At 38.1% G+C, this 142,705-nt stretch overlaps 2 protein-coding genes across 3 annotated transcripts; one reads left to right on the forward strand and one right to left on the reverse strand.

Moving 5' to 3' along the window:
* Positions 1-15,118: 15,118 nt before the first annotated feature.
* Positions 15,119-22,395, reverse strand: Fgf20 (fibroblast growth factor 20). The gene is made up of 3 exons (XM_075984537.1): positions 22,107-22,395; positions 16,879-16,982; positions 15,119-15,808 (listed from the first exon to the last, which is right to left on the reverse strand). Exons 1-3 carry the CDS (start codon positions 22,393-22,395, stop codon positions 15,563-15,565), a joined length of 639 nt encoding a protein of 212 aa, XP_075840652.1. The 3' UTR covers positions 15,119-15,562.
* Positions 22,396-44,836: 22,441 nt separating this feature from the next.
* Micu3 (mitochondrial calcium uptake family member 3) lies at positions 44,837-121,121 on the forward strand. Of its 2 annotated transcripts, XM_075986555.1 has the most exons (15): positions 44,837-45,243; positions 76,057-76,210; positions 79,923-79,954; positions 87,307-87,385; positions 90,594-90,641; positions 93,217-93,299; positions 95,361-95,432; positions 97,891-97,929; positions 107,078-107,173; positions 110,589-110,689; positions 111,185-111,356; positions 113,943-114,051; positions 116,004-116,161; positions 117,601-117,669; positions 119,841-121,121. In XM_075986555.1, the coding sequence occupies exons 1-14, from the start codon at positions 44,881-44,883 to the stop codon at positions 117,667-117,669; spliced, it is 1,575 nt and encodes a 524-aa protein (XP_075842670.1). In that variant the 5' UTR covers positions 44,837-44,880; the 3' UTR covers positions 119,841-121,121. The 2 variants fall into 2 exon arrangements, with proteins under 2 accessions (XP_075842670.1, XP_075842671.1); XM_075986556.1 differs by lacking the exon at positions 97,891-97,929.
* The last annotated feature ends 21,584 nt before the right edge of the window (positions 121,122-142,705 follow it).

The following is a 142,705-nucleotide window of genomic DNA, read 5'->3' on the forward strand; positions in this document are numbered from 1 at the left end:
GGTTAACTCTGATATTAGTTTTTAGCATTTTCATAGCTTAGCAAATCGCATGTCAAAATGAATGAAAGTACGATGATTCATTTAGACAACATCAATTCAACTCCCAAATTCTAAGTGCCTCCCTAAGGGTCCTGAGCACTCGGACATCATTGAAAGAACAGGGGTTTGGTAACATTGAGAAAAGCGCCAGTGTCCATTATAATTGTCCCTATTTCTTCCCTCCACTAGGCCATCTCGTTTTCATTGTTCAACCTGCTCTAATCTGATCTAATCCCCTTGCTCTTGAAGTCACCATAATTGCTAAACTGCCAATTTTAATCAACATGTTTAGTTCTCATGTGACACACAACACGGTTGATGGCTTATTCCTTCTATAAATGTATCTTTTTTAGATCATGTGATGTGGTACTTTGGTTTTTTTTTCTTCCCTCTCTTTAAATGACTTTTCCTCTTCTATTTGGTCTACTAGATCTCAGTACTTTTGTTATTTTTCTGACTGCCATCTACATGCTAATAACTGAAAATTTACACCTTCAGCCAACATTTACAGGCCTAAGTGTCCACTTCCTTGCTTGGCCTTCAGTTGTTTACCTACATGGCATAATAAAATTAGCATTTCGAGAGCTTCACTTTTCACCTGGCATGGTTGTAATGCCTTTAAACCCAGCACTCTGGAGGTAGGTGCAGGTCTCTGAGTTTGAGGCCAGCCTGGTCTTCAGTGTGAGTCCCAGGACAACCAGGACCAGAGAAATCCCATCTTAAAAAAAAGAAAGAAACTGAACTTTTCTTTTATTTTCTCTAATACAATCTTGAATTATCCCTACAAATAATACTATTAGACACCTCCACCATATATACATATATTTACTGAAACCAGACACCTGAGTACATCTTTATACGTCTTCTTATTCCCATTTTTAATATTCTTCATTTCCCCAATTTTTATCTTCAAAATACTCAGTATCAATTCACTATTCTTCATTTTCACTGCCAATATTCCCATCTAAGCTACCCCAATTCTTTCTAGACTAAGGCATTGATGAAATATTGTCATTCTCTTTAACCTTCCATCCAGTGCTTTAATACACACACACACATTCAAATGACCTGGTATGGCTGTAGGAGCCTGTATGATGTGCCATTTGTCTCGATCTCATCCTAGGCTTTTTTTGTCTTTATTAACTACTCTAGATGCCCTGACCTCCTTACTTATTTCTTGGACCTATCACACCCTTTTATAAGCATGAAGCTTTTTTCGTTCTGACCTCTGGCTTACTATTTGCCGACATTCTGCCTTCCACTCACAGGTTCATTTTTATATACGAGAAAAACCCATTCTGGTTGTCTTTGTTGGAAGAACTCCCTCTTATAGGATTTCTTAAGTCACATTATTTTCCTTTACAGTATGTATCACAATCTCTAATTATAAAGTTTATTTTAATCCCCAAAATATACCTGGCCTAAGGATACAGGCTTATGATCACAGATCCTCATATTGTTGGTATATGGTTAACACTAACTAAAATTTAGAGTCCTTGTTAACTTAATTACCTATGTGTACATATTCTTAAAACCCACCTCACTTCAGAGCAACTATCCATGATCTTTTAAAATCTCCACACCAAACTTCATTATATTAACTGTCATCTTAATCTAACTACATGAAGTCCTTGATAAAAGTTATTTCACTCTTACAAGAAAATGGATCTCAGAAAAAGAAGCATAAATTCAGCTTCATTCAGATTCAAATTTCACTGTCAATAATGAATGAACAAAAATTCTCTAATCCACCTAAATCTACTGTATTTCAACAAACTACCTGTTTGTCTTCATGTACCTCTGTCCTGTCCTTAATTAATTTATTAAAGTTATGTCAACTTCCTTGTACCAATTATTTTAAGGGAAATGACGCTAGCAACATTTAGTCTTTAACATCTCGAATAGGAAATCCCCATTAGTATGATAAATAATGTATTTGGCAGGGAATTGGCAAGCCATCTTAATCAGAAAACTTTCTGGCTGACAATCACAGAAAATTGAAACCACAAAGCATATCTTAAATGTTTCAGCACTTGGATTTTCCTAAATACTTCTTTTAAGTTCTTTCTGAACAACTTGCACAAAGATCAAAACATGCTAATTTCACCATTGCTAGCCAGCATCATAAAAGAGAATTTTAAAAGCAAGCGGATAAATTTACTAACTTGGAAACAACAAAAAAAATGTTTCATGGCTTCATTGAAAAGAATCAATGAGATAAAAGATTTTTCTTGTTTGCAAAATGAAGTGATTGAACTAAGTGATAGTGAAGATGTATCTGAAGACTAAAAATTCTGATTTTTCCTTTAGAATAAATAGTGCATATTTTTTCTTCTAGAAAGTAATGTCACATATTTTGTCATATCAATATTTTAGTTTATATTTATCAATATATTGTTTATAAAAATTGCTTGTAGTAGATGTCAGCTCATTTTTGCTTGAGTAGAAATACAAAAAACAAAAAAATTCCTCTTTGTTCCTTCTAAGCAAAATCAGGCAACCAAAGTGGACATTCTGCCAGCCTTACTATTCTCTCCTCTGTTTCCTGCTCCACTCCAAGCTTATTCAAAACATACACATTCTGGCCAGGGAACCAAGGAGACTAAACCCAGATCTTCACGTCTCCCTCTTCTCCAAATGCAACCTCTCAACCTCACCTCCAATTCTGTATCCAACCACCTGCTAAGGCTGTCCCTCCCTCCTAACCCACATCTCCAAAGGCTCACCCAGATCTTTTCTTCCAACCTTTTGTGCCACCGCTCATTACATTACCACAGACCCCAACATCAGTACACATTCCCTGAAAACGTATAGACTACTCCAGCCAGAAGAAAGTAAACTAACTACAGATATTCACCTCCCTCTCGTCTCCAAATCCAATCCCTCAGTAGCAAACCTGACTTTGTAGCAAGCCACCCACTGTGGCCTCCTCCTCTCTGCTCCCACCTCCAGTGAATCACACAGTTCTCCTCCAACCTTCTCCAGACTTATCCTCTCACCCCAGCTGCCATCCACAGGGGACTAAGCAGATTCTGAACACCCTGCCTGGGAACTCCCTCAGTACCCAATTCCTAGCCCATCCCCATTTTTAAGTGTCAGCTCCCAATATCTACCAACACCTTTTACCTGGAACCCTCAGTGGCCACACCTAGCAGGATTCCACATCTGATTTGACTTAAGGCCCACTTGGAACTCTCAGTCCCAAATGAGATGCCTCTGTCAAATTCCTCTCCTCAGAACACAGGGAAGCCTGTAGAAGAGGGGAATATATAAAGAGAGCAGAGGAGTTGGAGAGTACCAAGGAAATAAGACCATCTAAGTCAACAGGATTGGTGTTCATATGAACTCAAGGAGACCAAGGCAATATCCACAGGGCCTGCATGGGTCTGTTTCAGATGGTGTCCTAGAGCTAAAAGGAGAAGTGGACACGGGTTCCCATCCCTGACCCAGAAGCTATCTGTAATTGATAACCAATTGCAAATGAAAATTTACTTTTTTCCGAGGGAGTTTCACTGGTGAAAGAAACTAATCTTAAGAGTAGACAGCATGTCTAGCAGGAGATGGCCAAGAGAAAATGAACTCAACAGTATCTCTGGAGATCTCTTATCTCATAGCGTTGTATCAGGGCTTTCAAAAATAAAATTTATTGGCTTTTAATTTTGTTTTATTTACATATTTTGCTAGTCTCTTTCTACCCTACGTATCTTTTGTGTATATATTATGGCTTCCAACTTAATGTTTTTATGGGATTCCTGAGTATATAAATGAGTGAGTTTTTGATTCTTGTGACTCTTTTAGGGCTCCTTTCCTTCTTTTCATTTACCTTGTCTTATTCTGATGTATTTTGTAGCTGTTGTTTGATTTTATTTTAATAATTTCCCTTAAAAGCCTGTTTGTTTTCTACTGAGAGACAGAAACAGGGTAAATTCAGATGGGAGGGCAGATGGAGAGGAACTGGAAAAAGATTTGTAGCTGTTGTTTTATTTTATTTTAATAATATCCCTAAAAAGCCTGATTGTTTTCTACTGAGAGACAGAAACAGGGTAAATTCAGATGGGAGGGCAGGTGGAGAGGAACTGGGAGAAGTAGAGAGAAGAGAACTGTAATCAGGATATATTATATGAAAAAATTATTTTCAATCAAATGAAAAATATACATATCACACACATAGTCATATTAACTGTGGACATAACTTTCCAGGTCTGTTGAGAGTAATAGCCAATATCTTCAGTGAACAATGAAGTAAAAATAACTCTCTCAAATTAATTTTGAGAAGTTTCTCAGATAGTTTAGCTACAGCTTAGGCCTTATGAAGTCACTTTTCTCATATGCATATTTACACTTGTTAGAAACTACGATAAAAAATAGCTATTAAAATAAAACAAAGGAGCTAGGGATATCATCCAATGATGGAATACTGAGCTAATATGTGTGAAACCACAGAAATGATCCCATGCACTTAAAAGTATCAAACACACTGTACTTCTGTGAAAGTAAGAGATTCTGAGATTACAGTTGGGTTCAAGTTGCACCCTACCACTTTTTTGGGCCATCAGATCCTCACATATTATGGATCGACCTCTGAGCTGGCAAAAGGTGTAATTTAAGGTTTATGGGAAGTCCCTGTGTGTAAATCATACCATAAAACCCATTATAATGGAACAAGTTCACAAAATTTGCAATAAAAGCATATGTCTTTCAAATATGACGAATTTTATCATATTACCCAGCTGTGGTATAATTTAATACCCAAACTATGGGACACGTATGACCGTAAAGTGACAATTTCCCATCTGAGTTGATATCAGCTTGAGTTGAGATCCTTCATATCAACAAGTACAGAAAGCTGGGCCTTCGTGTCACTACCTAATGACTCAAAAAGACATCGCAAAGGACCAGTTTATGGAAGGCACAGATGTCCCACCCTGGTTTACACACAGACTCTATCTCATTATATGAATGAAAGCAACTGTAGGCTAATTGGGGAAAGAGCTCAAAATTTCAAATTTTTACCGATGTATCTGGCTTACCATTTTATACAATAAAATCTGGTTAGAGATTAGAAGACATAAGGATTTAAAGGTACTGGAAAGTTATTTCTCTTGTTGATCAAACTATAAAACAAACATGTGATTAGAAAAATCAGAAATAGTTGACAGAAAAAGAATGTCTATAGATAAACGGCAGTGGTTATAAGTATGAAAATCTTCCTATTAGAAGGAAGCACTAGACTGGGAGTGTACTCAGTGGTAGAAGTACTTGCCCAGTGTGTGTGAATCTCTGAAGAAAATCGAAAATCTGAGACCTCCCCAGAAGCTCTCATCATAGAGCAGGCATTAATCAAGTACACAAAGTGCCTCATAAGGATGATATCAACCAGCCCATGGCTTTGGCCACTCTCATGCTTGAGTAATTGTCACATGAAGATGTGGTTGTGGTAACAGAAATAGAGGTTAGCTACCAGGCCAGCATCATGAACTTCTATTTTTCAAGATATACCAGTGTCTCTGACCATTCACGGCTACATAACAACTTCCAATCTAGCATGGGCTACTGGGTGAGACCCTGATTCAAAAATGCAAACAAAATCAGCAACAAAAAGGAAAACATCAAAAAGTAGTGGAATAATACTGGTCAGAAAACTGATAATCAAAGATTCAGGGAGGTTAACAAGGAGGAATTTTAAATAGCTATTGTTCAGAGTAAAGAAGACAGATGAACACAAGACCCAAAGGATTATCTTTAGAAACTGATCTTTTTAAAAGTAATTAGCAAATTATATTTAATATTCTGTTCTTTATGTTGACATTCAGAAAATATTTTCTAGGGCTATAATTAATATTAATCATCTTTTTATTCTGTGTTGGGAAGTTCCAGATAGTAGATTATAAAGTCAAAAAAAGCTTACTCCTTCTAAATTATTTTTTATTTTTACATTTTATTTCTGTTTTCATTAAAATGTTCATTTAAAATGTAATTATGTCACTTCCACTTCCTTGTTTTCCCTCCATTCCCTCCCATGTCCCCTTCCCAGATCCTTAATCACTCCCTCTCAAACTGATTTATTATTCATATATATATGAATAATGGTTCTGTGTAGATGGTTTCAATCCTGACCACTTTATATTGGATAACCAATTACGAGGCTTGTCCATGGTAGAGACTAATTCTCCCTCTCTCAGCAGTCATTCCTTGATGGTAGTTCTTGACTTGTTATTGGGACCCTGTGATATGTCAATTGATATTATCATCATTCAGGTTCTATTTAGGCAACCATATTGTTGAGGTATTGTGGGTATAAATTCCCTATCATGTTTAGAAGACACACTCTCCCAGCAGACTTGCTGATCCTCTAGATCTTACAACCTTTCCATCCCCTCTTCCATGGTGTTCCCTGAGCCTTGGGTAGAGGAGTTACATTGTAGATATATCTGTTGAGGCTGGGCTCCACATGTTCTCTTTATTATGCCCAGCTGCAATTTTCTTTAATGGTCTTCATGTGCTGTGAAGAGACTCTTCTAGGATGGTAGGTGATAGTTACACTTATCTGTGGGCACAGGATAAGTTTTAGAGTGCAGTTAGGAATTGTGCTGATCTAATAGTGGTAGTAGGATCTCACTAAAGATCTATGACTTCACTAACCCTTGCTAGTTGGCTAAGTTTCTAGTACCAGTCATGATACCTCTTCTACCGAGTGAGGCTTGAGTCCAATTAAAGAGATGTTGATTACTGCCAAGACATGAGTGTCACTATTGTGCCTTTAGAGGTTCCTTGCCATGGTGGTCTTTGTTATAGCTCATTGATATCACAGCTGCATAGGACTACTGATTTCTGCCCACCCTTGACAGTTTACATAGTTCTTTCTAGTACTTTGAAAGCTAGAACGCAGGAAGAAGACGTTTAGGTTAGATCCTGCTTGAACTTTTGGAGTCCTGTATCTGAAGTTTGTGGTATCTTCAACAACAGAGACTTCTGAGAAGCTACAAGGGCAGCAACAATAGCCTATATTACTCTAGAATCACTTAGAGTACCCTGAACAACTCAAACAGAGAGGCTTCTTATGCTTGGTACTGGAGTTTTGTTAAATACTCCATGACTCTTATGGGAAACATTGTAAGCCTAAGTGTTATAACTTCATAGGTATAGATGTGTAGATATATAGAAATTGTGTATAATTTGGGATAAATATAAGATAGTATAATTTCTTGTGGCTTTAATAAATATCCTTATTGTTATTTGTTCCTCCTCCCTCCTTGTCCTTCTGTATTGCCCTCCCTCTGTGCTCCGAAATTTAAGTCTGCATTCAAAGGATTGGGTTTCTAGCCCCTGAAAAGCTTTCAATGAGAGCATGAATTTCATGGAAAACTGTGGTAAAGCTGGCTAATGAAACTTTTGGAATTATGTAATATTTCCATAATAATTTTCTTGTGACTCAAACAAAAGCGTTTTGGATTTGGGCTAATACGACCTCAAATTTATAAGAAGACTGCTGGTGAACTGATAAGATTTAGAGATCAATAGGACACAAGAATCATCTAAATTTGCAGGCACTGCAGCCATGGCAACAACCTTGGAAAAATCTCCACACAGACAGTAACAAGCCACTTTAAAATGACTGGGAACTGAGCCAAAAGAAGGAACTTAGAAACAAGGACTCCGTAAATCTTAAGGATAGACGTCTCCTTGTGCATGAAAAACAAAGGACAACTTCTAAAGCATTTTCTTTGATTTATTTTCTGATCTCTTTAAATTTAAGAAACCTACAGTCTGGGGATCCGACCCAATCTTTCAAAGAAAAGGACAAAACAGTTCCATGGTTCTTAGCATGCAGGCCCACTGAATATCAGACCCACCTGGGTAGACTCTAAATGATATGACCTGTTTAGAACAAAAGATAATATTCAAGACTCTCAAGAGCAATTAGACAGGAGCTAAAGAGCAACGATTCTGGGGAATCTGAATATAAAAGGAAAATCCATCGGGCAGTTGAAGGATCTGGAGAGAAGCTGCTGAAGTTGCTAAGATGTGATAATTTGATAGATGCAGGAATCCCAAGAAGGTTTTCTGGAGTGGCATCTCTTTTTCATGAGTGGGTAATTGCGAGACAGTCATTGCAATTCTATGAGGTAGGAGCAGGAGCAAAGCAATCGCTGTGCTGAAAGAGGACCTCTGGAATAATTCAACGTCGGCACGACTGCAAGTACGAAATGATGCCAAGCTGCCATAGAAGTACACCAAATTACATAATAGGGGTGTTGGAGAAACTGAGAATAACCCCAAACACCATTTATTCTTCTATCGAACTGGTTTGGCAAGTCTAAAATAGAGAAGGACATTACATCAGCCTTTTACTAATCCATGGTCACTGAAATAGCAAATGCGGATCTCTTGATTTTGATCACCAGTATATTTTGCCTTCATTTAGACAGAATTCGATCTTTATTGTGTTACTCTGGGAACAAATTCTCAAGCACCATGGTATAATCTAGGTACATGGAATTTAGACAGAAATCCTGGACCTAATGCAGGTGGGCACAGTTTTCATTTCAAAGAAACCATATTGATTAGTAGTTAGAAAAAGTTGTATCCAAGGAACTGTCTTACCTCATTAATTTTATGAGTACCAACAACACAACAATTTAGCAGAAAAAAATACCCACTGGCCATTAGGACAGGATAGTGGTGATGGAGCATGCCTTTAATCCTAGCACTTAGAAAGCAGAAACAGCAGATCTCTCTGCATTTGAGGACTAAGGTCCTCAGAGCAAGGAGTTCCAGGACAGCTAACACTGCATAGGACAGCTAGCAACCATGTCTTGGGGAAGAAAACAAAAGTCTTCTAGGAATAGTGTTATGGGAAGCAAATAAACTATGGACCCAAAAAGAAAAAGAATTTGTTGTTGAAGGTCACATGACTAAACAGGAAGCAAAGAAATTGCTACATATAAGGATCACCACCTTTGTATCTCGTAGCAAGTTCAACATTAGATAGTAAAACATGATAAATATGATGTCTTACAGGTTATACAGCCCACAGAACCAAAGCATGACTCCTTAGTGTTTCGCCATGATAGAGATCTATTATCATGTGCCTACACAAATAACAAGACTCAAATCTGCAAGTCAAGTCTCCAGCTACTCATTTTGCTGCAGCTAAAATAACAACTCATAGAGTGACCTTCGAATCCTATTACTCCCCACGTGAATCTGTTTGTGATAACTGGTCACTTTCAGGAAAGAATAGGTAAATAAGATCTCTGCCATTAAATATGTATATTATAATCATTAGAGCAGAATTCTCATCTCCAAAGAAATAATAAGCCTTCATGGAATGGTGGTGGAGTCCTAAAGCCAGCCCTAGAAACAAGTGCTTTCATTAATGCTAAAAACACATTGCTGCTTCTGAGAAACACTGTAGTTGACTCCTACCCTTAGGGACTAATATCTCTAGGACCACGACTTACAAATGATGCAATGTGTGATGGCCACCAAAATTCCAATTTCAGAGCCACAAGTGGTTGGCGGTACAGTTGTATTATTCATTAGCTTCAAAGTAATTTCTCCCTTTACAGTGCTACTGCCCTTAACTCATGACTTCAGAAAAATGGTTGAAAGTAACAGTTTAGTCAATAGACATGGGAAAACTTCAAGAATACTTTGTGATATTCATCATAAAGGAGCTACCTGAGGCAACAGAGTGTATGTCCTGACACTGTGTTAAAGCACCAGAGAGAAAGCAATTGAGCAGAGTGGTTCACTAAATTTAGAATAACACGGTTTTTTGATAAAATGATTTTGGTTGGTTGTTAAACATATCGTTACAAACGTAGACATTCTTATGAATCTGATGGGCATGAGTTCTGGGAGCATGTACAGAAAGGGAATCAAAAAGGACCAGGAAGCCAGGCGGTGGTGGCGCACAACTTTAATCCCAGCACTTAGGAGGCAGAGGAGAGTGGATCTCTGTGAGTTCAAGGCCAGCCTGGTCTAAAACAGCAAGTTCCAGGATAGGTTCCAAAGCTCCAGAGAAACCCTGTCTTGAAGAGCAAAAAAAAAAAAAAAAAGATCAGGAAATTAAAGAACATGCTTAGACCTTAGCACTTGCAACATACTTTAAGTACTCAGGGATGGGGCACTCACCCTTAGTCTCAAGACAAACCAATGAAAGCATCACACAAACAGAAGGACCTCCTACACCACAGAACCTACATTAAAGTGGCATTCTGCCAAAAATAATTATATAACAGATTACATCATTGTTTACTTTTGGGTTCCCCAGGCATCTGGTATTGGCCAATTTGTGCTGACTCATACCCCTGCACCCCCACCTCCCCAAATGTCCAGCACTAGTCATTCTAGCCAGTACTGGATATCTATATCAGTGCCATGTTAGGTAAGCATGAACTGGTCCTACAGCCCTCTACTCTCTACAACAGTAACTATTGGGGAGTGATGGTTCCAGATGAAATAAATGTAGTGATCTTTGGCTACCAGAGATACACAAAATAAATACTCAAATTCTCTTTGGAAGAAAATGTGTAAACCAATCAGAAGCTGCTACTGTTTGAACTTCTCCAGGGAGACATGAACAAGTGTTTCTTCACCCCAGACAGGGCATCAACAAAAGACCAAAATCTGATTTCACTCAAGTCTAGCTTGGGGAATCAATCAGTTTATTGGGCATCTATATGAGGAGCTTTTTTCTGGAGCTTTGGTGACTCCCAAATAGCTATACCATCATAAAGGCTTGCCCTAGCATGAATGAGGGTTTCCTCCAGCAGCACAAATAGAGAGCCCTTTAAGTTAACCTGCCACACTGTATAGACTCTAGTACCTTCCAAGGTCTCTAAAACCTTAGCACACAGCTGGGAGAACAGTATAAGTGAGGGTCTAATGTGGCTTCTAGCAACTCTTCCTCTAGGAGGGTACATCAGTAAGCCTAACCATGAGGGTCAGGTGCAAGCAGTCACAGCTGCTTGCATGAAGATGTTAATGACAGTTATGCTCAGAGAACTTGCGTTCACAAGAGCCACAGACCATAAGGGATGTTTGTAGGCAGAGGAACACGATATGCTAAATATCTTAACAAAAAAAGGAGTAATGGAATTTCAGAACAAGAAAAGGACTTTGGAGTCTCTTTTTTAAGCCACACGGCCTTCTTTGGCTCTTTGGCTTCTTTGGTTTTTGTGGTCATTCTCATAGTTCCCTAGCATTTCTGTTCTGCAAATCGGTCCCTACCCAGTGAGGCTGTAGCACAAGGTTGTAGTACAACGTCAATGGACTGTGGGGGCCTGAATGTAAGGTTACTCAGTCTGGTGAGAATAGAAGCTATTTTTAGCATATGTAGGAACTTTTTTAGCAACTGTCACTGTCTGGTGTATTTCAGCCTTGCCTGTCAGAGGCTCTGGTGAAAAATAGCAATGATCTTAAAGCATCCTACATAGCATAGCCCTATAGGCAAATGGCTGTGAGTAGGGGATGCTCTCCCAGGAAAGAGATCAAGCCATGCCATTTCAGCAACTAGAAAAGCCAAATAGAGATGATTGGAACACATTCTAGGATAGTCATAAATAATCAGAGTTGTGACGTGATAAAAGAAAAACCCGGCAGGACATTTTCAGCAACACAATAACACAAATTAAATGTTTCTACTTACTACTTATAGAACACTCAATAAGGGCATTACTACAAGTATAAGGCAATGTATAAATTCCACATAATTGAAACATTACATTGTAGCCTGATGAAGCTTTGAGGTAACAGTATGAAAGAAAGAAATTAAAATGGTCCATTCTTTAGAACTGCCTGATTTGGGGGAGTCATACAAAAATAACTTGATGCTACTTGTTATTTTTAATTTTTACATTAAAAAGTTAGGTAAAAACATTAAAACTCTGTAGCATCAGAATTGTCCTTAAACTAACAGAATTGCATCAGTATTCCTGGCAGAAGTTGATTTCTTTTCATTGTAGAACCGGATGTGGCTTTGGGCTAGTTATCAGCTGGATGTACTCTTCGGCACCTAGAGGCCACCTGTGGCTTATTGCTGCTCTGACTTTCCCCACTGTGGCGCTTACCGCATCCATTCAGCAAGGAGACTCCCTACTGCTAGAAAATGTACTGCCAAAATGGATTTTTATGTGGCGTAATAGGTATAGGACCCCTCACTTTTCCATAGTCGGTTTTTAAGAAGCCGTCACATCTGCTCCACAGGGAGGGGTATTACATCAAAGCATGAGCATTGGGCAGGGATTCAGGGAAAATTAAACATAAATTTCTTCTTCTCCCAGGTGTCTCCATTGTTATCAATACTTTAGCAACATCTAAAAGCCCAAATGTTATTGTACACATCCATTATGTATGGAAGAGATTCCTAAGGTGTACATAGTTAACTCCTACAGCACAGTTGCTCTTAATCTGTGTACTAAATGAAACCAAAAAGACAGGTTTATACCCCAAACATATCCAATATCCAGTGATAGGATAGAAACAATGTAAAAGGTATCAACAGTTTGATTTAAAAAAAAAAAAAAGGAGATGGGTCAGGCATGGTGGCACCTCTCCATAGTGCAGGCAGTGAGAAGGCAAGAGCATATGCATTGCATGCATTGCACCAAGCTGGTGGAGACCAGCGTGGTCTAGGCCAGAAGACCTACATATCAAGACTCTTTCTCTCCAGAACAAAGGAGGTTCTCAAATCTTGCCAGGTAATTGTTAAGAGTTCTTGTTTGTGTTCCAAGACCCTAGACGAAGTCTCTACCACCCTTCTTTTACTTAGTTTTAGCTTCAACCTTGCTTTAGGTTTTCCTTCATGTCATCACTAAGAACCAGAAACTGGAAACTTACTTGGTTCTTAATCCTTGCCATGCCAGGAGATAACCTGCCTTACTTAGGTGTCCGAAAGACCCTTGAAAGGGCTTTATTTGACACAGTTAGTTGATCCTTACATTAGATTCTGTGACTAAGATGGTATGCATGATTAGTCAACCTTAGACAAGTAACTCGTTCAAGAATTAAGCTTGGGATCACTTTTACTGGAACTAAAGGAACTTTAAAAGCTTACCCTATCCCCACTAACATCTTTAATTGTATAATGAAGAAAATGCTGTGGCACTGTGTTGTGAAGGAGAGATTTTCATATCTAGTTTCAAGCAACCAAAATACTATGTACATGCAAATAGTATTCTAGTTTCTGCTGAATCCCCTCCATTCCAACTTCTTCATTCATAAGAATTAGTACTCTCATTCATCTCACGATCTGCAAAGCAATTCCACCAGCGTCCTTTCTGAAAGAGGAAGACAAAGCAGCTCTACACAGCATCGCTATCAGAGAAGTAGTCAATGCAGAGAAGTAATTTGACGAGAATAAACCTCCTACTCAACCAGACAGCAGCTGCCGGTATTTATGAGACCAAAGCAGGAGAGCTGCAGCATGAGGAAGACCACCACATCTCTCCTCACGACAACGTGAAATGTGGGCAGAGCCAGTAAAGGAAGGAATGCCGGCATCCCAGCCAGAGCTCACACCATTCCCTCAGACCCGCTGGTAGAGGTTCCATTCCCAACAGAAGCTCATCAGCGGCTTAGTACTCACATTTACTAATAAGATGACCTGTGAGTTCAAGGCCAGCCTAGTCTACATAGAAAATACTAGATCGGGTAGAGCTACTCTGACACTATTTCAAAAAAACCAAAGATTTAAAAAAAAAGAAAGGAAAGAAAGAAAGAAGGAAGGAAGGAAGGAAGGAAGGAAGGAAGGAAGGAAGGAAGGAAGGAAGGAAGGAAGGAAAGACAGAGAGACACACACAGAGAGAGAGAGAGAGAGAGAGAGAGAGAGAGAGAAAGAAAAGAAAAAAAAACTAGTGCTTCCCTTACAAAAATCTGTGTGAACAGGTTGGAAACCAAATGTTTACATATTTTATACAAATATGAGTATCTTTGAGGTTAAAACACTCCTGGAAAATTCTGCTTGGTAGTTGCCTGGCCATCAATATCTTTGAAGACACCAATGGGACATACAGAAGCTTAGATTTCTTGAAGGGAAAAGTATTAATTGTTTCCCTTATCTACACCTTTGGGGCTGGTAAACTCTTTCTTGTGTTTTGAGGCCACCAGAAATTTGACCTCCTTAGAGATGTTTTCTCTGGACCATCTAGTCTCTGAGTCTGTTCTCTCCTCTTTTATTTCAGTGTATGGAACTTGTTTACCTGTTGAAGTGCATTGCAGTTCACACAGGGTATTTGTTAATTTCCTTGTTTTCTAAAACTTTCTCTAACCACACATTAAGATCCCTGATGCAGGGATGACTTCCTCTTGATTGTCACATTCCTTAGTTCCCAACATAATGTCTAGTATGTAGTAACCATCAGTGAACATTGGATGTACCAATGGGAAGAACACCTAACTCAATAGTTAAGACCTTGTCATTGTTCATAGAGGTTGTTCAAGGACCAGTTCTTTCTATGATCACATGGGGTAAGAGAAGCATTTTTCCCTATATGAAACCTAGAAAACAAGTAAACATAAATTGACTATATTATTTGATAACTTCAACATTATAAGTTCAACATACTAAAGATTTTTTTCCTAAGGCACTTAAAATTTTCTCATTTTAAAATTATCTTCTATAATAAATATAACAGCCCTCACTTGAAAAACCAGTGTTACCAAAAGCATAAAATGAAAATGTTTAACTTCCTTTCAAACCTGTGCTTAATTCAACACAATCAATAAAACATTTTTCAAGGTCAAAAGGGACCCATGTTACATTTAGAAGTCAAGACATTGCATGGAAATATAACCTACATTGTACTCAATTTTAAAAACCAATGAATGCTTTATTCTGTGGTTAATGTGTTATAAAAATGAAGTCTTCTTTACATCCCAAGACCAAAGCAATGTAATGGCACAATAAAGGACATTTTGTTTTTGGTCTTGTTTGTTTTATTTTTGTATAGTCTTCATATACCAGTAAAAATAAACTCTTTAATAAATAAATATATATAATAAATATTTGTAACTTGAAAATGTATAAATAGGTCCATTCTTCTAAAAGAAATGTTCCATCTTGGTGTGGCATGTTCTGTAGCTCAAAGTCATCTAGAATTTTGATTTATTTGTTGTTGTTTTATGTATACTGTTATAACCTGAAGATTTCTACAAGGTCCTCAGAATTTATGAGGCAGTAATTATGTCATCTTAATTTACTTCTTCAACATGAAGTATCTATCCTTAAGGTCACTGTCCAAGTAAACATTATTCAGAGAGGTGAGGCATCAGCAGCATGGTTCACAGTATCCAGATTAACTGATTTCAGCTTCAATCAATTGACATGACTGGACCAAGAAGTCTGAGGAAGTACAATCCATTTATGAAGATCTCGCTTTGCTTCGAGTTAATTCCTTATTCTTGGTACTCTTCACCAATACAGTCTCTTGGTGAAAAACAGAATGCAGTCTTCTGACTATCTTCTTCAGTGTTATCGAACAGGAACTGCAACTTAAAAATAATGGCTCTAGGTTCATCAAGTGTACATCAGCAGGTCTTTGTATAATTCTGGAACTCGTTCTGGGTCCACTGGTCTTGGTAAGAAATGAGTAAATTTCTGATGTCTTTTGGACCTGGCACCATCTCTTGGAGTTCCATCTTTGTTAAGTGCTACAAAATACCGGCGGCCGGTGTCTCCATGTTTATAGATGTTGGATGAATACGTATTATACCAGTTCTCTTCAAACTGTTCCCTGAAGATGCATTCAGAAGTCAATTTCTCCTTTAAAAGAAAAAAAGAAAAAAGAAATACAGCATTTTAAAAATGCCTTCAAAATAAGTTCCCTATAAAAGTCTCATCTCTATATTATATCTTTCCTTATAACAAGATCCTTATCAAATTAAGTTATAATGTTTTATTTTGATTTTGTTCAGACATTGTGCATCATTTTTTCCTCTACATTACTTCATCCAGTAGATTAGTTCAAGGAACTTTAAATAAATATTCCAACTCTAGATTTTATTTTCAAACATGCAATAGATAACTTTTAGCTTTTCTGTGTTCTGTATTATCACTTCCTTGCCACCATCACCAAGAGGGTCTGTAGGTCATCTTGTCCCATCATGAGATATATGCCAAAGTCACAAACATGAAACCTCTGCTGTCAAGTTGAGAGAGTCAAGATCTTGCTCCAATTTAACTTCATAACTCAAGTTCCTCACTTCACATTAGATATCATCTTATTAATGTATTATTCAATAATACATTTATTATTCTCAGTATGTTACTATTAATATCAAGGAAAATGACGTAGAAGTTCAATGGTTTCTTACATTTTCAAAATATTCTCTCTCTCTTGCTCTCTCTCTCTCTCTCTCTGTATATATACAGAGAGAGAGAGAGAGAGAGAGAGCACAATTGTTTATTTATCCTAACACATACCATAAACATTGTGTGCATGTACTTTCTCAAAATTCTATTTATTGTTTTGTAATTCTATTTCCAGATCACCACACATTGCATACTTTTTGTGTTTTCCCAGAGCTGACACCCAGTTTTCTATTTCTGGTAGGAAGGATCAAAATATAGAGGAATTGGAAAGACTCAAGAAAATGGACAGGAAGACCAGGTGAGATTATGGCAATAATGGTTGAAAATTTAAAAAGTAATATTGAATGACTATACTATGACCTCAACACACTTAAAGAGTATTGATTTCTAATTTTTACATATATATGTAGAACTAAATAATTTGTCAGTCACATATAATATTGTCTATCAGACATTATGAATAGAAATTTTAATTAAAATTATTTCAAGAACTATAATAATAAATGAAAAATAATACATACTGATCCATAGAGTTCTCCTTTGTCATTCATTCCAAGGTAAAGACCGCTGTCCACACCTCTGATACTGACCAGTCCCACCGCCACACTGATGAACTCCAGGATACCTGAAGATATAAAAAAAGTAAAGATTTGGATTGATTAGTGAAATATAACTACAGGAAGGACAGTGATAAAGATCAACATTTTTAGGCATTCAACAAACAGATGGAAGGTTCTGTCATTGTGGATGAATAGGTGACAGTTATTTCTGGTCTTGCATGGCTCTTTCACTTAATTATAAACATTTTCCAGAAAATATTTTGATTTCATGTACAATAACCATACCAATCCCATATACTTAGTATGGGTATAACATCTTAAAGCTTCTAAAAGGACTTCTTCTGGGCTGGAATGATGGCTCAACAACTAAGTGCACTTGCGGCTTGTGTTGATTTTTTCCTATCAACTTGACACAAGCTAGAGTCATCTCAGAAGAGGGAACCTCAATTGAGACAATGCTAATGGACTGGCCTGTGGACAAAGCCATAGCATTTTCTTGATTGATGATTGATACTGAAAGGGCCCCAGCCCATTGTGGGCAGTACAATCCCAGGGCAGTTGGTCCTAGGTGCTGTAAGAACGCAAACTTAGAAAGCCATAAGAAGCAAGGCAGTAAGTAGCATCCCTTCCTCCAGGTTCCTGCCCTGACTTCCTTCAGTGAGATCCTGGGGATTACAAGTGAAATATACTTTTCCTTCCCCAGGTTCCTTTTGGTTCATGCTTTGTAATAGTCATGGAAAACCTAAGTAAGATATTTTATTGGCAAAGGACCCAGATTTGGTTCCCAGCACCCAGTTGGCGGAGAACAACCAGCTACAACTCTATTTCCAGAGGATCTGACCCGCTTTCCGGCTTCTATGGGCCCTGCAGTGCACATGTGGTACAAGGGCATATATGCAGAATGAACATTTTAAGATAAAGAGCTAATAATTTTGCCTCAACCTTAAAAAAATCTCTGATGATTAGGAGGGAAGATATTTTTATTCCCATGCTAAAGAGAGACTGATGTTCGGAAATATTGACTGAAATGCCTTTGTAACTGACATGGCCTTTGTAACTGATAAAGACGGTGCTTTGTGCTACATTTTCTGAGCCCTAACCTAATGGTTCTACCACACTACACATGGAAAATACAATAGTTTCTAGACTCTATAGATTACAAAATGTGCCCTATCCTCTTCTGTGACATATAAAAATAAAATGTGCTGTTCAGAGAAATAATTCAGGCTTTATAATTCATTATATATAATAGCCAAATACCAAAAGTTTAGTATATAAATAGATTTTTCTATGCATGGCTTTTGGAGATGTTTTGATGTATTAAGAGATAAACGACCTTTGGAAACCCTCAACTTAACACACTAACAAACTACTGTTTAAAAAGATGCACAGTCTCTCTATATGATGCCCTATTTTGCTGTACACACTAGCTTTTGGCCTAATGATGCCTTTTTCTGGTTCTTTGCTTAGACCACTGAACAAGGGTAACCATACACATTCTGTTTGGATATGTCTTCATCAGTGGCTTCTTGCGCTCACCCCATCCTAAGATTTACAAACAGCATAAATCCATTTCTGGATTTATTGTACAAGTTTTTCTTTGGGCATGTGATACTCCCAAAGCCAAGAGAAAGTACAGAATCTGACTGTTTTTTTGATATGGAAAGCTCTATTCTACCCAGAGATTAATTTGCTATTTGCCAAAACAAACAAACAAACAAAACATAGATTTTTAGTAAGACGGGTGAGCTCTTTCAAACTATTAGGACTTTCAAACTAGTAGAACTCTAGAGCTATCATGGATTTTAATACACTACTAAACAGCCTGTAAAAGGCTTGAAAGAGCCAGTCTCCCTAACTGAGCGGCTGGAGCAGAGAAGGGAAGGTCTAGACTCCACAGGACACAGCACAATGGCAACTGTGTACTGGGGGTACAGGAGAAAATCACACTCACTGCCAAGCTTCTCAGTGAAGGATCCATGTTAGGAACAAAAATATAAACCTGAAACATAATTGGCCTAAATACATATAAATGGAATCTCACCCAGGATATAATTATGAATGTGTAATTACTTTAAATTATGTTGAATATTCACTCAAATTAAAAAGTATGTGTTGCTGTTGTGCACACAATGTTTCTACCCCAGGACACACTCCACCTACACATTAAATCTTATCTGAAGATAATGCTGTCCAAAATATGTAATTACATAAGTAAAAATGATTACACATGCCTTTAAAATAATTATATCCAATAGTTTTAACTTTATTAAACAACATGTAAAACCTTATGCATAATCAGGCATAAATGATTTTGCAATGGCTCATGGAACTGATGGGGAAAAGATTATATGTGTTTTTGTGGCCCTCCTAAAGATTTTAGCCACACTTTAAAATTCTGATCCTTTTTCTCACCAAAGAAATAGTATACCACATAGTAATTTGTAATCGTTTGATTCTTAAATGAGATTTGACAAGTCTTTCTTATTTATAATATGAGGTGGCAACTAAGCTAATTCTTTTCCAAAGAATAGACATGAAGCACTTTCCTTAAGAGGTAATCACAGATTTTAGGTAGATTTTCTAATGCCCAGTGTCCCATAAAAAGACTTGGAGGTCCTTTGTCTTTCTGGTATCGTTTTCAAAGCCAGCCTTTTCTCAAATCATAATAAACAGGTGAGTCAACCCACAATGCAACCACATCAGACAAATCTATAGAGAATAGAGGAGAATAAAGGGAAAGGCTTTAAATGAATATGTTTGATCTCAGGCTACACTTTTCTCTAAAAGAATGATTCTATGTTTGCGTGTTAGGTAAAGTCTTCCTTCTATACCGCTGTGCAGAGAAACTCTGCAAGAGAGATTCAGGTAGCTCGGGTGGGATATTATTTTAGCCTCACTGAGAACCCTCTGTTCATCTTCAATTAATATGGCTTTAATTTTGAAGATTTGAGTTTTTATTTTTGTGTTCAAATTGTTATAAAATTATAGTAGTGCTATTTAATATTTCAAATGGCCATCCTTGAGGGTTTTTTTCAGAATTCTTATTTTCATGTCACAGAAGTGAGTTTGTTTATGTTTTTCATTTAATACTTAGTTGTTAAGGCACTAGAAATAGAGGAGGAAGAAGCACATTGTGTTGCATACATTAAAATTGACCTTGTCCCTTATCCTCTGGTAGTCAGTTGTGGTATCTAGGTCACTCCAAGCACTTTAAGGTATCATAAAGAGGCTGTTCCTTTAGGCTCAAATACTAATATGATTATTTTGTTTTTCTACATAATCTCCCACCAAAGCATGACTTAAGCCAACACAGAATCAAAGTCATACTTTCCTAAGCAATCATACAGCATATAAACTTCACAGTATACTAGCAAGAATATGCCACTCCCATTCCTAAAGGATCAGGTTTCAATACAGCTGAAGGTACCAAGTTAGCAAAGTATTCATTAATCTCTTCCAATAGAATCTGTCTTCTAAGGAGACAGAACACAGCAGGGGAAGAGGTAACACCTGCTTTACAAGCGGCTTGTGGGAAGAATTCCCTTACTCCTTTGGTATCAGGGAGGGAAGTCGGATATTGCTTACATTTATCTCCCAGTGGCTTTGCCTGAAAGAGTTGCCACATTTGGGGAGACTTTCATGTTAAGAGTGGAGTGTAGTTGTCCTCAAAGGAAGAGAACTGGGCCACCTGGTGTCAGCAGATTCTTTAGGTTCACAATGTCAGGCTTCTCAATTAAAAAAAAAACACTTTCCAAAAGTGACCTCAGGTTGGCCACTAGGTCATGACACCCTTGACTCATAGTCGGTGGGAATGGGAAGAGATCAGTGGAAGCTGCAAGCAAGTGGGTTTTTTAAAGTCAGTTTTCTAAGCCCTTAAGTGCTGCCAAATGACCACCACATGCTTATTCTCCCATCTAAGGTTACGCGCGATCCTGAAACGGAGATTTACACTTCTCCAAAGTTGTAATGAGCACTACAAGCGAAAAGAGAAGTGGGAGTGTACGAACGAGATTGGGGATGAGACAAGAAAGAACTCAGCACCCAGAGGAGATGCTCGAGAAATTCCGTAAGGAAAAGAACGGTGTTGACAAATCAATGATATCATGTATTTTTTTAAAACTATAACGACACCCTCCAGTGACATCACGGGTTAGATATGGAAAGTCCCATGAACATGTTAGCCGGTTAACTGATGAAAAGGAACAAACGTAGCCACAGGCGAGGGAAGTATCCCGGGATATTAGAATCAGAAGGTACCTTTAGCAAACCATCGGATTTAGCCTCTCTTGTGTGTTGTGCAGGCAAGAAAGCAGAACTTACACTGCGGGAGGGCGCTTGCTAGTTACCTGGCTGGCCCAGGAGTAATTAACAGTAGAAACTGTACTGATCTAATCTAGAATCGGCTTCATCCTATTAACCCCTTCTGCTCCTGGACACTGCTGTAGATAGAAACGATTCTCTGTGTTCCCAGCCATATCTTCTTTCGCTTTCCCATTTCCTCTTACCTAAGGTCAATACCAAGATCTCTGCTTTCGAGTTTCGCAATTTCTAAAGGGAATCTTGGCCAGGTGGGCATGCTCCGTCCTTCTTCCTCCTCCCTCTCTCCATCTCCTTCCACCCTCCCCCACCCGCTAGGCAAGAGCTCAGGAAGCTGCAGTCAGGCAGTCCTCTAAGCAGAACTGTGAAGATTCATATCCAGTTTAAGAACCATCCCTTCAGAGACACCGGAGGACTAGCCGCATAACAACCTGGATGCTTCCCGTAACTAATTTAGAAAAAGTGGACACAGAATTATAAGTGTGTAAGGAAGGGAAGAGAAACGCGATACAGGAACCTCTTAAAATAATAAAACTGCCTGAGAGGCAATACTGGGTGAGGGGGGGAAAGCGGTGTAAAACACGGTTCCTAGTCCAAGGCTTGGGGCCCCAGGCAGCAGAGAAAACAGAGCGACATCGTACCCCGGGGTGAGGTACCCACCCACGCTTTCTCCACCCACGCTCTGCACGAGGAGCTACGCTCCTCCAGGTCAGGGCAATTTCTCACAAGCCCAGAGCCCTGCACCTAGCACCGAATGGGTCCAGGGTCTCTGGCAACACGCAGCCCAGGCTCAGTCCGCCAGCTTGGAGTGAAGGAGGTGAGACGAGGAGGGGAGTTTGGGGGCGCAAGGACAGGCTGTTTGTACCTACCGAAGAGACTGTGATCCTGCCGGGTGCCCTGCACGCTGCCGTCGGGCAGGATCTGCAGGTGGAAGCCGGTGCGGCAGTAAAGCTGCCGCCGGCGCAGGATGCCATGCAGGTGCGCCAGCTCCACGGAACCCGGCCCGCCGCCTCGGGCGCCCCTCTCCAGCGCGCCCCGCCGCTCGCCTAGCAGAGGCGGCCGCTCCCCTGCAGGAGGCAGCAGGAAGTGTGACCCCACCTGCTGGCCCAAGCCCTCCAGGCCGCCCAAGAAAGCCCCGACTTCGGTTAAGGGAGCCATGGAGGGGCTGTACAGGAAGGCTGAAATTCCGGAAAACAAGAGAACCCCAATTAAAAAAAAAAAGTGTAGTGTGGGTGGCGAGGCTAATGCAGAAAAAAAAAATTACAGCAAAATAGGCACAAAAAGTTAAGGCTGGGTTACTTCTGTGAGGTCTCTGCAGGGACAGTGCACTGCACCGTCTTGGAAGCGATCTTCTCTCCTTGGGTAGGTGAGAGCTGGCTGCTGGCTTTGCAGAAACATCTAGAGCTGAGGTTGCTGATTTGGGGCTGGGGCTGGGGGCTGGGGCTCCAGCTCAGCAAACTGATCAGATCACAGTCCTGTGTACATACACTCCCGGTATATATGCGGGTCCTCTTGACATATGCTAATCAAGTCCTTTCATGCGCGCCTGGGAGGTTGGTTTTGTTTGAAATCTTAAACCAGCCTCCTCTCAACACGTTTTGCTCTTCGGAAGTGACTGAAGGAAGAAGCACTTGGAAAACTCATTCCTGCGCTTGGCCATAGTCAGTCAAAATCGGGGAGGCTCAGCCGACACCCCTGGTATTCTGGGTTGTCTCTGAGACAACCACGGTGTTGTCTGGCCGCTCCTGTGCCACCTTTGAAGTGAGCTCATTTGCAGAGATAGAGACCTGGGAGAAGGAGCCCAGCTTGCAGAATACAGGAGGGGGAGGGAGCACCGAAACGGAGATGGGTGGGAGGAGGAAAAAGAGAGTACAAGAGAATTGGACTCCTTGGGAGCTGCTGGGAGCCTGCAGTGGACAGGTGCAAAGAAAGGCAAGGAGGGAGAAGGGGAAAAGGCGTTACCCGCGGCTTAGGCCTGCCCAGACACACATGAAAGAAAAATCAAAGCTTTGACAGTTTAACGCACTAATTTTAAAACACTAATAAAATGTACAAGCATTACTCTTTTCTTTTATCATTTAGATGGGGGATTTTCTTTACATAATCAAGCTTAAGTTGGGAACACCCTGCCCCCCTTCTCGAGTTCTCTTTAATGTTTATCTTAACTCAGCAAATGATATAACCAGGATTGACTTATATCTATGTGGAACTCATAAATTGTGTGTGGAGGACGTGGGCTTCTCCTCAGAATAATAACATAGCGCAGTATAATTATGAATCGCGAGGCTACAAGGCCATTCAAATAGGCTGGTTCACATTCCTGTAATTTGCTGTGAATACAGATAGTGTCGTGAATGATAGAAGCCCCTGGGCCCTTACCCAGTCTGAGAGCACTTCCTTCTTCTTAGCTGTAATTTCCTAGATGCTAACCTTATATTGGTTCTTGATGAGTGTCTGAGATTTCAAAGGTGACTGGTGAAATTTAAGAGTAACTAAACATATTTACAAAAGAAAAATTGACCTGAAGGAGTTAGACATATATCTACTTAAATGTTGAGATTCTATACGTCTAGCTAGCCTTAAGAGCTAGCTAGTGAGATGTGTACGTGGCAGAAAAGCTGAGATCACTGGTCAGATTTGTTCTTTCCCTACACAGAGAGTTTACAGAATAGCTAATATTAGAATTCCAGTCTTGTTTTGTGCTCTGTTCAGCAAAAGTCTAACCTTGGGAGCTCAGATGGATTTGACTAGTTTATTTTGTTTTCTCTAAATGTTGCTTCCTTCCACTGCTTCTCTTCCTCCTCCCCTCCTCCTCCCCTCCTCCTCCCCTCTTCCTCCCTCTCCTTCAGATAATTGATTGGCAGGTGCTTTAAAGGAGGTAAAGTTACACTTTTTTGTCACCACAGGCCTAACTACTGACCCTTGTGGGACCAGGCTATAAAAGAGTCCTTAAAGCAAGTGATTTACCTTTGATAGACACAAAATAAAACAAAAGCCCAGGCTATAAACAGCAAGCAGATTAATTACTTTAGAAACATAGATTGATAAGTCTTGCTTAAAGGTTGTACCAGGTAAATGTCTTCTTATTTTACCTTTCCAATAACAGCAGCCTGTTATGTGGTGGGACCCCCAAATCCACCATAATCAAGATTTCAAAGCACATCTGTGTAAACATTATCACATCAGTGTAAAGCATCAACCAATGAGCTTTTACTTTGAACCAAATCTTTTTAATTGCAGTGTTAAATCAAAGAAAGTTAGATCAAAGTTGTGTGAATCTCCTAGCAGGATAGCTCGGGCAGCCAGAACATACATTGATCACTTTTAAAGAGGGGGTGCTTGAAGGTTTTAAACTGAGATTAAGTGCCTTTTAATGAGGTTTGTTTCAAGATCTAAGTTCTACGCAACATATAACACTGTTAATATTCCACAAGGAATATATTGTTGCCACCTGCTCCTAGAAGTATTCGCTTAGTATGTATTTCCTCACATGAACACTTTCAGTCATGGTGTGTAATTTATAGCTATTAGAATTCTTAAATCTTTTGTATTGCGCACGTGTGTGCACACACACACACACACACACTCACACACACACATCTCCTTTGTCTTTGTGTACCTTAGCATTTTTGTGTGGTTCCTATAGCACCAATAACCCAAAAAGATAAGCATAACCAGGTTATTGAGGAGGAAAGTCGTGTATTCTGTTGGGTTTTAGTTCAGAGTCTAACATCCTTTCTTTGTAGAATAAAGACAGCAGCACTCCATAGGTCACTGTACTTAGGGTTGCTATGAGACAGAAACGTGAAAATACACATTGGGAAGAGGTTTAAAACTATAAGGCTTCCTCTGTGTGTAACGGCTTGCACAACTTCAATTGTTGAGCAGGGTTTTTGGTGTTTTTACTTTATAATTCAGCAAAGACAATTTGTCTGAAAGGCAAAATAAACCTTTTAAAAAGAAAAAAAAACCCAAAGCTTTAATGTGTAAGTTTTTGAATGGTGCTTACTGCTATTTTATAAAAGACCAGAATAGAAACAAAAAGATAAGGATTTCTTTTGTTTGTTCTAGTCATGTGACAGGAAAAGATAACGTTAAAGATTTTTTTTTGCACATACTGTGATGATATCATGAAAGTTAAATAATTTTGAAGAGTGTTTTACAAGGGTACATTATTCAACGTTTAAGTATACACTGCAATCTAATCAACCTTCCCTATGCTTCCTAGAGACCCCACTTACCCTGCTGTTACTCAAATATACGGCATGAGTTCTACTTACACAAAATGTAGTTTTAGTTTTGCAGACCATCCCATCCTACACACCTTTTCAGCTAGCATAGTCTCATAAACATTTGTTTTCATAGATTCAATGACTCTATATGGACTTCACTTGAGAAAAAAATTGGCTCACTTAAAAGTCGTGATTGACACCTTAAATAAAAGAAAAATCCCTATGTGTAACATTGTCCATTTTGTATAATTATAAAAAGTTGGTAGCAACATAAATTTCTGTATATAATAAACTGATAGAATAAATTATGATAAAAATAATGAGATATTATATAGATCATTAAAAATGAGAATGCTACATAAAGAAATATCCATTATCCTTAGAATATGATATAAATTTTAAAAGATTTATATACAGAACGCTCTCTTTTCTATAAGACAGAAAGTAAAAAGGAAGTTTACACATGTATGCTTATAAAAATAAATGAATTAGAAACTAATAAAACTTGTTACGGGACAAAATAGAGAGATGGAAAGGAAGAGTGGTAACACTCCTCCGAGAACTTTTTACAGAACTTTGACTTTTTTATAAAGTAAAATAAAATAAGTAAAGATGGTTGGGGTAGAATAAAGACAGGAACAAAAGAACCTAGCCGTATAAGGTTGAAGCAGATAGAATGACAAATGCACACAAAACAGACACTGCTTCCAGAACATGAGCAGCTCTGTAAGGCAGTTCGTTGGTTATATAATCCCATTCCAAGCACCTAAATAAATAAATATCGAACAACAGTGAGAAAGATTCTTTTTCCCAGCAGTACAAGTTAGAGAATGGGAGGACTGAAAAATGGACAGATACGTCAAGGGCGGGGGAGGGGCTTACATTAGTAAGCACAGGAGACTAGAATTGATTCAGCAGTGTTGAATTACAAGTGGTTACCATTTCTCTCTCTCTGTCTCTCTGTCTCTCTCTCTCTCCCTGGCCACCACCACCCTAAAGTGTGTGTGTGTGTGTGTGTGTGTGTGTGTGTGTGTGTGTGTGTGTGTGTGTGTTCTGTGTGTTCTATCCACTATAAAGGGCCTGAATGCAAACATATGCCCAGGCAATGAACATACCTAACATCTACACTTTGGTCTTTTTAATTTATTCACATCCTGAAATGATTGGGAAGCTTAAAGAGATTATCCCTTTGGGTCTAAGACTGGGGCATTGATATAGATATGAATAATTTGCATTAGTATAGATTTTGCTTTATTGATAGATTTAAGGTCAATTTTGTTACATGTATATGTATTTCTGATCTTGATTAAGGTATTGTGATTGTGTAGTTCATTAAAAGTAATGTATAATTAAGAAATATAGGTTAATGGATAATCATCATTAATAGTCAAGCTTGTAGTCATGTTAGTTATATTTTCTAGATATATAGAGATACATTTCAGTTAGATAGACATTCTTCATATCTTTCAAAGACTGCAGAATATGGCATTTAAAATATTTTAATAACTTAGGACTTTTCATGACAATGAGACACCCTGCTCCTGGCAGCACCAGCTACTTCAAGAGGAAGATGGGCATCGAAGAGGATCCTTATGGAGTTTGATAGCCATTTGGGCAAGAAACTGCTCTTGCCTGGACTGATGCATAAACTGGAAACAGAGAACCCACAGAGAGAGGACTACTGAACTTGCCTAAAGGTGAGATGATCTTTCGGGATTCCTGATTCATGAAGGAGTCTGCAAGGCATTCTGCAGGACACAGCAGATAGTGACTGAACTGTCTTTGAAATTGCCTGCTTCATGGAAATGTCTGCTGGATACTATGGGCCTGAAGGCTGAAGATGGATGCCCCAACGGTACAGAGGAACTTTGGGTGACTGTACAGGCAGCGAGATGTCTCTGTCATTTTCTTGTTTACTTAGGTAATATTATATCCTTCTGGAGTCTTTGATGGAGTTGAAGAATGAATAGATAGTTATAGTTTTCCTTAGTTATGATAAAAGATAAAATAGATATAAATATTGTAACTGTAATTCTTGCTTGATAACTGTTTTGCTATATGTAATTTTACTATGTTAAAGTTAAAGCCTTTCTTTTTTGTTTAAACAGAAAAAGGGGAAATGATGTGGGAGTGATTTCTTATTATTAAAGAAACTGCCTAGACCCATTTGATAGGCCAACCCTTAGGTAGGCGGAGTAAACAGAACGGAATGCTGGGAGAAAGAAGCTGAGTCAGGGAGTCGCCATGGTTCTCCCATTCCAGACAGACGCAGGTTAAGATCATTCCTGGTAAGCCAGCTCATGGGCTACACAGATTAATAGAAATGGGTTAGATCAATATGTAAAAGCTAGCCAATAAGAAACTGAAACTAATGGGTCAGGCAGTGTTTAAAAGAATACAGTTTCCGTGTAATTATTTCGGGGAATAAGCTAAAGCTAGCCGTGCAGGCGGCAGGGATGCCGGGGATGCAGCCCTGCTGCCCCTATTTCAACAGGGCATCTTTTTGGTGCCAGCAAACAAGGAAAGAAAGAAAATTATAAGAATTTAAGAAAGGGATATTACGTTTAATCTATGACAATCTGAGCATCAAAATAAATGATAGAATAATATTTTTATAGGACAAAATAAGAATATTCGCAGGCAGGTGTTTAAGGAAACAGTCAATGATAAAAGGAAATTTTATAAAATAAAAGGGGAAGAATACCAACTAAAGAGCAAACAAATTATGGATTAGAGAAAGATCATTTTTATTTTGGGGATTTTGTTTTCCTTTGTTTTTTTGTTTTTTTTTTGTTGTTGTTGTTGTTGTTTTCGAGACAGGGTTTTTCTGTAGCTTTGGAGCCTATCCTGGAACTAGCTCTTTTAGACCAGGCTGGCCTCGAAATCACAGCGATCTGCCCTCATCTGCATCCCAAGTGCTGGGAATAAAGGCGTGTGCCACCAGGTGAGAAAGATCATCTTTTTAAAAATAAGAACACTGCCAGTACAGACACGATCGGTGCATAGGAAAGTTAGATAGTAAGTTTTGATTAAAACTAGCAATGACAACGACAACTGAAGAATGGGGGCGGGGGGATGAAGCATATCTATTACACAGAGAACAGTAGCTATAGTACATTAATCTAGTGATTATTGTTCTACCTGAGCAAGAAACACAGCAATGTGACCGATAAATCTCATTTTCCTCTTATGCCTGTACTGGTCAGTTACCTGAGAGAAAAGTAGAAGAGAGGAAAGTTTTCTTTGGTTCCTGGTTTCAGAGGGTTCAGTCCATAGCTGCTTGGCCTCATTTGTACAAGACAGTACACACCTGGAGTTTCATCCTTACTGGCTAGCTTCCATATTGGCAAATAATGTGCACACTGCTGGGGGGTAGAAAAGTAGTCAACAGCATCACACCGCTATGAACTCTGTGACCTATGACAACAGAACTGAGAAAATGCACTCCTCCAGCAACATTTCCCTACCTTCTACCTTCTACTACTTCCCAATAATAGTACTTCCCAATTACAGTGTCATATTCTGATCTCAGCAAGGGATCAATCCGCTGATTACATCAGAGTTGTCTGACTCAGTCCTCTCTGGAAACACTTGGTGAACACAGGGCGGTGTGTTTTACTAATCACCAGAGTTATCTCTCAGGCTTGTCAACTTGACAATGAACAGTGATATCATGAACCCTAGAAGAATACGATGCTACGTATGTATTATTCCAGTGGGAACTTCATAACCTGATTTCATCATGACGTCAAATAAACGCCAGCTGAGGGCAGTGCACGAAACAACTAGCCTGTGCTCTGTTCAAATGTCAAAGGTTTAATGTACAGGTTAAAGAAAACTAAAGAGACCTAGAAATTAAATGTGATGTATAGCTCTAGGGGTCCAACTAGAAAAATAAAGCCATACAAATTGTATTTACACAAATCATAAATTTGAATACAGGGGCTCCATTCTCCATTTCTTTAACCACAAAGAGTAACAAAGTAATAGAAACACATAATATAATTTAACCATGTATTTTCCTTTTCCCTTTGCATTTGTTATTCTTTTGTGTTTTTTTTTCTTTCCTTGTCTTGCTCAACGTAAGCAGAATAATGTCACTGGTTGTGGCAAGACCTTGGGAAAATTTTATTATCTCCACAGAACTCAGACTTTTTCTTTTCATGAAATTGGAATAGTAAAATTTCATCTCTTCAGCTTGTGTGAGCACTGTAGGAACCACTTGGATCACTGTGTGTGAAAATATAAGGAACGGTTTTTAATAACTACATTTGTTACCACTTCCCCTGATTGTTAGACCACATAACATTTCATGTTCTGACTTGGGTTCCAAGAAGGCAAAGATAGAGCATGAAGAGCGAAAAATTGTCATCCCAATGCCTTTGGCTTATTGGACTGAATCCCCACAACACGTGAAGTTATAGCATCATGAGAACTAGCAATGATATTTGGAACCCAGAAAGAAAGAAATTTTCTGCTTTCTGCTATGGAAAACTTAATCCATAGCTGTGTTTTCCTCTTCTGAGACGGGGTCTGCTACGCTGCCCAGGCTGGTAGTGAACTCTCAAGATCAAGTGATGCTCTCATTTCTGCTTTTAAAGTACTCTTTTGAGATGAGCTTGAGGGAATAGACACCGAGACCTTCATCACAGTGATGAACATGTGTCCATTCATGTCTCGTGTAACCTTTCATTATCATTTAAAAGCTAGTAAAAATTTACTGTGAAAATACATAAGACTAATTTCATGGGAGGAACAGGCCAGATCACTCCAATTGAGAGCTTCATTTGACAGTGAGTAAGGTGACTTCACTATTATTATTACCAGTACCACGAAGCTAGTGAAAAAAATACACATAATTTAAATTAATTCTAACGGTACCTCCTACTTGTCCTGAGGCAGATCAGAGAAGAAAAACCAAATGACATTGCTAATGTTAAGAACACAGACCATGCTACTATGGTTACATGAAACTGGCCACGTTTAAAAATTGTCTGGCATCCGTCCCACACTAAAGAGAAACACAGTCCTACTTAAATGAAATTTCATGCAGGAAGGGGTCTGTATCTGTTTTGTTCATTAATAGCTAATTATACAAATACCTAAGAAGGGAATAAAAGTTGATGTTTTTTAAACAATTGAATTATATGAAAAACTGGTCCAAATTGGCTTATACACATTACTTGATGGCTCCCGACTCTGCCACTGAACAGTGAACTAAGGCTACTTTTCAACCCTTTTGATTATTTCATTATGAATGTGTCCAGAGATGCAACGAAGGTGTTTGTTATTTTCCATTTCAAGTAAAGAAACTATTCTTGAAACAGTCTTTATTCTCTGGAAGAATAATACCACATGAACACTAAGAGGATGTTTTTGTTATGATGACGTTAATATTAAGTCATCTCATTCAAATAAATTAATTTTTCCAAGAGAATGAAACTGTCACTGAAATTTCATTTTAAAAGGTACTCTTTCAAACAATGAATCATTCCATAAAGCCTAGGGAATGCATTTTAATAATTAATAAATCTGCTTTCTCTTTAGAATTAGAAATAAAAGTGTCATTTCAGAGGTGGAGGTACATGGTTAATCTGTAATAACATCAATAACAAGGATGAATGGCCTTCTCTTTGAAGTTCAGAAAATGGATGAGTGACTTATTAAGCCACCTTGAGATTTTATATCGTGCAAGCAAAGTGATAAGCTGACTAAAGTCTTATAATGCACTCCTTTCCCTTAATTAGAAGTCTGAGTTAATTAGTCCAGTTTAGGAAAAACCGGAGCCTAGCCTGTGGTTACGAAGCTGCCCAGGAGTTTAGACAAACTGGAGCTGGGGGAATAGGGAAGAATCCATCCTTCTAGGAGGACAACCAAATAAGAGGAATGAAAAGAAGACTTAGAAATTTCTTAAACATGACCCAGGGGAGGAAGACACAGCAGGTTTCTACAGTGACCAATCCAGTGTGAGAAGCTGAGTGGTCCATCTGGCAGGGAAACGTGGCTCATATGAAGACAAAACCAGCCACAGTGCTGATGTTAAGAGCACAATCATGCCAGTATGGTTTTGGAGATTGTCTGATTTACAAATAGCCTGGATTAAGCTTCATTCCAACATAAATGCTGGTTCACCATTATACTCCTGCTAAAATGAAAATTATGCGAAGGCAAGAAAGGAAAATAAAGGAATAAACAAGGGAGATTAACGTGGGAGGGGATGGGAGGACAGGGTAGAGGAGAGAGTATGAGGAGGGATTCCGAACGCTAGAATCTTTACAAATACCATACGGAAACTTACTACTGTAGAAACTCCCAGAAATACAAACATATAAAAAAAAAAGTTTAAGCAGAGTTACTCTATCCAGGGGGCACGGCCCCTCCCAGAGACAATACGCCATCAAATAAAAAGTCCAGTACCAGCTATGAAATGCCTCTTTTGAATAGTTTGTTCCTGTGGTACCGTACATGCCCCCCCCCCCAAACATTGTAAGCTATCACAATTGTTCTTGGTTATCTTCCAGCACGTCCTTTCATTGAAGATACCACTCTCTAGAGTCATAGAGCATGGAGGAATCAAGATGGTACAGACCTGGAAGTGTCGTCCCTTCTGGCTTCCACATTGGCAGGTGTTATGCTCACTGCTGGGATAGAAAAGTAGTCAGCAGCATTACATCGCCACGACTCTGTGACCTACGATAACAGCAGAAATGACAAAATGCACTCACTGGTGCAATAGTGGCATCGAAGTCATAGGAGCAATCAGCTAGGTTTTAAAATCATTGGATTTAAAGCCCTCTCCACAAGACAGAACTCAAACCTAAGATCACTAACTGGAGCGGCAACCCATGACTGGCTAGGTCACAGGACCTATGGTGGAACCTAATTGTATATTCTGCAAAATGGACATAGTGATGAACTTGTGCCCCCTAGATTAATGCATCTCTCAAGCCCCTTTGGAAGTTTTTGTTTGTTTCTTGTGGTAATGGTGACTAATGCAGAGCTGCACAACCAGTGACACTACAGAGAATGAGAAGAGAATAATACACTATGGAAGACTGAACTTCAAATGGAATACGTACATACATATACATGCATCAATACATATACATACATACATATCACCTCCTGCCCTCCATGGCCCGGGGTATCATCTCAGAAAAGGTAGCAGAAAAATCATAAGAGGCAGAGCGAATAGATATCTGCAGCAAAATAGTGTTTTCCAAATATGGCAGTTCCTATATACAAATGAAGTCTCGGAAGCTGTGACTGCATGCTCATGACCTGCTCAAGATGAAGCCAGTCCAAATATCTCAATTAATGGGGGAGGGGATCATTAAATCCTGTACCTAGCGAAGGTCTTGCTGTCAGTTAACAGTTACTGGGAGAAACAGTGAGTTTTCTTAAAGGATGTGGTCTGGGGGAGGTTACCCATGTTCCAGTAGATAACCCTACACCCAGGCATGTACGGGCAGGACTAAATGGAATCCGGCTTTTAGAAAACCAGAACACATAAAGTCAAGAAAGGAATGTTGTCCGGGGAAGAGAGGGGAGGAAATGAAGAGGAAGTTTTAAGGGGGTGGATTTAAAACATTATATGCAGGCATGAAATATTCAAACAATGAAAATTAGAAAAATTTAAAAGCCCACAACAACCTTACATAGCTTAGAACTCTTTGAGTTACTGTAACAATTGGATTGGCAAATACTCTATGAACTCCGGAATATTTTACACACTTAATAAGTATCCTTTTGCTTAATTGATATGCACATTGGAACTTTTTTAGAAACCTCAAGCAGTTGCTTTAATTTCTTGAATTTACTTTACCATTACTCACAATTAATAATTATTCTAAGTTATAGAATTCAGAGATATAAAAATGTAACTTGGCTCTCAATAACCAAGTACATTTAGGGGGAAATACACTTGATCTTGAAAAATAGCTACACCTAGACATCAATCCCGCAATTCCTGTACTGAGGCAAAGTGGTTGCCGGCCTTTCCTGGGTCAGCCACTAGAGGACGGTGTGGTCACATACCAAGACCTGGACAAGGCCAAGAGGGGACCTTACAAAACTGCACTGAACGCTGCCAAGTTTCATTTCCCAGCTTCTATCCTACCCTTGGCAAATTCTGAATGTAATTCTGACTTCCAAATGTGGAGAGAAGAAAAAAATAGCAAAATTAGGAGGCGTTGGTGATTGACAAGAGGAAAAAGTCACAGAAAATTATGACATGCCAATAGTCTCGACGGGGAAGAAAACGGCAGGTCAGCAGATACTACACAGCTGTCAGGACTCTGAGAAAGTGTTGACGCTGGGAATATTTACTCGAGCTATTCCTGCGAACAAGCTATAAGGTTCTAGCTGGCAGTGAAACTTCGAAATGAGCTCAAGGACGAAAGCTAAGTCAAAGAAATGAAACGGTAAGAAATTAGCGGCTGGATTTGGAGTCCACTGTGTCAAATGCCACCATTAAAGATTTCTTTAAGAACCATAACACGCTTAAAACTGTGTTTACCAGATTCTGCAACAAAATAAGAAAATGACAGCAGCAATCCATCTTGTGGGTTTATAAAATAAGACATAAAAAATTCTGGCAGCGGCCTCTTATTGTCTTCAGCAAACTCAGACCCAGCATCATTTCCTCAAAGCTGTCGATGACAAGCTGTAAGTATTTATGAGGAACTATTACAGTTGACATTTGTTTTGCAGCTCAGTCTCATTTTTAACCGGAAGATTGTCGACATGGGTTTCTGAAGCTGGAATAATAACTGAGCCACACTCTCACTGCCCTGAAGAAAGAACTGCTATGGGTTTTCAGTAATTTATAAAAACAAACACTTTCATTCTTTTAAAAGCACATAAGGTTGCTTGTTTGCTTGTTGAGCCAGAGTCTTGCAATATAGCTCTGGCTTGCCTGGGACTTGCTGTACAAACCAGGCTGACCTCAAACCCACAATGATACCCTTGACCCCCCCTTGACTTTTAAAACTTCTTTCACTTCTCCTTTTCTTTGGGACTTCTGAGGATTGAGCCTAGGGCTTTGTAACTGACCAACTCATAAGTTCTTACTACTTAACAGACAATGGCTATCATGTAAAAAAAAAAAGGTAAAATGCAATGTAACCCTCCTGAAGCTTATAGGCTAGCTGTTGAATACAAACAAATGAAGAAGAAACCCCTTATGTATTGACAGAAGTGGCATTGGGGAGTTGTGGTGCTTCTCTGAAACTAGGCAAAGGGTGCATGAGCCATCACTGGAAAAGGAGAAGCATTGAAGTTAACACACAGGAGTCCTGAGGAGAGGGCGAGAGAAAGGAGGGGCAGCAGACAAAAGCCAAATGATGGAGTTTTTCTTGAAAAGAAGGAATCTATTCAGTTGTCTAGATTGTCTCTAGCATCATCCAACCTAATATTCTAAGACAGCCTATCCAAATTTCACAGTAGTATTTAATAGGAGAATATAGATAAGTAATTTGGCTTTACAGGCTAATTTTCACAAGTCTGTCTCTTCAAATCACTTAAATTCTCCTTCCCTTAGAGTCAGAGCTCTAAGGAAGATGGAGAAGATTCTAACTATGGGATCCAAATATTGACACTTCATCCAAACAAATCCACATATACATGTTTTATGCATACAAGAGGGTGAAGTTTCTGAGGCTCTCCTAAACATACATTATATTTCTGTAGGTCTATCTACAACCTCCCATTTGTTATTGTACGAATGCTATCTACATAACAAAATCTTTTTATTTTAATACAAACCACAAGTCTAAACTTTTAAACCTTGAGTTTTAAATAAATACTAGTTTTCAAAACTCAACTAATTATCAGGTGATTTTCCAAGCAATGCATCTAGGAATTAACCACTTAAATTTGAGTAACTACCTTTATGACCTCCATGCCAGATATAAAGCAACTAGAATCCTCACCCCTGGTTGATGAAGGTGCAAAATGGCACCACCACTTTGAGAAATGTTTTTGTTTCTTAAGTGGCTAAACACATATCTATGAAATTATTAGAAATTCTACATGCAGGCATTAATCCAAGAAAAAGAAACAGATATGTCCATACAAATAATTGTGGGAGCTAAAACTGAATATAGTACCTATGCCCATCAACAGAAGAATGGATCGCTATATCATAGTGTAGCAAGTACAATACTATTCTGTAAAAGGAATTATTGGTATAAACAAAAAGATATATAAATATATAGAACATGCTGAGTTAAAGCAGCCAGATAATCAGATTGTTTGAAAATAATAACATCAATTTATATAAAACGCCCCAAAAGGCAAATACCATAGTATGCAAAGACAATTAACTTTATGAGAGATATCAGATAGGTTCAGTGTTGACTTCTTGATAGGAAGGATAATGAATTAATTGTGAAGGGCAGAAGGAAACTTCCTGAGGTAACAAAAGGTATTATCTGTCTTGAAGTGTCTTTGCCAAAACTATTTGAACAGTACATTTGACAACCAAGCATTCCAGACTTTCAATAAAGGCCAACTGCATATCAATGACAAAATAAGGATGTATTAAACATTCTTTACAAAAGAAAAAGGCCCCTCTCTCAAAGGTATGATTCACATCTATGTCATAACCACTTCTAGTTTAATGCCATGTCAGCCAGAAAAGTCATCAGAAAAAAAAACTCAAAGAAAATTTAATTTCAATGAACAGACTTAAAATAAGACCCATTGAGCATTTGTGCACCGTTTGAGACTTATTGAGCAAGTTTCTAATTGCTTAAGACTTAAATGGATAAACTGATCTATTAAGACAATTTTCAACTCTTCATTCTTTCTTGGGTTTATTTCCAGTTTGGAAGATTACCTTAGGTTTTGGAAAATACCTTGAATTTTGTGGGTTGATTTTTAATTGTACTCTTCCACACTGACAAATCCACCATAAGCACAAGCTCTTCTGAAGCTCACCGGTGTAACATCTATCTGTATTTAGCTATGAGTGCAAAGATTAATTTTGAGTCTCACAGAGCATAAGTCTCTATGACACAGTTTTGGTCAAAGTATATACCCTGAAACAAGTACTTTATTTGTTTCATACATCAAGATTCTCATCGAATGTGCTTTCTTTATATTGCACTCAAGTAGGGGGCAGAGCAGATCTCCTTATTCTGGAATAACTTGTTAAAGGAGACCTGTACACCTGAGCAATGATTTAAGGTAGATAATCCAGCGGTTTCCTATAAGGTCTTATCACCAAGTGAAGTCATTTCCTTGATGTGGTCATTTGGGGTTTGCAGGGTCCTGAGCACAAGATTTGAGATGACCTTCAAAAATTAGAAATCATTTTTTAAGTGTATGAGTTTTGATATGCTTCAGATGCCAAAGAATTTAAGAATGCCTGCACTTTCAAACTTTGTGTTTAAATCAATCCCCAGCTTCTAGGGCATATTAATTTATTTTAGCAGAAAAATCACATTGTATTAATTATTCAAATATGACTTAATTTTATGAATGAATGCCTTCATGTGGATAATAAGCAATTTTTAAGTGGAATAAATTTAATCATTGGTTAAATACATTAAATCACTGATATATAAATTTGAAATATATTTTGATCAAATCTAAAAATTAGTGTTTACCTATACCAAGACCTGATTTCCTGGTATTATAAAATAAAAATAATTCTTTTTGCTGGATTCTTGCAGATCCAGCCATAGTAGTCTCTACCAGGTGTGAATAGTATGTTGTACCCGTGTAGTGTCTGCAGGCCTAAAGTGTTCCCAAATCCTTGAAGAAAAAAATAATAAAAATGGTAAGATGTAGGTTGACTGAAATTAATGAGCAAGTTTTTGAAAGTGAGAAGAACTGAGATCCTCCTCTTTGTTAAAGATGAATAAATTCATTTGGCCACTATGGCTAAAGAGAAATCCTCACTCCTGGCCTTTCTGGGTTAAACTAATGTCTTATGAATCCCATCTCATTCTTAGGTCAGGTGTTGAATTTTCCAAAACATTTCTAACCAGTTGTATACCATGAATGGTAACAAATGCTGAAATATATTAGGTAGGCTAAATTACAAGTTAATATAAATTACATTTACTAGCTAAATACGAATACAAAGGTACTAGGTACCCAAAACTCATCACTTGCTGTATATTTTGCTGTCACGTACTGTTGGACAGACAGTAGGAAATCTGAACAACGACACAGTGTTCTGCATTTCTTCCCAACTTTATAGTCAAGTGTATCACACCAGTAGTTTAGGATCATTATGGTAGGAATGTTGTGTGCTCTGCCCTGACCTGCAAATGCTGCAAGCTAGAGCTCCCCATCTCTTCTGTTCCCAACGGTCATTAAACTTTTACCAGCCCACTGGGCCATAGGGCCTTGGAAAGGAGGCTGCTCTCCGTTTTTTCAACAACTTCTTTGTTATATGACTCCCCAACTCTCTATCATGTTGGCTTAAGCTAACGTTTTCTGTTTATAATTGGAACTAAGATCTACAGATGTTCTGGGAAATTTCTGGGATCTTTTCACTGACTTCCACATGATTTTACCTAAGAATGTATCTTCTAATTGAGTGAGTGGGATTACGATTGTATTCCTTACACATCGATGTGTCTTAATGTGCCTCTCAGTTTCTGAAGGATTGACTGTAAGAAATTTCTAAGTGCTAGGTTTAAGGCTAGACTGGACACTGAAAAAGACATTATACAGACAAGACTTATACCCCTCCTCCTCTTAATGAGGGTTCCTTTCCAGTTATCTACTTTGTATTTCAAGTTTTCCTATGAGATTTCTGGATAATTTCCACTAAACACTCCTGGGAAAAAAAACTTATAAAAGATTTAAAAGATTGGAGTAAGCTATCCCTAAATTCTTTTCAGTATTCTCTGACTTTACGATGTGAGCACTGAAGAAATATTTAAGCATTTCTTTATCTGTCTGTCTGTTCTTGCTGTTGCGTGCATCACCTTTCTCCGGATGAGTTTCGAAGAAACCTTGGTGATCAGTCTCATTTGCATAACTCACCCTTAGATGACCCACTCATCCACTTTTTCCTCTGAATTCTGAGCTTGCCCTGAAATTCTTACTTGGTCCAAATACTAAATAAACAACACTAAGTCACAGATGTTGGCAAAAGATGAAACTGGTTTGCTAACCCACTAGTTCTCTCCAGGTACGTACAGTGAATTCTCCTTGCTGCTTTTGATTTTCTGATGGTTCCCTCTTGAAGCTGAGTTTGCCATCTGTCATGAAGGTTGGCCTTCTGTTTGGATATCTACCCTTAAAGCAATTTCCCATCTAACATACGCTAGTCTGGGGTTAGGGCCAGAGACACGGGTGTACATTAGTTGCACCAGGCCTTAAGAGCAGGTACCCACTGAGTCTGTCCATATGGAGAAGAGAACTCTATAGGCCACAGAAGGAGAAACACTGAGCATTGGCTTACAATCCTAAGTGTCTTTTGGTTTTCCTTTTAAATAAATTTAAAAATAGCTGGTGACCTTCTTTTATAGCTTCCAAGTACTGAAAAGGACAGTTTGTAAAACACTCTTTGATTAAAGCTCTTTGGTCTGTGCAAAGATCATCTAAATTCCTTCTAGTTTTTAACTCTTCAGTTAATCTAATTGCTTCAGTTCATACAAAGCTCCATATCCTCCTAAATTTATAACTTGTAACTCTTTAAGATTTTCTAGTTGATATAAATTAAAAGCATCAAGAAGAAAATGTTTTATTTAAAATAAACATTTTGTATAGTGGCATATACAAAAAGACATGCAAAATTTAAGAGTATAGCTTTATGGATATTCAGAAAGCAGACACTTGTGCCATTTCACCCAGGACATTCACAGGATTTTGGAAATCTCTTTCCTTAACTAGTTTCATCACCATCATTTATCCTGGGAACCAACTGTCCTGAGTTCTAACATTATAAATAAATGAATAGGGCTGGCTGAGAGAGCAGAGGCATTTTGGCCAAGCGTGGTAGCCTGAGTTTGATTCCCGAAGACCCATATGATGGAAGAAGAGAACCAACTCCTGCAGATTTTTCTCTCACTTCCACATGCACACAATTCACATGCACTTGTGCGCGCACACACACACACACACACACACAATAATGCACAGTAAGTCTAATTTTGAAATTTGTCTTTATGAATGTGACTGTTCTGACTACGTGTATATCTGTGCACTGAACCTGTGCCCATGGAAGCCAGAAGCAAGTGTCAGACGTCAGATCCCCTGTGACTAGCCTTACAGACAGTTGGGAGCTACCAGGTGAGTGCTGGGACTCAAGCCGGGTCCTTTGGAAGAGTTGCCAATTCTTAACCACTGAGCCATCTTTTCAGCCCCATAAATGAATTTTTGTGTTTGACTTCTTAGACTCAGTTCTATCCTTATTTACAAGATGGCAAGTATCAAAATGCTAACATATTTAGGTCAAGGAATGCAACTTTTTTGGTTTTTCAGGGCAAGACATTTGAATGTAATTGGCCACCATGAGCTCATAGGGAGTGGTACTGTTAGGAGGTGTGGTCTTGTTGGAGTGGGTGTGGCCTTGTTGGAGGAGGTGTGTCACTGTGGAGACAGGCTCTGAGGTCTATGTTCAAGCCATGCCAAGTGTGACATAGTCTCCCTCTATTGCCTTTGGATGACGATATAGAACTCTCAGCACCATTTCTGCCTATGTGCTGCCATGTCCCACCATGTTGATAATGGACTGAACCTCTGAACTGTAAGCCATGTTTTCCTTTATAAGAGTTGCCAATGCCATGGTGTCTCTTTACAGCAATAGAAACCCTAAGACAGAAGTTGGTACCAGGGACAGAGGTATTGCTGTGATAGACCATGCTATTGTTTGAAGGAATATAGACCTTGAGACTGGATTAGAGAAGCAGTTCAATGCCTTAAGTGTTGCTTAATGGGCCATACCAGTAGGAGCATGGGAGACAGTGGTGCTGAATGTGATTTGATGAACTGTGGGGGCCTCGCTCAAGAGGTTTCAGAAGAGATAAATTTTAATATGCTGTCTAGCGACTAGTCTTGTGATATTTTTCTGAAAAATGTAACTGCTTTTTGCCCTTGTCCAAAGAGTCTGCCTGAAACTAAAGTGAAGAGTTTCGGATAATTTCTGCCACCAGAGGAAATCTCAAAACAGCTTAATATAAGCTTTGTTATGTGATTACTCATGTTAACTCTAATGAAGATTTATAATGAGAAGGAGCAAAATGAGCAAGGAAGTATACAAAATGTCCAATTTGAGGAGAAAAGGAGCACCGGGAAGTGGAATGGAGTTAAGTCCTGTGTTCAAAGAGATAAACAGTTAAAGAAATAGAATAAAGAGAGTGGCAACCTCAGGGTAAGATCCCACCCAGGTAAGTTTCCACTTGGTGAAAAGGATTTAAAGAAAACCTTAGAGCCGGGCGGTGGTGGCGCACGCCTTTAATCCCAGCACTTGGGAGGCAGAGGCAGGTGGATCTCTGTGAGTTCGAGACCAGCCTGTTCTACAAGAGCTAGTTCCAGAACAGGCTCCAAACCACAGAGAAACCCTGTCTCGAAAAAGCAAAAAATAAAAAATAAAATAAAATAAATAAAAAAAGAAAACCTTAGAGCCTGGTATAGTGGTGCACACCTTTAATCTCCCAGCACTCAGAAAGCAGAGGCTGGTGGACTTCTTTGATGCCAGCCTGGTCTACAGAGTAAATTCCAAAACAACCAAGCTTAGGCAGTGAAGGAAACCACGAAAAACAGAAAACTAGTGCAGTAGCTAATTGACCAGGTGCTGGGGGGCATGTCCCAGCTGCAGTAAATAGCAGAACTTGGCACCATTGGCCACATGGATCTGGCTTTAGAGTCCAAGAGTGACTAAGGAAAGCTGCTGAGACCAGGCACGTATCAGTTTTGTCCCTGAATGGTGGCCTAGAGAGGTCATTTCATGAAGCTCTGGAGGTGAAGCCTGGATTGCCTTGGAGACCCCAAGAGGCTGGAGATGCCAAAACTGTAGGATACCTGTAGAGGAAAGCTGCTAATAGAGAGTGGAACCAGCCAAAGAGAAATAAGTGTGTTACCGTCAACAAAGCTGAAGGGAGTTGGAAATCGGAAGAGTGTTTTGACATCAGACATGGAGGTGCAAACTTTGGAGTTTTCCCAGCAGGTTTCCAACATTGTTTTTGTCCAGTATTTCCTCACTATGCTCCCTTCCCTGCATTTTAGAATGGTTATGTATAACCTGTGCAATTATATGTTGGAAGTACATGATTTGTTTTTTATTTTGATTTAATAGGGGATGACATTTAAGAGATTGCACCAATCTCAGAAGAAGAAGGCTTTGAACTTTAAAACATTATTGAGACTATGATACACTGTAGGGACATTTGAACTTGGACTAGATGTATTTTGTATATGATATTGTTACAAATTTATTGGGGCGAGGGAATGGAATGTGGTAGCTTGAATGTGATTGGCCCCTATAAGCTAATAGGTAGTGGCACTATTAGGAGGTGTGGCTTTGTTGGAGTGGGTATGGCCTTGTTGGAGGAAGTGTGCCACTGTGGAGGTGGGCTTTGAATTTTCATATATGCTCAAGCAACACCCAGAGCTTTAGTTCTGTTCCTGTTGCCTGATGATCAAGATGTATAACTCTAGGCCGGGCGATGGTGGCGCATGCCTTTAATCCCAGCACTCGGGAGGCAGAGGCAGGTGGATCTCTGTGAGTTCGAGACCAGCCTGGTCTACAGAGCTAGTTCCAGGACAGGCTCCAAAGCCACAGAGAAACCCTGTCTCGAAAAACCAAAAAAAAAAAAAAAAAAAAAGATGTGTAACTCTTAGTTCCTTCTCCAGCATCATCTCTCACTATAATGATAATGGATGGAACCTCCGAACTGTGAGCCACCCAGTTAAATGATTTCCTTTTAAAGAGTTGATGTGGACATGGGGTGTCTTGACACAACAAAATCCCTAAGACACAGGATTTCTCTGTGTAGCTCCGGTTGTCGGAGAACTCACTTTGCAGAACAGACTGGTCTTGAACTCAGAGATCCATCAGCCTCTGCTTCCTAAATGCTGAGGTTAAAGGTATATACTACCACCATCTGGCATAGAAGATGCAATTTTTAAGGTGAAAAAACAAAGCAAGTAGGGCAATTGCAGATTAGAGGAGATAACATGTAAGAGATGCTATGTTTCCTAGAACTGTGAAGAACTAAACAAACAAATGTTATAAAATGTGTATGTATATGTTTATGAAATGAAAATGATTATGTAACAGATCCATAATGTGACCCATCTATTCAGCCCCATATTTCAAAGTGTGGCCTCCAACATACTGCAGTTAGTTGCTGCTGTAGAATCAGGATGAGACTCCGGATCTCTAGCCTGTAATTTCCAGTTGTCTAAGATACACACTTTCTTCAAGAATCATTTCTGGCTTAATCCTTGCATTTTAATTTTTACTTTTGGGACATTCTTTTTTCACTTAGACCACAGTGGATGCAATTTCTTTGAAATTCTGAGTTCTAACTGTGGAGTATGGACTTTGCAGGGGTGGAGGGTAGTCATTGGTTCCCTTTAGAATTGACCCAAGAGAAGAGGGAAATCAGGCTGAATCAATATTTATCTAAACACAGTATCTGAAATTTCAAAAAGGCCCAAATTCCTAATACCATGGCTTCTTATCACTTTTACTTTGATAAATAAACTTGGGACACTATCTATAGAGATAACAATTTGGCTATTTTGCTGTGGCTATTGTTATAGAGCATATAAGAAAGCAATGAGTTTTCTTAACAGTTTGGGTTTAGAAGAAAGAGAGTGTGGGAAGTTAGATAGCTTCTGGGCACAATGACACATTTTTATCGCACACTGGAGTACTCTGTCACTCTTACAAGAGAATTTGGTGTCTCCCCCGAGAAAATGCTTGGGGAAAAAAATGACCTATAAGTTTATTAAAACTGGAGAAAATAGATAACTATGGGCATATGTCATATACATATAACGTCATCTTTGCTAACTCATTGTTTTCCTCATGTGTAGTAACAGTATATATTTCTTTCACATTTCTTTTCAAAGCTTCTTAGCTTTTAACATGCCACAAATAAAAAATCTAGTCTGTCCAAGATTTCTAATAATAGCTCATGTTGGAAAATTACAAAAATATCAGGAAATTGCATTCATCTCAAAGAAGACAAGTTTAGAATAAATTACACACACTGCTATGTGCCTCCGGGAAGTAAGTGCTTTGGGAAATCTAAAAACATCAGAATTCAGAGATGACAAAACAATTTTTGAGAAAAAAAAAATCCAGGAAAAGTAAGGAGTCTTCCTGGCAGCATTAACAGGCTTAAGTGGAAAAACAGATAATATCCTAAAATAGATATTGTCCTTATACGTCATAGACATTTTTTTCTTACCATTTTTAGTAGCTTTGAGGAAGTAAAGTTCTATGAGCTTATATGAAAGCAAAATGTATTGCAGCATATGCAATAGGTTACTTGCGGGTAAGGGGTGAGGTACAGAAGTAGAAGGATATAGGCCAGAAAACTTTATTTTGGTTGCCTCTGACAGTCCTTAGTCAGCAAGGACTATAACCAACTAATTGAAACTACTGGACTTTATTGTCTGTCCTACACCTGAAACATTTCAGGGGCTCCTAGCACCATTCTACATGAAGAGCAGAGCAAGCCTAAGCCAGCCATAAAACTGACATTGACAATGTGCACGCAAAAGTATAACGTGCAGGTAAATAAAGAGGGCAGCACATGTCAGTTACAGTTACACCAGCAGCCTCACACAACAAAGGACAAAACGGAGCCTTAAGAATTTTGAAACCCTTTGTTTCACATACTCGACAGTTTTATTGGCCTAATATCACATACACTAGTGTCCCCAAAAAAAATATTAACGCTAACTATAAATCTTTAGCCTGTCCTTGCCCACGGTTCAGAAACCATTATTCTGGAGTCGAAACACCTATTTTAAATCCAGAAATGCAGTCTTTATGACTTGAAGCAAATGTCACTTTGTTTCCTCGATGCTGTGCACGTGAAGTTACAACCACAAGTCATTCCCAGGGTGTCCGAGGACGAAGCGCGGTGAGGAGCAGGGCGCCTCTGGGAGGGGCGCCGGGTGGCCCCGCAGCCTCGGCTCCCGGAGTTCCGCCCACGAGCGGTTCCCCGGGGTTGGGTCCCCTTGCTAGGTACCGCGGGATGCGGGGCCCGTTAGCTACGACGACTGAAGAGCCCGGCCTCTCCGGGGCTCCACAGCTCTCCCGGGTGCGCTGCCATCCCCAAGCGGCTCCGGGCAGGGCAGGGGCGGGGGCGACAGTCGCTCGGCAGCAGCACGGGCTCGCCCCGCCACGACTTCTCGCGAGGTTTCAGCACCGTCCCTCCGCCCCCCCCCCCCGCACCCCGCGCGCTCTCGGGCCGCGGCTCCCGCTATGGCTGCGCTCCGGAGGCTTCTGTGGCCGCCGCCTCGGCTTTCGCCGACTCTCGGCCCTCAGCAGCCCTTTCTGTCACCGTGGGGGCGACCTGCAGGGACGGCTCCGGTGCTGTCGGGCCGGCCCTTCTCCTGCCGCGAGGACGACGACGAGGGGGCCGTGGCTGAGGCTGCTTGGCGGCGGCGGCGCTGGGGTGAGCTGAGCATCGCGGCGGCGGCGGGCGGGGGGCTGGTTGGCCTCGTGTGCTACCAGCTGTATGGGGACCCCAGAGCAGAGCCCTCGGAGTTAGCGGCCCCAGAACCCGAAGACCCGCCCCGGGCCAGGGGGCTGCTGCCCATCCCGGTGGCTGCTGCTAAGGAGACGGTAAGTGCCCGAGCGCGTGCGCGCCCCTGGCAGGTGACAGCGAAGAGTTGGGCTGCCAGGTGTCCGACCTGCGCAGGGAGGGCTTGGAAGGGCGGGGGTCACCGTGACACTGGACAGTGGAGGTTGTGGAGGCACTGAGGATGCTAACAGCGAGTGGGCAACCTTCAGTAAGCGACGCAGATCAACGCCAGGCGTCCCTGTTCACAGGGATGCTGCGAAGATGTGGGTGATGCTGTCAGTGATGCATCAGGACCATAGAGGTTGCTGCAGCGACCGTCGAGCAACCAAATGCAAACCAGACCCTCCCTCACCACACACGTGTCACAAATAATGGGCTTGACAGGCATAAAAACAAAGACATGATGGAGGGCCACAGAATAAGAGGGCGAGACCGACTGAGCAAGGCAGGAAGGAGAAAATGATAGGAGAAGCAAGTGCAGGATGAGTTTTGAAGGTGTCAAAACAGATCAAAATCTGCCACATTAGTGTATGGAAATCCCATGAAAGATGCTGCCAAACTGGAAAAGAAAGGAAAAATTATTCAATCCCTGGAGTAGTAAATAAAACAAACCAGAAGATAGATAGGACAGGAATGATGGTAAACTATGAATGGAGCCAACTCCTGCAGAAGTGATACATGAAAATGTTGGGCTGTAATGTAGTTTGTGACATAAGGTAAGGCAAGGGTAAGGGCCTGGTGCTTTTTGTTTTGTCAGAGCTCTGAATTTAATTGTCATGTAAATGGCGTAGAAACTTGGTCTTGAGAATACTTCCACTCCAGGACTAGCAGAATAGAAAACTAGATTAGGTGAAAATAATTTAGGAAAATGGCAGCTGTGTCCCTTTAAACCTTATTAAAATTGTATAGTGTTTGTACGGTAAGTATACAATAGTGAGCAGATACAAGTACACAGCTTTTTTTTTCTTTGGTATGGTTTGGGTGAAGGTTGGCTGTGCATTTAGGTTAGGGAATACATGCTACACTATTCACCTTCGTTTAGTGATAAATCAAACACAGTATGTAAATTAATTTTATACAACAAAAACATAAAGTACTGGCAAACATCCTCAACCCTGGATCCCCACAGAACAGATATGTTATTTTGTGGCTTAAGAGAACAGCATGACATTAACGTCTTGATTGACCATGCAAGAACTTTAATTAACTGTAGTTGATCTGGAAACAGATTACCAAGGTAGGGAGCGAGCACATAGTTTTTTTTCTTTCCTTCTTTTTAAAAATTGACTTTAGATTTACAAGACCTTATCACCTGACTGTGCTCAGAAAGCCAGAAGTTTGACTCGGACACTGCTAGTTGTGCCATTGTAGATGAAGTCTGTGTGACTCAATGCCAGCTCCTGTGTCTGTGAAAGAGACTAACAGCCTCAGAGAGTGCTCTGGGAGTTCAATATGTTAATGTATTTGGAGCTGAATGGAACAGCTGGTGTGTAATAAGCAGTCAGTGGATTTATTTTGCCTTCATTCATATTTCATGGTTTTTGTTTGTTTTTATGTTACTGGTGGTCAAGTCCAGGGCATCATGCAAGCCACACAAGTGCTCTACCACTGAATAATCTCCTCAGCCCTTTATTATCTATATGTATTTGTTTGTATTATTATTGCTTCCGTTGCACACAATCCGTGTATTACTTAAGAAGTAAAATGATCCTGAAGCCCTGTGTCTTACCCTTCCCATAGGCTCTGATTCAACATTATAGTTGTCACACCTTTTGCATGTTGTAGTTTTTCCTTCTGTAAAACATTTTATATGTTTTTTGTTATTTCAATAATAAAATTTTCACCATAATGAGCTTTGACTTAAACACTTTTTTCATTGTTTGTGTTAGGTACTTAAAGCCCTTTCGTTACAGAAATTCATGTTTAAATGTTTCTTACAATGTAGCTGGGAGGTACACACATTTAATCCCAGCACTTGGGAAACAGAGGCAGGTGGATCTCTGTGAGTTTGAGGCCAGCCTGGTCTACAGAATGAGTGCCAGGACAGGCTCCAAAGCTACACATTGAAACTGTCTCTTTAAAGAGAAACAAACAAAAAGTTTCTAGTAATGTTTCTTATATTACTTCTCTTCTTTTTCTTTTCTGGAACCACTATGGGTCTGAATTTAAGCCTGATGTCCTAATTTAATTCTAATGCTAATTTAAATTAAAACCAAAAAACATTCACAGAGCATTATAACCAGCCTTCAGCCTAGCTACACTAACTACAAATATCATTCACTTTTAGAAGACTAGGTTCGGCATACAACCTGAAGGAAGAAATATTTATTCTTTCAACTCCATCCAGATTTGGGGTTTGTATTAGTTACGTCTTTTTTTGTTTTGTTTTGTTTTGTTTTTTGAGACTGGTTTTCTCTGTATCTTTGGAGCCTGTCCTGGAACTAGGTCTTGTAGACCAGGCTGGCCTCGAACTCACAGAGATCCGCCTGCCTCTGCCTCCCAAGTGCTGGGATTAAAGGCATGCGCCACCACTGCCCTGCAAGAAAGCGAAGTCTTATCTTGGCTCACAGTGTCAGAACAGCCCTTCTTGGTGGAGATGTCCTGGCAGCAGACATGTGAGGCGGCTGGTCACATTGCAGCCACAGTCAGGATGTGGAAAAGATGCTTGCTCATGCTTAGATCACAGTGTGATTTTTATTCAGTGCAGTGCATGGAATGGTGTCATGCACAGTGTTTCTTTTTTTCCATACCAATTATCCAGTCTAGATAAACTTCCTAGTCGACATGCTGAGAGGTTTGTTACCTAGGTGAGTTTAGATCCTGTTGAGTTGACAACCAGCATTAGCCACCATGGGGTTAGACTGTTTTAAGAAAAATGTAGCTACCCTCTTAGAGACTGACTATATAATTTATCTTTAATAATTTTAAAGAAATGGATGATACTCCAAATGTTAAAGAGGAAAAGTCTTTAAAGAAGTCATTAAAACAATTATACTAATCCTGTACTTTGTTGCATTTATGAGTTCATGTGTCATATGGTATTTTGTCATATATACATACAAATATATATGTGATAACATATGCATATATACATTTGAATATGAAATATCCTCAACAGCCTTGTTTGTGATCCCCAGCTGGAGCATTATTTGGGAAGGTTATAGAATCTATAAAAGGTAGACCCTTGATAGAAGAAGTTATGTCTCTTGGATAGGTTTTGAATTCTATAACTTGGCCCTACTTCCTATTCTCCTTCTACTTCCTGTGAGAAAATGAAATGTGATCACCCTTCTTCCTGCCAGACTATCTTCTGCTACATCACATACAGTGATGGGTAGTAACCTCTCTAGAACCTTAAGCCCAATTAACCATTTTCTCCTTTAAGTTGCTTTTTGTCAGAGTATCCTATCATAGCAACAGAAAAGTAACTCATCCACATGTTTTGTAGAAAAATTAAGGTGAGCTACTTTACCATCTTTACCAAGTTTTCCTTTTTTCCTTCACGTTGAGTTTGTCAAGCTAAGACAAACATTTCAAGAAGAAACAATGTCCGATTTCTAACACCAGTTGAAGTTACAGCACTCTAAACCACTTCTTTGGAAAATTCAATTCACTTTTTCCCCAGCGCCAACATTGGGAAGCAAAGAGTGTGGAAATTTCATGCTGATGTATAAGTCAAGTCTTGCCGGTGAGAGACAGCTAGTATTTGACTTCTTCCCATGCTTGCTGACCCTCGCCTCCAGATGTAGTGATCTTCAAAGGAATGTTTAAAAATAAAGTGTAGTGATTAGTGATGAACATGGAATGGTAGACTACATTATAACCCTGGATGTCTTATACATTTTATACAAAGGTATCTCAATGTTTTGAACCTGAATTCACAGTGTTTTCTAAGGTGTTTTCTGTCGTGCTGTCTCATCTTCAGGGCTGTTGTTTATTTTGGAGTTTTTCTTCTTATTGAGGCATAATTTGTGAGATGCCACATTGTTTGGATAAGACTTAGAACTATGTGTCTTCATTAGGGTTTTTATTGCTGTGAGGAAACACCATGAGCACATTAACTTTTATAAAGGAAAACATTTAATTGAGGTTAATTTAATTTAATTGACTCACAGTTCAGAGGTTCAGTCCATTTTCACCATGTTGAGACATGGCAGTGTGCAGGCAGACATGGTGCTGGAGAAGTTGCTGAGAATCCAACATCCTACAGGCCACAGGAAGTAGACTGTCTCACTTGGTGTGGCTTGAGCATATATAAGACCTCAAAGCCCTCCTCCACAGTGACACACTTCCTCTAACAAGACTACACCTACTCCAACAAGGCCATATGTCCTAATAGTGCCACTCCCTTTGAGGGTCATTTTCTTTCAAGCCACCATACTGTATCTGGATGTTTTGCTCTAATCTTCCATGAAGAGCGGTTTTAGTTTTCAGAGTCACTTCTAAGTTTTGTGGGCCTTAATTTCAGAGACTATTTTGCATATGAATGTTAAAATTAAAGCCCATTGCACATCACCCCATGAAAATTGACAGTGACTGTTGTTCATAATACACTGTTACTTTCCTGATGCTAGAAACTGAACCCAGGCCACAAGTCATAATGCTGTACTATGTACCTGTGAGGACTAATGAATAGACACTTAGGTTATAATAGCTTGAGCAAGTATAAACAGAATAATTATAGTTTTGTAATAGCAGGTACAAAATCTATACTTTTATTTCTACCACTCTGAGCATATAATAAAGTTTTTTGTTTATATGCATCCTTATGTATTTTTCAGCATTAGTGTTCAAGCAAATGCTTTTATGCTTTTCTTACTTTGAGATGTTGCACATGTAAAATTATGTATTGAGACTTCTGACCACCTGGCTCGTAATAACTATCAATTTAGTAATTGTGTCAGCAAGTGGCTCCTTTCATCTCTAATTAGTTACTTCTGCATCACTTTGATCATATAATCTGACATAAAATAAACTTAAGCTAGCAAAGATTTATTATGATTGAAAGTTTTCAACCTATCATGGCAGAGAAGGCATACATAGCAGTTCAGTTCACAGTTCAGAAACATGTGGAAACAGTTGACATCATGGTGGACCACAAAACAGAGCCAAGTGGAAACCATCATAGACTCACTTCAGTGACATCCCTAATATACACTAGACCTCACCTCACCTAGAGTTCCTTAAAAAGCACCGCAAGATGAGGAAGAAGTTTTCAAAAGAGAAGCATGTAGGGGCATTTCAGACTAAAACAGTGACCATCCCTCACTTCCCATTTTTCTCTTTTTAAAATTTTGCTCAACGTGTCCATTGCACTTGATATGTTAAAGAATAATGCACTGTCTAGAGGTGATCATTTATGGTAAGTATAGATTTTGTACCTGCTATTACAAAACTATAATTATTCTGTTAATACTTGCTCAAGCTATTATAACCTAAGTGTCTATTCATTAGTCCTCACAGGTACATAGTACAGCATTTATGCTAAGTTTGGCTATCTTGAAGTCTTTATAAATAATTGTTTCTGAATAATTTATGAGCAAACAAATTACATCTTCAATTATTAATTTGTGCATCTAGCCCTAAGTGATTAATATTTTTTAAACTGTTGTATCAAACATTTTTTGCTCTTAATTTCACGAATATAGTACCAAATTTTTGTTACACATTCCACTTGGAAGTACAATAAATATATCAATCTGTCCATTGTTAATTTAAATACTTTATTCATAGATTATTTATTAGGGGATAATGTGGTGGTATGCATCTGTCAGGGATTGATAAATGAAATAAAATTCATAGATGTTCTGTTTATAACTTAGTGAGAGCTCAAATAACTATAATATTCCACAATACAATGAATGATGTGATGGGAAAAATAGAATGTACCATGGAACCGCACAGGAAAGAAATATACCCTAGACTCCACACCTTAAAAATGCATCTTCCTGGAATAAGTACCATTAAGATAAGATGTGAAATTTTTTTTTATTTTTTTCCCTTTTTTTTATTTAATTTATTTATTAAGGATTTCTGCCTCCTCCCCGCAACCGCCTCCCATTTCCCTCCCCCTCCCCCGATCAAGTCCCCCTCCCTCTTCTGCTCAAAGAGCAATCAGGGATCCCTGACCTGTGGGAAGCCCAAGGACCGCCCACCTCTATCCAGGTCTCCTAAGGTGAGCATCCAAACTGCCTAGGCTCCCCCAAAGCCAGTACGTGCAGTAGGATCAAAAACCCGCTGCGATTGTTCTTGAGTTCTCAGTATTCCTCATTGTCCGCTATGTTCAGCTAGTCCAGATTTATCCCATGCTTTTTCAGACCCAGGCCAGCTGGCCTTGGTGAGTTCCCGATAGAACATCCCCATTGTCTCAGAGTGTGGGTACACCTCTCGCGGTCCTGAGTTCCTTGCTTGTACTCTGTCTCCTTCTGCTCCTGATTTGGACCTTGAGATTTCTGTCCCGTGCTCCTCTGTCTCTGTCTCCTTTCATGAACCCAAAGACAAACACATAGGCATCCTCATGAATATTAACCTTCATCAGGCAATGAAAGATGTGAAAAATTAATAGGAACTATTAAAGAAGGAAATGAAACCTGGTGGGTAGTATAGTAGCAGGGTACTTGCCTAGCACCTAGGAGGCCCAGAGTTTAAACCCCAGTATCACCATCAATAAAATAATTTTTTTAAATTATTAAAGAGTGAGGTGAGGTAATGATGAAGGAAAACTTCCAGTTAGCATAGGTCAGACTCTCATGAGAGCTGTCTGTCTGATAGACATGAAGTTGGGAATCATCAGGTATTAAAAATCGTAAGAAAGAATGATATGGTTTGCACTATGTGAACAGCAAAGCAGATTAAGGAAAAGCATGAGTGACTTAAAGAACTGACCAGTAGAGCACTGCAGCTATGAGAAATAAGATCCAGACATGTGGAAAGAAAACCAAGAGGGTCATGGATAAAGGCAACAGGAAGTTCACTGACAGAGATACTGAGGGAAGCTTGGGCAAAAGAGACCTCAAAGTCCACCTCCACAGTGGCACATTTCTTCCAACAAGACCACACCTAATAGTGTCACTTCCTTTGAGGGTTATTTTCTTGGGGGTCATTTCGCATTCCACTCCCTGGCACCTAAAGGCTTATAGCTATATCATAATGCAAAAATACATTTAGTTCACCTTCAAAAGTTCCTACAGTCTTTAACAGTCTCAAACTTGTTTCAAAATCTAGTCTTTTCTGAGACACGTGGCAATCTCTTAACTGTAATTCCCTTGTAAAAATCAAAATCAAAAAGCAGATCATATACTTCCAGCATATAATGGCACAGGATATACATTCCCATTCTAAAATGCAGGGAAGGGAGCATAGCAAGGAAACACTGGACAAAATTTACACTGAAAACAGGTGGGCACACTCTAAACTCAGCAACTCCATGTCTGATGTCAAATCACTCTTCAGATCTCCAAGTCTCTTCAGCTTTCTTGACTGAAACACTCTTCTTTCTTTTGGACTGGTTCCACACCCTGTTAGCAGCTTTCCTCAGCAGGTGCCCTACAGTTCTGGCATGTCCTTAACATCTTGGGGCCGGGCGGTGGTGGCGCACGCCTTTAATCCCAGCACTCGGGAGGCAGAGGCAGGCGGATCTCTGTGAGTTCGAGGCCAGCCTGGTCTAAAAGAGCTAGTTCCAGGACAGGAACCAAAAAGCTACGGAGAAACCCTGTCTCGAAAAAATACAAAAAAACAAACAAACAAAAAACATCTTGGGGTCACCAAAGCAATCCAGACTTCAACTTCTCAGCTTCACACAGTGGCCTTTCTAGACCTCAGTTCAGAAATACTCTTCGCACAGGCCTGGCTTCAGTAGCTTTATTCCACAACTCCTTCCTTCTTTCCTTGACTCTAAAGCCAAAACCTTATGGCCAAAGCTGCCACGTTCTACTGTTGGCTGTGACTGGAGCATTGCCCTCTCGTTCAATTACATCTTCACAAACTGTCTTTCACTGCCTAAGTTTGGCTATCTTGAAACTTGCTCTGTCTACCAAGCTGGCTTCAAACTCAGAGATCTGCCAGCCTCTGCCTTTCTAGTGCTGGGATTAAAGGTGTGCCCTACCACATAGGTCTCTAAGCTTTTCTTTAGTTTCTTTTCACAAATTGTAAATTTAGCTAGGTGGAACCTTGTCCATTATTCCAGTTCTGAATCCATCTATCTCCTTGAACACAGAATTTTGCTGCATTCTACTTCCTGATGCTCTTTTTCACCTCAATTTTTTTATTTTGTATTACCCTGCTCAGCTTGCTTCTTTTCATTTTAAATCTCATTAGAATTACCACTACAAACTACATGAAGAGTCTATTCTAGGCTGTTTTGAGATTTCTTCTGCAAGTAAAATTAATCCAAAACTCTTCATTTTAGCCTTAGGTAGACTCTTCAGACAAGGACAAAAGGCAGCCACTTGCTTCACCAAAATATCACAAGAATGTTCACTAGGAACCATAACCATATTCTTCTCTGTAACCTCTTGAGCCAAGTTCCCACAGTTCATCAATGACATTCAGCACCACTGTCTTCCATGTTTTTATTGATGTTTTGTTTGTTTCTTACTCTTTACTCTTTGGGAAGCCCACCACCCAAATCCCAAATAATCATACAGAGACTTATTCTTCCTTATAAATAGCTGGACTTAGTTTGGCTTATTTCTAGCCAGCTTTTCTTAAGAAAAATCATCCCATCTACTTTTTGCCTATGGGCTTATCTTTCTGTATTCTATATAAATTTCTTTACTTCTTACTCCGTAACTGACTGGGGGGCTGGCCTCTGACATCCTCCTCTCCATTTATCACTCCCCCTTTTCTCTTTTTCTCCTATTTATTCTCTTTGCTTGGCAGCCCCACCTATCCCTCTCCTGCTTAGCTGTTGACCATTCAGCTCTTTATAGACCAACCAGGCATTTTACACAGGCAAAATAACACACCTTCACAGAGTTAAACAAATGCAACATTAAAAAGTTGTATCATTAAACAAATATTCCACAGCATAAGCAAATGTATCGTATCTTCAACTAATATTCCACAACATATAGCCATTAAGCATTACTTAAAACATTCTGTTGCTTCCCAAACCCAAAGTACCAAAGTTTAAATTACTCCAAACAAATACATGGTACAGCCTATCATAATAATACCCCAGTCCCTGGTACCAATTTATGTCTTATTTAGGATTTTATATTACTGTGAAGAGACTCCATGACCACAGCCACTCTTACAAAGGAAAACATTTAATTGGGGTGGCTTACAGTTTTAGAGGCTCAGGCCATATCATCATAATGGAAACTTGGTGCTGTACAAACAGATGTAGTGCTGGAGCTGAGAGTATTACCTCTTGCAGACAACAGGAAATCATCTGAGTCACTGGGTGGTATTCTGAGAATAGGAAACCTTAAAGCCTGCCCCCACAGTGACACACATCCTCCAACAAGGCTATACCTATTCCAACAAAGCCACATCTCCTAATAGTGTCACTCTCTTTATGAGCTATTTTCTTTCAAACCTCTCCAATATACAAGAATTTTAAATACTTCTATTGTTTTCTAGTTTTTCATTAGTATGAAACCTGTCTAGTTGATAATTTGTATTGACTAGGTAAGATTTTTGTATTTTTCTGTTGTCCGGAAAGGATATAATAGAAGCTACATGCATCAGTTCTTTTAAGATAACTTCACTCTATTACAATATATTGTATTCAGATATGGTCATCTAAACTTTTTCCATCCTCTTGCACATCTGACAGTATAATGTGATTTGTATTTTCTGTATGCACACTGTTTATAGGAGATTAAGGAAGAGAGTAAAACAAGGTCTGTCCTAAATATGGAATGGTAATTTTATGCAAGCTTAAGTGACATTATTAAAATACTCTGTGACAAACAAAAATAAAATTCTCTTCCTCATGACATGATCAGAATTTAGTTAGTTCAAGTATATTAGGGCCCTAGATGTAATAAATAAAACCTAAAAATATTTAGAGGAATGTGTCTTAGTACTGATTTTGAAAACAAAAGTGAAGTCCAGAAGGGGAAGTAGACAGAGAAGTCCTGGAATAGCAGAAGACATAACACTGCATCCAGTGGGAATAACTATGCAGAGTATATAGCGGCGGGCTATAGACTGGTACCAAAAGACTGCAGACTTTGCTAGACAAAGTGAACAGGTAAATTAAAAACGTTCAAATGGCTGACAAGCACATGGAAAGGTATTTACCACCACTAAAATAGAGAAATACAAATTATAACTACAGTGAGGAATTCTTTTTTACCAACTAGAATGCTCAAATATAAGCTATAGTAAAAGTCAGCATTGATGTGGAACAACTTAGTTCTTCTACACTGGTTAAACTTGTACACGTTCAAAAAATAGTTTGGCATTTTATTGTCAAATAAGGACTCACATTTCTCTTTCTCCAGAAATTCTTTCTAAGGATAGGAATGTAGCCACTGGCAGTACTTGCCTATGTGGTAGTTTGAATGAAAATGTCCTCCATAGGTCAATAGGAGGTGACACTAGTAGGTGTGGCCTATTGGAGGAAGTATGTCACTGGGGTGGGCTTTGAGGTTTCAGATGCTCCAGCCAGACCCAGTGTCATTCTCTTTTCCTGCTGCCTGCTAATCCTGATGTAGAACTCTCAGCTACCTCTCCAGCACCATATTTGCCTATATCCCACTATACTTCCTTCCATGATGACAATGGACTAAACCTCTGAACTATAAGCCAGCCCCAATTAAATGTTTTCCTTTCTAAGGGTTACATGATTATGATGGCTCTTCACAGCGACAAAAACTCTTTAACTAAGACACCCACCATGCACAAGTCCTGGCTGGGAAGAAAGACTGTAAGGGGAAGAAAGGGGACAGAAGACAAGGGACAAAGACAGTCTAGTTGGGGGTCGGGTATGATTCCATGTTGTCCAAAATTCTGAGAAAGTGAAACCTGTGCCACCCAACATTCCAGCCAGAGTCTCCTTAACTGTTCTTAATACAGGCACATGGTCGCTTTTTGTGTTTATGGTAGAAATTATCTATCAGATATAAATTTTCTCAATTTATTACTTTTTCACAAGTAGATTTGCCTATTTATCAACTTGCTTCCTTTCTTCTAGTCCCACAGAAGAGAACTTTCCCTGTGAAGCTAGTGAGAAAAGTTCACAGTTCATATCCTGAACCTACGTCTTGATAGTAGGATGTCAGTGAGCTTTGAGGCTGTTACTAAATGAGCAATCTGTATGAACACTCGAGTTATTTCTGATGTGGGGTGGTGAGGAAGATCATAGGTTGTGTATAGAAGTCCTCTTAACAGTTGAGTAGGAATGCTTACAAGTGCTAAGGCAAAGTGGTAGTCAGTATAGAATCGGTGCACACACCTTTTTTAGCACTAGTCACTGGACTGCCAGATACACATGGCAGGCGAAATTAGAGACAGAAGTGAACAGGGTACTTCCATCATCACTTATCAGAAATTGGTTAGTAAATGAGAAAGAACATATTAACTTATTTAGATATGTTGAATTATTGGGGATAGGTTGACTTTTAAAGGTAAATGAGAATTATTGGACCAATATAAGGACTAGTGCACATTCCAGGAAGATTTTCTTTTCCTTGAGATGTTCTCTTCTGTAGGAAACTTTCTTGAATCCCAGTCCCCAAATTATGGCACAGAGACTTGTTATTATTAGTTATGAATGCTCGGCCTTAGCTTGAGCTTGTTCCTAGCTAGCTTTTTTTCATTAAATTAACCCTTTCTCTCAGTCTATGTGCTGCTCTGAGGCTCATTTACCTTCTAGCTTACTGTCCGTCTTGCCTTCCTGCTTCCTCCAGATCTGGCTTGCTAGCTGCCCTTTTGTCTCTTCCCATTTATCCCTCCTCTGCCTTGCTATTGGTCGTTCAGCTTTTTAATAGACCAAGTTGAAACAGCAGTACATCTTTACATTGTTAAACAAATGCAACATAAACAAATACAATACATCTTTACATAGTTAAAAACTACTCTGCAGCAAAACAAATATAACACATCTTTACTTAGTTAAATATTCATTCCACAACAATCTTCTCCATGAAGATGTGTTTTCATTTTGTTTCCCATTAAGAAATTCACATCATCTTGAAGACCCATATCAAGTTAATGCACAATATAATCTTTTAATATCATTGTTTTAGATATATAGTTAACAAGACTTCTTTATGTTTCTATCTTCCATATGCTTGATTATTCAGGGACTCAGAGAGCAAGGTAAACTTGTTTTCTTTAACAGCTTCCAAGATTAATCAGAATGCTGATATCATACATAACTACATACATAATACAAGGTTAAAAAAACAGGAGAACATAAATGTGTATCAGGCCTGTTAATGACATATATTCCAGTCATGCTATCACACTTTCTAAATTTGATAATATGTGTATATCTAAGTGCAAGGTATTGAGAAATGTACTCCAGCTATATGCTTATAAAGAAGGGGAAGCAGGTTAGATTGGAAATTGGTGGAATCTTCCTTAATGATGAACCACTTCAAAATGAAACAACTTTTCCTCCAGTGCACGATATGGTAATCACCCTTTTCCATTTTCAGTTACCACCAAGTCTGTTTTTCCTGTTTGAGCCACACTGAAAGCAACGTATTGACTGTCCATCTAACGCTATGAAGCTAGAATGAACATATATTATCTTTTAAACACTGAAAGTGACTTTTCTTTTTTCTAAATTGACACAGTACTATGTTGGAAATTCTCTTGTGAGAAAATACAGCATGTTGTCTTAGCTATCAAGAACAACTATTTTCCTTAATTGACAAATCTTTGACTGTTTCGATGTTCCTCCACTTCTTGTCTATATATTTTCAATAAATGTCTTTTAATTCATTGAGTTAATGTAATTTTTCTATTACTCACTTCAAATATTATGTCTTAATATTTAAGCTTTCACTTTAAGAATGTTATATTTTACTTAAAAAGTGTTAAAAGATAAAAATAGATAAAACCCCAAGTCTAAGAATTGCAACAAATATAACTATATAAGATATAACACATAGGTGTGTGTGTATGTATGTGTACATATCTATATATGTTCATTCCTTGATAATATCAGTCTATAAAAGTACACTCCCACTGGCTTAATGAAACTGTAGCATTTGCTTTCTTGTTTGAGTTCCAGAGTTTCCTCATAGTAGGAGAAATTTATTGACTTTAGTTTTTGCTAAATTAAACACCTCAACGGTCCTAGAGCCATTTCCCAAGAGCATTGTATGATCTGCTGGCAAGTTGGGAGCCTGCCCTGGCAAAAGCTGTGCAGATCCTGGAGGCCAAGAGCTTAAAGGAATTTGATCTATGTCTTTGAATGACAAGTTTTTCTCTGCTTGTGTTGGTACCTATCTCACACTGAGGCCATTTCCAGCATTTTCGTAGGTAGTTTAAAGAAGCATCTGAAAATAATCTGCAAGAAGCCGGGCCGTGGTGGCGCATGCCTTTAATCCCAGCACTCAGGAGGCAGAGGATCTCTGGGAGTTCGAGGCCAGTCTGGTCTACAAGAGCTAGTTCCGGGACAGGCACCAAAGCTACAGAGAAACCCTGTCTTGAAAAACCAAAAAAAAAGAAAAGAAAAGAAAAGAAAAAAAAAAGAAAATTGTCTGCAAGAGTAAAATTATAAAAACTTACTTAGAACTGTGTGTTAACTGTGCCTTTACAAACGCTTCTCAAATACGATAGGATATATAAAAACACTGACTTCTCTGCCACTGTCTGTCTCTTTGACAATGATTAAACCGTTTAACCTTTCAGGGAGATCGTTTCATCCCTTCAGAAGTATCATGGGATTAGGATCCATGAAGTCCATTTTACCTATAAAGATCTTTAGTGCTAAGTAGCATCTTATTTGGTTGGTGGTTTTTTCAATTTTATTTTCATCCCACAATTCCCTGTAACTCTTAGTTTAATATCTGTTTTAGCTGGGTGTGGCTATACATGCCTATAATCTCAGCACCTGGGAGCCTGAGACCACAGCATGGTTAGGTCAAAACCATCCTGAGTTATACAGAAAACTCTTTACAAACTGTCATTCAAATCAGTTTTTATAAACTTAATTATTGGTTTTATAAACTTGGTCCCAGATCATTTCTCTTTGGCTTTCATTGCTATTACATTTAAATAACCCTTAGATAAACAAAACAAAAGCATCAGTAGGATGGATAGAAATAGACTGCCAAGACTAAATCATCTGTGGTTTAGAACTTATTCAAGCTCTAAACAGTGGTATAGCCAGCTGCTTGGGAGGTTGAGGCAAGGACTGTAAATGTGAGACAGGTTTAGACAGTAAGATCCTGTCATAAGAAAAGGGCTGGGTGCGTAGTTTAGTATGTGCTAAGAACTAAATTAGAGTTGTGTTTCAGTCATTACTTTAAAACTGTGACTCTAACTGGATGGTGGCAGTGCATGCCTTTAATTCTAGCACTCGGGATGCAGAGGCAGGCGGATCTCTGTGGGTTCGAGACCAGTCTGGTCTGTAAAAGTGAGTTCCAGCACAGAGCTGTTACAGAGAGAAATCCTGTCTTCGGGGGGAAAAAAAGATTTCTCTGTAATCATTTCCATTTACCACAAAGCGCTCTCTCTCTCTCTCCCTCTCTCTCTCTCTCTCTCTCTCTCTCTCTCTCTCTCTCTATGTTTCTTGGTTTTTTTCTTTTTAAAAAATTTGATTTAGTGGGATTTTTTTGTTTGTTAACCTGATTGCTCGTATTCTCAAGAAAGAGAAAAGAAGGGAGGCGTGGAATAGGATGGGTCAGGAGATGGCAAGGATCTGGGAGGAGGTGGGGGAGGGGAAGCCACTATGAGAATATATTGTACAGAAAAAGCTTTTTCAATAAAGACATAAGGAACAAAATTAGATAATTGTGATAAAATGTTGCTCAAATGAGTTAAGGTATATAACTTAACTTTAAAGCCCTTATTTTAAGAACTAGCAAAATTTAAATATATGAATTTTAATGAACAAATTATATATCACATATATAAACATATGTATAACATGTCCGAGACCATGCATCCAATCCCTAGTGTATAAAATAAAAACAATAAACATTGTTTTCAATGAGTTCTGTAATGAAAAAAATGAACATTATTTTAAATTTTTATACCTTTTTCGTTCATGTATTTTTATATGCTTTTATATAATTTTTCCAAACTTAAGAGTTAAGAAGTAGTATATTTATCTTTCAGAACTAAAAATGAATATTTTGATATTTTTACATTTTTATTCAGAAATATATGCTCCCTAAGTGTACTGTAGTTTTTAAGAGCAATAATCTTCTTTCAAAAACAAAGCAAAATAACAGGCCATTTTAAAAACAGATTTAAATTCACAACAAAATGTAGCAGAAAGTAAAGATTTTTCATATACCTACATATGCAGTTTCTCCTACTACCAGTATCTGGCAGCATGATATGTTTGATACAGATAGACTTATATTTACAAACTATTACTCCCTAGTATTGATAGATATAAATATATACACATTAAAATTCCACTCTTAGTGTTACACATTTGTGGTTTTTAACAAATGTCTAATGGTATGTGGCAACTGTTGTAATATTATACAAAATCATCTCTGTGAGGGATGAGCTATGAAGAAGAGATTACAATTTGAAAGAATACCCCAGGAATAAGCAGACTTGGGAGGAAACCTTCTGCCTAGGTCAGAATTTGAGTAGTCACAGAATCTCTAGGTGCTGGGCCAAGGCTAACAGAGACTGGCTTGCTTGGGCTGACCGTGTGAAATCCTACCAGTAGGGTGCCATTTGTTCAGTGCAGTCCTGTGGATTTCCCAAAGCCTGGGGCTGCGGGAGTTTCAAGGGAGGTTGTTGGTTAGTTAACCTTGACATAGGTCAAAGAAGCAGGCTGTTCCACTGACTGGGACCACGTGGCCAAGGATTCTGGGTGTGATCTTAAGAACTATCTTGTTTGTTTTCAGGTGATCTATAACATTCGCAGAGTAACATGCCCACTTGCTAAGACTGGCCTGCTGGAACATCTTTAAAGTTTGTGTGAGTGTAGAGAAAGGGGCAGAGGAGTTGCTCTCTGATTGGCAGTATGCACTGAACGTTGGTGGCCTCCACAGATCATCTTGAAGCTCTGACCTATGTGGCTGTGACAGAGATTGGGCTGCTCAGGAATTATCAAGGTTAAATGATGACACGGAGATAGCATCATCACCTCTTCAGAGAGGACACAGAAAGTGGGTATTTGCAAACCAGTAAGAGGACCCTTACAATCAAACAGATATTCCACCTCCCAAACCATTAGAAATGAATGTCTGCTGTTTGTGCTGACTGGTTTTGGCAGCTCAGGTTGAGTAATATAGTTGGTAAATTCAGGGTAATTTACTTGGGGGAAAACGGTGTAAACACTGATGTTATATTTGTGTTCCTGTCTTTTAAATGCCTCCTAGAAAAACTGTCTTAGAGCCTGTATACCAAAGTATCTATAAAACTGACTTAAAAGATTCATTTTGGCTCGAGGTTTCACAGATTTTAGTATATAGCCCTTACTCCTTTATTTAGGACCCACCATAAACAGAACACCATGGCTACAGAAGCATGAAGCTCATGTCGGGGCAGAAAGGAAGCAGTGAGATGAGAGAAAAGGTCTGGGAATAAGACACAACACTACCAGAACACTCCCCCAGTGACTGACTTCCTGATTTAGGCCCCACCTTCTACAGTTCTCGTCACGTCTGAGAATGGTGCTGCCAGCTGGAGAGCAGGCTTTCAACGCAGAAGCCTAATGGGGACCTTCATCTTGAAGCCGCAGCAGAGGCATTGTACAGCCAGGCCTGTCTGGCCGTGATTGAGTGCATAGCTAAAGATTTTGCCTTGAAATCTAGCTGTGACTCAAGAAGTAAAGAGTATCTGCACATTGTATGTGCTAGGTGTTTGGAAGTGAGTGAGGCTGGGAGAAAAGTGATAAAATGTAGGGCAGGTGAGATGCTCAATGAAATGCAGGCAGCTGGAATAATTTTATCCCCATGGACAAATGTAGTGAGCATCCAACCTACAGCAACAGAGAGAGACTTAGTTTAAACCTGTGACATGAAGCTGAGCATTTAGACTATTTCAAGAGTCAGCCAAATAAGATCTTGATTACCAGAGAAAGTATTCTCACTAATTTTTGCTTTGTCTTTAAAATTTGTAGGCTTAGTATTTATCTCTTTTAAAGCTAAAGTTCAGCAAGATAGTTTTTTCCCAAGGTTACCTAAATAGAAAGTGGTGAAGCTGACATTTGAACATAAGCCTGAAAGATTGCAAAAGCAGTGTACTTTTATTCCAATATACCAAGTTGTGTAATAGGAACGAATACTGGATTGGGTGTCAAAACAACTGACATCTAGTCCTAACTTCGTTTGCTGTCTCTATGACCCTGGTGACAGCCTCTATAGACTATTGTTAATTCTTTTCAAGATTAGACTAATACATTTTCTATTTGCTTGTGAAAAGATAATATACTAATGTAATTAAAATCTCAAATATATATTTTTATAAAAGATAACACACTATTCTCAAGTAACAGTTGAGTGCTTAGTCGAAAAACAGGACATTTACACCACCACCTCTAAGGCTAGGAATCATTGCAGAAGAGACACAGAAAGAATGTAAGAGCCAGAAGATAGGGAGAAAGGCTGTGAATATTAACTTTTGGGAATGGCAAAGCCAATGTAGTCATAGCCTCACAGCAACTGTGGATGTCTACAGTGAACCTACACAATACTGTGTCCGCCAGCAGGCAATCAGTCGTATATTAAGAAGGGCCCATGGGCCACCCTTCCCAGATGAAGTGAATATTTCTTATAGAAGGATTTTATGGTAGGGGCAGTCAGCATCTTTAGTTAACATATTCACTGAGGTGTCCACTAGGCTCTAAACCCATGATCATGCAGGTGATTCTGGTTAAAGTCAGTGGGTCTCAGAAGGAGAAGGTGTTTGAAAGGGAGTTTTGAGAGGAGAGGGCTTAGTGGAGTGGCTAGGAGGTTTGAGAGGGAGACAGTTAAAGTAATCAACATGGCCTAATGTCTGAAATTGTCAAGAACAAATTCAACGAAAGTTACAAATCTTTTTAAAAAGAAAATACACCATTTTAAAATTTATTTTATCTACATGTAATCATATATATCTATAAACAAGAAAATTTAAGACAAAATTTTCTTTAACTATTTTCCCCACTGTTTTTTATCACCCCTAAATCCACTGTATCAATTTCATTGTCCATATTCTTGTCTAAATTGGTTTTACCAAGATACACTTCATATGCAATTAGTAATAGGCTTCCATATTCCACCTTCACTTAATATTGTCCACTGATTGCTTGTATAATCTATTTTCTGTTTTCCTGATTAGTGAAGTAGAGACATTTTTATTTTAGGACAAGGTTCCTCTGTGTATCCTTAGTTGGCCTGAATTTTATATATAGGCCAGGCTGGCCTTGAACTCACAGAGATCCACCTGCCTCAACCTCCTGAGTGTTGTGACTAAAGGCATGGGCCATCATGACCAGCTTGTGGTAGAGAACTTTTTAAAGTTTCTTTTCTAGAAATTATCTATTCTTGTGTTCTTTCACCTGTTCTTGTGTTCTGAGTTTGATTTTATCATTTTCATGCAGGTAATTTTACTATGAATACATACCCCTATCTTTATGTGCAAGTATCTACTATAAACTGATATAACTTCCACATTTTTTTCCCAAGTAACATGGGTGATTTATTTTTATTTTCAGTAAGCTTAGCTTCTTGTTGAAAATCATTGTGATATTTTTAAAATCTTCATGTCATACAGAAATCAACTTTCTACTTTAATTCTTAATACTTCTTTTTTATGAAGTTTTTATATATTATTTCCCAGACTGATAACGTCCACATTTTTATGTTGTTGATGATTTTGTGAAGAGTGGATAAATGGTTAGTTTATATAGCCTATTTATTAGAAATAATATTAATAATCACCATACATGTTCTGTTACTCAGATTTTCTCATGTGGTTTTTTTTCCATTTTAACTGAGATTTATCAAAGACTCAACTCTGATTCATTTAATTCATAATACTTTTCTCTAGCAGTTACTCAGTGATCTATAGCTACTTATTTCATGGTTAGTTATGAGTTTTTCATTGTCCCATTTAATACTTCTAGCCTTTAATTTCATGTATTTTCAGATATTATCAATAGTGTTTAACTGTGAAAGTTCTAAGGAACATTTATATGGAGTGTTGAAAAGCGCTATATGATAGTTTCTCTTTCTGTATTTGTGTGTGCTGGGTATCCTGTGCATAATAAACCTTCACTGTACTAATGAGCAAACCCACTAATCCCAAGAGGTTATTTTTTTAATGAGGCATTTTAGCACTATCATATTTATTGTGACTAGGAACATGTTTGTGTTTCCTTTTGTTGTTTTATGAATATATGTTCCTGTTGTGTCTTTTGTCATTAGATTGGATCTATTTGTTGTGATTGGAAACATGTTTGCATTGTTTTTGCTGTTTTATGAATATCTTTCTTTGCTTGTATCCCTTGGCATAGATTGAATCCATTTTTTTTTATTTTTGTCTTTCTAGTGGTTTGAAAGTTGAACATTCTGTTTTCAGTTTTCAATTTATTTCCTATACACAAAATTGAGTAATCTATAATAATTAGATATCTTACCAAGGATCTTGATAAATTTGAGGCCAACCTTGTCTATATAGCAAGTTCCATATCATCAAGGGCTATATGATGAAACTTTATGTCAAACAGTCTGTAATATGTGTATCTGAAAATTAAAGATAAATCATTAAAAAGAAATGTCCCATTCTAGAAGGACACATGGTTATGTTTTACACTATCACTTCTGCATCTATGTTTTACTAATGTATTTTTAATAGATATGTATTTGTTAATTTTCTCACTGATATGACCAAGTACCTGACAAGAAGCTACTAAAGGGAGATGAAGATTATACAGTCCATTATCATGGTGGGGAAGGCATGGCCGCTGAGAGCTCTGACAGGAACGGGTGCAGTTGGTTTATCATCCTTTAGCACTTGGGAAGCAGAAAGACAGGAAACCTGAAAGAGCAGTGACCTTAAGACTCGCCCCCTTCTACCCTAGGTGATCTATTCCATCTGGTCCATTTCCCAAAGGTTTTACAGCCTCAGATTAGTGGCATGAGCCTGGCTTTACAGTGACACACTTTCTCCAGCTAGGCCCCATGCCCTAACAGTTCCACACATTTCCAGACTGTCACCAAGTGAGGACCAAGGATTCAAACACATGAATCTCTTGGGGGAACATTTAACATTCAAATTGTAACAAAATAGCAAATTATTGCAATTTGTTTGTTTGATTTTCCTTTTTCAAGGTGCTGAGGATCAGACCCAGGATCTCACGCATGCTCAGTGGTAGAGCCCAGGGTGAGCATGAGCGATGTAACTGTTAGAGTCTCCATCTAACAGTTACCGTGAGCTGTGCAGCTGCAGTCATGCACTCACTCAGCAGCACACGTGTGAGAACCTATTAGAAGTCAGAAATTCCTCTAGGCACTGGGAAACCCAAGAAACTAAATAACTGCTGTTGCCTGTGTGATAAATGAGAGAATGGGGAATAACTATAGATAAAAAGAAAAAAAAAGATTAAGGGCCAATTTTAGGGCATGGTGTAAATTGAAAGTACCCCAAATGGGAAACTAAGAGAGATGGCTCAGTGGTTAAGAGCATTTTTTGTTGTTGAAGAGGACCAGGGTTTGATTCCTTGTACTCACAATTTGTTTATTGTATAATTCCAGTTCTAGAGGATCTTACACCCTTTTTTTGCCGCCTTGGGTGTCACCGCCCTAGAGGTGGTGAGACCGTGGAGCTGATAAATGAGGAGGTCTACAGTCTGATGCAATAACCAATTTTATTAAAAGCATCAGACAATTTGTGCTCTGAGGGTTAAGAGGAATCACACGACAAAGTGTACAGTCTCAATGACAAGCCATTGCCAGGCAAGCATATGCCTCCGTAGAAGCTTATAAACAAATAACAACAGTCAGTTGTATTGAATAATCTAAGGTAAACTTACTCCTATCTGCTACACCCGGGAGGGGCATGAAAGCCCAGCCAAGAACAACTCCCCATGTAGTCCGCCAGCTTCCTTCCACAGTATGCCAGGCACTCACGTACACCACATGTTCAATAAGTAAATGTATGTAATTTGAAAAGATTAACTGTACCATTTTTTAAAAAGGAATTCATTGTTGTTGAAGAAACTGAATTCACAAGACTTTTGTGTTGGTATCATGGAGTTTTCTTACAAGTGTGGCACCTGAACATTAAACACAGCATGGTGAGCAAACATGCATGCAGGCAAACACTCATGCATATAAAAAGAAAATTTTAATTAAAGAAAGGAACCAAAAAGGCTGCCAGTTGGACAGGAATAGCAGAAGAATAGCAGGTTTGGGAAATTGACAAAAAATTTTTCAAGGGAGTTACCAACTGTGCTAAATGGTGTAAGATGAAAACTGAGAGTTGACCTATGGATTAAGCAACAAGGAAGTCATTGACAACCTTGACAAATAGTTTTAGTGGAGGAAGAGAGTCGAGCCTGCTTAAGTTCAAAGGAAAATGAGAAGAAATCTGAGACAGGAAATGTAGACTGCTTTCTCCAGTAGCCCTGCTGGAAAAGTAGGAAAGAAGTAGAAGGGAGGAGAAGAGAGCTAGCTAAATGGGAAAGTAAGACAGAGGCTTTCTAAGGTGGAGGTAGTGCAGTGGGCATACTCAAAGGGAAGTATTCAGTAGAGGGAGGTATTAGAGGAATAAGGTATTCAATAAACAAGAAGACAGAAGCTTCAAGCAGTAGTTCGTGGTTTTGCACTGCCTTCTTAGGAATGTCCTCATTTATAGCTTATCAGTTATTAAGAAATGTACTTGACAAATCTATAAAGAATAAGCTATTGCATCAATTCACATAGAAACATAAAACGTGGATCCCGTGAGATGGCTTGTCAGTTAAGAGCAATGGCTGCTTTCAGAGAACCAGGGTTGATTCTTGGCACCCATGTGGAGACTCACAGCCATCTATAACTCCAGTTCCAGAGTATCTGATGCCCTCTTCTGGCATTCATTGGCATCAGAAATGCAAGTGGTGCATAGACAAAACACCCACGCACCTAAAACAAAACAAAACAACCTCTCATAAATGGTCTGTTCTTATTAACACCTTTATTCTTATCTGATCTCAGCCAGGAATATACTACTGGCTTGTCTTCAGCTGTGTTTTTCCATATAGACTTATTTTTTTAAGCATCAAAACATTTTACCTTGAGTACCTTGGGATTTTCCCGCCCCGGGAATTTGATGTTTAACCTTTAGACCACCCAGCAAGCTAAGAAAGTGCTACCTCTTTTATCTTCTTAGACTCTTAAATAAGCCTCAAGCCATATGAGAAAGTTAACATAATACTACCATGAACAGCTTTTGTAGCTACTTGAAGAAAATCATAAATATGGCCCATAAGATTCTTGCCCAACAGATTGCTAAATGTAAATGTAAAAAGTTACTTGGTCTTTAATGTTTTATGAAAATTGTTGGTACAGTTGCCAGCATCAGATAGGACCTATTACCAGGTATTCAATTTCCTATGTATAATTGAATACATTAAAATTTAGTATTATTTGATTTAATTAAAGCAAATGTATTTTAAAGGAAATTAGTAATGATGTTTATTCTAAATTATCTGGTTAATACAAATGATATTTACTTTTCCTGCTATTCTTCATTCTCATTTCTCTGTTTCTTGATTGCTAAAAAGAAATGCAATGTACACTGTTGAGGTAATTGTTTCAAATTACCTTTTTATGGTATTATCAGCTTGTAGGCATTAATTTCTCTAATTGTCTAGTAGTAAATCCCTTATCTGGCATTTAATCTTGCCTCCCTGGGAAAACTAGGCCTTACCACAGAGTAAATTTTCACATTGCTGACCCGAAGTAACACGAGACTGTGTCTTGGCAGTGAACCTTTGCTTTCTGTTATTCATAGGAAGGATAATGATGTACTCTGTTGCCTCGAGGCCCTAGTTAAACTCCAGTAATAAGTAACGTCTAAATATTGTTTGCAAAGGTTTGCACTGGGAAATTCCAGGATCATAATTGCATTGACACATTATTTTTGTTTCTTTTGGAAAGCACGGTAATTAAAAATAGAACTTTTAAAAATCTCTGCTTTAAGTTCATCTTAGTTCTGTCAGCTTGAATTTAGAGGATCCACACAGTAAACTGGAAATGTTTACTAATTTTTATTACTAAATTATATATGTGCACATGTGCAAGCACACTCACATGATATGTGTGCATGAGTAAACAGATGCACTTGCTGTGTGTACCTGTGGCCAGGAGAAGCCATCAGCTGGGTGTCCTGATAACTACCTTATCCCTTGTCAAATGTCTCTCACTGACCCTGGCACTAGCTGGGTGGCTGTTCAGCCGCAGTAGTTGCTCCCACCCCCAGTTCTGGAGTTATAGGAGTCCATGCACCCACATCCAGCTTTTATATGGGTGTAGGGGATTTGATATCAGGTCTTTATTACTGTAAAAGAAATATTCTGATGAGCTCTCTACTCAGCCCCGAATTTCTCTGTTTTTTATGAGTAGGAAACCTGAGATTAGATCCTGAAGTGAAGCTCACCGATTCTTAATAGTGAAGAAATGATAGATTTTTGTAGAGATAAGATTTCCCAATCATTCCTCACTAATGTGAAAAAAGAATTTCAACTGTTCTAATTTTCTAGAAAGTGTAACATGTAATTTCTTAGATGGAATAATAATAAAAGACAGGTCTAAATTTTCTGTGAACTCTAGAAGTCTATGGTTTTATCTTCTACCCTGTGGCCCTGTGAGTACAGAAGAATCAAGCCAGCTTTGAGGTCTGTGCTTGGGTAGTTTGAAACAGGTGTTTTAAAACATCTACTGTGAAAATTTTCCAGCTCATTATCAAAATTCACTACATGCAAAAATCCTTTGGTCTGAGGAGCCAAACTGGTAAAGCACTTGCCCATCATGCATGAGGCTCTGGGTTCAAATCCAAGCATCACGTGAAATCAGATGTGGTGGTGCTTGTCTGTAATCTCAACTTGGGAGTGGAAACGGGTGTCAGAAAGTCATTATCATTCCTAGCTGCACAGAGGGCCTGGACTTCATCAGACCATATTCCAAAACTGCAAAGAATTTTAAAGTCCTATGGCAGTGCCTTCCCATAAGTGCATGGTGTCTGTATTTTCCTTTTTTGTTAAAAAAAATAGTGCTATAAGATTTTTTCAAAGTCTTGTTAGAATATTTCAATTTCAAGCCACAAAATTCTAGTTGTATCACATTTAATTGTTAATATTTGTCAAAATTATTCATGTGTTATTTCGTTATTTGGGAATTTGGTACTTTATTTTCAGAGTGAGGTTTGCTAACAATGATGAAAGAAGTTTAACTTTCAGAATTTTAGAGTTAGAGATCTAGTTATTTTGGTTGATATTTTAATTATAGGAACTTGTCACTAGATTTAGTTTAGGAATATTTCAATTTCTAATTGGAGAGTAAAATAGGAACATCATAATCTTCTCAGCTATACTTAGTTGAAGTTATGTTTTTATAAACTATAGAGCAACTACTGCTCAGCGTTCTCTAGATACAGACGTGGGATATTTGGAAAAAGAGCAAAAAATATGTCCATCTCATATGAGTGAAAAACAGAACAAAATATGAGTATCTCAATATCCAGGGTCAGAGAACCAGATCAAAACGCTTCTTAATCATAGGGCAGTGTTTGGGGGGAGGGGAAGAGGTACAGAAGCATTTTGACAAATTTGGGAATACACAGCTAGAAGAAAAGCAAGTACAAACATTAAATTACAAGTCGATGGTGGCTGTGTTGAAGACTTCGGAGAGACACAGCCTGCGTGGCCATTAATGTGTACATAGGCTGTCAGCCTGAGTGAGCCACAGCAGCTTTGTGTCCCTGCAAACTGATGAAGACAGCTTAGATGTTTCCTGCCATGAGCCTTTTAATACCTCAGTTTTGGATTATTTATTGTTAGTTTAAATCCCTCTTACATACATAGTGTTTGTGTTTTTCTCTCTCATCCTTTTTAGCACATGAATGTTTACCCTTCTAGTTTGTGGCATAAACCTGGGAGAGCAGAGATCTAAAAAATGAGATGGACTAAAATCTCACACTATAGCTGACTTTATTCAGAACAATACATTAGGCAGTTTATACTCTGAAGGCTAAGGCGAGTCTCCGAGTAAAGTGTAAAATTGCAAGGACAAGCTGCACGTGGCAAAACCATGTTTTTTCTTTGGAGGCATATAAACAGATAACGGTAGGCAGCTGTAATGAGTAGTAGACTGAAGTAAGCTCACTGCTATCCACTACACCTGGGAGGGGCATGAAGGCTCAGTCCAAGAACAGTTCCATGTTTTGAAGAAAACCGAGGTCACAAGTTTCTTGTCTTGTTTTCTTGGAGTTTTCTCACAAGTACTCAGAATCCTCCTCATATGACCCCATTCTTGGACTGTGTTCTGACACATGAGTACTTGGTGTTCCAAACGTGGTGTGACAGAGTGTAAACTGTTAACCTTGGTCTCGTCTCTTCCTCCATAGTAGTTAACGGATAGATCGCTCCTCACTTGCCAGCATCTCTCACACCGTGTGGCCAAGTGACTGCCCGTGTAAGCAGAGGCAGATCATGCCTGTCCTAGTCCTGACCCTAAGTACTTCCCACATGAACTTCTTTCCATCTTTTCACCCTCTTTTTGATGGATTATGGCAGTCACCATTACACTGGGTCTATGAATTGCTGCATGAAGCACAATTATTTGAGCCCACATCCAACCCTAGTCCTAGAATATTTTTCCTGGATCCATAGAAAATAAAGAAATGAACTCTCTTCTGTCATAGTTGGACTGATTATTGTATTTGAGAAATTGAAACTTATTAACAAAATAGAGAAGTGATTAACTGAAAGGGGCCCTTATCACTGAGAAAGGAGATGATTTTTTAATGAAGGTAAATTAACTGTCAGCTGGACTAGTTACTGTAGTCTCCTCTTGTGAAGTTCACCTGACTGTGCACCTGTAGTTCCAACTTCACGTCAAACACCAAGACCTATAGAAATATATAAGGAGTGAGTTAGTTGTTCTTGAGCCCATTTAAACATTGATGGAACTGATCCCTGGGACTTGGTCCCAGGGTTTTATCTAAAGAAAGTTCCTGAATTCTCACCTTGTACCCCAGTGACTTTATGCTAATTTTCCAAGGACTAAAATACTTGTTCCTGATCCAAGCTGCTCTCCTCTGATTCGCTCATCTCTGAAGCGTGGACTGCAGCAGTGTGCATGCGACTTGAACCTCTGAGTATCACCTGTGTCCTGGCTGAGATCCAGAGCTTGGTCTTATACTTGGCTGGGGACTATGCCAATTGAGCCATATGCTACATCTTTCCCGGCTCCCCTATTCTGGTTTTCCATTCTCTTGACTGCTTCTCAGACCCTCTGTGAAGCTGCTTCTGTATCCTGCCAACTTTCAACCCCTTCCAAGTAATATCTATATTTGTCCTTTTGTCCAACAACTAACTGCTTTCCCTATGTCTGAGCACCCAATAGTTGTTGAAATTTTAAAATCTAAATTTTCCTTCTTTAGAATTTCCTGATATATAAACATTGTCCAATTGTTCTTGTTGCTTTTGAATTTTATAAATTCCTTTTGAAAAGTATTACATAAGGAAAAACTTTTGCAGTAGGGAAAAATTGATTTACATAATCAACTGTAGTTTTATATACCTGATAACACTGTATTTAACATTTTTTACATATATAGAAACCACTTTTAAAATATAAATATGTGGGGCCAGCTAGGTGGCTCAGTGGCTAAAGGTGCTTGCTGCCACACCTGAGGTTCATCCCTGGACCTACATAAGGGTAAGAGAGAGCCACTCCACAAAACTTGTCTTCTGACCTCATGTGCATGCACACTCACACACACAAACACACCTACACATTCACACACACACACACGTTCACTATAAAATAAAATCTAAATATGCAGATTTATGTTTTAATCTGTTAGAAAAATGTCTAAAGAATTGTTTCCAACTTGAATACTTAAACCAGATTTGTGTTAGTATATTTCTGCTTATGAGACATTAAAAACTAGAATCTTCCCTCTATTAAAATAATTAAGATGAAAAATCCCAGAAGTCTTTTTATTGAAACAGTTAACCCTGCCATTACCATTACTACATTTTGTTTTTGTTTTTTTTTTTGTGTGTGTGTGTGTGTTGTTGTTGTTCTTGTTGGTTCAAGATAGAGTTTCTCTGTAACTTGGGAGCCTGTCCTGGAACTAGCTCTTATAGACCAGGCTGGCCTCAAACTCACAAAGATCTGCCTGCTTCTGACTTCTGGGTGCTGGGATTAAAGGCATGTGCCACCACGGTTTAGCTACCATTATTACTTTTGAAGACTGATAATCTGTAGCTCTCAGGAAGCTGTTCAAAGCCATCTATGATTAGTGTGGATCAGAGATGTAGCTGCCAGCACAGCTCATTTTGCAGCTAGAAGTAGTTGAACAACTGAATGTAGCATGATAATAGGGTTCAACCTGAAGACCACAAATAGCAAAGCACACAGGCACTGGCTCTTACCTCAGTCTGAAAATTGTGATTCTGCCTCCAGGAATCTCAAAATAAGACTGATTGAGAACTATCTTCTTCCATTTTATAATCCTCTAGTTCTGGGTTTAAGGGCGTGCACCACTACTGTCTGGTTTCTGTGGCAAGCTAATACGGCTACTGGGATTAAAGGTGCATGTCGTTGTGTCTACTGGGATTAAAGGTGCATGTTTGTGGCTACTGGGATTAAAGGTACATGTCATTGTGGCTACTGGGATTAAAGGTGCATGTCATTGTGGCTACTGGGATTAAAGGTGCATGTCATTGTGGCTACTGGGATTAAAGGTACATGTCATTGTGGCTACTGGGATTAAAGGTGCATGTTTGTGGCTACTGGGATTAAAGGTGCATGTCATTGTGTCTACTGGGATTAAAGGTGCATGTTTGTGGCTACTGGGATTAAAGGTACATGTCGTTGTGTCTACTGGGATTAAAGGTGCATGTTTGTGGCTACTGGGATTAAAGGTGCATGTTTGTGGCTACTGGGATTAAAGGTGCATGTTTGTGGCTACTGGGATTAAAGGTACATGTCATTGTGGCTACTGGGATTAAAGGTGCATGTCGTTGTGTCTACTGGGATTAAAGGTGCATGTTTGTGGCTACTGGGATTAAAGGTGCATGTTTGTGGCTACTGGGATTAAAGGTGCATGTCATTGTGGCTACTGGGATTAAAGGTGCATGTCATTGTGGCTACTGGGATTAAAGGTACATGTCATTGTGGCTACTGGGATTAAAGGTGCATGTCATTGTGGCTACTGGGATTAAAGGTGCATGTTTGTGGCTACTGGGATTAAAGGTACATGTCATTGTGGCTACTGGGATTAAAGGTGCATGTCATTGTGGCTACTGGGATTAAAGGTGCATGTCATTGTGGCTACTGGGATTAAAGGTACATGTCATTGTGGCTACTGGGATTAAAGGTACATGTCATTGTGGCTACTGGGATTAAAGGTACATGTCATTGTGGCTACTGGGATTAAAGGTGCATGTCATTGTGGCTACTGGGATTAAAGGTGCATGTCATTGTGGCTACTGGGATTAAAGGTGTGTGTCATCACTACCTGTAAGACTGACCAATGTGGCTGTTTTACTTTTCTGATGATCTTCAGGCAAGCTTTATTTATTAAAATACAAATGAAATGTCACTGCAGCTGAATGTCAGAAGTGTGCCCAGTGAGGTCCCAAGAGGAAGACAGGGATGTGTCAAAACACCTTTGACTCTAGAAAGCAGTGGCCTTGGGTGGCCTGCTTATTGGCCAGCCCTCTGTATTCTCGAATATAGACAGGTACTCTTCTTACAGGAATGTTACAGCATACCTTTAACCTAGCCCCTATGTGACTCACAGAAACTGATGTCACCCCATGCCCGCAGCTGGACCCATGTCGGGCAGAGAGACCAGGAAACTGAAGCAGCTTGATGAGCTGTGTCCCATCTGGTAGTGAATGCCCTCATCCTCTGCAGTCAAAATACTGAGATGCCCAAGACACTCTGTGTTGATTGTAGTGTGAGCTGTGGGTCAGAGTTTTGACAGGCTCCTGCCTCCCTCTCTGGTGTTGGGGTAAGACCCAGAGCAAGGAGCAGCTTTTCTTAAAGGGGCCAGTCCCTGTTTCCTAGATGAGCCCCTGTTCCTCTGACCCTTCTTCAATGGCATTCTTAGCTTTGGGTTTGGTGGAAGTTGGGTGATTGGCTAAGAATACAACCCCAGGGTTTTACGTAGTAGTCATAAGGATGTGAGCCATCAGGCTGAGTCTCAGCTAACCAGCCCAGGACATCTACAAGAAGAGTATGTGCTGAATCACTATGTGCTCTTAACCACTGAGCCAGCTCTCTGGAGCCCCTGCCAGGCCTTCATTTTAGCAACCACTTGCAATGCATTTTTTCTTCTATTTATTTTCATTTGACTGACTCTCTGTCTCCATGTTTGTCTCCTTTTTCCTTCTAACTAGTGCTGTGTTCTTTCATATGGATTCCTTCAGGACAGATATCATATGCTCCATTTCTTATATACCTATTTAAAAAGGAGGGAAGAGGGCTGTCAAGACCTAGTAACACATGCACAGTCCTTGGTGTGACTGGGGGACTGGGGTATGAAACATTTTAGTAAAGACTTGACTGCTTTCATGTTTTCAGAAAACAGACTTGAAAATGATGGAAAAGGTTAATCTGGGTTTTCATTTAATAGAGTATAATTTGAATTTAAAAATGTAATCTTCTTGTAGAAAACTCTTTTAGGTTCTTTTCATAAATTGTCCTAGTGTATTAGGTACCTAGATGATTTTTAATAGTTTGTACATAGTTTTTGTTATAATTTCACAGATAAAAGTAGAGACAGGTAATCTTCTCATTCTAAATAAGATTTATGTCTAATATAAAATAGCTTTTAACATGTAAAAATTTATAATCATGTAAATAAAATTTTTGAAGGCAGCTTACTAGTATCTAAGGGACTATTTGACAAGTCAATTCTAGGACTTTATCCCAAAGTAATATTTGTAGATACTATTAAATATTTTCAAGCCTGATGTGTCTGTCTACAAAGAAGGGCCTTAAGGGAAGCAGAGGACTCTCCAAATAACGATGTATATGCACCTGCTAATCCTATTCAAAATTCAGAATACCGTTGGTGCTAACTGTACTTTGTTCTAGATTATGATTTCAGCTCCAAACCTAAAAGCATCACCATCCTAAGGCTTCTGTAATGATATCACAGCCATAAGCAACAACCCTCAAGGCATTGGTTTATCCCTAGAAAAGACAGACAAGTTCATGGAACGCATACTAAACAGTTGGAAAAGGCTGGTGTCCCAATGCCAGTGGGTCCGTAATATTCTCTCCGACTAAACCCTAAGAACCCTTCTGAGGGATGACTGTTTAAAATACTCGGTCCCTTAATAACATGGTGGCAGGAACTTTCAATCATTGATTCATTTTATTACTGTAAAAAAAATCCTTATGAAGAGACTGGGGTTTTATAAAGGGATTGCGGTTTTCACTCTTTCACATTTACTTGAGTAATTCTCTTTTAATAGTTTAAAAATATCAGTCTTCTTAAAAGTGGTGGTGCTCCACCCAGGTAATATTTTCCTGCTTTCTTAACCGCAGGTTGCTACTGGTAGAGCTGTTACTGAGGATTTGGACCTCTATGCGACATCTCGAGAGAGGCGGTTTCGATTATTTGCATCTATAGAATGTGAAGGACAGTTATTCATGACTCCATATGATTTTATTCTGGCTGTTACAACAGATGAGCCCAAATGTAAGTAGAGTTTTTAAATTACCTTCATAATTTTACCTTTATAACAATTTTGGTATATTAATAATATGATAATTTTCAAACACTTTCAAAGATGGTGAAAAAGCAATAGAGACTAAGCAATTCTGGTCAGGTTAAATAGATGACAATAAAAATGAACTTTGAAGAGAAAAATCTATTTTGTAAAAATATGAAACTGTACACATATTTTAGACTATATCACAAAACCAATGCGACAACTCAGAATTCATTGTTATGCAATGATTGCAGACTGATATTTCTTTAAAACCTTTATTATTTCTAAAATTTCAGAATTTTGAATCACTCCCTTACATATTGCACTTAAACACTACCTTACTTTAGATATTCTTACAAGAGATTAATGTTCTACCTACTATTTCTTGTATCCAAAATAAATAAAATAATTGAGAGCTGGCATTGAAGTTATCCTTGCTTAAGAATTCTGCTTTTATGTCTTCTGCATTTGTCCTACCTCCTGAAGTATATGCTAAACTTTTCCATATGCTAAAGGACTGCTTTTCAAACATTTGCTCAGTTTCTGGAGATGCTTTGTAACTGATTTTAAAAATGTAGCAAGATTTTTACATACCCTTTTGTATCCAGCCTATTCTATTATGTTCTTCTCAGTGAAGTGTGCAAAGAAAATCCCCCTCACAGATACAGGTGGTCGGGGAAGGGCAGGCAACTTTGTTCTTTTTACACTGTTACAACCTGCTAGTGGTGGTGCAGGATTTCAAAATTCAAAATCTCCAAAGATGGTATTGCAACATACTCCAGTATGAAGGGGTTTGGGCTAGGTTAACTGGATGGCTGAGTTGTAAGAATGAGGTTGAGGAGGGAAAAAAAAGAAGATTAAACTTTTCACTGATGCATTTGAGATGCATCAGATATGTAAAAGTTGAATTTGTCTAGTTTTAGCTCACTGAAAGATAATAACTAAAATTAATACTCCAAATAAATTGACTAATCTTTGCTTCAATTTCTTATAAAAATATATGATAATTGAACAACCATGGCCTCTTCTTCCAAAGCAAAACCAAACATTAAACTTTTTTTCAATAATTTATCAAACTTGTGCAGACTAGCTTTTAATTCTTTCTTCCCCCTCAGTCTGGACATTGGATCCAGGGCTTTGTATCTGCTGGGCAAGTGTTTTTCTGTTGAGTTTCATCACAGCCCTCAATGAATTGACTTTTGATGCTTTAAATACTCGGCAGTGGAGATCAGGAAGAGATTTAATATAGGGATCTGTCTGTACATCATTACTAGTTAATGTTACAGATGATAAAACTGTCCAGAGAAACACTATACTATTTTACATGACTGGGAGCCAATCCTTGAGGAACTCTTACACTTGAAAAGATGAATGTGCAAATGCTAGAGAATGTAGGCCTCAAGAGCACTGTCCAGAGACACAGGAAAACGAACAAAAACAAAAACTAGAGTGGTACAGACAGAGAGTCCAAAGAAAATGGTTGGGGTGGTCCAGGGAGCAGAACACTGCTGAGAAGTCAAGTTAGATTAGCACAGAGTATTTTCCAGATTTATTAATATGAAGGCTGCTGATGATTTTAAAACAGACATTTCGTGGAATTGACTAGGACCAAAACTAGATTGCATAGTGGAATAATAGATGAAGAAATGAAGGCAGTGACTGACAGGTACCTGTTCGAGATGCTTGGCTCTGACAGGGAAAGGAAATGAAGCTGGATTGAAATTTAAGTTAGAGACTTGATGATGCAAGATTTTAACCCCCAAAAAATTTAAAAGTAGGAGTTGTTTTTTTACTAGCAGGAAAGTCTTGAGAATAAACAAACCAAGAGAGTAGTAGTATGTTTACAGTCGCCACTTGTAAATGTGTAGGGCAGAAAAAGGCTGAAAATTAAGTAGGGTTCTTTAATAGTAATTAGAAGACTAAGATAAGATTTATAGCCCTTTGACTTAATTGACATGGTATAATGTGGTTTATTTATTCTCTATTTTTGAGCACTCCATACTAATTTTATTAATATGAAAATAATAATAACCTCATGAAGAATTTTTTGAGACTAAATTGGGTGTGGCTAGTAGCCTAGAACCAGTTTTGGATCTGTCATCATCACTGTTATCACTTGAATTCATAATCAAGATTTTGAACATCTTTATAATGACATTAAATAGGAAACTGCATTTAAGTATTTACTTAGTAATTGTAGCTCAAATAAACATTAATTGTAAAATCTACCACATTGTTGTTTGTATTGTTTAATTTTTCTTATTTTTCTCTTTAGAATAGAGTCTGAAAGGTAAATTCTCCTTTTAGGATTAAAATATGTAATTATTTTCCTATAGCATCAAGAATCAATTTAATTTGTAGATTTAATGCCTCCCTCCACCTGTTATATTTATACACTCGATGATTTCCTATGAAACAAGGAATTTAGAAAGTCAGAACACCCTTTGAAGACTTATCTTACTGGTTCTTTAGTCTTTATTTCTTTAACAGCTAATGATATCGAACATGGTACATTTTCTGCAGAATAAATATGTTTTTTGTAAATAATCTATTGTGGAAATCCCATAAAACACAAACTCAGGAGTAAATCTAATTTCCTCATTGGATAAATAGTTTCTGAGCATTGCATAAAAACATGTCCATGTATTTGTACTTTCAATGGATTTTTCTTAAACTCTTACCAAGCTATTTCATTGTTCTATTCACTAAAAAGAGTCATTGCAGAATTATGTGCACAGTAGCATAGGTAAGGCTACATGCAAATTCCTGTGATTTTAGGGCTTGATCACCTATTGACATATACTGCTAGGTAAAAGAAAGATTTTGTTGTGAAATAAAGAATTGATCTCCAAGAAAAATTAGTTTCCAAATTTTATAAAAGTATATCTTCACCTTTGATCTCAAGATGAGTTAGTGTATTGCCTTAAAAAGAGTTATATAGCAATGTGTCTTCCATATAACTTTAAATTTGATATATTTTTAATTATACAGACTTGCTTTGTAGACACAATTAGTCTACCAGTTTTCCTAATTCAGGTACACTGTAGGAATTAATTACCATCAACCTGAAGATAATTCTTAGCCATTTGCAATGGTAGGAGCTGAACAAGAAAAACAACTATTTGGGCTGTTCATCTGTACCCGCATTTTACTGTTTAAATTAAGATCATTGACATGATAAAGAAAATGTTTTATTTAGCTAGTACACTTCTGCCTCTAAGATACTTCTAGAACAACTGCAGAAGGAAGATGGATAAGAACTTTCCCAGCTCTCCTGTTAGCTTTTCTTCTTTTTGCCACTATCATTTCTACCTTGGAGAGACCTCACCAAGGAATTATTTCCAGAAATACTCATTCATCTAATTACAGTATGAATATTTTATAAGTATCTTCATTTGTCCTTCACGTGCCATAAAATATTTAAAATTAAGTAGCTTAACTTGTGTTGTGGATCCAGAAAGGCCCAATCATAATCCAATTATGGGGGGAAAAGTTCTGTGACACTGATTTTACTTACTGTAAGGTACAGTAAAGCAAGTAGATAACATGAAAGGATCATATATTGGATTCAAATATTGAGGGTAAAATCGTCTGCCTTTTGAACATAAAAGCTTGATTTTGAGTTATGGTTATATATGGTTACTAAATATGGATATACATTACATAGAATATTATCTAATTATTTTATATTTATTTTAGTTGCTAAAACGTGGAAGTCACTTTCTAAACAGGTAAGTTAAAGATCTTGGTATACAAGATATGCATGTACACACACAATACACACACATGTAAACACATATGCACATTATCTGATTAGATAGTTATATGTTTTTGTGTGTGGTTTTTACAAATTAAAATCACATAATGATAGTATTTTTTTAGTCTTCATAATGTAAGTAAATAAAGAAGGTTGTCATTTCTATGTGCTAGTGAAGATAGAGGCTAATTGTCATGTGTGAGTGTAATTAGTGTTCCTTGTTTAGAAACAGTTGCATTATCTACTGAATTGAAGATATATATATAGACTTTTACTCAGCAAGTCCATACCTGAGGTTAAATTTTATAGCAGTACATTCACATGTACCTAGCAAACTTAAACTTAATCAACTTTATGACTAGGTTATTTCACATTGGTGTTCATACCTAGAGAAACTATCTGTTACATACAGAAGTGGTTCAGAAGTCTGTAGACTGCTTATCATGGTTTTAAAAAACAAGCACATGAGTAATAGGCCTAATAAATTTTCAAAAAATATAACTCCATTCAGGCAGAAATCAAAACTGGGGAAACAACACTATAGTTATGTAAGGATACATCCACAGTTGCCAAAAGAAAGGGGAACATTAACATATTCAGATAGTAGGACTGACATCAGGGAGAGCCTCGAAGTGACTTCTAACATACTGATGATTTCCTGCTCTTAACTGAGCTATTTTTAACTTCCTTAACTAGAAAAAGGAAATTCTGCAGAGCTTATAATGGCAGATGCATGTTTCCCTGTGAAACTTCAGAAACTTCTCTTTACAGTTAACTGTAAGATACAGGGACTGCTGTCATAGCTAGACGGCTAGCAAAGTGACGTTCCTCATTAGCTGAGGATTCTAGACTGCCCTGATAAAGTACACATCCTAGTGGCTGCAACTGCGTTTATCACCTCACAGGTCTGCAAAGTAGACACTTAAGATCAGAGTATTTGGGTGGTTTACTCTGGGGCTTTTAAACCTTTCTATGGCCATCTTCTCACTCTGTTTTCACTTGGTCTTTCCTCTGATACTTTAGGGGATTTCATATGATAACATTAGTGATACTTTTAAAGGACCTGTCTACAAAATAGCCAGGTTCTTAGGCGCTGCCTTATGGCCATAATATTTAGTATATCAAGAAGAAAGATGAGGGGAAGATGATGGCAGGGGGAAGGGTGGAGTGGAGAAGAGGAATTGTAAGAACTACAATAGTGGCAATTAACACAATTTTAAAAATCATATCCAATAAAAGTATTGCAAGTTATTACTCTATATAAAAATAAATGAATCTAAATTAATAACATGGTGAAATTTAATTTTAAATTAATAATAGTGATTATAAAACCGCATTAAGATACATTTCAAAAAAAAGATACATTTCACAATAGCAACAAAATCTGTCAGGTACTTAAAACTGTACCATCTTAGTTACTTTTCTATTTCTTTGACAAAACACAATGACCAAGGCAAGTTAGAATAGAAATTATTTCAGCTGAGAGCCCTCATTTTGATCCGAAAGTAGGAAGCAGAAAGCTAGCTCAAAATAGAACAAGCCTTTGGAAACCTCAAATCTCACCCCCAGTAACATACTTCCTCCAACAAAGCCATACCTTCTAATGCTCCCCCAAACAGCTATCAACTAGAAATCAAATATTCAAATATATTATGCTCTGGGGCCTATTCTCATTCAAACTGCCACATTCCACTGCGTGGCCCGCATGACCTCTAGTGGCCATATCATAATGTAAAATCAATTTAGTCCAACATCAGAAGTCCTCATAGTCTTTCAATCTGTTTCTAGTCCAACGTCTAAACATCTCTTCTGAGGCTCAAGGCAATCTCTTAATTTTAACACCTACAAAATCAAAAGCAAATTACGTACTTCCACCATACAGTGGCACAGTATATAAATTGCCATTCCGTAAGGGAGGCATTGTGGCATAGTAAGGGAATACCGTACCAAAGCAAGACTAAAACCCAGAGGAGCAGACTCCAAATCCTGTGGTTTTGTTTCTGGTGTAGAGGGCTGAAATGGCTCTGTCCTTCCATCTTTGATGCCTGCAACATACTTTTCTCTTGGGATGGTTCCGCTCCCTGTTGGCATCTCTCCTTGGAAGATATCCCATGTCTCCAGCACCTCTAACATCTTGGAGTTTCCAGCACAATCCAGGCTTCTCTTCTACAGCTTCACACAATGGCCTTTCCGGACCTTCATGCAGGGACTGCCCTGTCATGCGGTGCCTGATCTCAGTCATGCTCCTTTTTCTTGGAAGACGATTGCATAACCCTTTAATGGTAGATGCTAGTAACTTTACCCTTCATTAAAATATATATCATATATTTAGAAGGATGAATGCATCATAATATACGATATAATATATATAATATAGATATATTTACTATGAAGTCATCTCAAATTTGTAAAAAGTATATATTTTTTGTACTTTTTGACAGCATAGATACTTACCAAAAGTGTTCATCTTTTACCAATGATTCGCTCACAAATATGATTATTATGTCCAAATAACCCATTATGTATCAAATACTGTCATGACTAAGTAAATTGATAGTCTAGTGAACAGTTGGCTATAAATTATTATAAACAAATTTGAGGATTGTGCATATATTAGCTGCCTTATTCTTCCACCTGTAAACATTAACATATCAATGGATTGTTAGTATCCAAAGAGATAATGTTCCTGCTCGGAGGTAAAGGAGATAATAAGAAGTTCCAGGGAACTGGAAAATAACATTAGAGATGGTCTTTAGTTATATTTTACCCTCATAAATTCTCAGAGCTTCACCTCACTCCCCATAAACATAACTTTGATCCAGAACTGACAATTTCTTGAAATCTGGAACATTATAAAGTATAATCAGATGCTTCCATGTACAGGAGAAGAAAAGCTTATAGTTCAGGCAGTTGAGCCTCTCAATCCTACTACCAAATGCTAGTGGTGCCGTTAGCACCTAGAGATGCTTTCCATAAAATTCAGAGCTTGTCAGAGCAGTGCCTTCGCTATTGCCTTTAAAATGTGATAAAAATGATAACTTCTACCCACCCGAGTCTAAAGTCCTACCACCTTAGAATTAAAAAAAAAAAGTAACCTCCCCCCAGATGGAGCTCAGCTGAAAGATCAGGGCTGAGTATCTTGCTTCCCATGTGTGGAAGAGGTTACATGCTAATTCTTCCACCAAAAAGGAAGACTCACTCCCTTAAAAAGGGAGAGATCTTTGTACCCACCAAAGAAAATAACTGTCTTGAAAAATATATATCATTACTGCTGAGAGAAGTTAATGTCAGAAGCTTTCATCCAACTCTAAAAGATTTCCATGATAACCCAACTCAAAAATGTTTAAAGAGTGTCACAATGAATATAGACTTGTTATGTCGAGGAACAGGAAGTCTCCAAGAGTAGTATCAGAGTTCTCAATGTTAGTTGGGCTTTTGTATGTTTTTATGTATGATTAAAAATTATAAATGGTAAAAATGCAAAGATTGAAGAACACATGAGAGGATCTTTTTAGACAGGACACATGAAGCAATCGTCAAAAGAAGTTACTGGCAGATTTTACTAAATTAAATACTTAAAACTTTAGTTACCCAAACCCATCAACAACACTAAAAGAAATTTGATGCATGGGAAAATGCTTTCATTATTTATTGTCCAAAAACAACTTTGAAAAAGGATCTTATAATTATCTAGAACATGTGTAAATAGATACTAAAAGATAATCATCTCAATAAGAAATAATGGACAACATAGCTAGCATAGCTAGTAAATACATGCAGAATAGTTTAACTCCCTGATAACCAAAGATAGGCACATTGAAGCAGTGATGTCCTATCCCATACCCACCACATGGCAGTGTCAGTAATGAGCAAGGGCGTGAAGGAACCAATTGAAAAAAATAAATGATGCCTTCACTTTGGTAATGACTGATGAAATTTACAATGTATATTTGGGGTCCTATTTACAGGTATGAATGCTAGAGGAATGTTTAAATGTTCACATCAGCTATCTTGTTCATCTTTCCTGACACACAGATGGGAAGGCAAAAAATTTAGAAACAGTTTAATTACTGGGGAAATGGATCAAATAATTGTAAAGTAGCATACTGCCGATAACAAAGTAATACAGAATAAAATGAATAACTGTTAGAGCTCCCAGCAAGTGGTGGGATGCTGATGTTTCCAGGACCTAGGAAATGAAAGTAGTTCTCCTGATTCTGAGAAGCTATTGGTTCTGTTCGGCCTCGTCCTCTCACAGGTGTCTAGATTTTTCTAAAGGTTGTGTGATGAGTGATGTATCACTCTGGACAACCGATGGAGTGTGGGGTTGTATATGCTTAGACTTTACATTTTCATTTTTCACATTTAAATAAACACTGATGAGTACAATACAGATAAACATCTTTCGTGTTCATAGTATTTTAAAAATGTAAATAGCTGACTTTTAAAAGCCATTATGAACAGTCACATTATAGGTATTAATATCAAAATAAAGACTATTTGACATAAAGATATGTCCATATTATGTAAAAGACAAAGAATAAAGTACAAAACAGTATATAGACAATAAAGATTTAATATTTACAATAATAAGATGCTTTATAAGATGTTTATGATTATAAGATGTTTTAGATTAAAAGACTATTAAATAAAATTGAAGTTTGATTTGACTTTGCATGTAAATTTCCTTTCTAAACCTACAATTTTCCTGTGTAGTGTGTGTGAGGGGGAATGTTTGCACTATGTGATTAAAAAATTAAGTACATTAAAAGCACCTATAACTTTAGGAAACTAAAATTAATTCAGCAAATGTGTATTTGTTATCTACTTGCAATACTGCAATTTAATTCTAACACTGGACACCCAGAGTTAGTTTAAAGACATAGTGCCCCAGAAGTCTGCTGTTCTTTCAGGTGTGTTCCACAGTTCAGAGTCTCAAGGCACCTCCCTCCTGCCCTCACTGGCAGCGTTTTCCAGGGTTTTCCTACAGTTGGTTTAGTAATTGACTAAAATGACTCATAGAACTCAAAAATTGCTGTAGTTGTGGTTATAGAAAAGAACATATATTAAGACATCCCAAATGAAGAAGAAAAGTATTAGGTCTGGAAGTGTCCTGATCAAGAGTGTCTGTCCTCTCTCCATGTGGAATTGGTTTGTTACCCTCCGAGCATCTTCTTCGAGCTCCAGTGTGCTTAGTGTCTAGAATTGTCTTGGGTTTTATTTCTGAGGTGTAAGTTTCCAATCATGTCTTTATCTCTCAGTCTCCTCCTATCCTTGCTCCCATCCTTTCTTCTGTGACCAAACACAATTGTGAGTTATTTTCTTAATAAACACTCAAGTGTGACTCATGGATTTTGTCTCTCTTCCAGGAGCTGAAGACAAAGGCCAAATTCATTTTATGTAGTACAGTAGTATAATAGAAGAGATAAGTATTGCTAGTGAGGAAGCAAATTTCCAACATGAATGGATATACAAAGATTTTAGTAAATATTAAAAATCAAAAATAGCAGAAAACAAAAATGATCACAAAAGCAACTATATGATCTAAGCATGGAAAAACTATATTTTTTATTTATTATAGTTATATTTATTAAAAATAACTACTTGGCCAGGCGATGGTGGCACATACCTTTAATCCCAGCACTGAGGAGGCAGAGGTAGGCGGATCTCCATGTGTTCAAGGCCATCCTGATCTACAAGAGATAGTTCTAGGACAGGCACCAAAAACTCCAGAGAAACCCTGTCTCGAAAATCATAAATAAATAAATAAATACTTGAAATCAATTAGGATAAGTTTCTGTAATTTCCTTTATGTGCCTAATATGCAAAGATTACTTGTCCAATTTAGGTCTATACGTGCAAGAATTGGTTAGTAGAACTAAATGAGCTGTTACGAGTTCATTGTTAATCACATAGAGGACTCTTGATAAAGGTAACTAATTTTTAAAAATCAGAACAGAGGTTGCAGAATATAGTTATAATGGGAGAAGATTAATATTTATACAATAGAAATGGTATAAATTTAAGTATGTAAAGTGTATTGAAGACTTTTTAAAATTTCTTAATTTAACAAAAATATTTTAGTTTCTTCTAAACAGTAAATATTCCAGGCTCCTTATCATTCACAGCTGAAGTCTTACCTGTTTACCACAGTCTCCTATTGGACACTACTCATTAGCTTGGCATCTGTTCCCTGCAGTGCAGATAAAGCCCTGTGAAGGAAATGAATGCTAGAATCCACACACAGTTTGGAAACCCCTAGACATGCTCCTGTTTTTGACATCCCAGGGATTTCTTTATTTTCCGGCTCCCTCAACTTTGCAGTCTAACATCACAGAGAACTTTCTGGATTCCAATTACCAGAAAAAGTCTCAAGTATTCTCAACTTTGAATGTGCATAAAAATCACCTGGAGGTTAGGAAAAACATGAGTCTAGTTCAGAAGATCAAGAGGAAATGCTACTCTCCTTTTCCATATGCTTTCAGATGACACTGGGATTGTTGGAAACCACATTGTGACAAATAAGCATCAAATCTAGAAGTAGAAGTGGCTTCTACATTGAAATTGTATTGCTAAAATGTGTTACTGAGAAAAGTAATTTTTAAACTTCAGAGTGTTTCATTATTTTACCAAATTCTTTCACTGGTTTTTCTCACAGTCAACCGTATTGCAATTGTTGCTTTGTTATGATTTTTTTCAGAATATGCAGAATCTGTTCAAATATTTTTATATAAGCAATGACACAACTGTTTTCTCCAACAATCCCTCAGCAGTAGTGATAATTACCTTTAGAATGCTGAGTGGAAGTCAATATTCTGTTGCCCCAGTAGTAAGACTCTTTGGGTTCCCATGAAAACAGTCTGTTCATTCCTAGCATATTCCTTCACTCATTTGTTTCTTCTGCTCAAACTCAGATAAATCCAGGCATGCAGCAAGGAAAAATATGGAACCAACTGATCACCTGCTTTAATAAGGAAATCTACATGGCTTTTATAGGCAGTCCCTTGTTCCTCACTCCAGAACTTAAGCTTGCTGTTTTATCTTAATTTGGCTGTCTTAGCTATATGCATTTAGTTAGAAAATTTACCTGAAATTTTTAATAGCACTAATTAAGTTTAATATAGCATCTTTAGCATTTATTTGATATTTGCATTATGGGCAAATATTGTGGCAGAATGAAGGACAGGTATAAAATAAGATGATTAATGTCACAATTCTGGTCATTTAAAAGGAGAATTTCCTGGCGAGGATACTATGTTTTTTTAAGATTCATGTTGTAAGAAAGTAATTTGGATACTAATCAGTATTTCAATCCTTCTTTTATAGGAATTAAGTCAGATGCTCTCAGAAACTCCACCAGTTTGGAAGGGATCATCAAAGCTCTTTAGAAATCTTAAAGAAAGAGGTAAGTTAACCTTAGTCTGTGCCTTGGTGCCTGTGCATCTTAATATTGACATGGATTAAAATTGTATGTGGAGAGAGAGAGAGATACACATATATGCCACCAAATGCAAATGTTTCTGGGTAAGTAATAGTATTTTGGTATAGTGTGATTAAGGATGGTATTATCACTATATACATACACAAATATATATACTTCATGACCTCTTTAGCTTCATCATTTTCAAACACACTGAAAAAAAATTTTACATTTGCTCATAGAACATACTTTTCAAAAATATTAGGTCTTCAAGTATTAATTTTCTTCGTTTCATTTTGTATCTAGGAAATGATTGTTATTTCTCCACTAAGTGATATACAAGGTTAACCTCTGCTGCATCATGCCCTGATAAAAGAAAAGAAAAAGATATCTTGGCAGCTTTTGTCTATAATATTTCCCCAATTTTCTTCACGTAATATGAATGAAAGAGATGCTTTTTTATTGTTGATATTTTTTAGACTTAAATACTGGAATCGGGTATATTAAAATACTCCTTGGAGATCTGGGCATGGTGATAGATTTCACTGATCTCAGCTTCTCTGTAGCCTGAAGAAGGAGGATTTTAAGGTTTTTTTTTTCTATTTTTTTATTGATTTTTATTGAGCTTTACATTTTTCTCTGCTCTCCTCCCAAATTAGACTGCATAGCAAAGACATCTCAAAACAGAAAATACTCTTAGAAATTTTGTTCATGTTTTAGAGTGAGTTAATAGCACTGGGAATGTTCAAAACTCAAAAGGAATAGGTAAGTGTAATGAATTTTTTTGCCTTAATATATCTTATGAGAAAATAAATGGATCAATATAATTTGAAAACAGTGCATAGAAGAAAGAAATATTTTTTATCTAAGCAAAGGTTAGCCTGGAAGGCCTACCCCTCCACATGTTATATGCATTTTTTATGTTTCCTGTCTGTTTTTGTTTATTTCCAGGGGTGAATATTCATTTAGCACTGTTCAGAATAACTCTCTACAGTGTTGGAAGTGTTCATGTTTCTCTTCTATTTTGTATAAATATTTTGGTCAGTTATGATTATTGAGCTCTTCAAATGTTGCTAAAGTAACTAAGAATATAATTTTATTTGGAATAGTCTAAATTTAAATAACTACACCTGCCCATTGATTACCTACAGGAAACTTTATATCTGTCTCATATTGTTGATAGTAGCAAAATCATTAAACCATGGTCTTATAAGAGTTTAGAACCAGCTTGCTAAGTGGTTGAGAGATACTGAACTACTTGATTTACATATATGTATATATGTATGTATGTATGTATGTATTATATATGTATGCACGTGTGTGTGTGTATGTACACACATGCCCACAAACATTAGGTGGTCGGAAATCTTTAAAGCTAAATCTTTAAAGTTACTAAATAATAATTTAAAACTGATTTTATCTTTTTAGTTATCTTTTATAACTCAGTAAAAAAAATTCAGCAGCTTTTCATAAAAGCAGTATGTAACACTTATATCAAGAAATAGTAATTTAACAATGTCATGTTTTTATGGAAATTCTTAAATTTTTTAATTGAATTTTTAAAACCTAGTTGTCATCTCTTCTTCCTTCCTCTCCATACTCAAGACAAGGTCTCTTTAAATAGCCCAAAGCTGTCCTTGAGCTTATATTCCTCCTGCCTCTTGATTATGTGTAATTTAGTTGACATGTTCTTTATCCTGTACTTGTAAAAACTACCATTACTATATAGTAGCATTTAACTTTATGTTATTGTTTGTCCTACTTAAGTAGACTGAAGGGTTGATCTTCTCATTTTCTTCTGATTTTCTATGTTTATAGTTAGAAAGCATTGTGAATCTATAATTCATCTGCAGCAGTATTTTCTTTTCTCCTTGACCTTTTTCTTTTCAGCTATATTACTTTGTTCTCTCCTCCTGTGTGAATATTAATCCAACTCAGTAGCCAAGTTAGCCCTACCAAAAAAATGTCTGTTATGACCCTCTTAATAATAAACTGTTTAATAACAGTCTTCCTGTTAACATTAAACCTTTCGTAAGGTTAATCTTGAATTAGTCATAGTAATTATATGGCTTTAAAGTCCCTTATATCAGCTGTAATACTTTGTCACCTACTAAGTGAATTGGAACAGAAAAGGACACTTAGATAGTTGTAACTCTACAGCCACTGACTGTTTCAGAACCTCTCTCCCAGAACGTTCTTGCAGTCATCCAGAACTATGTCTCTAGGTCACATATTCTAGTATAAACGGGAGACAATGTTTTCCCAGCCTAGTGCGCAGTTACCTCCATGGCCCTGACAAACTGCGTGGTGGGGACTCCTAGTCTCTTTGTTCTAGACAAAGAGTTAGTGAAACTTCAAAGGACATCAGATAAGTGAAGAGGTAAAGTCCACAATGTATTGAAGGGTGTTTTTTTTTTATACCTTTAACCAAACATCAAGATTGATTGCAATGTAGGTAAATATTGCAGACTTATTCCTGAACTTAATTGTTTCAGTCTTTTCTTAGTCAGTTACACTATTAATTCTAGCTTTAACAATATGAAAGAGTAGCCTAGAAGTGGAAAATGCAGTAACAGAATGTGTATTTATTTACTTCATGCACAAAATGGGTAAGATTTGTAATTATGGGATACAGAGAGCTCGATATGCAGAAAACATAAAGTGAGGACCACTGAGCTAAAGAAAGAAACCCTTAGAGTCAGTTAAGAGTACAAGCTGTTATAAAAGTACTGAGGGGCCATTTGACAGCAAAAGATTGGTAAGTGTATTTTTTGTTTTGAATGTTACACATCAAATTTCTAAGCAAGTAAATATGTTTCATTCAAGTGTTACTAAAAAGTGACTAAGTTCTTTATAGCATTTCTGACCGCTTTATGTCAGTTTCATAGAGTAATAACAAGAACAAGTTTAAAAGTTAAACTATAAATAAATATAACATTTTGTTTCTTATTGCCAGCATATTTATCATGATGAGCATTTTGTAGGAATTTTCATAGAGGCATGTGAAAAATTTAAATAAAATAAATTTTTCAACATTTGCAATGATTTTATAATATTGTAGTTTTACTTAAACAATATTTAGCAGATACCTCAAAACTACTAATAGTTTTTATTGTATACAACATTTAGCTTTTATGTTTGTGAAATATAAGTTAATATTTTATAAGGCATAATTGATACTGTTTTCTTCTAGGTGTGATTTCTTATACTGAGTATCTTTTTCTTTTATGTATTTTAACAAGTAAGTATACTCATTAAATTTATTTCTAAATGTATTTTCCTTATGATCTTAAAAATGTTTCTTTCTTGGCATACTGTTGGAAATTTCCTCGTGTGTATGTCAGCTGTTGTACAGATTCATGTCTAATTATCACAGGGAAATGTCAAGTATAACATTGTCAGAGTCAAAACCCTATATATCTTGGCTTGTGACAATAATAAAATTTTCATAAATTATGAATATATTACTCTTTGGGGTTTAAGCTACATGAGACCTTAAAGATCAGAACTTATAATTTATAAAGGCTCTATTATATGCACTTAAACCAGGTTTTCTGCAAGTTTAGTGTGAAAGAGTAGAAGGTCTTGAGTCTCCTAACTGCTGGGGAGCCTGTCCCGATACCCACCATTGTCCACTGCAGTGGCTCGCACGCTCTCCCTGGCACATCATGCAGCAGTGTTTGTGAAATACTAGAGCTTCTGCTTGACTTTGTTTTCATCCACAAGAGGAAACTGTGTGCTGTACTCACTGAACCTCAGGCACCTGGCCTTTCCATTTTGGCCTCCAACCCCAGGGAGGAAGCCCTGCTCTTTGAGCCCCCAGTGCTTCTCTCAACACTGAGACGAGAACCATTCAGGTTCCTCTTGAAACACTAACGAGCCCTTAATTGGCCCCTTCTCTTTTAATCCCTTCATCGTGCTTTATTTTCTTCATAGAACTTAGATTATTTGAAATTACTGGTTTATGTGGTCAGTCTTGTGATGGCTGTGAAAAGTCTGTAATTACTAAATGTTACTCTTTTGGGCCATCTATATCAAGAACAATGTCTCATTCATAGTATTCCTTCAGAAGCCAACTAATGAAGATAAAAAGAAAGAATATTAGAATATTACTTTAGGAAATTTCAGATGAGGACATTTGTGTAGATGTATACAAATAAGAGCATTAGTAAAACTCATTTTAAAATTTGATTTCTATGCTTAAAAATGTTATACTACTGTGATAATCTTACTTTAGTTATAAGTGATATATAAAGGGTAGGTGTGAACATGTGAATACTTGTTTATATCAAAATTTAACATAGCTTATTCCCATAATGAAATTAAATTTTTAGTGTTGGAAAATAAATGCTCTGCCATTGTTAGTAGGGCCAGCTGGGATTGAGCCAGCTTGAACACTAGCGACAGTACCAATCTAGGCTGTGATGATCCTGCCGTGAAACCACAATGTCGAGAGGCACATCAAAGATGAATTTACATTTGTCTTTGGACACAAAATTGCAAGTTATAAATATTTAAATAAGCTTAGTGATGGTGAATTAAGAAGGACACTGTTGGTTAAGAAGCCACTTAGAAGGGGCAGGGTGTTGTGAGGGGTTAAGGCAAACACATAATCAGCTCGCTTACTATAGACTGGTTAAATTGTCTAGTGCAGTGACATTTCCTAAGAGTGTGACAGGAAAATTATGGGAAGTCACGTGATTAGAATTAATATAAATATGAGACGAAACTGTGGAGGAGTGGCCATATTATCTGTGGTATGGGCCTGTGAGTGCTTCCTTCTGGCCTTTAGTCATTTTGCCTTCTAAATAGTGCTTATAAAGGTTCATTTTACATATATTTTCTTCAAAATCTTTTAAAAATATAAAATATTTGGTCTTCAGGCAAGCTTTATTAAAATACAACTGAACTATCACTACAATAAGGAACTGGCTTCCATTTCTGATATTTCCAGAGGTGGCTATGATGGATTAAGCAAGTAGGGTTATCTGCTCTTGGCAAAAGTCAGAATTTCCTATCAAGGTAGCAAGTTTATTAGTTGGATAGAGGGAGCATTTAGATTTCTTCTAGCCATTTCAGAGGAAAAGGTGAATTCTTGTCCAAAGGCATTGTGCACTGAACCTCTCCTTGAAAGATAATCCAAGTTTTTCTTCCATCCAGGTTTTCTTGTCTATAGAAACCAAAACAAAAGACAACGACAACAAAAAATAATAATAATAAAATAAAAAAAGCATTGGCATCCAGAAAAGAATCATAAAATTAAGTCAGCACATAAGACATGAGTCTTCCTCAAAATAAACTTGTTCCTTGGATTTGGGAGTGCTTCAACTACACATTAAAGCATAGTATAAAAGTTTCTGTTTTTTGAAGCTTCTAGAAGTTTAACCACAAATTTGTACCCTCTTATGATCACATTTATTCCACAGGTGATTTTAGTTTAATTTTTCTGAAGACTTTAAACTGGTGCATTGTGCTGTATTTTTACTCTTTTCTGCCACTTCAAGTAGTTGAACATACAGAAAAAATTCAAATGTAGAGACCTCTTCGTTCTTTTTTAACAAGTAGGCAGAAATGTAAATATTTGTTTATAGAGGGATGGAGTCAAATATTTCCTTTGATGCTATGCAGTAAATAGCAGTAAAGTACTTAGAAAGCTTATGATCAGTTCTGATTCTATGTCTGAAATACATGAGGCAGAAATATGTGTCCTTTAGTATAACTTTCACTGTATTTAACTTATAGTAACATGTTGCTTTTTCTCTATTGGTTATTTTTTGCAGTCTATGTATCTGTTGAATGTTCTTTTTTTCTGGCAGAGCCTCATGCAGGGTTTAGAATAGCTTTCAACATGTTTGACACTGATGGAAATGAGATGGTGGATAAAAAAGAATTTTTGGTGGTAGGTACATGATATACTGCATTTTCTAATAACTGAATATTGCTCACTAATACATTATGTTTTTGTGTTATTGGGACTATTACTACAAAGTGATCTTTCACCTGAATCTAATAAGCAAGTATATACCTCAAGTAATGTTTACCTTATGGAAGCATAAATTATATTGAGTTTTTAAAGATGAATATAGCTAAAAGTTTGGAATTTGTCAGACACTTTGTACTTGATGGGTAATACACAGTTCTGAGATTATGTTTGTCCCGCTAATACTCCGTTGCTGTCACACTGGCCACCTTGCTGCAGCTCTTTACCGTAGGAACTTCTCTTTTTATCGGTTCGAGCTCACTTTCCCTTTCCTTTTCTCTTCCTTCACTGTTACCTTATATTTTAGGTGTGCGGACCCACTTGCCTGCACACTTGCTTTCCTTCGACCAAGAGCTTTGATCTCTGGCCCTCTTCTTCGGCTACTCGTTTTCCCATCTCCCCTCCCAAATTGTTTTTCCTTTTACTGCTGTGTCTTACATCTATTCTGTGGCAAAAATGCTTTTGCTGGTTTTCACTTTCCTGAAATAAAAAGTAATGTTAATTTATTTTTTAGAGTAGCAAAATCTTGTATTAATATCGGTGTTCAGTTCCATCTTTTTGTGTCTTCTGTTTAGAAGTAAGAAAAAGGTGGCATATAAAGGGCTTTTTTTTTCCAGAACAGACCTATTTAATAGAATAATTTTGAACAAGTGTTCTTAATCAACACTGACTTTTGGAAATCCCATTTCTTAAAAGCTTTTTATGTACATGTCTTTGAAATGTTGTCTGCGTGTGGGATGGGAAAATGAAATAAAGTTGAGATTGCTGTCTAAATTTCATAGACAAGAATGATGAACTGTCCAGAAAATTGGTTTAAAAAATTGTGTGTGTTATAGAAGCATCTCTGCAAACATCACGGCCAGCAGAGTAATGATCAGCCTGAGACAAGAAGGAAGTTCAACATGACTCAGTAGCCAGTGTTGGTTCAAACTTCAAGAGTCTGATACCAGGCAGGTTATTTTAGCCATATTGAAGCACAACACAATTTGTAAAAAGTTTCCTGGTGAAAATTAACCCAGTCCTATGAGCAAAATAAAGCTTAAGTCATGACTACATCAAAACTCTTTGTAAAGTGCATGTGACCTTCCCCATAAAGATGGGTTCTATAGACTGACCACGTGTGACTTAAGGGTCATTGGAGGATCTGGTGTGGCCTGGCCATACAGATAGGACAAAGGTCACCAGGCAATTAGCCACATCCATGTCCAACTGTCTGGGTGGAAAATTGGTTATCTTTTAAACATCAAAACATCTCTTCCTTTGAAGAGAGACAACCCTGTGTGTTTAACATTCTTAGTGTTCATCTGTGAGCACAAGGAGCTCATGTCCTCTGCAGTAAAAGAAGTGGGGGCAGGCTTCCACTTTAAAACCACAGAATTTAAAGAATATTACTAGCTGACATTTACCTAGAAATAATAGGCAAAGTGCTAGGTAATTAGTTGTGGTATTTATTTTATATATTATATAGCACTCCATAAGGCAAGGAGTAAGGAGTGTTCCTTATGTTCCAAGTACAGAAAATGAACCTCAAAGAATGAACTCATCTGAGGAATGATATCAGCAGTCTACTGTCTACAGAGCAGTTACTGCGAGAACTTGTCCTTTGTTCCTACATAAACTAACTAGAGCAGTAGGAGTTGAGTGGCCTAAATGGCAGTGAGACCAAAGCTGAACTCTGACAGATTCCTGGAGGACTGCTTCCATGTTCTCTACAGCCCAACAGGCTCCATCTCTGTCTAGGCCTCAGACTCCCTGTCTTTGTGTCATGGAGATCAAGGGAAACTGAAACATTAGACACATTGAACTCAGCTGTGAATTGCCAGTACCAAAGAATGTGGTTTTCTTGTGAAAATGTAACTAGAGTAGTTTAAATGTTGACTAAACTATTTTTGCTTATTTTTAGGATGTACTTAGCATAGAGTATTATGTAGGTATCTCAAAATTCTGATGGAATTCGATTCCTGATTTATTTCCTTATAGCTTCAGGAGATATTCAGGAAAAAAAATGAGAAGAGAGAAACTAAAGGAGATGAAGAGAAACGTGCGCTGCTGGTAAGACATACTTTATGGTAGTTTCAGATGGGTTTTTCCAGGTGAGAATTATGTTTTACATGTTGAAACAGTGTAACATTTAGAATTTGGATCTTTTCCTTTATTGAAAAGTTTCCTGAGGTTTAATTAGTAAAATTACTTCAGTATCTTATACATCAATATCAATATTTGTGTTAAATATTGATATTAAATATCTGTACCCACAGTCATACTCATTAAATCATTTCATCCATACTGTTGTTATCTGTGAGATTTGAAGGGTATATATCATATAATAGATTAATAAGATCATTATGCATGTAAAAATTTAAAGGTGAATATGCAAAGGTTTAGTTATGTGAATGGATTTAATGATAATGTTACATAATGAGTGGTAAATATAAGGAAATAAGGTAGACTTTCTGCATCTCTAAGAAGTAGTATAAATTCTTTTTCTGGGTTACATACTAGTGCTTTGTTCTAAAGTTAGAATTGACAGTATTTTATCTTCTCAGTCTTCATTTTATTTGTCCCAAATATTTCAGTTTTGATAATAGGCCAGTTTACATAATAAAAACTGGCCCTAAGTCCTTACTGTCAAATGCAAGGCTAGCTGCTTTTCATGGATTTTGTCAATCTATTCAACAATCTTCCTGTTGTACATAATTAAGGATGAGGAAGCTGATCGTTATAAAGTTTAAATATCTTATCTACAGCTATAATACTGTTCAATGAAAAAGTCACAATTTGAGCCTGTGGTGGCCAGCTCTGAATTCTGTACTTTTATCCATCTTCAGTTACCCATTTGCCACTTAAAAATATCAGAAATTGTTTTGTTGACGTATAACAGGAATTTAACTAGAAGTATCGATTCTAGTTATTAGCAATTTTTTTCAGATATGTACACCGGATAACAAAGGGAAAGAAGAACAGGAAAATACAACACACAACACATGGGAGAAAGCTACAGTGTCAACACAAAAGCCAGGATGAAGGGCTCTGGGACACAGTTAAGGCGAGCATTTTATAATAGTGATCACATTAACTTGGATTAATTAGGTGAAGTCTGGATAGATTATGAAATCCATATTAGATCAGCTTCTCCTAGATGACCTGTCTTGTATCCACATGTTAGTGATGCATTCCCTAGCAAATATTGGGGAAGAAATGTAGTTTTAAAGAGCAAGAAAAATAACAAATAATATGTATATAATTTTATATTATGTACATAAAGGATTTCATTACAGTATCTGATCTCAAAGGCACCTCAGAGGTTGATATTACTCTACATAGCGCTGTTAAGAGCTCATTACTTAGTTTAGTTAGGAGATGTTTCTTTCAGTGTTTCTGAAGTAGTGTTTAGTTTGCCTCTCACTGACAGCAAATCCTCTTTCTTGTATTTGAAAGGAACAGCCCTTGGTTTCATTGTGTTAGTAATATTTTCAATAATGAAATCTAAATAGACTTTATACTGTCTTATCTATACAGATCAAGTAAAATGTGAATGCTTTTGTCAAGCTAATATAAACAATAATAAACATGTATTCTAAATAGTGAGCTTGAAGCAACTAAAATTTATCTTATAATAAAAATAAGAAAAAGCCTCAAAAGAAGGTAAACCATGCTCTTGAGCTAATTTGAAGGATTTGACTATTACCTGTATGATGCTTTTACCTGTGGAATCTTCAGCAAGATTCTTAACCTCCCTGTCTCACGATTTTTAGTTTTACAATTAAATGATAAAACAGTATTGTTACCATCTGTAATTTTATAAGGATTAAATGAGCTAAAATGCTTAGATACTTACCAGTAGAAAATATAATTATAAAAATAAAATAAATATTAAAAATATTAGCTGGTACACTTAATAACATAGTTTCTTTAGCCAAAAAAATTAGTGTATCAAAATCAAAATACTTCCATATCAACAAGACTCTGAAATGCACAGTGTGTTTAGGTCTGTAGTCCTCCTCTCATTTCCGCCAGGTAAGTGTTAATAGTGCTCCACGGTGAGCAGAATCTGTCATCAGAGCAGCGGTGGTAGCAGATAGGGCAGGCCTCTCATACCATTGTCACCACATGCTGCCGAGTACAGCATTGCATCTTATGTCAGGTCCTGGACCTCTCACAGACGGCATGCTGCCCAGTCTAGCATTGCATCTTATGTCAGGTCCTGGGCCTCTCACAGACGGCATGCTTAAGAGGAACGTGTTCATTCACAGCCGTAGTCATCTCACGTAAAATAAAAGTGGTTGAAATGAGCCCAAAATCATTTAATGGTTAATTATATTAGATATTAAAAACTTTGCTACTCATCTTTAACATTTATCTCACTTGTGTGTGTGCTTTATAGAGAATGTAGCATAATGATTTGCCCTTCCTAATTGATTATTTTGTCGTCTTTTTCTTTTTTCTTTCGCTGTACTTGGGTTCATTCTGAAATGTGACACTTCATTTGGCCCTTTGTGCTCTATGTCAGCGTCTTCAACTTTATGGATACCATTCTCCTACTAATAGTGTATGTACAACCCTTTAAATGTTTTTTATGTATATAATCCTCACCTGTTATATTAGATAATGTTATTTCTATATCTAAAGCTATATCTGCTATTTAAAATGTTTTGGAATTTATTGAATACAGTAAGATGCAATCAAGCCAAAGGTTCTTTTGAGACTAAAATATAGAAAGTAATCATGTATCTTTATTAGCTGTATATCTGTAAATTAGCATAAATGTGAGTGAACAGGTACCACCAGAAATTCTGGTAGAATAATTGAAATTTTATATTTTTCAGCAATGTATGAAGCATTATACAAAAATAATAGAGCAGATAGGCTCTCTTCCTGAAGAACACAGGTATTTTAAGAACTAAATCTAGATTGGTCATTGCCAGTAAAAGCATGTTAATGAGTAGATTTTTTAATTTTTAGTTTTCATCTTTTTCTGAAACTCTGTTGCCTGCCAACTTGCTGTAGTCTTTTAAAAAGATGTATAAGATGCTGCTTGTTATATTACTACACAGAGACAATTATGAGTTTCATTCTTTCATTGTGAAAATTTCTATAAATGTTCTCCTTAATTCTGACTTTTCTGTTCCCTTGAAAACAAACTTATTCGTTAGTCTAGCACATAAGAACCTGCTCAGAATAGACCTGACCCTTTCCTATAAACATGTGCAGTTCATTTAATTTCCCTAGGTATCCTTCAAGCTTGGGAAGTCCTTGAATTCAGGGGCACGTGTCTAAGGTACAACGTGCAGTTCTAAGGCTAGCACTCACCTTCCATACTGTCTAATTAGTGTAACTGGAAGTTTCTCTCACCTGCCAGCTCCCGAATAACCACTCTGAGTCTCAATATTAATTATAAACTTTTTGGCCTTTTAGCTCAGGCTTATTGTTAACTAGCTCTTACAACTTAAATTAACCCATTTCTATTATTTTATATTTTACCATGAAGCTTCTTACCTCACATCTTGCTTCCATGCTGCTGCTGGCTTCTCCCAGACTCTGCCTTCTTCCTCCCTGTCTTTTTGCTTGGATTTCCCGCCTGACTCTATTCTGCCTAGCTGTTGCCCAATCAGCTTCTTTATTAACCAGTGGTAATAAGACATATTCGCAGCATACAGAGGGGTTATCCCATATCAAATTAGCTACTCTAAACTGTAAAACTCTTACTTTAAACTTAAACACACACTGGAAGCAGTTTCAGCATCAAGTAAGCACAGGTATCCTGCCTACTCACAAGGAACAGCAGGGAATAATTGGAAAGCAAGCCAAGTCTATGGGAATCACATACCCAAGTGTTTAAGTTTGTCTAAGGAATAGGAACCATTTTCTATAAAATGTACTGCTGCTTCCCAAAAAAAGAACAATTTTTAGTTGATTTTAAAAGTATTTCTCTAAAGCCGGGTGATGGTGGCGCATACCTTTAATCCCAGCACTCGGGAGGCAGAGGCAGGCGGATCTCTGTGAGTTCGAGACCAGCCTGGTCTACAGAGCTAGTTCCAGGACAGGCTCCAAAGCCACAGAGAAACCCTGTCTCGAAAAACCAAAAAAAAAAAAAAAAAAGCATTTCTCTGTTAATCCTTTAAAATTTTGTAAAAACTTATAATTATAAAATGAAAATCTCACATTAGAAATCATATGTACTTTTAAACATATGGTTAATAATATTTATGACTTTAGTACTCCATAACTTTGTATAAGTTACATTTTAACTGCAGCAGTTTGAATAGTTTGTTTAATTTCATGAGTAGTTACCATACAGTTTAAACTGTGTGTTTTTTACAGTCTCAAGTGCTAAGAGATTAGCCAGATATAAACAGTCTATGTCTTGTTTATATTATCCTTGATCAGGAAAACATGTTATCTTTTTTATTTTATTGGTTAGCACATTTTTCATTTCATTTATTGAGGACAACTTTTGTTTTTATGTAAGAGACATGTGAATGTGATATAACTTCATGTTTTTCTAATCTACACTCTCAAGTGGATTACATAATTTAACTCTCTTAAGATTTTGATTGACGTTTTGAACTTTTCATATAACAGAAAATTTCTTATCAGTTAGTAATGATTTTCCTAAGGTACCTTCAGGAAGGAGGTGGGGTCTGGACATGAAGACAGACACTCTCTGACCCCTCAAATAGGCTGTTCCAAGATTATTTCTTCCTGCAGTAGGTTCTGCCTGTTTTCATTTTCCCACTGCAGTGAAAGATTGAGGCTATTCCCTGTGTCTATGAATAAAGCAGTTACCTTCAGTAGATCTTCTACTCTAAGTAACCCAGATTCATTTTAGATTTCTCACATAGTAACAGAAAATTCAAAAGATTAAGTAATTCAAATATCTCAAAGGTTAGAAATTTTTTACTTCAGCATCCTTTATTACTGTTTTAGAATTTTTTCTTAACTACCTTACTTATATTACTAACAGAAAATGTGTTAATTTTTAATACAGTTTCTCTTGTATTTCATCATATGTTGAAATGTGATTTATAGGCTAAATGTTGATATTCATAAATAATCTTTATTTTAAAAAAATGTGTCTTCTCTGGTTTATGATGCAGAGTTGTAATACATATGTGTAAATATATTTACACATATATATTACCATGCATGTTAATTGTATGTTTTCTTCCTTTTCTGTCATTACTAGCAGTTTTGTTTGCTTAATCTGTCAATTGGTATATTAAACTAAATGTTACAATTATAGATTTTATTGTCTACTCAAAATGGTTTTCATTTTTATTTTATCTATTTTGATACATTATGTGTGTAAGAATATAGATAAATTATTATTAGCCAAATTTCCAGTAGGCACTATACTAGATTTCTGGGTATATTTTGCCATCTAGTTTAGTTACAAGTATATTTTTAATTAATATTTTAGACTTTTTAATTATCATTCCCTGTAATGATAATGAAGCTTTTTCTGATTTTAAAAGTGTATTTTAGCTCAAACTTAATGCAAATAAAATGAATAATTATAAAATAATTCAAAAAATACAATATTACTATGCCCCAGAATCCCCTTTATAATGTCATAATTCTCTGACCCCCAAATGGTCTTTGCAGCTGTAGTTTATAGATAGATCTGTACGTCACTACGTAGGCATTCTGAAAAATACGCTCCAGTTTTACTCATTTTGCACCTTATATGAATGGAATCCTTGTGGGTAGTTCTTGCTCAGTCTCTCTATTGTTGCTGTCAGTGGCTTTATCAGTTCTTCTACCAAGTGAGCATGGTGGTTCATGAAGAGAGTAGCTAGTTCAGCTTGTAACCCAGACTGTCTTTGGCTGGGCAGTTCCAACACCTGAGTATGAAGCAGAGTTTCTCCAGGATTCTTCCTGTGTTACCACAGCAGATATCCAAACTCTGTACTCAACAGCTTGAGCAAGTGCATTCTTAAATGGAATCTTCTTTTCTCCAGTCTGAGTGTGTGGCACTGAAGAACACGGTGACTTAGGTCTTTGATGACACTGTCTCAACTCATTGTACGAAGTTACCAGGGCTTTTACTCTTTGCTTTTGTACTATAAGTACAAGTGTCAATCCAAAACCAAAAGCAAATAGTATTTGTAAGAACCATTAAGATGTGTCTGTGTTAGATTTTTGTTTGGCCTTTTCATTTATTCTCATTGAGCAAGCTGGTGCTAATTACTGGTCTCTCATCCACAGTTACCTGCTATACCTTTTTCAACTTTGCTTTTCTTGTTAACTGGGAAAGTTTTAATTAGAAGTTCAGTCAACTTACATTTGTATGATAACTTTATGATGTGGAATTTAGTTATTATTTCTCTATAAATCATTCTTTTTTCCTAGTTTTTCCTTCTTTAGATTAACTGAAATCTAAATGAAAACTCAGTGTATTTCTTTGTTTGCTTTCATAGTTTTTGATGAATTACCTAAACTAATAAAGTCTTAGGCAATATCTTTATGTGCTCCCTTAGTAACAATCCTTAGGATGGTTAACTTTGTATCTCTCCGCATAGATAATTGGAATTCTTGTGCAGTGTCTGTATTATTCTTTTTTCTAACATTTCAAATTAGATATTTTAAATACCTACCCCAATATCTGTTTGTGATAATTTTACTGTCTAGTCTGGTCTGCCTTTGGACTCTTGATTCTCCAGTGTCAGCCTCTCAAATGCTAGGATTCCAGGCTTGTGCCGTCACTCCTGACCATCAATGTTTAGTTAGAATTGCCTGTTTATTTACTATTCTTTACTCCATTTCTTTTTTGGAGCTAATGACATGTTCTGAGTTCTGATTCCCAGAATCCACATAAAGGCTAAGTAGGTGGGACATGTCTGTAACCCCAGCACTAGGGGATGTGGGACAAGAGTAGATGGTCCCTGAAGCTCATGGGCCAGCCAGTCTAACAAAGCTGATGAAGTCCAGGTACAGCGTCTTTCTCAATATAAGGTGGGGAGGGAAGCAGGAAGATAACTGATGGTGTGTCTGCCCTATGCGTATGTACATTCCCACATGTGTATATGCGGACACCAGACCACATCGCTAATCTCACTGCTTTCTAACCTTTGTAATCTAATCTCATAAAATGCATTCAAGAGCGAGTCCCTTTGTAAATTAAAAAAGAAAATGATGATTTAGCAATATAGTTCAATGGTAACTATACCATTGAATTTTATTTAGCATGTCTATGACCCTGGGTTCAATACACATCACAGCCAAATGAAAACAAACAAAACCTCTCTTTGAAAATGTCTTTTTTCTAATTTAACGTACACTTCTCAGCATGTAATGATAAAATTTATACACTGATTTTTTACTTCTATAATTGAAATTAAAAGGTCAACTCTGGATGTAATTATTGTTATTTTGTAGGTGACCTGGGTCTCCTCCCCCCTTTTATTGAAAATAGATTTCTTCTCATATAATCATATAATATATCCTGATTACAGTTTCCCCTCCCTCTACTTCTCCCAGTTCCTCCTCCCCCACTTCCCTCCTGTCTGGATTAACGCCGTTTCTCTCTCTTATTAGATAACATACAGGCTTTTAAGGAATAATAATAAAATATAATATAATAAGATAAAACAAAAACTAACACATCAGAATTGGACAAGACAAGCAAACAGAAGGCTGTGTTAGTTTTGATAGCATCCTTTTGTAGGATAGAGTGTGCAAAGGTCTCACTCTCTGTATATTGTCTGACTGTGGGTCTATATTCGTTCCCATCTGCCTCAGGAGGAATCTTCTCTGATGATGGTGGGACAACATTGACTCCACTGAGTGTAGCAGATTGCCATTCTAAGCCGTCTTTGTCTTTTTTCCGTAGTCTTGCTGAAGGGAGCCTTTCTGCTCTGCTTTTCTCTTTGGTGAGATTTGTTGAGTTTCAAAAATGGAATTGTTGTCTCCCCTTTATTATTGAGAATTCACTGCCGTTACCCAAATGGATTTTCCATCTTTCTCTGTTACTGCTTTCTGGAACTTTCAGGGACACTCATTTTGTCTTCCCTGTCTGTTAGCTTCTCTCTGAAAGTTTGACAGACCAGGTGAAAAACTAGTCTAACACAGCATTAAATTACAGTTCCATGACTCTGGGGTATTTTTGTTGTTTGCTTACTTGCTTGCCACATTTGCTACAGCAGCACAAAATAGAAAGACAGTTTTACTTGGTTTGTTGTGGGTTAGTATGTGAAGTACTTGCTCTTTGGTCATGGCTAGCTTTGGGGAGTAATTTTGCTTACCATAGTGACAGATCATTATCTCTAAGTTAGTCTTTCTTCAGAACTTCCTTTGACCTTTCTTTCCTTCTTCTCTGCACTCTTTCTTCCTATCACAGATATCAGTGAGAATTACATGAATAGGACCCTGCTTTGACAGAAAAAAAAACTTAGAAATTCTTAAATCTGCAAAGTTTGAGAAATTCCATTAATTCTTAACCTCAGAGTTTTGACCAAAATATATAGATAGTCATAGCTATCAATCAGGCTTAGGAGGTAGAACATCATTTGCCTGTTCCATCCTTTTTAGAAGTTCTTTTGAACAGTCTCTTTTAATGAAAGTCCACACTTGTTCCACTGGTGCAAGGCTGAAAGCTGAGGTCACACAATGAGATGTCTTCAAGAAGCCTTTGCATGCTGCCTATTTTACACAAAGGCCTCGGGGCTTTCTCTTTATCATCATTTAGTGCCCGGTTGTACATTGTGTATCTTTCTTTAATCTATATACCTATATTCTGATATTAAATGCTCTGTATTTCTTCCTTTTATATTCTAGTTTAAGCTTCTTTTTTAATTAATTAATTTATTTATTTAAAATTTCCACCTCCTCACATCCTCCCATTTTCCTCCCATTCTTCCCTTCCCACTCCCCCTTGCTCTCCAGTCCTAAGAGAAGTCAGGGTGCCCTGCCTTTTGGGAAGTCCAAGGAAAATGGCTTTATTGCAGAGTCTATTTATATTTTTTCTTCTGTTAAATATTCCTGCTAGTTTTGCATGTTACAAACATTCATGCTTAATTGTATCATTAAAGTTATTTGTTAATGTTCTCCCTCCTTCTGCTCCTCATTGGGACCTTGGGAGCTCAGTCCAGTGCTCCAGTGTGGGTCTCTGTCTCTATCTCCATCCATCACCAGATGAAGGTTCTATGGTGATATGCAAGATATTCGTCAGTATTGCTATAGGATAGGGTCATTTCAGGTTCCCTATCCTCAGCTGCCCAAGGAACTAACTGGGGACATCGCCTTAGGCTCCTGGGAGCCATTCTAGGTTCAAGTCTCTTGCCAACCCTAAGGTGGCTCCCTTAACTAAGAATTGTGCTTCCGTGCTCCCCTATCCAACCTTCCTTTATCCCAGTCATCCTTTTTCCCCAAGTTCCCCTCATCCTCCCCTTCTCCCTTTTCTCTCCCCATCTCCCCTTACCCCCATCCCACCCCACCCCCACCCACTGAGACAGTGGGACTGATCTATTGGGAGCTCACCAAGGCCAGCTGGACTATGACTGAAAAAGCATGAGATAAAACCGGACTCTCTGAACATGGCGAACAATGAGGGCTGATGAGAAGCCAAGGACAATGGCACGGGGTTTTGATCCTACTTAATGTGCTGGCTTTGTGGGAGCCTAGCCAGTTTGGATGTTCACCTTCCTAGACATGGACGGAGGGGGGAGGACCTTGGACTTTACACAGGGCAGGGAACCCTGACTGCTCTTTGGACTGGAGAGGGAGGGGAAGAGGAGTAGGGGGAGGGGGAGAAGGGTGGGAGGAGGGGGAGGGAAATGGGAGGCTGGGAGGAGGCGGAAACTTGTTTTTTTTTTCCTTTTCTCAATAAAAAAAAAGATCCAGTTTAATTAAAATATTTCACAATTCAAAAAAAGTTATTTGTTAAAAATTAAATGCTAGCTTGAGAGCAGACACATGGGCATCAGTGAGGATACTGCATATTTTATTTGCAATAATAATAGCTGTGAAAATACTGGATCTTAGATGCATTATATTTTAAAAGATGGTATAAAACAGAAAATAGAGACAGTTACAACATTCTACAAACTCATGTTTTAACATGATTTAGACTCAAGCTAAGTGAAGAATTAAGAAAAGCTCTGAGGGGTCTGTATAGCTGTCATATTTTAAAGTAGTAAAAATATACAGACAAATATAAATTTTCTAGTATTGTAACTATAGGGAAGCTGAAAGAAGCAAAAAGTTGATACCCTGCCATGTACGCAAAGTATTGCTCTAACCTCATAAAGTTGCTTCTTTTCTACACATGTAAAAACATGAATTCACAAAGTTGCTACTGTTAGCTCTTGTGATAGGGCCAATAAGCCATATTTTCTAGTTCAGTAGGTTTAATAAACCTTTTTTAAAGATCATGGTTTAATGTTCTAAGTGGCAGATAAAATGCAAAAATGTTGAAAATATGTCAATACAATGAGCCCGTTGTTAATCTAGCATCTATAAGGAAAATGCACTGTGCTACTTTTGTATTTAGCCAGTTTTCCTGGCATAGTTTGTAACTGATTGCCATCAACTAAGTTAGAAAAAGCAGTAATGACAGATCCTTGTCACATGGATTCTGGGACCACGTGGACACACAGCATGTATGTCTGTTACCTGTTTCCAGCTAAAGAATACTTCATTATCAACAAATTATTAGCAGTGGACAGTGTTGTCTAGTTAATTATGAAGCTAGCTAAAATTAGAAAAATACCTTTGAACTATTCCTAGTGCATGCTATAGTTTTAATATTACCTTCGGATTTTCTGTCTATTTGCCTGAGACAGTCTCACTATCCTGTCCAATCAGGCCTTGGACTTTTAGGATCTAACAGTCTCCTGTCCTGAACTCTAAAGTATCTGGGAATAACCACATGCACACACCTCACTGATACCACCTGCCTTTTGAAAAGTGAGACAGAAGAAAAGGAAAAAAGTTCTACTATCCTGCCATAGTAAATTTTCTTCTCTGTAACCAAAAGATCTGTAAGCCTGATAACTTCAGTATTCATTGAATATCCAGACAGAAGCTGATTTTAATTATTTTTGTTTAGAGTTTCAGGTTAGACTTGTAGTTTTTAACCTTAGAAATACCATCACACCAGCCAATAACGAGATGAACGTGAGTGCCCTGCCCTAGTAAGCATTAATATACCTTCCCTTTCATAGTAGACACAGATGTCAAATCCTGGAACAGGTTTTCAACATGTGATGTATATATTTTTACAAGCTTTGTATTAAAGTTTGTATCTATAAGGTATGGATATGTTTATTTTGATTTTGTTAGTCCAATGAGATGAATGGTAAAACAACTAATTTTTAAATTAGATAGGCATTTAATAGGTTACCATAAATTTACAAAAATCTCCATTTACCTCTTCACACAAAGTGTAAATAAAATCTTCATGTCATACTTTTGTAGAAGTTAATATATGTCTCAACAAAGAGACAGATGAGATTGAAGAATTTGATTCTTTTTGACATAGCCACATTGTGCTTAGAAACAGGTTATATACCATTTCATCCCTGAGAGCACCATGGGTCTGTTAGCTGCGTAATATAATACTGTTGTGTGAAGCCGAGCAACAGTGGAGGTAAGTTGATGGGCTCTCTTCTCTCGGCTAAAAGAGACATACAGCATGTAGGTTGCCATTCACTGTGACAATTCTTAGATTTATGATGTTGTTCTTAAAACTTCTACAGGTACTTAAAACAGATGCCGAGGAACTCGTCTCCAGGAGCTACTGGGATACCCTGAGACGTAACACAAGCCAAGCACTCTTTTCAGACCTCGCAGAGGTACAATGAAGCCTCCACGTGGTCCTTGCACTTGCCATTTTGTTAATCTAATCTACATTTGGTTTTAGACTCACAAAATGAAGCAAAAAATGTTCCATTTTTTTAGTAAATTGATAAGTACTATGTGCCATATATAATTACTGTATAGAAAGAGTATTTTAATATATTCATTATACTGACAAGAGATGCCTGTTATTACTATCTGGGTTAATTGACCTTTTTCATATATAGAGCATAACTTTCCAACTTAATTAAGGACTAGAAAGTTGAAATAGTAGCACAGATTTGTAAATTCACTGAAACTGTTTATCCTACAACATTACAGTGTTATATGAAATACTAAAATGCTTCACTTATAAAAGATGGCTGGCTCTTATGTTAGTTTTAAACAATTAAACTTCTCCAACTAATAGTGAACAGTTTAACAAGGGCAGGGATACAAAGTGTCCAGTGGTGTGATAGAAACATTCAGTCAAGGAATGGAGAAGTTGTTGACCATTGTATTACTTAAGATTGCCAGTCCATGTTTAAATAAGAATCAAGCCAGCTCAGATTCTGTTGTATTATTGTTTGAACTTGATGTCTATGGACACTTTAGCGCTGCACTCAGGATGGACTGCCTCTCCTCTCCTATTCATGTAGTGCTTCCATCAATAGGCTTTAAGTCTGTAATATAAACTTGACATCTAATTTCCTTTCTAACTATGATTCAGTGTTGGCGTACTTGGCACGCAAGCATGAGGACCCAAGCTCAGCCATCATACATCCATGGGAAGGGCTGGCACAGAGGCACATTCTCTATTCTTTTTTTTTTCATTCCGAAAATAACACTTTATTATTTTACAATAGTTCAGGAAAGTCCTTGGGAGGTTGTGACTAAAATGGAATCACCATAGAACATAGAGCTGATCAGTGAGCCCATTAGTCTCTCTCTTCAGGTGATGATCACAGAAGGGAAGACATGATGTCGGCAATGAGAAAGCCGGCGGCTAGCAAGGGGAGGGGCACAGTGGTGTCACTTGTGACCACTGCTCTCAGGTCTGGATCAGGAGTTTCGTCTTCTCTTCCCATTGTCTAAGCCCTGTTCGCAGAGCTGGGTGACAATGGCGTTGAAGACAGAATAACTTACAACCACGAGCCATAGCTCAGGGGTTCTTGAGCTAGAAGTTGTGATGCTCTGGCTCCTGAGTGGCTTCAGGACACGCACACATGCCCCAGCCCCAGTGGAGGGACATCCAGAAAACAGGATGCACCAGGCCTTGAGTCCCAACCTGTCCTCTGTTGTTATGGGAACTTTCTAAGATACGGAAGGGTTGGAAGTGGGAAGGCTGTTCTAAAAACTACAATTCTGACATTAGAGATGAAGGAATTACATTCTCTATTCTTTAGTGCCAGCAGAGGAGGAGGAGATGAGGATAGTAGCTGCTGCCTGCTGGCCAGGCAGTCTTGCTGCATTGACAAAGCCAGATTCACTGAAAGACCCTGCCTTAAAAACATTAGGTAGATAGTGTCGAAAGACATCTAACATTGATTCCAATACATTTGTGACTTCTTTTGATTTTCTCTTTAAAGTTTGAAGTGGGGCCTAATTTGGAGATTATCTCTGTTGCTGCACCCCTACATTATAGAAAAGAAAGTTAACTATAAGTCACAACTTATTATAATTTCTCATGTTACTATTGATATTAATATGACAGAATTATTTCAACATTCAAACTGAGTCAGAAGGAAAGCATAGAAATTTGCATATGTATTTCTTCATTACATATAATACACAGTTCTTAAGATATTTTAGGTAACTTCGATCTTAGCTTCTCATTTATCATTTCACAACTCTATAATTTTAAATTATAGAGAAACCATGTTTTTAAAATTACTGTAAAATTACATAAAGAAAATTTGCATATGTCACAGCTGGCACTAATTTCTGACCAAAATAATATGACAGGTATATTGTACAGGTACTGAAATCAGTTTGTCAGTACCAGTATTCTTAAAATTATTTTGATTTTTACAAATGAAATTTAATATTTTGTACTGTAAATTCTACTTATCCATTGGATTATTTAGAAACTTAATTATATTATGTTTGACAATTTGCCTTTGCTGGAGATTAAGGTTATTTTCACATTGTAATCAATAGACTTTGTTAAAAGACTGTCTTAAAACTTTATTTTTTTATAGCTTTAATGAATTTGTATTTTATACAAATTTTGAAATTTAAAATAACTTTTTGTGTGTTTAGAACTGGTGCTAGGACTGAGTCGTGCTAACACACACTGCCACTGACCAATACCTCACACCTCTACACTATGTCCCACTCCCTCTGAGCTCTTCCCAGCTAATGTAACTGTTACCCAAATGTACCAGTGGACAATGAGTGACAGGCAACCACTCTGCTTCCTGACTTGTGATGAGCACATTTCAGCTGCACACTCAGCAGAGTGCACAGCTGTTTAACGGTGGAGCTTTGTGATCATTTGAATTTACAAAGTAGAGAAGGAAGGGGAAGAAGAGGGAAAGGCTAGCGAAGCTCTGAAGTGGGAGCTGCATAAAACAGTTCGGGTTTGTGAGGGCTGTAGTCAGACACAGTAGAATTTTGTTTGTGGAGATGTAGTTTATTAAGTTGAGTAAAGAAGGGGAAATCCTGTGAAATTAACTTTTTGACCATTTAAAAATTACATGATGGTTTTCTTTGAAAAAAGTATAGTGATAAATTACTACTCTAGTTCCTCTTTCTAAATGTATTATGACATTTTAAAAAAATTAGTTGTTATATAATAAACATGGCTAAAGGAAGCTGTTTTATAAAAGTTTGGGTTCATTCTCTGTCATCTCCATATAATCAGAATTTTTGGAGAATATCCCTCTTTTGAATGAATTTTTCATGTTGTTTAAAAAATCCTAACTAATTAAATAAAAGCAGCATAATTGAATGATTTCTGAATAACTGAACTATTTTAGATAATATAAAGTCTAGGTATCCTGTGACCAACATAATAGCTTCAGATAGAATAATTTTAAAATAAAACTATGACTTTAATATTTTAGAGATAAAGGTCAATACTGCTCAGATTCCTGTTTTTGGAATTGGACCACTTTAGTCCTAGTTGCATTCATGACTGTACCTTTGCTCTTCGTTTTAATGTTTGGACCTTTACATTTTGGGGTTTTCCGATGTGTTTATGTTTATATAAAATTGTCGGGCCTGCATGTATATGTGTGCACCATGTGTGGACCTGTGCCCGTGCAGATGAGCTGCTGTGTCCTCTGGAAGAACAACAAGTGTTCGTGACCACTGAGCATCTCTGCTGCCCCTCTTGGTTTATAGTCTGATAACATACTTGGGAGATAGTGAATATCCTATTTTGCTTTGTTTTTCTTTTTACTGCTAATTTTAAATTATGTTTTTAAGCGTGCTGATGACATCACAAGCTTAGTAGCAGACACTACACTTCTGGTACACTTTTTTGGAAAGAAAGGAAAAGCTGAGCTCAACTTTGAAGATTTTTATAGGTGAGCTAAATTTCTGTTGAAAATTATTAGACTGCTAACGTCAAGGGATCTCGGGGAATCATCTGGTCAGTGGCACTGAGCCACGCTGGTCTTCACAGAAGGTACTCCGTGTAGTACCCACTGCCACTGCTGTCACTGCCTGTATTTATGGCACACAGTCACCGAAAAATAAAAAATAAATACATATAAATTATTATGTCTTGTGTTTTTAGAAGAAAATTGCTCATTAATTCCTCAGCCTCAGTAAGCCGCAATAATAACGGCCAATACCCTTTCTACCCAATGAGGTGCTGTAGCCATTCTGTGGACAAGCAGGCTCCAGCCCGAAAGAGAAGCTGTGTGTTCAGGTTCAGCTCTGTGACCACAGCTCAGAGCAGTAATCCCTCTCCACCTTGGAAACTTTGAGACGTTACATAATTAAATTATTTCCTATAATTAAATGTGCAGTAAACATTTGATCATTTACCTTGTTTATTTTTCATTATTTTACCACAGATTTATGGATAACCTACAAACAGAAGTTCTAGAAATAGAATTTCTTTCCTACTCTAATGGAATGAATACTATCAGTGAAGAAGATTTTGCCCATATTCTTCTACGGTATACTAATGTGGAAAATACATCAATATTTTTGGAAAATGTGCGCTACAGTATACCTGAAGAAAAGGTGTTTAACCCCTTATCTTCATTTTGTTACATCTATTATCTTGAAACACATTATCTAATAAATGGTATTTTGTATAGATTTATTAAATGATTTTATTAATGTAACTCCTCTGTGAATTAAAAACTATTTTGGATATATATCATTCGTTCCCTCTGTATGCCAAGGCCTGTTAATTTTGAATTCAAGTAGAGATCATATTCTTAGAAATACTGAAAAATCTTTAAGACTATTAGTTACTTTGTTTTTTTCAAATTATGACTGTTATTATTTTCCAGAAGAATTCTGGTGAGTTAGATAGTTTGACTAGTTCCAAACCATGTAAGGCAGCTGATGTTGACATTATTTCTGTCACCCTCTGTTTACTTGTGGAGCACCTCTAGTAAAAGGTCATTAGAACAGTGCCATTGATGAGTGGGTGATCTTATCTGCATTTGAAATGAGGCTTTTCAACAGATTTGGATGCCATGAATAGTTAGGAACCCAGGGCGACTCCTTGTGTGTTTGCTTGGTGGCCAGTGTGGTGCCCGCCCTTTTGAGCAGTTGCATTGTCTAGTGGTATTTGAATGCTTCATTGCAACCCAATAGAAACTGCTGTAACAAGTCTCCCTTTAAGCCTGGGATGTTTGGGATCTATTGCCTTCTGTTTGTTTATGGAAGGATCAGGTTAAACTGTTCAAGAAAACTTGCAAATAGTTTGAGTGTGTTTAGAGTGGACACATTGTGACAGTTGTAACAATTCTCAGACTGACCTAAGGAATGAGAAGAAGAAAAAAAAGGACCATGCATTTGGCTTTTACTTTGCATTATCTTTTAATCAAAGGAGTTTTATCTGTTTTACCCACTAAGTTGGATTTTTTTTTAACCAGTAGATAATTCTCTTGAAATAAAAATCGTAAATTGTGCTATTCAAGCTATGAAATACTTTATAGGGCTTTTAATCTGTGAAACTAACTTAGAAGGTCAAATTGCAGGATGACTTTATAGAAACTTTTTATAGTTTTTGTAAATTAATTCTATATCTAAAATTATTTCAGAATAAAAAATCTAAAGTTAAATTCAGCTTTTCTGCAAGCCCAGTTTGTGGAAGTATCTCTACAATTGTTATCGCATGGTGATTGCTTGTTCTGGATTCTTGCATCATCTCTCAGAACAACCTTGCAGGTGTTGGCAGATTTCTTTTAGAAATGGAGAAACTAAGGACGTTGGACACTTATCCAAGACTCTCTAAGCAAGTGATTCTTCCACTGTACTCTACTTAAATCTTTCCCTCATCTCCCACTCATCCCTTTCTCTCTAATAACAGAAGAGAAAAAACCTGGTTATCTGAATGGCACTTCCTTTTCATTCACAGATATTAAATATAAGGCCTTACTAAAGGCACAAAGGATCATATTTTACTAGAAAAACTAAGTAAACAAAGAGATCAGCTTTCAGCTAAAGCTAAGTGCTGTGGAAAGGACCGAGAATGTGGAGACTGATGGGGAAGGCAGGCTGTTGGAGTTCCTCAGAAGTGCCTTTGAGCAGGGCCTATGGAGTGAGCTGTGCAAAAACTGGATGAAGAGTATCTTAGAAAGGAGGGCCTGGGGACAGAACAGGCTTAGTTTATTTGAGAAAATGCTTTGGCAACTAATAAAAATAATAATCAAGAACAGAGTAGGTGATGAGAAGGGAAAGTTAGGTACGTGTCATGTCTGATAGAGCTCAGTAGACCAAAAGAAAAGGGGGCTTAGATGTAATTCTAATGATGAAATTCAGAGTGATTGAAAGTTGAGAGTCCGGAAAACTACCTTCCTCATTAGTTCCCTAGCCACCCAGCCCTTCCGTATCCATGTTCCTCTTCACTTCCCCTGCAGTTGAAGCCAGATATGGGAAGCTGGAACCATTGGCTCTCTGCTCTTTTTTCCCCTTGTACATTTTTCAGTTGTTTTAAATTTGGTTGATTACATCCAAACCTGAGATACGTTATTTTTATTTCAAATGCTGTTCCTATTTAACCGAAGTACCACCAGTGGTAGAACTGCGGCCTGTGAACACGGCATCCCAGAGCAGGTGGTCATGAGCACATTCCTTTATAGTCTTGTGCCCTCCTGGGTTGGGCCTGTCAGGGCCATTTTCTGCATCTACCTCACCTCTCCCAGGTATCTTGGCTGCATTTGAATGACTGAAAAAGTTCATTTGGTGACAGTTAATGCTTAGTCAACATCTTGATTTTTGTATTGTCATTATAAACATATTCATGTCCTGATGCTGAACCATGTGAAAGAATAGATATGTAAAGCAAATACGTTTTTATGGGTATCCTGCAGGTTTAAGAACTGGTGTTTAGAGGACTGTCAGAGTTGGCACTTTCCCAGTTATTCTATCGCAGCACTTGTTGACCCTTGATGTTAACAGGACAGTGTCTTAGAACAGTTTCCTGTTATCAGAGTAGCAGTGCTGCCCAATGAAAATAAGTCCGAATATGCCTGTGTGCTTGCTTATGAAATATATTGCACATTCTAATGTTTCCCTGTATTAAATGTGTTGCACTTATTTTAATACTTTAATTGTCAATACTAATTGATTCACATTTCTTTCCCAAAATAGGGCATCACATTTGATGAGTTCAGGTCATTTTTCCAATTTCTGAACAACTTAGAAGACTTTGCAATAGCCCTCAATATGTATAACTTTGCAAGCCGTTCCATAGGACAAGGTAAGAAATCATTCTTCAAAATTTTAAAGTCAAAATGCCCCTACCTCATTCCCAGAGACTTTGGAAGAGGCTAGTGAGATATGTCTGGTCATGCATCAGCTTACCTGAAAGTCTGGCTTCATAATTTCTGTGGGAAATCAGTTCTGAAACTTAAAAGCATGTGAAGTCTAGGGGAATGTGCTGATTTCTTACTGGGTTTATTTTTGGCCTTTAATTTTATATTATGAGGAAGAACTAATAAAGTTTATTGTAAAAGGTCTAAGAAGAAACCTTGAGGCTACTTGGTAACATCAGGGAACACATGGCAGCCTGCACAAATTCTCACTGATCTTTGCCTAATCAGAAACCAAAAATGCATGAGCAGAGCCACTTAGCCATTAAATTATTTTAACTGGTTTTGAGACTGATATATAAAATTTATTATCTTTTTTAATTTACAAAGAAATATAATTGTCATATAACTTCAAATACTGATGTCTTCAGGACTCCCTCATTCTTTGCTCATGGGTTGACTAAAAGGACAAACCCTTTTACTAGGATCCTCTCCCTTATAACCATGTCCTCTTGCTGTGTGCTGTGGTTGTGTCTGTAAAGAAAGTTTACCGGCCTCTACCAGAATCTAATATGTTAGATCTCAAATTATAGTTTTGAATTTTTTATTCTCAAATTCTAGGAAAAAGTCACATTACACTCTTCCCCAAATGATGATAGTTACTTCTCTCTAAGGCACAGAAGGTGTAGGAGCATTAAACTGTGAGGGGCTGAATTCAAACCGTCAGCTTCGGAACCACTCAGCACCCACGTTACATCTGTTATACAGCATCATTTTATTCATTGAATGAGACAAACCTGAACAATTTTTTATATTTCATTCTTTCTCTAACCTATATGCTTAGACGTTGGAAGGCATGTCTCCACAAATGATATATATTATCGCAAATAATATACATGACTCCACAAATGATACTTATATAAATATTTATATCACAAACAATAGAAATATATCATGTACTTAAAATGTAATATATCTTACTGGAATAATATATCCTTTAAAAAGAAATTAGTATCTGTTTATTTGGTTCAGAGCAAAGAGCTGCTTTCTTACTTTGTGGGACTATAAAACAGGAAGAATTTTATAGTGTCACTTCTTTCTCCTTTGCTGCTGTCAGCACACCAACTCAGGCCATTGCTTCTTAAAGGGATTTGCAGAGGCCACCTAACTGGCGTTCCTTTCATGAGCTATTCCTGAAACATGTGGAAGACTCCCCTAAAACAAAATTCACCTTTCTTTGCTATAACTGCTGTGGCAAACTGTTCAAGTTCCCCCAGTGCCTGCTGGAGAGTGTGCAGGTTCCTGACCTCCCCGCCAGACTGCAGATTGTCAACACTTTGGTCTCTTCTCCCTCACAGCACATGCTCCTTCAGATTCTCCCACCTGTCATTTCTCTTGTGTCCGCTGCTGAAACCATCCGTCCTGTGGGGCTTAGCTCCATATCATCACAGCCTTTTGAAATCATTGCCTGTGCTTTTCTTTCCTCTTCCCTTGCCCACATTGTAGACAGAATTAATCACTTATCTCCAAATTCTCAGCACTTTCTGGAAAGTTTTGTGAGATCTTGTATAATAGTTACATCTGAGAATCTTGTCTCACATCTGAACTCTTTCTTGGGAATTTATCTTACTAACTGCTCAAGAGCCTTTTGCTGACAGTAGCTGTTGATTCAGCTTTCATTGATTGAGTGTATTATAAACCCAATAGAGTCTCCGCTTGCTCTTTTCACTAAAACCACAGTGTCTTCCTCTTCCCTAAGTGATAGTGCAGTCGTGTGTTATTTCCCATCCTGGCTCATGTTTAGCAAAAAAAAACATTTTACAGCCTTTGCAATAATTAGCATTATGTACTAAAAAAGATACCTTTTCCTGCCTTTTCATTTTTTGTGATATTTATCTAGATGAATTTAAACGTGCCGTCTACGTAGCTACTGGACTTAAACTTTCACCACATTTGGTAAATACCATCTTCAAAATTTTTGATGTTGACAAAGATGACCAATTAAGTTATAAAGAATTTATTGGAATTATGAAAGACAGACTCCATAGAGGATTCCGGGTAAGTCTGAAGATTTCAAGTCTATTGATAATCCTTTTTAAATATAAGTTCAAAAAGAATTTATGTGAGAGTTTAAGGTTATAAGCATGAAATGATTTTTTTTGAAAACTAAGATTAACCTTACCTACATTCAAAAACAATGCAAGGTGATAAAAAAATAATCTAAAAAAGTAAATATATATAATAAATTTTCATTTTTGTTTGTTTTTGTTTTTTGAAACAGGGTTTCTCTATGTTTTTAAAACCTGTCTTGGAACTAGCTCTTGTAGACCAGGCTGGCCTCAAACTCACAGAGATCCGCCTGCCTCTGCCTCCCAAGTGCTGGGATTAAAGGCATGTACCACCACTACCCGTTTAATTCATTTTTATATTCAATTAGGGGAATGTCTTTACTTCTGTTTTGGGGAAAGGGTATTGCCATTTGTTGTTGTTTTTAATGTAATCTTGTCATTGGCCTTCGGACTTGGTAGTAAACAAGGAAACATCACTATTCCTTGTTGCACATTAAATGTTTCCTTTAGGAAACTGAGGCTCTTAAGCCACTGCAGATACATTCCTATGTATAAAATAAACTGAAAATAATTTTTCATTACTATTTTTCCTTTGACATACTAAAAAGTTACAGGAGATCATCTTTCCTTTTCTAAAAATTGCTTTTTAAAATCTCAGCTCTAGTGTGGTTTAATAAATGTTCATATTGCTAACGTGCTTAATGGACATTCCAGAAGGAGAGGGGAGAAAAATCCTTTTCAATTGACAGCTGCTGTAGTCAAACATTTGAAGTAGAGCATTGTAATTCAAAGATTTGCTAATGACTTTCCGGAAGCCCAGGCTATCTTGGAAAAGATGCTGTTGTGCTTCAGTGCCACCTAGTGGTAGCTTGTTAACATTTCCCTTGACTCTGCAGACACTTGTAAGGATGTATATAGAAATCCATTTATTTCTCCTCAAAAATAACAAGGTTTAATTTGATATGAACTACACTGAAGCCTTGGCATGGTCTTCCCTCTGAGTTCCATGAGTCTCGTCTCCGTTCACTATTCTATGTGTGTCTAAGTTCCCATAGTGTTTTACTAATGTTTGCACACTTGTTGCATGAATACATTGTGGATTATCTTAATCTAGTTGATATAATCTTGTGCTTCTTTATAGTTTGAGGCATTTAAATCTATTATAAAGCAGTTTTGAAATACACGTGATTATTAGCTGTGATCACCGTTCTATGCAATTGATCTTGAAATTGCATTCCTCCTGTGTGACTGGAATTTGTACCTATGGTTCACTTCTTCCTGTGTCTGCAAACCCTCCCAGCCTCTGGAAACCAGCATCCTACTCTGTGTCCATAAATTTGGCTGATAGATTTAGATTCAACATAGGAATTAAATTGTACTGGATCTCTCTCACATTCATTTGAACATTTGTAATCTTCTATTCCACAGGGCTATAAAACAGTCCAGAAATATCCAACCTTCAAATCCTGCCTGAAAAAAGAACTTCATAGCAGATAAGTATGTTAACTTATGTTTATTCTACTTTTCGCAGGAATAATTAAGAATAGATATTTTATAACATCTAAGCAATAGCTGGGAAGCGATTAGGGCTAGAGTTCAGTGGTAGAGCACATGTTAAATTCCATGTTGCACAAGAGAAGAAAATAGCTGAAAGAAATATAATGATCACCTAATGAGAGCGGCGTGGTTTAAAAACTATTTTCAGGAGCTGAGTACATAGCTCAGTTAGTAGGATGCTCACCTGGCATGCATAAGGCTCTGGGTTTGATTTCCAGAACCACGTAAACCAAGTGTAGTGGTGCATGCCCCTTTTCCCAACTCTGGAGGTAGAAGAAGGAGAGTCATCCTCAGCTGCATATCCAGTTCCAAGCCAAGCTCGATGAAAAGAAGGAAAAAGGAAGGAAGGATGCTTTTATGTTAAGTTTGCAGTTCTGTACCTGTGCAGGTACAATATGATAAATCTAAGCTGTGCTGTGTAATAGAAGATCTTTAGCACCTATGGAATCTGTGTTACTCTGTTTGGGAAGCATGGTTCTAAATTATTGCTACAAAAATGGCAGCTTTACTTTTATAAAGACTGAGTTTAGGTACTAAGCATTGTCCTTCTTTCAGGTCTCACAAGTAGGGTCATCTTGTCATCTACTGCATTGCTGAGAATCAAACCTAGGGCCTTGGGCATGCAAGGCAGCTGATCTGCCACTGGTTCACATCCCTAACTCTTGATTTTTGTGGTCTTAAAGTCATGATCCTCCTACTTTCAGAGTACATGGACTATAGGCCTTCACAACTGTACCCCTGAGTAATTCAGGAAATCTTTCCTAGTTTTGTTTGAAACAGAGAAATATCTCCTAAAGAAGGTTGTTTTTGTTTTTAAACATCAATAATAACTATATAATTTTTGTCAGTCATGTTAGGTTCCCATGATGGAGGTTTTGCTGCTCACTTAGAAATGAGTATGTGTTCTTATTTATATTTCCTACTATTTCCCTCAAGCTTGAAGCTCTTTATATATTTCCCAAAGTGGTTTCATATGGTACTGGTAAACAGTTTTCAAGAAGAAAAAAGGAAGTTGCTTTGTATCTTTATATTTCATGTGACTGTGACAAAATACTTCAACAAAAGCAGTTTAAGGAGAAAGGGCTTACTCTGGCTCTTAATCTGAGGGGACTCACTCCATCCTGGCAGAAAGCTGCTGGTCACACCTCCTCCACCATCAGAGAGCAGAGAGCAGTGCTTCCTGCCCTGCCCATTTACACAGTTCAAAATCCCAGTCAGCACACCGCGTCCACACAACTCCTCACACGTCTCCCAAGAGATTCTGTCAAATCGTCAGCACTAACCAACCGTCAGTCAGCTGAGAAATGTAAGAGAAATGGCCACATTGCCATGCTCCTTTATCAGCTTTCCCTGTGCTACTGTTGGTTTTTGTCTTTCTACAAAGAAACTGCAGTGATGGCTGTTCTGTGAGGTAGTTTGGAGGCCTAACTGTATACTATCTAGTATATGGAATCCAGTTTGGGAAGCAGTGGTTCAAGAGACAAACAGGCTTATTTATCTGTTAAGGTAGCTGTTGTGATTTAACTGCCCAGGGTCTTCCATACTTCTGTTTAAGGAACTGTGCATTGCCTTCCGAAACAAGAACAGCATTTAGTGCCATTGCGTTTATACATCCCTGTATATGGCGTCCCCATCCTACTTGTGATAGCATCCCACAGAGCCTACTGATAACGTGTTAGTGCACAGAACCATAGTGCAAACTGGTTACCCCGATCCTGTTCCTTTCTGAAACCGGGTACTAAAGAAGCTTCTTAACAAAGCATGAACTTGTCTTAGTGGATAAGTGCACTTGGCCCAAAGCCAGCCGACTTGACCCCACTTGATGGCAGGTAATAATAGACTTCCATGTGCACACCATGACACATTCATGCGCTGCCTTCATGCACACAGATTAGTAAACAAATAAATACAATTTTAAAAAGCTTTTTAAATGTTTAAAGTGTTTTAAATACTTGATTCTTATATTTCATATGGACAGTTTTTAATTAGTTTTAATGTCTGCTTCATATAATTTTTGTAAAAACTTTTATTATTGCCATTGCCTTGAATTACATAAATATTGCTTTGGCATTTTATTTTGTTTTGTTTTGTTTTGTTTTGTTTTTAACTAGATCCTCTTAAAACAAAGTTTGAAGGATTATGATTTATGAGCAAAGCAAGAAGCAAGTTTCTGAGCATGGATCCAAGTGTGAAGTCAGAGCATGCAGAAAATAAAGGGAAAGGTGAAATATTATGAAATTATATTTTTTCCTGGAACTGAGTTTGTCAACGTAAAGCAGAGGAAGATTGAACCTTCTAGTTGCGAACAGTAGCCCTGGGTTTGACCCCTAGTACTACCAAGAGAAAACTTCCTGCAGATGTTAAATGTAATCAGTTGACCGTGCACCTCGACTGACCGAAGTCTGAACTTTTTCATTCCCTTCACAATTGTTTAGATTGTTTATTTATTAGAAATGCCCTTTATTTCAAAATAATTTATGAATGATAGACTATAGATGGCTTAAAAACCGAAACACATTTCCTTCTGGTTTGAGCTGTGAACCTGTTTTCAGACGAGGAATATTGCTTCTGATTTGTCTTAGGGCCTTTAGACATGTTCATAAGTACCTGTTATTTACCTTGTATTTAATCACACTGAAGTATTTTCAGAAAACAAGTGAAAATTTACTAAATATGATGGTTTACATTGTACTTTAAACTTTTAAAAGTACTTATGTAATATACATTGTTGGATTTGTGTAAATTTTTGTTTGTTTTTGCTGTTCTTTGTGTGTTTTGTTTTGTTTTTGTACGAAGGTCAACAGGATTTCAGGTATTTTATTTAAAAAGCAATTTAGCTTTTTTTTCTTTTTTGTAAAGAAAACCTAGTGGTCATATGCTGATGTTAGGAGTCAGCACAGTGGTGGTGGTAATTACCACAGGGGAAACGTGCTCCTTATTGCAAGTACAATATACGGAAATAATATTAGTAATATATTTAATATTGTAATGTATGTCTATAGCATCAAAGCTAATATAAATGGTTTAGAAGATTGATGTATATTTACTAGGTAGAAGATAATCTTTTGTTTCTTGCAAAAGGACCAGATGCAAAATTGATCCAAATAGCCATTAGTGATGAATTCTATAATTCATTATGTCAGAACAATATATCTTAAAAGGAAAAATAGAACTTTCTATTGAAAACCCCCACTTAAGAGACTGACCAGGAGGGTTGCAGCTTAAGGCCTGCCTGGGCTGTAATACAAGCTTGAGGCCCTTAGGCTCTTAGAAGAACCTATCAAAATAAAGATGCTGGGGAATAAGTAGCTCAGGAGCAGAGTGCTCGCCTGCCGTGTGTGGGGCCTCAGGCTTGAGTCCCAACACTGCAAGTAAAAAAAGAAGAAAAAGAAGAATGAAAAAGAGGGAAAGAGCAAAATGAAATCCTAGATTTTCACATTGAAAAAGAATTGTAGAATACTTAATATAACTTTGGCTACCTGATAAAATTGGTTTATACAAGGGTATTATAAAAATAAAGCAACAAGTTTAAGTTAATATATTTATATATTGCATGTATTATGTGTTATTAATCTAATATCTAAAATATTAATAGATTCATTCATCTTCTTCCATAAGACATATTTAGTATAAATTGCATACACTCCAACCATTTCTTTGCTTTTGCATATGAAAATAGGAAACACTGGCTTTATTTTTCTAAGTTATTGAATGTGAAATTTATCTACATCAGTTTATTTATTAAAAAGTAATGTTATTTTGGTGTTATTAGTATTGATTTTGTGTTTTTTAGACTTTTCCACATTCTTAGTCTGGTATTATTTATTGCACCAATATAGAAATATAAATGGGCATATATAGTATAGTATACTTATTTAATTACACCTGCTTAGAAATTGTAGTCATTCAATGTCTAGACAGAGATGCCTACCTACTCATATTATCATGCCTCACACCTGGAATGTTCTTGGTAATACACGAATGTAAAATAATTGAAAACATACAAATTAATCTTTGATTATAAGTTATATTATCATACATAAATAGAAACCTTGTTACTATGGCTTAAAAATTAAATAACCTATTTTAAAATCCTTTATAAGTCTTGTCGTTGTTCCAAGGAAATAACACCCACAATATAAGAACAGTCACTATTCTTTATTGCTTTATTGTGAATTGGTCTATTTATAAGGTATCAGGATAGTATAAAAATGAAAATAAATAAAATATTCTGATTAATATAAGAGAACAGTGAATTACAATTATTCTTTATGTGTCACTTTTAAACATTTTTTGTCTATAAAATGGAAATAGAAATATCTCCTTGAGATGTTGGTTTCATCAATTGAAATATATTGAATGTTTTTCAAATAATATACTAAATGCACATACATTAGCTTCAAAATTTCCCTCTTCAAATTATAAAAATTTCACGAACATTAAACTCTACATAAAATTTTACTGTTATGCTAAGAAAGTATACATGATAAATGATACTAGGTACTTCTCAGAATAGTTTATAATAAATTGTTTTAGCTTAAAGTCTGAGTTTTACTATAAATCTTAATTGTAAAGCTACATGTCTTACATTGTTATATTATCTTAAAATAAATGTACCTTCTTTGAACCAAAAAACATTGTAGTAGTTTGCTGTTGTGTATACCAGTGAGTTAATTTCTTCCTGGAAACATCGCTTCCTAACATGGGGAAATTTTATGGGTTACCACTGATCTTAAGCCCACTCCTATAGCATTACATGCTGTCAAACTGAACTCATAACACCTCTGTTCATAAGTAAACTGCAGAGTCTTGAGCCTTCTCAGAGTATTTCAGAGAGAACTATGATTGTTAGCATTAGAAAAATGTTCATGAAGTTTACATGGAACTTAACAGAGTGTCTATCTTGTTTCAAAGAATTAATCATTTAAATGGCTTAAAATAAAGCCAAAATTACATTAGTCCATGTTGCTAGTGTTACTATTTTACAGGAGTTATCTTACTAAGAGAACACCTAGAAATTACATTTTTAAAGTTTATTAGTTATCTTTCTTTCCTGTTTTACTTTGGTTTGGTTTTAGTTTAATTTGAACAGTCTCACTTTGTACCCAAGGATGGTGTCTTTGTTAGGGTTTCTGTTGCTGTAAAGAGACACCATGACCACACCAACTCTTATAAAGGAAAATTATTCAATTGGAGTGGCTTACATTATCAGAGGTTTAGTCCACTATCATCAGTACGTAGTGGCATGCGGGCAGATGTGGTGCTGGCAAAGTAGCAGAGTGTTCTACACCTTGACTTGAAGACAACAGGAAGTGATCTGTCTCACTGGGCATGGCTTGAGCATATCTGAGTCCTCATCACCCACCTCCATAATGACACACTTCCTCCAACAAGGCCACACTTCCTAACAGTGCCACTCCCTTTGACGTAGTGCTGGCTGCAACTTGATCAAAAGGCAGTGAGAAGTGATCTGTCTCACTGGGCCTGGCCTGAGCATATATGAGACCTAAGAGCCCCCCTCCACAGTGACACAAGTCCTCCAATAAGACCACACCCACTCCAACAAGGCCACACCTCCTAGTAGTGTCTCTCCCTTTGGGGACCATTTTCTTTCAGATCACCACAGATGGATTCAAATTCCCTGACTCAAGCTGTTCTCTGACCTCAGCCTCCTGAGTTCTTGGCATTAGGTGTGTGTCGCCACACCGGATCCCACTTCTGCTAGCAGTAAGTAAACAGTTTTTTGAAGTGCAGCGCTTATGTTCCCAAAGAATGTAAAGCTATAAATTGTGTACTATTCAGTAGATAAAATAAAAATCATAAGTAATAAGAGTATATTTTCTTTTTCTTTTATGGACAGCAGTTTACTTTCTTAGTAGCTTATAAAATATTGGCTTATTCTCCCATGTTATATTCTGTGAAATATCATCTTTATAATCAGTTGTCTTTATATTATAATAAATATTTTGACATCTTAAAATAAGAACATACCTATAATTGTAATGTTATGTATATAAGTATGCAATGCGAATAGGACATAAAAAAAGCTTACTATGAAATTCATCTTGCAAAGATAATTTCCACTTTGTGAAAGACAAGAGGGACACATACTAATGAGAAATGGGGTACCTGGAAAAGGGACCTGAATAGGAAAAGATTTTTTTAAAAAATTGGGACTAAAAGGAAAAATAATTTTAAGCACGTACACATAAAGGTAAAATATGATATGTGTTTTCACGTGAGTTTCAGATGGCAAAGATGGTTTTGTAGAATGTGGTGCTCATGAGTATGTAGGGCAGTTTGGTGCCCTTTTCCAGCGCTGCTGAAGGTTTCTAAAGGAAACAAAATTGTTACCCCAAACTTTACCTCTGGACCACAGTGTCCCAGTGGATACACTTACAGTTTATAATTTTCTGTGTCCACAAGTCTGTGGTCCCATTGACATGGCATATCACAGAAGAATAGGAAGTTCATTTATGGCGTGGACATGACAGGATCGGCTAGATGTGTGCTATGCTTCTGTGGTGTTCAGCATGCATTCTCATGACACAGCCCTGTGTTGCGGTTGTATTCATGACGTCAGCCTGTGGGTCACGACCCTTGGGGGTTGAATGACCCTTTCACAGGGGTCACCTACGACCGTCTGAAAACACAGATATTTACATTACGATTCCTGATCGCAGCAAAGTTGCAGTTATGAAGTAGTAACGAAAATAATTTTATGGTCAGGGGTCACCACGACATGAAGAACTGTATTAAGAGGTCACAGCGTTAGGAAGGTTGAGAACCACTGGATTGTATGTATATATTTTAAAAGCCAAAGAGCTATAAAGTCTCATTCTTAGTCAAAATTAGTAACTATCTCCATTTCAGTTTACTAAAAAATTTATGTCCCTCATTTACCTATCACTAAGTCATTTAGGATTGAGCTCTAAAGCTGTGTGTACTGCTAATGAATTTGAGCACTTCTGGCAACGTGTAAGCCTTTATTATTCTGGAAATCCCCGCAGACAGGTTCCGTCTCACTGACCCACCTGGAGGGTGACCCACTCACCTGGTTCCAGAGCTGTTGCTCTGGGACCTCATCTCCAAGCCATGCTCTGCTTTCTTTCTCTGTAGTGAAAAGTGTCCCACACTCCCTGAGGAAAGTCGCATAGTGAGGGAATTTTTGTAGTTGCATGCCTTGAAAACACCTTTATTCCAGCTTCAAATTTGGGCATCGTCTAACCAGAGATACCAGTCTAGAATGGCATACCTCATCTCTCCCTCCAAATTGTTAAAGTATGGCCCCACTGGGTTCCAGCTTTCAGTATCCTGTTTTCCTTCCCCCTTGGAAACCACAGTCTTTGCTAATCCCCCTTCTTGTGAGGCTCTCCTTGCTGCACTTGGGCACAGGTCTTTATCCGCTGTTGGTGCTGGGCACAGCAGTGTTTCATCTGTGAACTCACAGCACCAGCTTTGAACGGGATTTTCTGAAGTATTTTGAGAATGTCCTCTCCTCATCTTCTCTGCCTGTTTTTCCCTGAAATACCTGTTATGCAGACACCGCACCTTCTGTCCTCCCCCTGTCATCTTCTCTTCTCTACTTGTGGTACCTTGTTGTCTTTATCCATTCTTTAATTCTACCATTTAAGATCTAAATTTTTTTGTCTTCTGTCTTTGTTTCTTATACTACGTTACTTATTTCTAGTTGTCTAGTTTTAATTTCTTTGACTTTTTCTCCTACTTTTGTTGCCTCTCTTTTGTGCATTTATGTGTTAGGCCTCTCATATTACAGGTTTTTGTTCTGTATCTAATAGATCTTTGCTGTATGCTTGTATTTTACAACACATTGGAATCTGTGTGTGGATAGGATGAGGTTTTAACGGATGGGTTTGCCTTTCTGTTCTTCTGGCCAGCCTGCACGCCTATGATGCCCTTTATCATCAACACTGACAGGTCTTTTCTCTGGCTAGGATTCTGCCAGCTAGTTCAAAGCTTCTCTTTGATTTTTGTTAGAACTAAATACAGAGAGAGAGAGAGAGAGAGAGAGAGAGAGAGAGAGAGAGAGAGAGAGAGAGCTCGATCCCCCCTTTATTCCTCGGAGCTTTTCCATCTGTGTCAAGAATCCTTCGGAGGCTCTGAGGGGCTTTCTTCTACTGTATGTTAGGAAGGAGAAGGAAGAAAAAGGCAGGGAGGACCCTGAAATCTAAATGGTTCCTAAACAGCATTTCAGCTAACCATGTATTTATAATGCAAGCTTTGGTGATTCCAAGATTCTTCATTTCATGCTTCGGGGAACGGAACTGTGGGAATCTACTCTCTCAGAGTTTGCCGCTATTATAATAATGGCATTCTTTTTTATATAATAGTCACTGTCCATTCCTGAAATTAAAATTTAAAAAAAATCCTTTCCCTGTATTACCATTTCCAGTTTTCTTGTCCATGACAAGAAAGCATTACTTTTAAAAAATCAGTTTTTATTCTGTTATTTTAGTATCATTCCAAGGAATGGCAGAAATGTGTGTCCAAAATGACATAGACAATTTAAACTCCATGTTCTGAATATATCTGGAAATATACATAAGAAACTTAAAATTGGTTGTCTTTGAATATTTGGATTTTTGTTTTGTTTTTTTTAATTATTTAGCTGCTGCTGAACTATTTTTGAATTTTCATTTGTTCTTTTGTTTTTCAAAACAGGGTTTCTCTGTAGCTTTGGAGCCTGTGCTGGAACTTGCTCTGTAGACCAGGCTAGTCTCGAACTCACAGAGATCTGCCTGCCTCTGCCACCTGAGTGCTGGGATTAAAGGTGTGCGCCACCACCACCCAGCTTCTATTTTTTAATATCTTTAGCATGACTACATTTACTTTTTAAAGATTTATTATTTTTTATTTTGTATGTATGATTGTTTACCTATATGTATGTATGTATGTAATCACATGTGTGTCTGGTGCCCTGGAAGTCCAAGAACTGGAGTCAGGTTCCATGGAACTAGAGGTCCCCTTAATTGTGCGTCTCCACGTGGATGCTGATAGCCAAACCCGGGCCCTCTGCAAGAGCACCAACCACTCGGAAACACTGAGCTCTATCACTCCAGCCTCGTGTTTACTTCATAGGAAGTGAAGGTTTATTTTATGTGTGATTACGCCTGAATCTGTGGGAGTACCCACAGGTTCCAGGAAAGGGTAGCCGATCCCCTAAAGCTGGAGCTACGGGTAGTTGTGAGCCATCCAACATGACCCTCGGCCCTCTGGGAGAGCAGTCCATGAGCTCACTCACATGTATACATCGAAACAAACATAGTCTTCAAAGCTTAGTATCTCAACTTGATGAATAGTTTTAATCACATTTGTTTGCAAGACACTAAACTTACTAGTGACTGTACTTCAGAATGGCACTTCTCTAAGACTATCGCCAGACGGGCAACTTGAAGCAGGCACGTAGAGGAAGCCGGTAGCTTAAAGGTAAACAGATTAATAGGAGAGCAGGTTTTAGACCAGGTAAAATGAGAGTTGTGGCAGAGTGGAAGACAATGAAACTAGCCACTTGGTGCTGTATGTCACTCTAGGTGTACTATGCCAGTTAAAAGTTCAAGCTGAAAACCGAAAAATAAATGCCATGAAATCTATACTTTTTTATGTCATTGCTCTTTGGTGCTGAGAAGTTCTCAAGAAAGCAGGTATCTTATGTACCATTTGTGCCGTAATATTTAATTACAGCGAGTATACAGAAGATTAGCTGTCTCAAAGATCCTTTTGAAATCAGATTGCACATCAAAACTGCATTGTGCCTGCTAAGCAAGTAAATTTAAGAAAGAGGAGAAGGTGATGTCAAGACCTATTGCAAAAGGAACAAATAAAAGAATAGGATTTGCTGGTTGTTCAGCCTATTAAAGCATAGCCAAATGTCAGCCCCCATTTGTCACGTGTGTGTTTCTAAAATTTACAGCAGCTCGGTCCACGCAACGTGTTCAGCTTGTATTTGGACTGAAAAATAAGCTAGGAAACAAACAAACGCTAAATAGGTTATGCTAACAACTCAGTTTCTCCCTCTGATACTTAGTCTGCTAAGCAGAAAATGAACACACATGCTTTTGCTCCCAGACACATACAGTTTCAGAAGCAAAGCTGAATTCCTAACCATAGTATCTGGACTCCAAATGCATCATAGGTTCTAATAGTTATAGTACACGAGGATATTTTTCTCCATAAAAAAAGAAAAACAAAAACAAAAATTTTAAAACTCTTGAGAGGTGAGCTTCAGGTAGTCACTGGTGGGAACCGGATAGCTCAAAACTCAACTTGCTCTGAGTAAGCAGGAACCAGAATGTGCAGAAGAAGGGCCTTAGCCCGAGCAACGGCATTCAGTGGCAGTTGGAACTTGAACAGTAGTGAGCCTGCAATCTGGGGAAGGGGGACAATTTGCTTGAACCCACAGTTTTCTACTAATTGTACGGATATAATGTGCTTGAAATAGCAATGAGATTTCTTTGGTGAGTTAGAAACCTTAAGGGATCCTGAGATAAGTATGAACAAGCATGTGTGTGCCTCATGCACAAACATAGTGACTGAAGCAGAAAAAAAGAATCTTAGGAGTTTCTTATAGATTACAGATGCAACATGTGCATGTACGAGTGTTTGTGCATGTACATGTGTGTGTGTGTGTGTGTGTGTGTGTGTGTGTGTGTGTGTGTGTGAGTGTGTGGTGCTGGTGTTAAACCTAAGACCTCATGCTTGCTAGGCAAGTACTCTACACCTGGGCTACACTACTAGTCACAGCACAACTTCTTTCAAAAAGATTTTATGTTTGTTTTATGTATAAGTGTTTTGCCTGTGCAGCAAGTATATGCAGTTCCTGTAAAAGCTAGAAAGGGGCATAAAAAAAACCTTGGCCCTCTGGAAAAGCAACAAGAACTCTTACTGCTGAGTCACCTCTCTAGCTGCAAGAATAATCTTTTTTAAGAAGATTGACCAATACAAAACAGGTGAGCAACTATGGATCAGAATTAACAGCAATCCAGGCTGTGGTGGCGCACGCCTTTTTTTTTTTTATTTTATTTATTTATTTATTAAAGATTTCTGTCTCTTCCCCGCCGCCGCCTCCCATTTCCCTCCCCCTCCCCCAATTAAGTCTCCCCCCAGCCCGAAAACAATCAGGGTTCCCTGTCCTGTGGGAAGTCCAAGGAACCCCCACCTCCATCCAGGTCTAGTAAGTTGAGCATCCAACCTGCCTAGGCTCCCACAAAGCCAGTGCGTGCAGTAGGATCAGAAACCCACTGCCATTGTTCTTGAGTTCTCAGTAGTCCTCATTGTCCGCTATGTTCAGAGAGTCCGGTTTTATCCCAGGCTTTTCCAGACCCAGGCCAGCTGGCCTTGGTGAGTTCCCAATAGAACATCCCCATTGTTGCACGCCTTTAATCCCAGCACTTGGGAGGCAGAAGCAGGCGGATCGCTATGAGTTCGAGCCCAGCCTGGTCACAGAGTGAGTTCCAGGACAGGCTCCAAAGCTACACAGAGAAACCTTGTCTTGAAAAACAAAAGCAAAACAATTAACAGCAGCACAACAGCATTGAATTTAGACACTGAGAATATAGATGTTAGAACAGAGTACAAAATACAAAAGAAATTTATGTAAACGGGGATTGCTTGTTCATTTCCTGGCCACTCAGACCTGAATAATTACACAGAAACTATATTAATTACAACACTGCTTGGCCAATGACTCAGGCACATTCCTCTTAAATTAACCCATTTCTATTAATCTGTGTGTCGCCATGAGGCTGTGGCTCACTGCAAAAGGTTCCAGCTGTGTCTCCTTCAGCAGCTACATGGCGTCTCTTGGACTCCGCCTACTCTCTACCTATATCTCTGTTTGGATTTCCTGTCTTGCTTTATTCTGCCCTACCATAGGCTGAAGCAGCTTCTTTATTAACCAATAAAAGCAACACATATACAGAAGGGCATCCCACATCAGATATATATGAAATAAACCAGAGAGTATTTTTTTAAAAATACTAGGAATTACGTAAGTAGGTAGAATTTCTAGAAAATAAAAATAGAGCAGAAATTGAAACCACACTGGTTAGTACGGCCAAGTAACGGGTATCAAATGGATCCTCCACCACAAAAAAAGCTGCAACACTGCACAATAACCAGTTTGGGAATTTGTTTTTCACTTGAGAGAAAGAATAACTATATCCACCTCTACAATCATTATGCTTTGCTGTATGTACATTGTAGATAGTAAGAACACAAAGGAGGAGGAAATGCTAGGGTGGCAGAAAAATGAGACCAGAATTCAAAGTTACTTGGTAGTTGTGTATGAGGAAGAGCTACTTTTCTCATCCAGGTGACAGATGCCTGACAAAAGCAATTATTCCAGCTCACAATTTGAAGATACAGTCCCGTAAGGCACGGTGCTGAGGCTGGCTCCGACATCTGTGGTGGGAACATGGCTCAGCTGGAACATCAGCAGTAAGGAGCAACAAGGGATGAACGCTCCACCACCCCCCCCCCACACACACACACACGCACGCGCACACACATTTTTTTTAAAATTTTATTTTCCCATTTAGTTTTTCCTTTTTTCCCCCCATTTATTCAGTCTGGCGCCCCAGTCCATAGACTGCTGCCACCCACAGTCATGGTGTGTCCTCCCACCTCACTTCATCCTCCCTGGAAACCCCATCAGTGCCAATGAGAGGAGTCCGGATCCAGTCCACACGGTAATGAAAAACCACCGCTGCTAGGATTGAGACCGGGCTGCCGAGGCAGTACTCCCACTCTCGCAGCTGAGACCCAGACTGCCGAGAAAGTCAGAGCTTGTTGGGCGTCAGAGAAGTCACGTAGGTGTCTCCTAAATTGGAGCATAATTGGGATTTTCTGAGCGTCTCCAGGATGCCAGAGAGGCTATCTATACAAAACAGATTTTCAACCGTCAGAGGCCCAGGCTGTTGGCTCAACTCTTTAAGGCAGCTGCTGGTAGCTAGGCATTGCTGGAGCTGTGGAGCTCCGACCTGGAGAAGGCAGCGCTCTGCGGGAGCCTAGAACGTTTGCAGAGTAGCTTTGGCACAATAAGGCTAAACAGTGAGTGTGGGGAACAGTGGCTTTGGTTGGGGCAATTGACGGCACGGTCACACCACCCCAGTCTGAAGGAAGCAGAGGAGAATGCTGCAACTTGCAGGAACCTGGGCCACACAAGACACATTACAGTAAGTAGTACCGGCAGTACAGAACGTGCGCTCGGCGAGACTCCAGAAGCACCAGAATCAAGAAGGGAAAATCCCTCCAGAATCCTGTACCTGCAAGGTTCACACGAGGTTGCACAGCAACAGATATGTTGGCAAAGCCCAGCTTTGTAACTGCAGAGTAAGAGGAAATCGAGGCTCATCATACTTTACCCCTCTGACCACGCCTCCTCCGTATGTACCCTGCAAGTGTGTCGCTTTCCACAGGTCAGTAAACGGCCCTTTATTTCCCACAACAGAATGCTCACTGCCTTCTCAAAATGAAATACACGACCCAATAAAATGCATCATAATCTCTATATTAACGGTCCCTCAAAATCCACCATATTTTCAATAATTTTGGCCTGGGGAAGCTGATGTCTTCTCTGTAGGCTTACAGAGCTGACGAAACCTGATGGTTCAACCAAAGGCAGTCTTTTGGGGAGGATTCCCTCGCACTCAAGAGACCAGCCTTTATGTTCTTTTCCAGAGTTCAAATGACTGGCTAACTATTCAGCAGCTAATGCTTTACCCAGACCACTGATTTTAGTGTGAATCTCATTGAAAAATACCCTCACAGAAGCATCCAGAATAATGCTTGAGCAAATATCTGACCACCAAATGTCATAATCAAAGAGACACAACATTAAGTATCAGAATACCTTTATAATTGTATCCCATCATCTCAATTATTTATTCTGCTCTCATAGCACGGTTTATGACTGTCACCACTCAAGACAGACTGCCTTCTGATAGAATCTGTAGTAGATCATCGATACTTACTAGGAAAGGGAATTTTATTACTGATTTTTCGGTCTGACTGCTATTGGTATGTGGCAGAGAAATTTATATGTTCAAACATTCAACCAAACTCATGGTCATTCTGAAATTTTTTTGGCTGATCCCCCTCAATTTTGTGGCACTATAGGCAAATCATCTCAGAAATGTCTTTTGCTGTATCCCTGTTCATTGCTCTTAGACCCATTTGCTGTATTCCTGAATTAATTAACTATGTCTTCCAGAACAATATAAAATGCTAATATACATAGCACAGATTGTTCTGTAACCTGATTTTATGTCTTCAAATTCTATCAGCTCAATTCATCAAATAACACAATGCCTCTTCTGCTCCTCTAAGGAGTGGTTGGCAAACATGGCAATGTGGTATTTTGATTTTTAAAATTTCTTATTTAAAAAAATCTTATTTTAAAAATATTTATTTGTTTTGATGCCTTGCCTAGTGTGTGGCTGTGTACCATATCTATGCCTAGTGTTGTCAGAGGCCGGAAGGCATTGGATCCCTTAGAACTGGAATCAAAGATAGTTGTGAGCTGCCAGAGAGGCGCTGCAAACTGAACTCAGGTCCTCTGCAAGAGCAACCAGTACTCTAAACCACTGAACCCTAAAACTGTATTTTTAAGGATTTTTTAAAAAATACTTATTAAAGATGATTTAGAAATAAAATAGGCATTTAATTTTTGTGTGGATGACTTATAAGAGACAACCATTTCAAACAGTTATCTTCTCATGCTATGCTAAAACGGGTGTTTATCTTTTTGTGAATGACATAGCAGTTCCCTCACGCTGCGCCTGCTCAGGTTGGCTTCGTGCAGTGTGACTCGTGCTGTTGGACAAAGCCGCATAGACATGTCGCTTTGATTTTCTGTGGCCGCCCTTCCGGAATTCTTAATTATGGGTGTGTATGTATAATTGCATGTGGGTACATGCATGTGGTTGCAGGTATCTGTGGAAGCCAGGGGGCACCTGATCCTTTAGAGGTCCTTTGGAAGAGCAACAAGTGCCGGGTCATTGCTCTTCCCCCCAAAATGCTTACTAAGTTGATTCTGTGTTTTGTCTGATTCTGTGTTGTCTTTGTGAAGTCCGTGGGAGAAGGAGCTCATGGAGTGGCTCACAGCCCCTTCTCCCCGCCCTTCTCACTTCCTCTGCATCTGTATACAATTGGTCCTTTGCCACCCTCTGCCTTGCCTGACCTGACCCTACCCTTTCCAGGCAATGTATGCCACCCTAAAGCCCCTAGCAGTGCCCTAGAACAGGAGCAGGTTGGGAAGAAATTGGGCATCTAGACTAAACAAAGTCTTGAAATAGAGCCTGTTGAGGTCACCACACCCTTAGTTGCCCATGCCATATTGTATTAGCTGGTACCCAGAAAAAAGACCAAACCGGTAAAGGTGAACCGTCCTCATCCCTGATCAGCGTAGTTGGAACCTTGTAGCATGAAGCTTGCGGTACCCTCGAAGGTTGGGGCAGCAGACCATGGAAAGGGGAGATAGCATAATGCATCAGTCCAGCGGCTGGCACCTGACCCGGACCTGCAGCTCATCTTTCAGTGAAAGTTTCCGAGAGAACGGACCAGGGAATCAGAAAATAAAGATAAGATTTGGGATCACAAGAACTTACACAAGCTTTGCCTTATGCCAAGCAAGCATGTTAAGAAATAGAGTATTTTATATAGAATTTGTAAGGAGAGAATGGGACAGAGTCAGCAGAAAGCTGATGAAGCAATGTTGTCAAAGAGAGAATAGGGTACCTCAGACACAGTTGCCCTAATAACCATAGCCCAAGGGTAAGAGTCGTGTTCCCAGAAACCACAAACTTAAGTCCTTTGAGGGCTTGGCCACAGCCCCAGACTGGACCTTGCCAAGTCTGCCCCAGGGCAAAAACACAGAATTAACATTCCCTTTGTCCTTTCACTGGGGACTCTGAGAAAGCCTTGGATTGGCCTGGCTCCCAGCAGGCACCAGAGGAAAACTAAAGGCAGCCGGTCCTAAGCAGAGGCACGAACATGCTATGTCATGGGATAGGGTCCCAGCACCTGTGATGACGTTCACCTTGCCAGTATCCTGTGTCAAGGGACTATTTCCTCAGATAGTCACACACTGGTTAAACCCTCTCCTCTCGGTCTTCACGGGCCTGGCACATGTATGTATTCTGAGCAATTGGATGCAACATCTGACACTGTGTCATGAGATATGAGTTATGTGATTTCCGTGAGTCTACACAGCAGTTAAATATTCTGAAATGTTTTTAAAGTGACATTTTACAATATCAACAGTAAAGTCATACTAATTATTTAACCTTTAAAAAAAAATAAGGGTCTTGCTAAATAGCGATGAGTGACCGAGAACTTAGCATATAGTTCAGGCTAGACTTCAACTTGTAACAATCCTCCTGCCTCAGCCTCCCAATACTACCATGCCTGGCTACAATTACTTAACATTTTACAAATTTTATTGACATAGAATGCTAAATAGTGAGTCAAGAATATTAAAAGTTGAGAGAAACATAGAAGGGGGACGTTTTATATAGTAATATCATAACCACACTTTTTATCTTTTTTTGTTTTTTTTTAATTGGTTCTACATTTTCATTTTGCTCTGTTCTCTCAAATGTATGCTTCTTTCCTGAGATGAAGAATTTTAATGGTCTTTGTCTTCTGAAAGAAAAAAAAAAGAGGCTTCCTTGATTATGGGTGACAGATACACTTATCTGTTAGAGGAAAAAATATTTGAGGTTTACTTAAAAAATAAAGTGGTTTAGGCCCACTTGCAGGGATATGTTGTGGGAATTCATTTAGCCAGTAGCCTTTCAGATACCAGCCCATTAAGGCGTGGTCTGAGGAACCATAGGCACAGACAGGATGTCCCTCTTTTTCCTTTCCTTGGTTAGTGGTCAAAGTTTGATTTGCAACCCCAGCTCCCACAGAACAGAGGAACCCAGCAGCTTGTATTGTGAGTGACCCCCAATAAACATTTGTTATACCTTACTGCAGACTCTTCTGGACTTCCTTTAATTATGCAACAGTGGTAGGCTCTTCTCTAGGCTCCGTGACCTCACCAAGTCATGGATCATTGTCAAGGCTTACAGGGGCAGGCATAAATTCCCTTACTGAGAGGGTCTTATGTCCATGTAGATAACTGCTGGGTACCCCTAAAATATAAGTGGAGACGTCTTGTCAGGCTAGTGTTGCAGTTCATGGGCTTTACAGTTAGGCAATACTATTGGTTGCTTTCCTCCCTTGGCAGCTTGCACAGCAGCCTCAGATACTAAGAAAACACTCCTCAGTGATGCTTTCGGGTCAGTTCCAGCTTGATTCCGCAAAGTCCTACGTTTAAAGTGTGTCAAGTCTTCAACCAGAGTCTTACCTACACCTTCTGGGAGGCAACCAAAGGCTAAAGCAATAACTTATAGTTTGTTATTGTTTTTTTGTTGTTGTTCTTTTTGAGTCTCTTGTACTGCCCTGAAAATAACTCAAAAGGAAATTTCCCATGCCTGGCATTGGGTTTTTTAATGAATCTTGGGGTCGGGGGGGCTTTATCACCCTAAATAGCATGTTTACTCAAACTATATACCTATTTGTTTGTATGCATATACATACATTTATAAAAACTATGTATGTATCTCTAAGTAAATATAAAATAATGTGATTACCTAAGGATCTTTTTAAACAATCTTAGTGTAATGTATGTCTCCTCCCCCCGTATTGCTTTCCCACCCCCTTTCCTAGTTATAACCTACTGCAATTTCTCCATTTTTCTCCTCATAGCGTTTGTGTCCCACTATCCCCTCCTTTAGTATTTCTCCCCCCACCTCCCATGGTCCCTTTTTTACTTTCCTGGAAACCATTAAATAAATTCAAAACTGGTCAAAACACAAAGGGCAACAAACAGATGCCCAACACCAATGGATACGTCTACAGCTCAGGCCCAATACCTAAGGCTCAGAGGACAGAGGGGGTGAAAGATTTTAAGAGCCAGAAACCATGGGCATTGTTGGAAAATGGTGATTTCTATACAGCATGGGGAAGCTGCAACTTATAAATGTCAGACATGCAATCGCTTAAGCAAGATTTTCACAGAGACAACATCCATTGCCATGCCAACGTGGATTAGGGCTCACGGGCTCTGCCCGACATGAAGAGCTAGAGGCAATTATTGATGGTTGCTAAGAGAGGACGAATCAGGCTTTTACAGGTTGAGCCCTGGGTAGGGCATGCAATCACAGCACTCTACTCTAAATGCAGATGCATACATGCAACACTAAATGGACTAAGCAGGTAATGTGTGTGTGTCTCTCTCTCTGTCTCTCTCTGTCTCTCTCTCTCTCTCTCTTACACACACACACACACACACACACACCAATATTATGTAATAGTGAGAATTAAAGAAGAAGAGATCATGAATTTGGAGGTAAACAGAAGTAATGTAAATAAAGTATGCATTGTAGGAAATTCTGAAAACAAAAAAAAAATAAAATTAAAGAGAATTTTTATGTGAGTGTGAGTCTGAAGATATTTGGATTGTTAAGAAGGAGATAAAGAAGAGATTCATGTTTTAGGCTTTTCAGAGGTGGATACTGGATTTTTTGCAAGATGTAAATGTACAACTAATAAATAACAGCTAGTTGCTGCGATTTTCTTTGCATGAGATACAGAGTATGAAAAGAAGCTTTCAGAAAATATCTCTCAACTGACAGCAGAACTGGGGGCTGTCGGCAAATGACAGCTGGGATAAAGTATAGGAGGAAGTGATGAGTGACAGCCCCGCAGGGACTAACAAATAATGGTGACAATTAGGCTGTATCCAAGGCCAGGAAGACGCTGGGTCCCTCACCTTGGAGTAATGCGAATCCACATCATCATCTTCAAGTAGAGTGAAAGAAATGTTCGTTAGTTGTGGTGGCGATTCCCACAGCCCACGCTGCACAGAGGAAGCACTGCCAGAGAGGAGCTCCACTCGAGATGAATCTGCAGCTAATTAACGCTTCAAGAAAATTTAGGCTTCCTGGTACCGATTTCTCATTAAGATGATTCATGAAAATTTTCAATTAGGTTCCCAGTATTTTTTCAAAAATGAATTTGGGTTTGTACCTTTCAACTAAACGAATGAGTCAGTATATCATTTAGACAGGCGTAAGTTTGCATAATTATACAGTTAAATGATCCTGGGAGAGAACCGAGAAAGTAGGGCAAGTCTAAAATCCAACAGAAGTCGCTATTTCAAAGGCGGATTATCAGAACACACGCTCACGGGTCTACCTTTGACCCTCCCATCAAGAGCATGGTGAGGAAACTTGGGCTTTCCTGGTCACTGTGCCTCTACCACTGACCACCTCGGTAGAACTGGGACCCAATTCAAAGGTGAGGTAAGTGCCTGCCCAGCATGCCCAAAACCTGGGAGTTTGAGTCTCGGCACCAGAAAAGTAAAACCCCGAAATAAAAAATAAAGGAATCACCATAGTAACCCAAACCCCGATATTTCAGCTCTAGTACCACTAGGAGCCAATCATTCCATTAGTGAAGCAAAGTTCTCACAGTTTGCAGCCTCGTTGTTTTCACGTGCAAAGGTGATGTTAGCAGCCGTGCTCAAAGATGCTGTGAGCAGGGCATGCGATATTCCCGTAAGACAGCAACTGTAGCACAGGCTAAACACTTCATAAATGTTATTCATTATTCTGCAGTGAGACAGTTAACTTATCTATAATCAATGCTAACTTGACCTTGAAGATTACAAGAAGATAAACAAGTCATGAGTTATTATAAATACAAAGTAGCACTCATTGTTGACATCGGATCGAATCAGTGAAAAGAAATGTAAGGTTTCATTGGCAAATATTGCTGCAACACTGTTCTGTGAAGGGGAAATGGTGAATTTTAATGATTTGCCACTTTTGTTTATTGGAATGGCGTGGCTTTTAGACCCTTGGGTTTATTGACTGTTTTATGCTGTGCTTGTAAAATATGTAGTCCATGTATGCAGGACTATTTCTATTTCTGTCTACTAGTTTTCCTTGTTCCTAAAAACAGAAATGAAGGATGCCTATGACCAAAAAAAAAAAAAAAAAAAAAAAAAAAAACCAAGGAGAGAGTGAGCTGTTTCCTGTCAGCTCTTTTCCATGAAATCCCTAAGATTTCAAATTATAGTCACATAATTTGCATTTTCCCACTCTCTGTTTAAAAAAAGAAATTAAGTAATTAAGTCAAAAACTAAATTAAATCCTTTTTATAGGATAAAATTGATGTTACTATTCAAAGCTAACTTAAAATAAAATTTGATCAATGGAAAACAGAATATATTTGTATATGTATATATATATATCATATATTTTTTAATTTGGTTCAGACCCTTCATTAATGCTCCCACACTTACTTTGTAAATTTAATCTCAGGATTTTCCTTCCAGAAGCAGAAATAAGACTTTGTTCTTTCTGAAAACCACTATTTGGTTCTGTGCTTAACAAAGCACATGGCGTTTTAAAAGAGTAAATGGATTTAATGTAAGACAGAAAGGAAGGAAAGAGAGAAGGAGGGAGGGAGGGGAAAGGAAGGAAGGAAAAAATCAAGCCTTAAAGGCAAGTACTATTTTAGCCTGCCTTTTAAACTCCTTGGCACATTATAAACCTCATCTGTGTTTGACAATATAATTATAAGTGCAGTTATTATTCTTGAGATTTTTATAGTAAAAACCATGTTCTAACTCAGGTGTTCCAGCTTTAAAGAGTCAATTTTTCTTCTATGACAGTAAATATTGATATTAGCTAATATTATATATATAATATTCTATATGTATTATATACATAAGATTCTCAATGTATACATATATATCCCCAACAATCAAATTGAGGTGTAGATAGATTGGGTATTATATTCCTTGTATTTGGAGTTTAAGGTAATCAAATAATTCCCCAAAGGTCATATATCAGTAAATATAAAACCAATACTCAGCCACACGGTAGTGGTACATGCCTTTAGTCCCAGCACTCAGGAGGCAGAGGCAGGAGGATCTCTGTGAGTTTGAGACCAGCCTGGTCTACAGAGTAAGTTCCAGGACAGCCAGGGCTGTTCAAACAAAACAACACTTGTCCCCAAGTTTGCCTACCTCCCAAGGCAGGCTCTTCAGACTTGTGAGAGATAGCTATTGTGATGCAAGAACGTGGCAAAGTGAGTTGGAGGGAAGAGGCGCTACTAAGAGGTCATGCTTGTGTGGGAAGTTAAGGCAACTGAGCCAGAGCGCTGGTGCTGGGTTAGATTGGGCAGAGTCCTAGGAAAGGTAAGGTACTAAGGCAGAAAACTCGGTTGCACGGAGCAGACAGCTAAATCGGTAAAGTGCTTACTTTGCAAGCATGGGGAGTTGACTTCAGTCCCCAGAAACTATATTTAAAAAGCTAGGCTGTAATCCTACCTCCAAGAAGGCGGAGAGGAGGATCCCTCCAGCTGGCTGCCCAGACAGGTCTAGCCAAGTCAGTGAGGCACAGGTTCACTGAGAGGCCTCATCTCAAAATAATATATTGAAGGGCAACTGAGGAAGATACCAGTGATGACCTTGGCTTGCACACGTGTGCGTGCACCAGTGCCAGGGATGGAAAAATGCCAAAGTCATGGCCGCATAATTTGTCATCCAAATGAAGTCACTTCTGAAAGCGAAAAGGGACACTTAAGACTATATCAGGATGATAACACAAATGAGAAGTATCCAGGGTCAACTAGAACATGGCCACCTTCCCCATGTTCCTTTCTTGCTAGTATTTGTTTTTATTCAATTTGTTTTTGTTTCTTTTCTCTCCTTCACTTCCCTGTGTCTCTGGCTGGCTATTTTCTATGTATCCATCATTTGCCAGTTGTTTTGAGTTGGGATCTTTGCTCAGTGCCTCATATTTGAAACCAATGCTATAAAGTACCAGGTCCTCTGCCGCAGCAGCATCCTCTAAAGCTTTAAAACTTACCCCAGAAGGCAGTGGAAAACAGGCATCTCCCACAGGGTCTCAGTCAGGAGCGGTTTAGCTCAGCTCATGAGATTGTACTCAGTGGTTTCTGAAAAACAGGCCCCAAACTACTTACTCAGTGAGGTATATAGGCTCCTGACATGGCTTCCAGGCTCTCAGGAATCCATCACTGAGACACAGAGAAGAAAGTCACAGTGGCTTTCCTTAGTCCAAAATTACATTCATTCCAGTTTATTCTGATAAACAGAGGTGAGACACTGTGCTTAAATCCTAGCCCCCACAGCCTAATGGTGGAGCCCTAAGGATGGGGTCAAGACCTTTTCGAAGGAATCCAAAGAAAGCTTTTTCTTTACACCCTCGGAGAACATGGCCAAAAGATGCCTTCTAGAATCAGAAAGCCAGCACTAGACATCACATCACTGGCATCTGGGTTCTTGCTTAGATGGTTTTTTTTTTCTTTGTTTTGTTTTGAGACAAAGTCTTGCTACAGGGCTCAAGAGTAGCCTCCGATTCCGTCTCTTGTCCTTGGCTTTTGCAGTGCTAGGATTACAGGTGTGTGCAACCATGCCCGATTAGCTTCAATAAATGAAGACTGCCAAAGAATCTGTGTGCATATGTTGTCACTCAGCTCTAACAAAATAAGTGAGAGACCAAGTGCAAACAAAGTTAATTTGCTAATTCTTGAAATACCGGGAAGTTTTTCTGAATTTACTGCTGTATAGTTGTTGTGTTTTATTTCACAATGTAAAATCCTGTTGTTAATATTTTTCATTTTGAATAAATAATTAAAGATAATACAGACTTCCTAAACAAGAAATCAGTAGAAATCAATATATAGCAAATGTAGCAAAACATAGACTGTTTAGATTTACAAATCGGCTCGATGTGTTATGTTAATAATGAGAGAATCAGAAAAGAGATGGCACAATTAGAACTGACAATTGAGAAGAACTTAATTAACAAAAGCAAGCAGAGTGTGGACAAGTGGATTAGTGTGGTTGTGATGATATTTAATATTGATTGTCAAGCTGACAGGTTCAAGAATTACCTAGGAGACCAACATCCAGGCACGCCTGTGAGGGGGTTTATAGATTGCCTTGAAGAGGAAAATCACACACTAAATGTGAGCAATGCCGTTCCATGGACTGGGTTCCTGGCAGAATAGAAAGGAGAGGGTGAACTGAGCACAGCATTCATCTTTCTTTGCTTCCTGGCAGTGGACGGGCTGTGAGCAGCAGTCATGCCTCCCCCACCGTGATAGACTGGGACCCTACAATCAGAAACCAAAACAAGTCCTTCCCCCATTAATTTTCTTTTTTCAGCGATGTTATCACAACATCATGAAAAGTGATATGGCGCCCGAGAGATGGCTCAGAGGTTAAGAGCACTGATTGCTCATGCCAAAAAACCCGGGTTCAGTTCCAAACACCCACACGGTGGCTCACAGCTGTCTATAACTCCTGTTCCAGGGGATTTGTATTCTCTTCTGATCTCCACAAGCACCAAGGAGACATACAAGCAGGCAAAGTGTTCATACAATAAAAATAGATGACCTTTAAAAAAAATAATTGAAAATAAAAATAATACAGCAATTGACCTTTATGCAAAGAGAGGCGGTGGTCATTATCTCCCATGTGCTGTGGCTTTGTGTCAAGCTAACAGAGACAGAACCGACACCCCTAGGTTATCTTTGGCCTCCTAATCTTCTTCCTAATGCGTACACCAACTAGAATCCAGAATGCAAAGAAGTTCATTGACGTGAATTGGAGATGACCTTCCTACAAACCAGGCTACAGAGTAGATCTGGAAGAGCAAATAGACATACCCGACATGGAGAATTATTCAAGTGAGCTGGAGATCTCTCCGCTTTGATGAAAAGATTCCAGAGCTATTGCATATAATTTACACCTTTGTACTCAGAATGGTCACCAGCAAGTTTGAAGAAATACATGTTGGCACCAAAATGTTCATAGAAATATGTCCAGATTTTGCATGAGTTATGGAGAGATTTATTTTCAGACACAACATGTCTATGTTTTAGGTCAAAGCAATTCAAAATGATTCTGAATCTTGGATATGCGTATTTTATATCAAGTGTTAGCTACATTTAGAAGTATACAAATGGGGCATTTTTTAATGATAGACGCACACATGACCATCCCTATACACTTACCTCTTTTCGAATAAGTGACATAAACTGGGATGTTTCCTTTTGCTGTACTGTTTCCTTCCCTACACCAAACCCCTAAGTCAATTTCCTCACAGCAATGGTTGGAGGGAAATCAAACTCTAATGCTGCTACTTTGGTTTATTTTAAACATCTAGCCTGAAATACAATGTTGCAGGGCATATAAGACAATATTTTGCATTCTCTTCAATATCTCTGGAAACAGATTTTGTGTTCTTCTAAAATGAGACATCCCATTATATAATTGTCACATGTTTTCTATATGAAGGAAACATTATGGTAAAAAAATAATCGCACACACCACTGTCTACTTAAGATGGAACTTCGGTGGCATTCATTAGTCTACCAGTCATTATCTTGAAGTTAATACAATCTTCCAAACCCTCTGGACCTTCCATCCCTACCCCAGCTGCTATAGGGTAAGTTTGTTTGTCATAAAACCTAAGAAAGGTTCAACCATTGAATGTGTGCCAGGCATCGTGAATGACCCATGGTGCTCAGCCAGGTCCATGAAGAAAAATAATTATCTTATTGAAAATGCTACAGAATCTTGGCCCTTCTCCTTCCTCCCTCCCTTCTTCTTTTCCTTTCTTCATTTTGTGTGTGTATTATACACGTGTGTGTGTGTGTGTGTGTGTGTGTGTGTGTGTGTGCTTGCCCATGTGTGATTGTTGTAGAGGCCATGTGTCAAAGTCAGTTGTCTTCCTCCATCACTCCTCACCTTATTTTTGGAGCCTGGGTCTTCACTGAATCTTTTCTATGCTATTGAACTTGAGAGAAAACCAAGGAAATGAAAACTTACCCAAGCATATATTTTGTTCAATTCATAAAATCCCAAATC

This window comes from Microtus pennsylvanicus, chromosome 9 (genome assembly GCF_037038515.1).
Source record: "Microtus pennsylvanicus isolate mMicPen1 chromosome 9, mMicPen1.hap1, whole genome shotgun sequence".
NCBI classification, from domain to species: Eukaryota; Metazoa; Chordata; class Mammalia; order Rodentia; family Cricetidae; genus Microtus; species Microtus pennsylvanicus.

Coding starts and splice junctions, on each gene's coding strand:
- Fgf20 (XM_075984537.1), bottom strand. CDS start 22,395: ATGGCTCCCTTAACCGAAGTCGGGGCTTTCTTGGGCGGCCTGGAGGGC. Junction 16,983..22,106: donor GCAGGATCACAGTCTCTTCG/GTAGGTACAAAC, acceptor TTATATCTTCAG/GTATCCTGGAGTTCATCAGT. Junction 15,809..16,878: donor AAGGAGAACTCTATGGATCA/GTATGTATTATT, acceptor TTTCTTTTAAAG/GAGAAATTGACTTCTGAATG.
- Micu3 (XM_075986555.1), top strand. CDS start 44,881: ATGGCTGCGCTCCGGAGGCTTCTGTGGCCGCCGCCTCGGCTTTCGCCG. Junction 90,642..93,216: donor TCTTTTATGTATTTTAACAA/GTAAGTATACTC, acceptor TTTTTCTGGCAG/AGCCTCATGCAGGGTTTAGA. Junction 107,174..110,588: donor TCTTTTCAGACCTCGCAGAG/GTACAATGAAGC, acceptor TATGTTTTTAAG/CGTGCTGATGACATCACAAG.